Below are 142,220 nucleotides of genomic sequence, written 5' to 3'. Positions count from 1 at the left end.
CTGGAGACTGAATTTCCCAGAGGGAGTCATCCCAAAGGGATCAATAAAGTTGAGTCTAAGTCTATTCTCATCGATGTCTTCATATTGATCCCAACACCGTCATGAAAGCAGTATTTTAAGGCGTAAATCTCTGAGATGTGTTTCAGTGTGATTTATCTGTTCTGATCAGCTGATCATGTTGTTGTGATAATGATAACAAACTGCAGTTTCTGGTTCTTATTAAGGCTCATTTCACCTGATCGGACTGTAAGCAGAAGACCTGAGAACGCTGTGTAGACACTGTTACTGCTGCTGTAGATTGAATGTGTGGAGGAAGAGAAGACAAAACAAACATGTCTGCTCCAGCACAGAAACCAGACCAGGGATGAGCGCCACCAACTGTTCATCTCTAGGTACTTCTGGTTATCCCACAGTCAACAGAAACATGAAATAATGATTGTATGTGAACAGTCCCCATAGAGCCCCATGTTAAACTTTACAGCAGAAATAAACATGTTTACAGCCTGGTACAAAAAACAGTTTGGGTCTCTATAGCTCATTTCTCTCTTCATGACAACTGTACGGGGAGAATCTTTATACAGCTCACCTGTTTACATTATATTAAGGCTTACAGTGATGCAGCATTAGGGGCGTGGCCTCTTTGAGTGACAGCTGGGAGCTGTCTGCTAGGTGTCCCCTCAGCTCACTCTTAACTAACCTCTCGATCAAACACGGTCACTTATAGATCAAGAAAACTAAGACGGCCACAATGGCCCCTCGAGGGACGACGTCATGGCAGCTGCTTCGACTCGATTAGTGTCCATAACGGGCGCACCAAACAGCTGATCTATGATGTAATACATTATCACCTATTTGTCTCATAAACTCTGAAAGGTACGTTCTGAGGGTTCCGTCACAGCCGTTGAGCTTCTGAGGAAACAGTTTGTACTTCCTAGTTGCTAATTAGAGGTGTGAGATCATGGACATGGAAATCAGCAGTGTATTCTGTGTTGTGTTTCACCCTCCGGACACTAGTTGGCAGTGTTGTAATCATGTTCAGCTATTTTTCACTACAACCACAACGTCACAGAACAAACTGAGACAAACTGAGGCAACAGACAGAGTTACACAGAACACAACGTCTGCATCTTTGATATGAAACCATAACGCAGGTAACTTGATGCGTACGAGTCTTTTGGATGAGCAGCGCGGTTTTATTACAACTTTAAAAAGATCAAACGACTCTTCATTAAGTGTCATTTTCTAATCACTATGTTTTACATCAGGTTGGGGGTCTAAATCATAACGCACACAAGCATAAACTCTTCAGCATCTGTGATTGTTAAAGTGAATTAAAAGTGATTTTCTTTCAAATATTTGTCGATATGTTTCAGCTCCTCGTGAGTTTCCTGAAACCTTATTTGATTTCACTTTCAGTAAAACACAGTTTTGACTTTTGCCTGTATTTTTTTTAACACTGATGAAACGCAGCTGGTGAAACTTTGGGATCAGAAACGGGCCGGTCTCCATGGAGCCGTTACCCACCCTGATCCCGGTCCTGTTGACTGCGTTCGGACGTCCTGATCTTTCATAGAGGCGGACTTGTTGTTGAGCCACAATGCACAGCTGAACAGGCACATCAGTGTCTTTAAGCAGCTCACATTCCTCAAGTTCTGTCAGGAACACTCACATCATTTATTGCAGATGATCGGGCTGTGACAGAGCTGGCAGCGGGAACATAAACAGGAAGTGGGCCACGACGCTGCAGTGCTGACTCCAATTTGGATCAGCATCTCTGTGGTGAAGACAAGTCCTCATTGTACCTGTGAGCGGCTCACTTCTGCTTGGCCCGACAATTTTATGATAGTAAGTCAGAAAAACGTGGCAGCGTGCGAGAGAGGGGACCAGAGAACATTTGTGTTTTAAAACAGTGAAAACAAAGCTGCTGAGGCCTCCCACAGATAAACACAAGAACCATGAATACTTCCCTGATGTCGTTTAACAAACAGATTTTTACTGGGTTCAAAGGTGAAATTGTGACCTTTGTATTTTGACTGCCAACGATTATATTTTATTATCTTTTAATCTGCTGATTGTTTTCATGACTAAACAGTTTACCTTCTCGTCCTTGAGATAAACGTCTTAAGATGTTTCTTTTGCCTGAAACCCAAAGACTCTTCCTTCAGTGACAGACATGACGAAGAAAAGAAGCTAACTCTCACATGTGACAAGGCTGGGACGAGTCGAGCACACTGTTTGACTTTTCTGCTTCAATAAAGGCTGAAAGGATTAATCGATTATTTAACTAGTTGCTGATAACTTTCCTCCAATCGACTCCTCGATTAACGGTTGCAGCTGCACTTGGAGCATTCAAAGCTTTCAGCCACACGTCATGGCCTTCCTCTGCACACACAGGCCCTTTTTACTGTGCGGGTTCGCCTCAGCGCTGTATCCAAGCTCCGCCCTCATGCCGCCTGTCATTTCACATTGGACCACGCAACGCCTTTTGGTGGCGTCAGTATTACAAAATGAAAAGGTCCTCTACTTAAAACATGACTGTAGCTCCTTTTGCTCCGTTGTCAATGTTAGGAACACAGCACTGTGTTGACATGTACATATAAACAAACAATAAGACTTTAAAGTCCCAAATAATAATCAGTAGATTTTCTATTTTACGAAACAAACATCCTCCTCCTGTTACCACACTCGGTTCAGCGACTACAAACAGACCTGTGGGCTGCAGCTGGGTTACTCCTCATCTACCGTTTCTAACGCTGTTCAAATGTTTGTGTGATCAGCGGGAGCAGCCCCCGTGACGGGAACTCGCACATCCAACTTCCTGTCCCCAAACGCACAACCTCACGCCGTGTGCGCGCAGCAGGTGAAGCCGCTCTGCAGCACCTCTGCTCCGTGAGCGGTTCGGGCGAGGTTCCACTCACACAGGGACACATTCACTGAGAAGCCGACTTTCATAACTGCACGTCTGACTCAATCATCCCGCTGACATCTGCATCATATATGACGCTGAAGCATCGCGCGCATGTTTACAGGCAAGTGACACACACACTCTGCATGCAGAGCGTCAGGTCTCTGTGTGCTCTGCAGGAAGAGATGCACTATGGGATATCAGACGTACTCTTCCTGTCGATAAGTTATGGAAAACATGTACGAAAACCAAAACGTGTGTTTATCACGGTTGACGATATTGCAAATCATGGCAGAACGTGACACTGGTGACGGTGTGAAACCGGCACACCGCCCAGCCATCATTAAATACCTTCTGATTTTAACACCTTTAGCTTCCCTTACACTCAGTGCTCGACAAACATTTCACCAAAATGGGCGGAAATATAAGGACGTATCACTTCACACTATCATTAATTAGTCGTCTATATGTTCCAACAGTCAGGTAACTTTATTTTGAAAATCTGCAGTAAAGATACAAGTTTCAAAGATCTAAGCGTGTCTGCATTAATGGAGGTCGGAGCTTTGATCTGCACGTTAACACAAAGATCAGCTTCAGGAAACACTTCACAGGTCACAGGTCAGAGAGCTTGTACAGGAAGTGATGCGACGATGTGGACAAACGTGGACAGCACAGCAGCATGATGTGGGACATCAAACACACCTCTGACTGTGGTAACGCCCAGAGCATTAAAATAAATCACTGTACTGTTAAAACTGTAGTTAAATCAACCCACCAAGGACCCCCGATCATGTTCTGCTTCAGAACAACAGAACGTAGCATCACAAACAAGCAGCATATTTTTGTAGAGAAACAGTAAACTAAACTGACTGGAGGGCTTTAGTGGAGGATTAGGGTAACAATAACCAACAAGTGGATATAACACCTTAAGCTAATGGTGCTAATCCAAGCTGAGCCACTAAAACCCGCCTGAAAGCCGTGATCCTTTAAGACTTACACCAGACCCAAAGACCCAGAGGCCTCCGAAGACTCGGCAGAGACTCGACAGAGACTCGACAGAGACTCGACAGAGCCAAGTGCAACACTTTCCCTTCAAACAACACAGACAGTTAGTGCTGGTAACTCAGCCTGAAGGGGGTGATGTTAAATAAGAGCATCGTCTGACAATAACAGAGAGGTCTCCTACACACTGCACGCACAAGTTAAAGCAGGAGCAGAGGAGAAATGTGAGGCGTTCAGGGACAGGTGGAAAAAACACAACTCGATCTATTCTGGTTGTTGTAAAAGGACCTATGTGAGGCTCTCCGCTAACTTCTCACTGATTGCTGATTTGTTTCACACGTCTCCTCGGTGCTGTTAAATTAACAAGCCATACTCTCCTGATCCTGCAGCAAACATTTAATGCAGGACAGACAGACAGCAGATGATGAGGTAAACAGTGCAGGAACTACTATTTCAATATTATGATTAATTATTAGTAACATTAATGTATCAACGTTTATCAAAGTCTAGTCAGTAAATGTTGAATTATAGCAGGTGTGTAGTAAATGTGGGAACATGTTTAAATGTGAATTATGAAGGTGTGAATGTAGATACGGTGCAGAGAGGGCAGAAAACAGCACGAACATACAGCTTGTTTATATTCCCCTCACTGAGCTCCGGGCAAAGACGCCTAAAAACGCTCCCTATGTGCACTAAGTCAGATTTAAGTAAACTTGATCTGTACTGACATGTCTGATCAATCAGCGAGGCCTGTACTGGATTACTGTGTTCCAAAATGACGATGCTGTGTGGCTAAATAAATTATTTACCATTTGGGATTCTAATAGTGCGACATTTTAAGATAACCACCGACCCGAGAGGCTGGTGAAAGTATGTAGTAGAGATTTAGCATTGTGTTGTAACTTATCTTTGTGTTGATGAGGTGGGTCTGGTAGTGTGTGTGTGTGTGCGTGTGCGTGTGCGTGTGTGTGTGACGGGGCAAATACTAATCTCAACTAAGGCATGAAGATGGATGGAGTGCGCCCGATGAGCACAAATATGGAAATACTTGCTGTAGATGAAGAAAATAAAGCTTCCTGTTGATGCTAAAGCTGCATTTTCCTGCAGAAAGTTAGTTAGTTAGCACATTAGCTCACATGTAGTTCACTCTCACTGATGATGTCTCCTCACATGCTGCTAACTTCTACTGATGTCGCTCCCAGGTATATTAAAGGCTCATCATATAACGTGAAGTGCAGGAAAATAACTCAATTAAATTCTTGAACAGCTTATAAAATACAAATGCTTTATATTATGTCAAACAAATTAAAGCACATATATTTGTCTGTGTGATTATTTATTAACAACATTATTCAGTAGTTTGTTATTTTTGTTAACAACAAGGATTGTGACACTTGACATCTCACACTATTTAATTTAAAGTAAGTATTAAAAATGAAGAATGCTGCATATTTATGTCTGGAAACAAATAAAGTAATCAATAAATACAGATATGTTATAAAGTTTGACATTTTCATTGAAAGTGTTTATACAAAACACAATGTTAACTTCTGGTATTCTGGAAATTACAAGGTTTAGTGTTATTATATTTGATATTTTCTGTGATTTATGTCAACATATATCGTTAAATTAGGCTGAAACATCAACTCCAGAAGAGGCACTAAATGAGGAGAGAGCAGAGAGGGTCTCTTCTTGATGAACGGAGCCAAATGATCTTAATTACATTCCCATCACTACTAAGTTAATTAGCCGATATGAATGCAGCGTGCTAACATTAGGTGCTAACCCAGTCACATCTTATTTGTTTACATTAGAAGGCTAGGCCTGCTGCTAATGTTAGCTAGCTAGCTGGCAGGAACCACAGTGCTATCGTAGGGGCTTTAACTGACACACAGACAGAGTTTAAATATTTAAATGTCCCTGATGTGACGTGTTATTGTGCATTGTGTTTTGTGAGCGGCTGTGTGTGGTGAAATCCCGGGACAGATGTGGGATAAATCAGCTAATTGATCGTAGAGACGGCGCTAGCATAAAAAAGAGCCCATCTTCAGTGTTTTACAGCAGTATATAAAAACCTTTTAAAGTCCTCCTGTTTGGGATTATTCCTACTTAACCTGCTTATTAAAAATCTAGTCTGTGTTAGTGTAAAGTTATCTTAAGAGCCGGGGCCTGAAGACCACCAGAGCCTGCTACACCCATCCCCTGAATCAACCCCTCTTACCTGCTCATCAAATCTGGTGATCACGGCCTGGACCCACTCCACGGGTTTGTGAGCCGCCATGTCCGCGCGGGGGGACACCGCAGCGCTGTGCCGGCAGATCCGAGGTACGAGGCCGCAGCTGACGGGCTTATTTCCGCATGAAAATCTGTCCCGAGTGGATGGGAGAGGACGAGAGGGGCGAGTATTTTTCCCTTTCTGCAGGATTCACCATGCCACCGCCATGACACACCACCGGAAGTCTTCTTCACAGAAGCTGATGGGAGGTGTTGGAGAGCAGGGTGAAGCTAGCTGGAGTGACACAGACCTTCTTCTTCTTCTTCTTCGGTGTTTTTTAGAAGCGACGGGCATCCACAGTGTTGCATTTCCGCCTGCTGCTGGTTCTGGGAATTAGAAATACTTGGACAATAATTTCTGCCATGATAGTTATGATTGACTAGAGTCTAAATACCTTCACTTTCCCATTTAACCAGATTATCATATCTTATATGGTATCACAATTTCATTAGATTAGAATACACTTAGTCATTACACAAGTAGAAGTACTGAACAACGAAATGCAAACAATAATGGAGGAAAAGAAAACTTATGTTGAATACTTAAAATATTTTAGGCGATTTTTTCAATCCATAAATGTGAGTATGAAGACACAATCCCCATTGGGTGTTTTTATGAGAGAACTGCTGCAAATCTTTGAAATAAAAAAAGAGAGAGCAAAACACTGTCGCACATGAGAGTTAGAGATCCAAAGCTTTATTTATTTCTGCTGTCATTTTAAAATGTTATCTGTATCTTGTCTTTTCATGTTTTATGATCACCTTTTATTATGTCTGTGTCAATTTACATTTTAAAAAAAGAAAGTAATGTAGCCGTGAGGGCCCTGAACGCCTCTCTCAGCAGCCCGTGCTTCTCTCCAATAATTCCCTCTTTCTTTCAACTTTCAAAAACTTTCTTCAAGCATCAACAATTTATGTTCTTTCAGATTTTCATTCTGCTACTCATAAGGACTGATAATAATCCCAGAATAACATGTTTAGATGTTGTAGTAATGAATTCGTATCTATAGCACCTTTACAAACTGACTTTACAAAGTGCTTTGACAGACAAAACTAAAAGCAGGATACTCAGAAAGTAGCAGAGACTCAAATATGGCTGCACAGGAGCAGAACATTAATCATTTTACATGTTGAATTAGTTGTTGAATGTTTTTTGAAGATTTTTGTTTTATTTTGACGTAAGATTTTCCGTACTTCCGCTACTTCTCCGAGAAAGTTACAGCTCGTTTACAGCGCATGCGCCAAGTCGGATCAAATTTATCAGAATGTTTTCAGTTCTTAGAATTACCAATCTGTGGTGTTTTTAAATAGTTTTAACATTAACGAATGCACACTATTATAAGACTTAACACTAGTTATAACAATTATACACTTTTATGTCTTTATGTCTAAAAATGTTCAAATTCAAAGGACTAGATTAAGAGGCCGCAAAGCTGCTCTTAACATGGAAATTCAACTTTAATGGATCATGGCAGCAAATTCGGAACATCAGGGAACATTTTAAAAATCGTTTTTCCAGTGCAGTATCCAGGTTTTTCCTCAAGCACCTATTTCACTTCTATTTCGGTACCTACACATGCTCAGAACCATCTCTACCCTGATAGCGACACAATCCTGAAAACTGCACACATTTCAAAACAGTTTATCATCAGGCAAACATTTTAAACCCAAATAACTTTGTGTGTCCTCTTTAAATCAGTATAACTCTGTTAATGTTGTGCAGTGAGACGTTATTTTCTTTTCATGAACACCAGCTTGAAGATTATTTTATACAGGCCTAACTATAAATGAGCTACTGACACTGGATCAGACAACCAGGGGATCTACTCCAGGATTAAAGAGTCTGACAGACATTTTAAACTAGTTTATACAATTTTGGCAGATTACACAAAAAGTAAGAATTGCAGATGAATGTGTATAAATCATGAATTCTAAAACACCAAATAAATCAGATAAAAAATCATTTATTGAAGTGAAACAACACAGTCACATCTCTGTTAAGGCACTTTAACTCCATCTTCACAGATGTCAGGAGTGACTCAAAGGTCTGGTTGTCACGTTCAGAGTAACATTCACATTAGAGCTGTGTTTGAACTTACTGGGCTTACATTCAATACGACACTTTAGTGCTGCATTCAGCTGTTCACACAAGAGACGGGCAACTGAAGCCTTCTGGTTCTCCACGGATCAGTCATGCATACAGGTGTGAGTGCTGTCTGAGGGGTGCATGTGTGAGACCAGGCTGGAGATATTTAGAAAACAGAGGAAACCTGTTTTTAACACGTCTGCTCAAACTTGGCAGCTGTGCACGAGTCTTTGGTATCCATAATATTGCATCATTTTGTAAGACATCAACATGAATCCGCCTGCTGCTTTAACATGAACGGGATTAACTGGACGTCACCTGAAGGCACCACGGAGCAGCTGTTCCTCTGCTCGGTCTGATTTCTTCTCCTGCAGCTGCTTAAAGCAAACAAACACACTTTGGAGGGAGGAGGGCTCTCATTAAGACTAACGCTAGGCCGTCACTGGTTTTCATCCTTTGGGTAAAGCCACTGTCACTCTGTCCTACCCCGTTCAGCCGGGGAGTTCATGTCTCTTTTTAGTAGAGCTCTAATGTCTACTCGATAGCACCAGGCCGGGTGGCCACGTAGACAAACACAACGATGAGCAGCACCACCACGGCCAGCGTGGGCAGGACGATAGTGGCCACCTGCTGCCGGGCCTCCTGCATGGCCGCCTTACGCTCCTTCTTGTCCTTCGATGTTTCCTTCTTGGGTTTGCCTTTCAGCTGCCTCATGATGTCTCCACGACTGTCTGTGCTGCGGTCGCAGGAGCCTGACAGACACAAAAACATTAGAATTAGTCACTTTGATATAAACAGATAAGCGTCAGTTTCCTGGAGGTAAAACACTCCTAAACCTCTCTAGCTGTTTCTGACAGCTCCGCTCAGCTGTGTGTTACAGCAAACTCACTCCCCCTGACTTTATCATTATTATCACCACTATTAATATTGATTATATTGTAAAATTATAGTGTTCATTGTTAAAAGTGGAAGCACTGTTAACTGGTCTGCAGTGTGGTGTTAAAACGCCATCTAGCGGCCTCATTGACACTAGCAGCTGCTTCAGACAGAGAGAACCACGAGAAGAGGACGGAGAGGAAACAGGATCAATGATGTCGGTTGTTTACTAGTGAGGATCGATCGGTCGACCTTCGTGTGAACGCTGTTACTCTGAAACCGTTTCACTGATTGTGGTGGATCAATGGAATGACCTGAGGTCAGGGCTTCTCTTTTAATCACTTGTTTACGTGTTTACTCGTTTTTTGTTTTCCTTGAAATAAATAAATAAAGACATTTCTACTATAATTGGTCAAAAATAAATAAGTACCAGGACACATGTAATAAAGTCTTTGACACTCAAAATTCCATGAGGGAGAACCCCAAGACCCCCACCCATGTAATATCAATGTGTCCCCACCAAAGAAAACTCACCTGAGGGTTCCTGTAGGAAGTTCAACTTTGTATTAAATCACATATTGCATTTACAGCCCGCACAGTCGAGACATCCGAGGAGCATGTGAACGCAGCATCAAACTTACGTCCTTATGTAAAAACATTATTACAGCATTATTATCATTATTATCTGAACCTGGCTAAATGACTTTTACTGCTGTAAGTCCGATCATCCTATATAATCAATATCATGACTTTGATGAACAAACTCAGGTGCTGGATGAACTGGAGCTAACATTACACACTCTTCACTGGTGGGAATTACAGCTGTTTTCAGTGATCGGATCATTTGCCTCGTCTGAGCAATAACAGCCGACTCTCGGCTCCCAAACATTAATTCTTAATTTAGTACCACTTCTGGATTTTAGAATTCATTCAAATTTAGCAACATGTTGACCTATGATAAGTATGTGTGCACATATATCACTTAAACGATTTATTATAAATATCCTAAGCTTTATAATTTTCAGAATACCATAATTTTATATTGTTTTAATAATGACATAATTACATGTGTATTGTAATTAATCATGCTCTTAGTTGTTACAAGAAATACATAAAAGCGATCATTAATTTTTAACTCATAGCAATATTGAGCGATATTGTCGAGACATTTAAAAATGGGCTAAAAAGTCAAAAAGAACTATCCTCATTTTAAAAGAAGCTAAAACACCATTAGTTAATATACTAAACTACAATAATTACACAACTCTTTACAAACTCATGGGACTATAGTTTTCAATTTGAAGGGTATCATATAAAACATGTTATAAACGTGTTCTTTGTAATGCATTTTACGTTTTATGATCAGCCTTTCATAATAATTTATGACCTTTCATAATAATTTATTTAAAAAGAAGAACAAAACAGCTCTCAGATGGGAGCCGCTTAAAGAAGCCGACTCGTTCACCAACAGCACATCACTGTCGCTACCGTGGTCGGGCAGCAGCCATGTCCCAGGAGCTAACGTTACGCACTGTAATTAGTAAGGGTTACCACTGTATATCCGCGGGTCAGTTTGCCATTTGACAACAGGTAGCTAGCTAAAAAACCACTCCGTGTAGTGTTAGCCACATGGCTGCACACCCCTTTCCCCTGCTGTACTGTAGGGGAAGTAGTATGTACTGTAGTATGCTGCTCAGGAAGTTGGAAAACACACTAACTGTATCCGGTCCGGTGGCTACTCTATACTGTCCATGTTCATGCTAGTTAGCAAGTACTAATGCTGCGTTCATGTGCCCCTCGGATGCTCGGAGTTCAGAAGTTGGGATATAGTTCTTCCGACTTCGGTGTGTTCACGAGCTTTAAGTCGTTAAACAGAACACCGTAAACGCTTCTAATAAAGTTATATTTCATTGGTGAGAACAAATATAGGTCACCTTACATGTAAAGCAGCAAGAGGTTACAACCTAGTACCAAATTACAAATGAGCAAAACATTTATGTGTAATACGTGAATCAATATAATATTTTTGACCATCAAGACAACATATACTTGTCCGCTATATTTCTGCGTCAAGTGACGTCAAATCTGTCGACTCGGGTGCAACATTTTCTCAGAAGTACCACGTTCAGACCTGAGGGCGTCTTCACGTGAATTTCCCCAGTCGGCACCTCATATTTCCGATTATTCCGACAACACTTGAATGCAGGGTAACTTTCTGAAACGTGAGCCACAGCACTGACTAAATACTGCTGACGGTTCTTAGAGCTGGCACTGAGAGTTTTCTTACAGTCAGAGCAGAGAGTAGGTCCACGCAGCGGGATCTGTTCTGGAAGGTTCTTCGGTAGTTCTCCCGGAGTCCCGGACCCGGACCGGTCTGATACAGCAAAAAGTACAGCAAGTTAAAATCCTGCTGGTGCTCCCCTGGGCTCGACGTGGCAGTCAGTGGACGGGCTGGAGAAGGAATACCTCTGTCAAGTCCGCTAGCATGACAACAAAGAAATGTCCGGCCAGCCCCTCCAAAATAAACTGCTCAATAAGGTTCTGACTAATGAAAAAAATGGTAATAATGACATTACTAAAAATATGTAATTATTGTTGTTAAAACACATTAACATGAATGATTATGATGTTTGATAATATAACCTCTACCCACTTTGATTAGTAAGGAATTATGCCAGAAATAAGCTACTTCAAAGGTTATTTCCACAGCCTGTAAAATAAGTGGGCGTGGCCACAGTGGCGTCATCAATTTGTTTGTGGTTAAAAAAAAAGGTTTAACTTTAATTCTCCTCTAGAATCAAATATCTGTGATCCCAGATAATGATTTCATACACGTTGAAATGTTTCATTTTTTTTATTTAGACATTGTTACATATTTTTATTCCAGCAAGACTGAAGAAATAAAGTTTTGTCTGAATCTGAATTCAAAAAACATTTTGCAGTCAAATGTGTGCTCATTAAAACAGTGACTATATATTATTAATAACCACAGTTTATTTTTCTCTTTGTGAGTAGCAGAGCCTAAAAAGCAGAATGAGCAGCATTCAGACTGCTGCTATCTGACAATTATAACCTGTTTAAATAATCTATCCTGATGGCTTTGGATTAAGCCATTATGATGATGACACTTTTCACATGGACACATTCATTTTGCTCATTATGTTATGTGTGTTTATCTCTGCTGCTTTGAACAAGTGTAATTAATCTGCACTAAGAGCAACACATGAGAACAGAGTAGGACCTGCTTTGTTTTACGTAAAGGGCCAACATCTCTGCCTGCAGAAGAGGTGTGTTAGATGTGTTTTTGATGACTTTTTTTTAGCGAATGTGATTTTACATTAATTGCTAGCTTAAAACAATAAAAAAGTTAGCTTATGTGTAGTTAAAGCTATTGTGAGGATCTTTCATGTTGTGTGGATGTTGGCGCCCCCTGTGGACAAAGTCGAGTTTTCTGATGAAAAATCTCCTGCTTTCTTTGAACAGTCAAAATCCATTAAATCTGCTTGAAATATTTCAGTGGTTAATGGGAGCATGGAGGGAGCATGGAGGGAGCAGGGCTTCACACTCACACTGAACAGAGGACAACAGGTGGGAGAGGTTTGTCATTTACAGATTAGATTTAGATTTTATTGTCTCACATGGAGATTTGTTTTATACAGGAACATAAAGATATAATATATAAAACCTGCAGCTTGCTGATAGTTCAGCTACAGTATTTACATTCTTTTTTAATTTTTTGAGTAGTTAACAAGTGAAACAAGAAACATTTTTAGACCTTAAAAGGAAACAAAAAGTGACATTTAAGCAGGAAAAAAGACGATTAATCAGTTTAATAAAACTGTTAAAAATGACTTCATCAGTTTTTAGTCCGCAGGTGAAAATCCAGCAGATATAAAAACATAAACTATCACTCTGTAATGTTTCACTCTTTGTTCAAATATGGCTGCTGACTTTTATGTGTTTTTAAAGTTTGATGATTTTTTAATCAACACAAAATAACTTACTTAACTTACTTAATAAAAATCATATTTTCTGATTTTAGTTCAAATATTCTCCCTTACCTCTGACCTTTGACCTCATGCACTGCTCCTTTATTTCTACATCAGAGTCACATGTTCCTCAAAGACTGTCACAAGAAAATTCAGTACTACCTATTCATCCATTCATCATCATCATCATCATCATCATCGTCCTGATGATGTGTTAGTGTTCTACAGTCACAGAGACCTTCACTGGTAAAATCTTCATTTTATCACCAGTGTTAATTAATGGAAACATCCTCTCAGGAAAAGTTTGTGTGTGTGTGTGTATGTGTGTGTTAGTATCAGGGTCAGAGAACGACAGCTCTCCTCTGTTACAGTCCAGATTCACTCTGATCCTCTGGAGCTGCTTCTGCACCTGGAGAACAGTGCGTGGAGCTGATGTGGAGAGGGCTTTATATTTACCATTTCTGAACCGTACTGTCAAACATGCAGACACTTTGTCTCCCTTCCGGTGGACAGACTCTGCTGACACACCCACTGACCAGGCTGTACTGTCTCCAACCTCGACCTCCCAGCTGTGAGTCCCTGAGCTGAAGCCCTCAGAGCCCAGGACAGAGGAGTAATAATCAAACCTCTCTGGATTATCAGGAAGCTGCTGTCTCTCTCTTCGTCTCACGCAGGTCAGATCTTCAGACAGGATGAGGTCTGGACCAGCAGTGTTTGGGTCCAGAATCACAGGACTGTAGGAGACCACGTCCTTCATCTTGTCCCAGATGTTGAAGCTCAGGTTGCCCAGGTGTTTGGCCACATCTATCAGAGCTCCTGAGGGCAGCTGTGGATCCTCCAGCAGGGGGCGCTGCTGGACTCTTTCCACTGCAGCCTTGTAGTTGTGCAGGAATGAGACGTCTGCAGCTCTCTGCTCCTCCTCTGTGGCTCTGACTGTGTCTGAAAGAGCTGCTATCTCTCTGCTCAGAGCCTCCATCTTCTCCTTCATCCTCTGACTCTTCTGCTCCTCTTCCTCCCTCAGTGCAGACATCCTGGCCTCCTCTTCCTCCTCTAGAAACTGGTGAAGCTTCTTAAACTGCTCCTTAATCTGCCTCTCTGTGTGTCGGGCCTGGACCTGAATGTGTTCTGCTGTTTGATCGAACTCCACTTTAACTTGTTTAAAAACCTTTAACTTCTCCTTTAAGGGCTCCAGAGTTTCCTCAAGTTTCTTCTTGTGTTCTCGAGCAGCTTCATCGATGGGTCTGAATCTGTGGTCGGTGTGTTTTTCTGAATCTCTGCAGACGACACACACCGGCTGCTGATGGTCCAGACAGAAGAGTTTGAGTTTCTCAGAGTGCAGACTGCAGAGAGCCTCTGAAGCTCTCTGATCTCTCTCCTGTATGAAGGTCTCACACACGTTCTTTAGAGCAAAGTTAGGAGGTATCAGTTCATTTGAATTTTTTCTCTTACAAACTGGACACTCCCGGTTCTCCTTCTCCCTCCACCAGCTCTGCAGACAGTCTTTACAGAAGCTGTGGCAGCAGGACAGGATGACCGGATCTTTAAAGATGTCATGACAGACGGGACAGCACAGATCCTCCTCTAGTCTGGACGCCATTTAGTCTCTGAGTGGAGGTGAAGACGCCGCAGGCACACAGCTCAAACAGGAAGTCACTCTCTGTTCCCTTGAAAGTTACTTTCTCTTGATTTCTTTTCTTGTTTAATTCAAAATACTTGAAGTGGTAGTGTTCCAGTATTGCCACTATTCCCTGCAACTGTCCTCTCTCAATGGAATAAGTGCTGGTTTTGGTCTGAAGGTAAATCTGACCGTCGGTCTCTCAGAGTGTGCGTCTCGTCTCAGTGACACAGAATAACAACCAGTTTTCCTGGTTCCTCTCAGGTGAGTCAGGTGAGGGAGTGGAGATTCTTCAGCGCAGGAACACATTCGGTTTGGCAGACTTTTATTGTTCTCCCTGCAGTTGAATTAAAATCTTCCAACACATGAATCCTGTTTGTTAGTAGATCCAACACATCAGAGTTGTAGTTGGCTGAACCAGCTCAGTATAATGTTCAGTAAAAAGTGTGAATCATATTGTATTCGTAACAGTTATTACCAGAGGCCGGTCTGCAGCAGCAGCGGGGGTTGGGGGGGTGGGGGCGATGGGTAAAGTGGAGGTTGCTCAGCTACTTTCATCTCATTGACATCATGATTTAAAGGTGAATTCAGACAAGCTGTTACTTCTATTAAGTTTAATGAGCATTGTTGCACTCAGGGGAGAATGGTGATGGGGATGAAACAGGTAGGTAGATATATATATATATATATATATATATATATATATATATATATATATATATATATATATATATATATATATATATATATATATATATATATATGGGTAGATATGCAGGCAGACAAACCAGTAACAGGTAACAGGCTGGCAGGTCAGCAGGATGGTCCAGTACTCGGGTACAAAATCCAAAAGGAAAACATAAACCAACTCGGCATCGAAGCAAGGCAACAAGACAGGGTTAGAGGATGAACTGGTAACCAATCAGTGGAAAGTGTCGAGTGTACATAAAGTGAGACTAATAAGTGAATTAAAGATGAGGGCAGGGAAGATCAGGACACTGATGGGCTGATTAGAAGAGGGTTCAGGTGTGTGGATTGACAAATGAGAGAATTCTGAGGGCATCTAGTGGAGAGGTTGAGAATACCAGGGTACCTTGGAAAGTATGAATGTGACAACAGAGGAGGAACATGTAGACATTGACGGAAACCTGTCCTCAAGGGTCACATTCCAGACATCCCAACAGGCTGGTGAGGAAGCAGAGTGGGTGGAAGGGGTCTGGAAGAGTGTTTCAGAGGCAAGTGGTAAAGGAGCTGAAGAACAGCGCAGGGGGATTTCAGGTGGGCCACTGGCAAGTGAGTTTGTGGAACCACAGAAACAGGAAACTCTAGAATAACCAATATCTGAAGCTAAGCAGGGTCGGGCCTGGTTAGTACTTGGATGGGAGACCGCCAGGGAATACCAGGTGCTGTAAGGTTGATGCGTTGGAGTTGTGAGTGGTTGTCTGGAGCTCTGTCTCAATTAAAAATTTCAACCTAGTTTTTAAGTCATATTCTATACTGCACCTTTAGATCCTGGCTGTCTTTATCTGCATGTTTTACCAAGTTGAAGTGTTTTAGCGATCATGCTTTGGACCTTAAGTTTTATGTTTCTATGTAGGGTTACACTTCTGTTACCAGCTTGTTTTTAGCTTTGGGACCTAACGCTACGTGAACTACAGACACAGGGTGCCACGACGAGCTACAATCTGCAAACTGAAGCCCAATCTCCGAGTCCATAAGTTTTGCTGTTTTCTGCTTGATGTCCTACTGTGTTTCACCCTGGCTAAAACCATACTAACGCTGTGAGCTCTGAGTAGGAGCCCCCATGTGTAAGTGCCTGCGACCTCCCTGTCCATGGCTGCTATCTACAACTAGTTGCTTAACTATTAAAACTGTATGCACTTTTATCCCTGTACTGTCCTCCTTTTCTGTTCTCTACTCCCCAGCCACCACATCCACATGGCTCCAGTCACCTCCCTGTCCAGCTGTGTAAGCTGCGCCCACCTGGCCGATAAAATTGCAGAGCTGGAAGGAAGAATTCTACACTGTACCAGATCCAGGAAGCTGAGAAACTTATGGACACCATCACCTCTGGTCCAGCACTTTCCAACACCACTCTCCAAGTGCATGATGCCACGGCTCACTGTCCTGCTGCTGATGCCCCTCCTCCGGTCACCACCCCTGATGACTCCTGGACACGACTCGGGGCGAAGCTGAAAATCTCTGGTCAGCTCAACTCCATCTCATCACGAACCCGGGTCCCTGGTCAGTGGTTGCAGCAGGAGAGAGTGCCGCTCGAGAACAAATACGATTTGCTGCTCTATACCGTACTACACACCAACGCATTGGCAAGCACCAGGCCGCTCTCTCTGTCCGTCCCTCGCCATCCACACCGTCAGCACGACAGTCTCCTTCACTGTCCACTCCTCCTCCATCCACGCCTGAGTGCCTATACTTAACATCTCCAGGTCCCCTGTTCTTCCCGACTACACTGATAGTCAGGAATTCCATAATTAGGAACATTTGTTTGTTTAACGCCTCAACCCGCTGTTTCCCTGAAGCCACGGTCCCTGACATCCTGTTAAAGCTCCCATGCCTGCTGTGCATGCTCCCTGCCTCTGTCGAGAGAATTATTGTCCATGTCGGAATAAACAACACTGCCTTTCAACAGTTTGAGCTGACAACAAGTAATTTGAAAATGTGTTTTAACTCATTAAACAGCTCTTGAAAATCTGCTTAATCAGCGATCCAACTCCCACACTTGGCCGTGGATCACAATTAATCGCATATATCAATGATTTCTGCGAGATGCACATCACATGTTACTCAGTCTGGATTACCCTGTAAGGGAAACACTGACATAGGACGGCAGTGAAAAGATAGGGAAGAACAATTCCAAAATATTTGGGACAGATCAGCTGGTCCACGGTGACATTTGGGTCAGTGCCAGGATAGATGCGAGTGTGTTTGCTCTTAGACCAGTGAACTCTGTGAACTACTTTGCAATGGAAGACCCCGTGGTGAGCACAAATAGATGACATGTGAACACATTTCAAAGTCGACTGCCAAACCTCTGTGTCTACATTAAGATCCCAGGACCAGGTAGTGCGTGGGTTATCAGAGGCTGGAGGTTGGCATGTGAAAATTGTGTTGTATAGTTTCGAAATGGTACCTTTGACGTAAGGATTAATGTAACAAATGGCGTCACCCCAGGTAGAAAGAGGGATAGCAGGGAAGCCAGGAAAACCATTGCGAATAAAGTCTCTGATTTGTAAATATCTGAAGAAGTGGGTTCTTGGTAAATTAAATACATGCATTAATTGGTCAAAAGATAAAAACATTCCAGCAATATAAAGATGCTTTACAGAGACAATCCCATAACCTTCCCAGGTTGAAAAAGCCCTATCTGTAATAGAGGGAGGGAACAGAGGGTTGGAGTGTACAGGGGATAGGAGAGGTATGGAATCCAAAGTGGTGTTTCATTTGAGTCCAAATCTTGAGACAATTTATAACTATCTGCAGCCAAGGTGGGGGCTGGTTGCTGGTACAGCACCAGTGCAACATCGGTCGAATATTTGTAGCCCAGTAGTAAAATAAAAAGTTCAGTAGTGCTAAGAAGCCCTGTTCTTTGTTTTCTTGTAGACTGCCTTTCCGAATTCTTGGGGGGGTTTTGTGTCACGAGTTTCTAGTTTAGTTCTGGTTTTGTCTTGTATTTCGGTGTTCAGTTATTATTTCTTGTTTTACCTTGTCACTTTGTCTATTGTCATGAGTTGTCATCGTTTAGTTTTGCATTTAGTTTATTCTGTGTTCTGGTCAGTATTTAGTCTTGTATTTCACTTGTGTCTCTTTGGTTCGATCATTTCCTGTTTTACTTTGTCACCTTGTCTCTCGTGTTGGTCCACTTCCTGCCTTTGTGTTTCCCGCTTGTTTGATTGTGTGTCCTGCCCTGATTGTTTTCACCTGCCCCTTGATTGTCTCACCTGTGTCTAATTAGCCTCACCTCCTAAGTTTATTTAGTCTTTGTGCTCCCCTGTCTCTGTGCTGGTTCATTGTCTTTGTCCTGTGGACTTTTGTCATCCTCGTGGACTTTCCCTGTTCCCTTGTGGCTCCCCGTTGTTGTGTGTTTCCAGTTTTTCCTTTGGATTATTCTTTTACCTTCACTATGAGACTTTTTGTTCTACCATTTGGTTTTCCGTTTTGTCTTTTGTTGGATTCTAGATTTTGTTTTTGAATTTTTGCCTTTTGTTGATTAAATCATATCTCTAAGTCTGCACCTGGGTCCATTTTATTTTTACCCAAACCGTAACATTTTGTTCCATATAAAATGAGAAATAGAGCCATCAAGTGAATGGAAAAAATATTTTGGAATAAAAACTGGTACGCATTCAAATAGATACAGAAATTTTGGGAGCACTGAAATTTGCCCTAACTTGCTCCGCAAAGCAGACAGTAGAGTAATACATCTGTCTGGGTCAGAAATGAACACTAAAAGGTTGTCAGAGTACAAAGACAGTTTTGCTCAAGCACCCCCTAAGGGAGCAACTGGCCCCTGGAAAAAGTCCCTGTCAGTCAAAGCTGGTGTTCTCTGTAATGGATAGAAGCAATAATATTTGAAATTGGTGCCATAGCTGTAGAGGAAGTTGTACAAACAGTTGGTGATTGTAATTTAAGTGCTTTTTGCCACGAGGCTCATTTGCATAGATAGGGGACACATTTGCCCCGAATGTTTGCATAACATGACTCTATAAATACATGCAAACAGCACCGGCGCACAGAGACCCTGTTTGCTCTGCAGCGCCTTCTTATGTCTTCTTATGTCTTCTTATGTCATTTGCACAGGTTTAGCGGGCGCAAAAGCTGCGCAATCCTTAGTGAATTCCCCCCATAGAGTTCTACCAAACATATCTAACAAAACAAAAACAGAGCATCATGGCCATGGTCAACCAAACTGCCCCTAACGGCTATTTCTACTTAAAACCAGCCCAACTACCATCCAGCCCCATCCTCATGTGAACCTTCAAACTCTCTGGCTCTAAACCCCTGGGGCCCGATTCACAAAGCATTCTTAGTGTCTTCTTAAGTGCAATTTTCTTCATAACTTTAGTATTCAGAAAAAAGTTATGAAAAACGTATATTCCTGAATAAAGTTTATTTCCCTAAATTTCTTCTATTTTCTTCATAAGAAAAAACTTAAGAATGCATGAGATTTTTAAAAGCAAAGTTCTTAAATATCTTCTTAAGTTTCTTCACAACTTTAAGATGACCCTACAGATGTCTTAAGATTGTGACAGGGCAAAGGTCAGCCTCTACAGTCATTCAAACATATTTTAGACAATCAAGTCACTGAATTTCAGTTGTACTAGGTTCACTTACAACAGCTAGCATTTAGTTAAACATTCATTTGGAATGTTAGCATGTCACTATTGCTTTGGTGTACATCTCATATCTACAAAAGTAAAGCTAGCAAATGTGACAGTTAACATTTAAAGGGCCTTTAACCAAAGCCAGTAACTAATGTTTGAATATTTTCCTCTGCTTGAAGGTACCTATTTAATTAAATCAATGAACTACAGTTCATACAAGGTTTTTTTCTATTATGAATCAACAGACAGATAAATATTGTTATTTTTTTTTTTTTATTGTTATAACTTGTAATATATTGTTGACACCCATGCTTATTTTAATAAATTGAAATAACATTTCGGTTCTTTTATAGTCAATAATGGCAGGCCTAATTTACATACATAGCTTATGTCGTCTATGAAGTTCGTAAGTAAGAGAATAAAGAAGTTTGTACGAAATAAGACTGTCCTTAAGAAAATAATAGTGAATTGCACTTAAGAACATTCCCACATTTTTTAAAGTTTTATCTTAAGAATATGTCTGTGAATCCGGCCCCTGGTCTTTTCAATTATCCCATATCATGAGTTGACTGTATCTTTACTGCCCTATCTTACAGGTTACAAAAATATGTATTAAGTACTGAAATAAAATATATTTCAACATTAATTCATATGTTAATGTAAATATCCAAAAGAAAAATAGAATACATATCAAATAAAGAGCTTATTTTCATTTCGTTAATCAACTTATTCAATGCAGTCCGTCTTTTAAAGTGCATATGAATATAAAAAATAAAATTTTAGGTTCATAACGCACCTGAAAACAGCACAGGCCACGATTAACACACACACACACACACACACACTGCGCAGGGCAGGCTCTCTCTGTCCCCTGCAGCGAGTCAGACAATATGCAAATGAGGTAACATTTCTGACGTTTTTAACAGATTAACGTTTAGCCGTTTTCGCCGACCAAAATCAATATCAAAAACCACGTACACATTAACACTTAAACGTTACATTTTTATGCAGTTTAAAGCAGATTTAATCACTTTTAATACTCGCTAGCTTAAACAAGAGGAGAGAGCATCACAGAACGGCTTACCATCACAGAAGCTATCAGCCTTTTGGCGGGAAATCACAGCTTCGTCACTCATATGTCATGTGTGCTCCGTTGATTAAAGCCCCCCCAGCTACAATATGTAACCCGGAACTATTGATAGAAGTGTTCACTCAGTGTAAAGTTGAAGGCACACAGAAATATCCTATCACATTAACTTTACACCAAAGAATATAACACACACGTTCTGAGAATGTTACATAAAATAATAACTCAAAATAAAATAACATAATATTATCAGAGTAAATATTGACTCAGCTACACATGGAGGGAACAGGGCATTGGAACAGGGCTTCACACTCACACTGAACAGAGGACAACAGGTGGGAGAGGTTGGTCATTTACAGATTAGATTTAGATTGTATTGTCTCACATGGAGATTTGTTTTATACAGGAACATAAAGATATAATATATAAAACCTTCATGTATACTCATCCCAGCTCACAGCGGTGTGGAGGGGACGAAGGAAAGTTAAAGGTTTGACAAGTTCACTGAAAATGTCCAAAAGTTTGTTCGATTCACTTTGTTGATTAGAAACACTCTAACATAAAAAATTAAAGCAGTGATTTAAATACATCTTGCTGATATTTCAGCTACATTCAAATCTGCATTCATTTAAGTTTTTTTTTTTTTGGAGTAGTTAGCGAGTGAAACTACAAACATTTTTAAACCATAAAAGGAAACAAAACTGAATATAACACTTAAACGGGTAAAAAAAAAAGATGATTATTCAGTTGAATAAAACTATAAAAATAAATCTAGATTAATTAAAAATAATGAACATTGAATCTCTGACATTACAACCCCAACAATAGAACCTCTTGTTAGACAATTTTTTCACATTTTAAATTTTCAAAAACTATTTGTTCTATTTATAATTACATTGATTGAAAAACAAAGATTCCTGAACATAAACTCAGATGGATGCAGTTCATCAGGTGACTTCATCAGTTTTTAGTCCGCAGGTGAAAATCCAGCAGATATAAAAACATAAACTATCACTCTGTAATGTTTCACTCTTTGTTCAAATATGGCTGCTGACTTTTATGTGTTTTTAAAGTTTGATGATTTTTTAATCAACACAAAATAACTTACTTAACTTACTTAATAAAAATCATATTTTCTGATTTTAGTTCAAATATTCTCCCTTACCTCTGACCTTTGACCTCGTGCACTGCTCCTTTATTTCTACATCAGAGTCAAATGTTCCTCAAAGACTGTCACAAGAAAATTCAGTACTACCTATTCATCCATTCATCATCATCATCATCGTCCTGATGATGTGTTAGTGTTCTACAGTCACAGAGACCTTCACTGGTAAAATCTTCATTTTATCACCAGAGCTAATGTATGGATACGCTCTCCTATAGCGAGTGTGTGTGAAGGTGTGTATGTGTGTGTTAGTATCAGGGTCAGAGAACGACAGCTCTCTACTGTTAAAGTCCAGATTCACTCTGATCCTCTGGAGCTGCTTCTGCACCTGGAGAACAGTGCGTGGAGCTGATGTGGACTCTGCTGTATATTCACCATTACTGAACCGCACTGTCCAACATCCAGACGGTTTCTTTCCCTTTCTCTGGACTTCCGTACTTCCTCTATTTTTACTGGCCATGTTTCCAAAAACTATATGCAATCTTTCCAGTGTACTCCACTGGACAGACTCTGCTAACACACCCAGTGTCCATTCTTTACTGTCTCCAACCTCGACCTCCCAGCTGTGAGTCCCTGAGCTGAAGCCCTCAGAGCCCAGGACAGAGGAGTAATAATCAAACCTCTCTGGATTATCAGGAAGCTGCTGTCTCTCTCTTCGTCTCACGCAGGTCAGATCTTCAGACAGGATGAGGTCTGGACCAGCAGTGTTTGGGTCCAGAATCACAGGACTGTAGGAGACCATGCCCTTCATCTTGTTCCAGATGTTGAAGCTCAGGTTGCCCAGGTGTTTGGCCACATCTATCAGAGCTCCTGAGGGCAGCTGTGGATCCTCCAGCAGGGGGCGCTGCTGGACTCTTTCCACTGCAGCCTTGTAGTTGTGCAGGAATGAGACGTCTGCAGCTCTCAGCTCCTCCTCTGTGGCTCTGACTGTGTCTGAAAGAGCTGCTATCTCTCTGCTCAGAGCCTCCATCTTCTCCTTCATCCTCTGACTCTTCTGCTCCTCTTCCTCCCTCAGTGCAGACATCCTGGCCTCCTCTTCCTCCTCTAGAAACTGGTGAAGCTTCTTAAACTGCTCCTTAATCTGCCTCTCTGTGTGTCGGGCCTGGACCTGAATGTGTTCTGCTGTTTGATCGAACTCCACTTTAACTTGTTTAAAAACCTTTAACTTCTCCTTTAAGGGCTCCAGAGTTTCCTCAAGTTTCTTCTTGTGTTCTCGAGCAGCTTCATCGATGGGTCTGATTCTGTGGTTGGTGTGTTTTTCTGAATCTCTGCAGACGAGACACACCGGCTGCTGATGGTCCAGACAGAAGAGTTTGAGTTTCTCAGAGTGCAGACTGCAGAGAGCCTCTGAAGCTCTCTGATCTCTCTCCTGTAAGAAGGTCTCACACACGTTCTTTAGAGTAAAGTTAGAAGGCAGACCTTCTCTTGAATGTCTTCTCTCACAAACTGGACAGTCCCGGTTCTCCTTCTCCCTCCACCAGCTCTGCAGACAGTCTTTACAGAAGCTGTGGCAGCAGGACAGGATGACCGGATCTTTAAAGATGTCATGACAGACGGGACAGCACAGATCCTCCTCTAGTCTGGACGCCATTTAGTCTCTGAGTGGAGGTGAAGACGCCGCAGGCACACAGCTCAAACAGGAAGTCACTCTCTGTTCCCTTGAAAGTTACTTTCACTTTGATTTCTATTCTTGTAAAACTGTAAATACGATCAGTCTTCCCTCCTGCAGCGGTCCTCAGATCGTCGGGCTCAAAGTGTGCGTCTCGTCTCGGTGAGGCAGAAGAACGCAGAGAACATTTCCTGGTTCCTCTTCTGTGAGTCAGGTGAGGGGGCGGAGATTCTTCAGAGCATGAACACACAGGGTTGGACAACTTCTATTGTTCTCCCTGCAGCAGAATTACAATCTATATCCCCCCCCCCCAGATGTGGGTTCACCATGAGTCTGGTTCTGATCGAGGCTTCTGCTTGTTCAAGGAAATTATACGACTCGATACGGTATCACTTCTGACCAAGTAATCTGATTGGACAAGAGGCGTTCCATGAGTGGCGCTATAACATCACTGGGACTAACACTGTATCACTGTGGTTATCGTGCCTACGACCGGGTCACAGCCGTGATGATGTCAGTACGTCCCTCCCTCTCATGGGATATTGATAATGACAGATCAAAGATCAATACATGAGATACAATAGAACCTTTGGGCAGTCGTTTTTGTTTGTGTGTGTACGTGTGTGTGTTGTGTTTTTTTAGTGTGAAACACTGTTTTTGTGTATTTGTTTGTATTGTGTGTGCATTTCTTATTTGTGTGTTTAAAGTTGTTGTTTTTGTGTATTTCTGTGTCTGTGTGCATTTGTTATATTAGTGCTGTTTGTGTGTGTGTGTGTGTGTGTGTGTGTGTGTGAACTGTTCTCACAGTGTGGATTTATCATCAGGCCTTCTGAGCAGCACGCGCCTTCACTGGTTGCACGCACTGACAGTCAGGGAGATTACAAGTGACGTCATCGCGCCGCGTTCGTTGATTGGCTATTCGTTCTGCATAATCCCTAGAGATGGGAATTTAGGTTGTTTTCAGTGATCGGATCATTTGGCTCAGCTCGGCAGTGAGAGTCGACGCTCTGCTCCCGAACAACTGTTCACGTCGAGCTCCTGGATTTTAAAATTCTGATGTCGCCAAATTTCACCTACAATTGATTCTGTGTGCACATATATCAATTAAACTAGCTTATTTAATACAGTTATACTAAACCATACTTTTAACCATACTCATAGTTTGCATTGTTTGGTATAAAAACCTGAATTCAAGTATCAAACATTTTTACATATATTTATCAGTTGATTTATTGCAAGAAATAATAATTAAAATAATAAAATGTTCTTTTAGATATTGAATTCACACATATTGATGAACTAAAATTGGGATATTTCCACTTTATCTATTGTAGTTTTGTAACAAAGACACTTTATAACATAACACAAGTCTGTACTGACACTTATATTTGATTTAATTAATATGATACACACCATGCATTTGACTTCACGATCACTCTTATATTACGTCTCGTATTAATTCACAAAGTAAAGACGATCATGTCTCAGTCTCGGGACGGGAGCCGGATCGCCCTGCTCGTTTAAAGGAGTCGGTTCTTACAGCCGACTCGTTCAGTACCCACACATCTCTGATCGTCTCACCGCCGAGTCGCTGAGGTTTTGTTCACCATGTTGGAGCAACTGTTCATCGTAGTTACCGTGTGACCGATACTTTTATCATGTCAGCGGCTCTCCCGGAGCCTCGCGGGCCCAGAGAGTAGCGGTTCAGCCGGGGGAGCGTCCTCCTCCCCTGCAGCGGGCTCACCGACACTCGGCGACGCGGACGGAAGGACTTGTGTTTTGATTTGGGGGAACACGGACACAGATTAGCTGCGAGCTGTCAGCTGAACACTGCCGTCTCCTGTCCAGCTCCTGGCAGCAGCAGGACGACTGATCCCGCACTAACAGGATTCACTTTCCCCGCAGTGTGATCGAGCCTCCGCGCGGGAGGACGGGGGGACTCACGCCGAGCGCCGGGCTGCTGTCGATGGGGGAAATAAGTTGTGTGCCCGAGGATTTGTCTTGTTTTGAGTCATGCTGGAAGCTTCGTGTGTGTCCGGCTGATGGGGGTTTGTGTGCGGGCGCGCGGCTCGGTGTCTCGGTGTAATAATATGTGAGTGAGGTGGACGGCCGAGGCCTGGGCCTGCCTGCCTGCGCGCGCTGCTGTGTTGTGGCCTGGGCTGGGAAACACCTCCTCTGCACCGGATCAGCAGCGTTAATCACGGCCCGGAGATTACAGGGAGGCTGTCTGCACTCAGTGTGGGGGGGTCGATGCCGTGTGGAGCCCCGGAGCCGGAGCAGAGCGCGAGGCAAACTTGGACTCAGTTAAAAGATGAATGCTTGCCCCCCCATGTGACAGGCTGTAGATCTGACTGAAGCGCACCAGGAGGGAGGGGGCACCTCCATCATGAGGGACATCTAGGGCCAAACACGTTGATTCACCGAGGGGGGAGCGGGTTGTTTTCTACTCACTGTTTTGATTCTCATTGTTGGTGGCTGCACTGTTCCTGCTGCACGCGCTCATGATATGATTTCCGCTGCAGCAGCCTGACGGTGAGCAGGCAGGGACATTAATTTAGAGGAAGTGGGTCAGATCCTGGTTGGCATTATGATAAGGAGGGACTCCCCGCAGACCCAGAGTAGCTGTTGGACCGTTTAGAGAGCAGCCCTGTGTGTACATGTCTCTGTAGTGCTCGTGCTGCCGCCTGGTCGCCATTCTCGTCACTTTCAGACGCTTTCAGCATCATTTTATGGCTCTTTGCGGCACAGCAGCTACAAATGTTTCAAAAATGATGGCTGCTTATAACGGTGGCTCCTCAGCAGTGGCTGCCCATCACCCGCATCACCACCACCAGCTGCAACACCTCCAGCCCCCCCACATGCACCACCACCACCACGCGGGCCAGCATCACCTGCAGCACCCGGGCTCCGCCGCCGCCGTGCACACGGTCCAGCAGCACGGCTCCACGGCGGCTGCTGCGGCGGTGATGCTCAACCCCGGCCAGCAGCAGCCCTACTTCCCCTCTCCGGCCCCCGGGCAAGCCCCCGGGCCGGCGGCGGCCGCGGCTCCCGCACAGGTTCAAGCCGCCGCTGCTGTCAAAGCTCACCACCACCACCACCCCCACCATCAGCAGCAACACCTCCAGCAGCAGCAGCTCGATATAGAGCCCGACAGACCCATCGGATACGGAGCGTTTGGGGTTGTCTGGTAGGTTCACTGCACTACATCTATTTAACAGCACCAGAGTCCATGCACTTTAGCCCACTGTAACTGCCAGCCACGCACGGCCCTGTTGTGTGTCTAAGTGTTTCCAGTCTAAAGTCTCCCTGTAGAGTTTAAAACACGCGTGGATCGTCAGGTTTGAGCGGAAGCTGTCAGTTTACTTTCTCACATCTCCACCAGCAGCGTGAAAAAGATGAACCAAAGCTCCTTTCAGTTTCTGTGAGATGAAGTGAGTTTAAGGGCTCCAGAACAAAACGGGCTGCATTAGAACAGTGTAAAACATGCAGGAAGTGTCTGATGAAAGCGACTGCCAAGTAGCATTATGGGACATGTAGGATCCATACGTAGTTTGGACTGTAAGTCAGAATATGTTGGTCTACATGAAGATGCTTGTATCAGTGTTTCCTGCTCTCATGTGGACACGGACCCTAACCCTAACCCTTCACTCGTCCCTGAGATCAGAGCAGAGGGGTCGGTACCGATGTTCGGCCCAGATGATCTGATGATGTGACGGGCTAACAGATCCTGACCTGCTCATTTGAGTCAGTCTAAGACCCATCAGCTACCGTCCGTCTGACGATGATGATGTATCCTCTGGGAGTGACGGACAACTGTTCAGGCTTCCGGTGTAACCAGCGGTTAGAGATAAAGGACTTCCTGTTAAGACTTCCTTTTCCGTGCGCTGCAGTGTTTATAGCCCGATCAGAAACTTGGAGTTTGAGCTGAGAGACGACGTCAGAGAGGAGACTGTTAGCTGTTAGCATGCAGATGTCTGTTAATAGAAGATGATCACCAGATGAAGCCGATGGGCGCCGGGCTGGTGTTACAGTGGATTGTGCTCCCTCTGCTTCTGCTCTCACAGACTGTTTTTCCTGCTCACACGAGGCCTGCTGATACTTGTTTCCGGAGCATGCTGTGCTCTATATTCAGAGTGTCAACCTTTTTGGTGGCTGTTGTAAAGTTGTGCGAGCTGCTTCAGTTAGACGGAAGTCGCAGCAGAAACGTTGTTGGTCTGGATGTGCGCGGGATCTGATGTCACTGTCAAAGTTATCCCTTCAGTGTCTGTCTCATCCTGTCGTCATCTGTCAGTGTGATGTTCACGTGGAATCTTGTGCTTTGAGAGTTCAGAGCCTGAAAGTGAAACGTGGGAGCTGATTGGCACACCTGGATGTTTGGAGGAGGATGATGCTGTGACGTCTTCCTGCGGGTCTGTTTGTGAAGGATGCTGTGACGCTGTCTGTGTGTCTCATGTAAAAACAGCTCCTCTGAAGGTGATGCCGCGTGATGTCACCAGCTACTTCCTGGTCACAGCCATGTTTGTGGAGCCACACAGGCGGCCATGATGTCAGTGTTTGTTAAATGTAGAATATAACTGAATATATTCCCTGAGGAACTTTACGCTAATCATTCTGTAGTAATGTAACACTTGTGATACGCTGCTGCGTTTTCTGGGTGCGTGAAAGGTTGTCTGTCTCTGTGAGTCAGCCCTGTGATTGACAGGTGACCTGTCCAGGTGTAACCCCACCTCTCATTTAACGTCACCTGGGATCGGCTGCAGCCCCGACCCTCTGAGGATGAGCCCTATAGACGATGGAGTTTTAATAAGATGATATATTTTTCAGAACATTTAAAGTCTGGTTCCAAACAAACACACTCCGCAGCTCAAGGCGGGATTATTACGCCTCTGATGCGTTCGGTCTGCTTTGTAAAACACACAGAGGCTGAATGATGGGGCGAAGTCGTTCCTCCTCTGAGCCGGCATCAGAGGCGTGTGCCTCCTGTACCTGTACCTCTCTGACCGTAACGTCCCCGCTGGTAAACTGTGATGTCAGACTGGACTCCTTCAGGAGCAGACGTTTGTGTGTGTGTTTAACCCAGTGTGTGCTTCATGTGTAACTTGTGTGTCGTCAGGTGAACGTTTGGCCTCTGTGACTCTAATAAAGGATCACATGTTGGAGAAAGTGATTCCAGAACAATAACACGTCCGACATTACAGGAAGCGGCTCGTCACACCGTCACAGCTCGTGGCGTGTGCTGGTTGGAGAGCTTCTTAGCGGTGTTTGGAGCTCTGTGTTGTCCTGAAAGCTTGGATCTTAGTCCGCTGCCATCTGTCTGCCGGCTCTGATCCTATTTGAGAGGTTCACTGAAGGTTACGCTGCACAGGGCTGCTGTGGGGAGAGCTGGAATCGTCTTACTTACACCTGCTGAGTTCCTCACGAGGCTCTGATCTCTGCATTCCTGCACTCGGACTCTTCGACTAATCACCAGGAAGGTCGTCACACGATTAGGAGTCAGCCTCTGGGGATCCTGAGTCTGTGCATCAAAGTCCTTATGTTGGTTTTAACCCAAATATGATCTCAGAGGTGTCTTCATTATTAACTGTGACATCACATGAGCAGCTACAGGGTTCCCCCCGAACAGTCGTCCGGCAGCAGGGCCCCCGACCACAGGGCCCCCGACCACAGGGCCCCGACCACAGGGCCCTACATCATGTCGGCGCTCTCAGCTGTGTGGAGATTTGAGAATAATGATTAGTGAAAGTGTTGTGATGATAAATAAATAGTGAACACATCATTTAAAGAATGAACTTGAGTGTCACAGAGAATATCAGAATGCTTAGCGCTGAGATGCTGCGTTTCCTACCACAGAGAAAAGACAGCAGAGGTTCACAGATTCAAGAGGAGCAGTGAGTAACTGACCCCTCCTGCCCTGTAAACATCACAACAACACCTGAACCATGACAACGAGGACATCCGAGTGTTGAAGAGGACAGAAGCTGTAACGTTCATCACATGGAGGCTCACTGTTTCACTCGTGGAGCGGCAGAATGAGCCGCCGCCTCGTCTCTGTTAGTGAATACTTCTGAAGTCGTGTCAGCTTATAACAGTTGGATTGCGAGCGATCTTGGATCTCACTGATCTCAGATCTCACTGATCTCAGACCTGCAGTCTTCCTTCAGTGTGTCCCTGCTCTGACCCCCACTGTCACTGTAGTTTAGAAACATGTTAAATACATAAAGACCGGAAGCTAAGGCGAGTCGTGCGTGTTCCTCACCGCTCCTCCCCCTGTGTTTCCTCCTCACCAGGTCGGTGACAGACCCCAGAGACGGGAAGCGAGTCGCCCTCAAAAAGATGCCCAATGTCTTCCAAAACCTCGTTTCCTGCAAGAGGGTGTTCCGGGAGCTGAAGATGCTCTGCTTCTTCAAACATGAAAATGTGAGTACACATTTCAATGAACCGTCACACCTTCACACCTTGTGTATGTGGAGGTCGCTCTGCTCTGTGTGTTGTGTGTGCAGGTTGTTTGTTCTTGTGTGTAGCATCATGTTTACACGACCACTTTAAGAGAGGAAGTAGAAATATCATTCATAATGAAATATAACAAAAACTAAGCACCTTGAACTTTGACCCTCTGGCTCGTACATCGTCGCCGTCAGTTACAGAAAACTTGAATACTGTGGAAAGACTGGTTTCTTTAGACACAAACCATGTGACGGATCGTCGAAGGCTCAGAGGATTGTGGGTCCGATAACAAACAGACTTTAGTTCTGCAGAACTCTCTGGATGTTCAGACATGGTGATTTAGTCTCTCTGAACCTGACGAACAAGCTGGACTGATCGTGTTCCACCTGAGACAGACACACCGTCCTATCCCGGCTCAGTTAGTGTGTAGTCTAATGTGTAGTGGAGGTTTTACACCTTCGCTTACAGCAGGTTGAGCCAGTAATGACAGACCAACGTGGCTGTTTTTATTCGTGGTAGTTTTATTGTCTTGAGTTGGGATGCCCGACCCTGCAGAAGGTCAGGAACAGATGGCAGGACTAATGCTGAGTTGGTTTATCCTCAGTTCATAATGTTTATAGGTTTTTTTTTTTGCATGTTTCCTGGAATCACCTGAAGATAAACATCCACTGAAGTGTCCTCAGTCGTCTCCATGACCCCTCTGACGGTTACAGCACAGAGTAACTGAGAGCAGCTACACTGTCAGTTCCTATAGTGTGAGTTACGTTAGCGCTGTTAGCAAGGCTAATGACAAGAAGACTACAGATTTCTTTGGCTGTCACACTGACTACATTTAAAGATGGCCGATGCGTCTCCACCTCCTCTCGCCGTTCCTCCTCTACTCTGCTACTTGGGAACAGAACGCTGCAGGAGCTGTCAATCATGAGGCCACACCCCCTTTTTATAGCCTCAAATAACTAATTAAAGTAAACTTGTCAGAAAAATGAACACTTGGACATAAAGCATGATAAGAACTAACTATAATATAAAATGTATTTGAGGTGTATTTAGATTTTATAGTTTGACTCATGTCCCATCTGTTAACATGGAGGAGGCGGGGCTTATGAGCTATACTGCAGCCAGGCAGCAGGGGGTGACAGAGAGGGTTTGGCTGTCATGTTCTCCTACATGTACGTCTTTAACAGGCTGATCGATGTCGGTCTGCTGTGCTGAAGCAGAGTCAGGAGAGAGAAGTGTGTGAGTGTGAATGTTCTGTGATCACCTGCTGTTCACCTGGAAACTCTCTCTCCCCAGGTGCTCTCTGCTCTGGACATACTGCAGCCTCCACACATCGACTACTTTGAAGAAATGTATCCTTTGCCATCGATCGCTTCGCTTATCGATCGTGTTGATGCAGGACTATAAAAGGAAGCCGTCTGCCCACGGACAGTCATCTGTCTAAAATCCTTCTTACCTCCTCAGATCCTCTTTTAGAGTTTGAGCTTCTGGGCCCAGTCCAAATGACTCACACACACTCACACACACACACACACACACACACACACACACACACACACACACACACACACACACACACACACACACACACACACACAGGAAGTGTCCATATAACACATTAAAGATTTATAAAGACAAGTAAACTTACATGTAAAGGTTAAACACACACAGCTCCAGCAGCGTGCCAGTAAAGAGATAACCGAGGAACACGAGTTCACGTGAAGCTCTCCTCTCTTTAACTGTCGGCCCGGCAGGTTCTTTTCTTTTGATTCTGCAGTCTCTATAAATAACAGCACATTAGATTTAGTGTCCTCATGCTGCCCACAGCACGAAAACAAGTGTCCTGTAGAGACGTTGATTTGGATTTTTTAAAACTTTATTTGTTCTTTCAGCCTTACAAATGTAACCCCCCCCCGGCCCTGACATTTGAGCTTCTTCTACCTGTTTAAAGGTGTTCACACCTAAAGCACAGCATGTTGTTAACGTGACGATATAAACAAACGTTCGAAGTTAATCCAAAGAGTTGAATAGACAAGAAGTTGCTCGGTGCGACCGGTCCACGCGACAGGAACCTGCGCGTTTCACATGATCAAACTAACAGCAGGACTTTGTGTTGAGAAAAGCCGAGATGAAAGAACTCAGTTCGAGTGATAAGTTTGTGTCATTGTTTTACAAAAGCCTGAGATTACATCAGAAACATTTAAACCAAACTCCATTCAAAAAACAGTCCTTTTAAAGTCGTGTTCTTGTCGTCTCACAGACAGACCTGACAGAGCATGAGCTCAGCCTGTTTACAGACCTGCCTCCTGATGTAGTTCTCTCAGCATCCTCTCAGCCTGTTTATTGTCATTAAATCTCAGTAACATCTGTTTGTTGTGGCTTCATAGCGCTGTAGTGAGACAGATCTCAGCCCACGTGTGACTCGTAGATACAGTGAAGCTGCCACTCAGCGGAGACAGACGGACAGGCGCTCCACAGCTGAGACAGAACGCTCGTAGTTGGTGTCCATCAGAGAAATCCTGGTACTGATCCGAGCTAACAGCATGAAGGTGCAGCTTCCTGTCTTGATTATAATACTGAGAGTAGTTCACTGTGCATCAGGTGTTAATCAGTCTGATGCACAGGCTGTCTGCAGGAGGATGATCAGGTTTTAGTCTCTCACCCTCTTCCAGGCGGTTTTCCCTCCACAGCCGAGGTTTCCTGCTGACTCTGAGCTCTCTGCTCACCGGGGTCCTTTGAAAGGCTGTACTGCAATTAGTTTTATTAAGCGTGCTTCATTATGCACACAGAGAACAGAGCGGCGTCCCTCTGTGGACAGATTTAAACTGTGCAGGGATGTTGGTGTAGGCGACCTGCAGGTGAAAGCTTCAGAGACTCAAAGACCAAAAGCTCTTCAAACAAAACATCCAGACTATGACCTGAAACACTTCACAGCACGATGTCACCAAACGGCAGACAGAAGCAGAGTTGAAGCTGTGCAGAGGGAACGTATCGGTGTTCATGCTGTTTCTGCCTGACCAGATATCTGTTTACATCAGAGTCTTTATGAACGTGTGCTCAGACGAAGCTTCAGAGTGACTGTGAGGGATTTAAGATGTTTCCTTTAGTGGATACAGATGGAAATAAGAGAGTGAGGAAAATGTTGTCGAACTGTCAGTCAGTAGACGTGGTGTTGTCTGCTATCAGAGAAAAATATATTACACTGGATTTAATCTCTGCTCATATTTTATATTAATATTTTTATGTCATGTTTTTTTCAGTAGCGTCCATGTCATGTGACCCAGGGTCCTCAAATCAAGTCAGATGGTAACACTGATGTTAACATCACAGGGCCTACGCAGTCAGGAAAAGTCTGGTTTGTGTTTCCAGACTATTATTCCTGTTCTGTCTGTCAAAATATAAAATCCAGAATTTCTAAATATGAATTGATCTTAACGCGTGTTTGGAGCAGACAGCAAACGCAACCAAACTGTGTGCTGAGAGCGCGGGCCACAGCCAGCGGGATGTTAAAGCGAGGCGCTCCTGATCGATGGACTGAACGCCTGCAGTGAAGAACCGCGAGGTTTCTGAGTGCTGGCTTGGAAATCTGAAATATTAATCCTGGCTGAAGAAAGTTCAAATTATAAGAGAAAGCTCGATAAACTTTGTGTAACACGCATCAAAAGGACAGAAACTGTGTCAGCATCGCAGCTTGAGTAAAATGCTGCGCATTGAACTAGTCAGGGTTGGTGTTGATTGATTTGTTTGAGCTACAGGTTCAATCTACTGGCAATTATAGGAGCTCAAACTGTCCTTTAACGGTCATCACTGGGTTTTCCTGTTTGTGCTCTTAAATGTCTTTGTTCCTACCCTTAACTTCCTGTTGGTCAGTTATGTGGTGACTGAACTGATGCAAAGTGACCTCCATAAGATCATCGTCTCTCCGCAGCCTCTGAGCTCCGACCACGCCAAAGTTTTCCTCTATCAGATTCTACGAGGTACGTTGGTCTGTTTGAAGACGTTCTCAGTGAAACGGCAGAAAGGTGCTGAGTGTGTTTGTTTAGCTTTGTGAGTGCCAGAGCATCAGAGCGTCAGAGCATCACAGCGTCAGAGTATCAGAACGTCAGAGTATCACAGCGTCAGAGTATCAGAGCGTCAGAGTATCACAGCGTCAGAGTATCACAGCGTCAGAGTATCACAGCGTCAGAGTATCAGAGCATCAGAGCGTCAGCGTATCAGAGCATCAGAGTATCACAGCGTCAGAGTATCACAGCGTCAGAGCGTCAGATTGTCACAGTGTCAGTGTCACAGCGTCAGAGCGTCACAGTATCAGAGTATCACAGCGTCAGAGTATCAGAGCGTCACAGCGTCAGAGTATCACAGCATCAGAGCGTCAGAGTATCAGAGTATCAGAGCGTCAGAGTATCAGAGCGTTAGAGTATCACAGCGTCAGAGTATCACAGCGTCAGAGTATCAGAGCGTCGGAGCGTGTATCAGAGTATCAGAGCGTCAGAGTATCAGAGCGTCACAACGTCAGAGTATCAGAGCGTCAGAGCGTGTATCAGAGTATCAGAGCGTCAGAGTATCAGAGTATCAGAGCGTCAGAGTATCACAGTGTCAGAGTATCAGAGCGTCAGAGCGTGTATCAGAGTATCAGAGCGTCAGAGTATCAGAGCGTCAGAGCGTCAGAGCGTGTATCAGAGTATCACAGCGTCAGAGTATCAGAGCGTCAGAGTATCAGAGCGTCAGAGCGTGTATCAGAGTATCACAGCGTCAGAGTATCACAGCGTCAGAGTATCAGAGCGTCAGAGCGTCAGCGTGTCAGAGCGTCAGCGCGTCAGCGCGTCAGCGCGTCAGCGCGTCAGAGCGTCAGATTGTCACAGTGTCAGTGTCACAGCGTCAGAGTATCACAGCGTCAGAGCGTCAGAGCATCAGAGCGTCAGCGTATCAGAGCGTCAGATTGTCACAGTGTCAGTGTCACAGCGTCAGAGTATCACAGCGTCAGAGTATCAGAGCGTCAGAGTATCAGAGCGTCAGAGTATCAGAGCATCAGAGCGTCAGCGTATCAGAGCATCAGAGTATCAGAGCGTCAGAGCATCAGAGCGTCAGTGCATCAGAGCGTCAGCGCATCAGAGCGTCAGCGCATCAGAGCGTCAGCGCATCAGAGCATCAGAGTATCAGAGCATCAGAGCATCAGAGCGTCAGCGCATCAGAGCGTCAGCGCATCAGAGCGTCAGCGTATCAGAGCGTCAGAGCGTGTATCAGAGTATCACAGCGTCAGAGTGTCACAGCGTCAGAGTATCACAGCGTCAGAGTATCAGAGCGTCAGCGTATCAGAGCGTCAGCGTATCACAGTGTCAGCGTATCACAGTGTCAGCGTATCAGAGCGTCAGAGCGTGTATCAGAGTATCACAGCGTCAGAGTATCAGAGCGTCAGAGTATCAGAGCGTCAGAGTATCAGAGCGTCAGAGCGTGTATCAGAGTATCACAGCGTCAGAGTATCAGAGCGTCAGAGTATCAGAGCGTCAGAGCGTGTATCAGAGTATCACAGCGTCAGACTATCACAGCTTCAGAGTATCAGAGTATCAGAGCGTCAGAGTATCAGAGCGTCAGAGTATCAGAGCATCAGAGCGTCAGCGTATCAGAGCATCAGAGTATCACAGCGTCAGAGTATCACAGCGTCAGAGCGTCAGATTGTCACAGTGTCAGTGTCACAGCGTCAGAGCGTCAGAGTATCAGAGTATCACAGCGTCAGAGTATCAGAGCGTCAGAGTATCAGAGCGTCAGAGTATCAGAGCGTTAGAGTATCACAGCGTCAGAGTATCACAGCGTCAGAGTATCAGAGCGTCGGAGCGTCAGAGTATCACAGCGTCACAACGTCAGAGTATCACAGTGTCAGAGTATCAGAGCGTCAGAGCGTGTATCAGAGTATCAGAGCGTCAGAGTATCACAGTGTCAGAGTATCAGAGCGTCAGAGTATCAGAGTGTCAGAGCGTCAGAGTATCAGAGCGTCAGAGCGTGTATCAGAGTATCACAGCGTCAGAGTATCACAGCGTCACAACGTCAGAGTATCACAGTGTCAGAGCATCAGAGCGTCAGCGTATCAGAGCGTCAGATTGTCACAGTGTCAGTGTCACAGCGTCAGAGTATCACAGCGTCAGAGTATCAGAGCGTCAGAGTATCACAGCGTCAGAGTATCAGAGCGTCAGAGCATCAGAGCATCAGAGCGTCAGCGTATCAGAGCATCAGAGTATCAGAGCATCAGAGCGTCAGTGTATCAGAGCGTCAGCGTATCAGAGCGTCAGCGCATCACAGCGTCAGAGTATCACAGCGTCAGAGTATCAGAACGTCAGAGCGTGTATCAGAGTATCAGAGCGTCAGAGTGTCAGAGCGTCAGCATGTATCAGAGCGTCAGCATGTATCAGAGCGTCAGAGTATCAGAGCGTCAGAGTATCAGAGCGTCAGAGTATCACAGTGTCAGAGTATCAGAGCGTCAGAGTATCACAGTGTCAGAGTATCAGAGCGTCAGAGCGTGTATCAGAGTATCACAGCGTCAGAGTATCACAGCGTCAGAGTATCACAGCGTCAGAGCGTGTATTAGAGTATCACAGCGTCAGAGTATCAGAGCGTCAGAGTATCACAGCGTCAGAGTGTCACAGCGTCAGAGTATCAGAGCGTCAGAGTATCACAGCGTCAGAGTGTCACAGCGTCAGAGTATCAGAGCGTCAGAGTATCAGAGCGTCAGAGTATCACAGCGTCAGAGTATCAGAGCGTCAGAGTATCACAGCATCACAGCGTCAGAGTATCAGAGCGTCAGAGTATCACAGTGTCAGCGTATCACAGTGTCAGCGTATCAGAGCGTCAGAGCGTGTATCAGAGTATCACAGCGTCAGAGTATCACAGCGTCAGAGTATCACAGCGTCAGAGTATCAGAGCGTCAGAGCGTGTATCAGAGTATCACAGCGTCAGAGTATCACAGCGTCAGAGTATCAGAGCGTCAGAGTATCAGAGTGTCAGAGTATCACAGTGTCAGCGTATCAGAGCGTCAGCGTATCAGAGCGTCAGCGTATCAGAGCGTCAGAGCGTGTATTAGAGTATCACAGCGTCAGAGTATCACAGCGTCAGAGTATCACAGCGTCAGAGTATCAGAGCGTCAGCGTATCAGAGCGTCAGATTGTCACAGTGTCAGTGTCACAGCATCAGAGTATCAGAGCGTCAGAGTATCACAGCGTCAGAATGTCACAGCGTCAGAGTATCAGAGCGTCAGAGTATCACAGCATCAGAGCGTCAGAGTATCAGAGCGTCAGAGTATCAGAGCGTCAGAGTATCACAGCGTCAGAGTATCAGAGCGTCAGCGTATCAGAGCGTCAGCGTATCAGAGCGTCAGCGTATCACAGTGTCAGCGTATCACAGTGTCAGCGTATCAGAGCGTCAGAGCGTGTATCAGAGTATCACAGCGTCAGAGTATCAGAGCGTCAGAGTATCACAGCGTCAGCGTATCAGAGCGTCAGCGTATCAGAGCGTCAGCGTATCACAGTGTCAGCGTATCACAGTGTCAGCGTATCAGAGCGTCAGAGCGTGTATCAGAGTATCACAGCGTCAGAGTATCACAGCATCAGAGTATCAGAGCGTCAGAGTATCAGAGTATCAGAGCGTCAGAGCATCAGAGCGTCAGCGTATCAGAGCGTCAGATTGTCACAGTGTCAGTGTCACAGCGTCAGAGTATCAGAGCGTCAGAGTATCAGAGCGTCAGAGTATCACAGCGTCAGAGTATCAGAGCGTCAGCGTATCAGAGCATCAGAGTATCACAGCGTCAGAGCGTCAGATTGTCACAGTGTCAGTGTCACAGCGTCAGAGCGTCAGAGTATCAGAGTATCACAGCGTCAGAGTATCAGAGCGTCAGAGTATCACAGCGTCAGAGTATCACAGCATCAGAGCGTCAGAGTATCAGAGCGTCAGAGTATCAGAGCGTCAGAGTATCACAGCGTCAGAGTATCACAGCGTCAGAGTATCAGAGCGTCGGAGCGTCAGAGTATCACAGCGTCACAACGTCAGAGTATCAGAGCGTCAGAGCGTGTATCAGAGTGTCAGAGCGTCAGAGCGTCAGAGTATCACAGTGTCAGAGCATCAGAGCGTCAGAGTATCAGAGTATCAGAGTGTCAGAGCGTCAGAGTATCAGAGCGTCAGAGCGTGTATCAGAGTATCACAGCGTCAGAGTATCACAGCGTCAGAGTATCAGAGCGTCAGAGCGTGTATCAGAGTATCACAGCGTCAGAGTATCAGAGCGTCAGAGTATCACAGCGTCAGAGTATCAGAGCGTCAGAGTATCACAGCGTCAGTGTATCAGAGCATCAGAGCGTCAGAGCATCACAGCGTCAGAGTATCAGAGCGTCAGAGCATCAGAGCGTCAGCGTATCAGAGCGTCAGATTGTCACAGTGTCAGTGTCACAGCGTCAGAGTATCACAGCGTCAGAGTATCAGAGCGTCAGAGTATCAGAGCGTCAGAGTATCACAGCGTCAGAGTATCAGAGCGTCAGAGCATCAGAGCGTCAGCGTATCAGAGCATCAGAGTATCACAGCGTCAGAGTATCAGAACGTCAGACTGTCACAGTGTCAGTGTCACAGCGTCAGAGTATCAGAGCGTCAGAGTATCAGAGCGTCAGAGTATCAGAGTATCACAGCGTCAGAGTATCAGAGCGTCAGAGTATCACAGCGTCAGAGTATCACAGCGTCACAGCGTCAGAGTATCACAGCGTCACAGCGTCAGAGTATCAGAGCGTCAGAGTATCAGAGCGTCAGAGTATCACAGCGTCAGAGTATCACAGCGTCAGAGTATCACAGCGTCACAGCGTCAGAGTATCACAGCGTCACAGCGTCAGAGTATCAGAGCGTCAGAGCATCAGAGCGTCAGCGTATCAGAGCATCAGAGTATCACAGCGTCAGAGTATCAGAACGTCAGATTGTCACAGTGTCAGTGTCACAGCGTCAGAGTATCAGAGCGTCAGAGTATCACAGCGTCAGAGTATCAGAGCGTCAGAGTATCACAGCGTCAGAGTATCAGAGCGTCAGAGTATCACAGCGTCACAGCGTCAGAGTATCACAGCATCAGAGCGTCAGAGTATCAGAGCGTCAGAGTATCAGAGCGTCAGAGTATCACAGCGTCAGAGTATCAGAGCGTCAGAGTATCACAGCGTCACAGCGTCAGAGTATCAGAGCGTCAGAGTATCAGAGCGTCAGAGCGTGTATCAGAGTATCACAGCGTCAGAGTATCACAGCGTCAGAGTATCACAGCGTCAGAGCGTGTATCAGAGTATCACAGCGTCAGATTATCACAGCGTCAGAGTATCAGAGCGTCAGAGTATGTATCAGAGCGTCAGAGCGTCAGCGTATCAGAGCGTCAGCGTATCACAGCGTCAGAGCATGTATCAGAGCGTCAGAGCATCAGAGTATCAGAGCATCAGAGCGTCAGATTGTCACAGTGTCAGTGTCACAGCGTCAGAGTATCAGAGCGTCAGAGCATCAAAGCGTCAGCGTATCAGAGCATCAGAGTATCACAGCGTCAGAGTATCAGAGCGTCAGCGTATCAGAGCGTCAGCGCATCACAGCGTCAGAGTATCACAGCGTCAGAGTATCAGAACGTCAGAGCGTGTATCAGAGTATCAGAGCGTCAGAGTGTCAGAGCGTCAGCATGTATCAGAGCGTCAGCATGTATCAGAGCGTCAGAGTATCAGAGCGTCAGAGTATCAGAGCGTCAGCATGTATCAGAGCGTCAGAGTATCAGAGCGTCAGAGTATCAGAGCGTCAGAGTATCACAGTGTCAGAGTATCACAGCGTCAGATTATCACAGCGTCAGAGTATCAGAGCGTCAGAGTATGTATCAGAGCGTCAGAGCGTCAGCGTATCAGAGCGTCAGCGTATCACAGCGTCAGAGCATGTATCAGAGCGTCAGAGCATCAGAGTATCAGAGCGTCAGATTGTCACAGTGTCAGTGTCACAGCGTCAGAGTATCAGAGCGTCAGAGTATCACAGCGTCAGATTGTCACAGTGTCAGTGTCACAGCGTCAGAGTATCAGAGCGTCAGAGTATCACAGCGTCAGAGTATCAGAGTGTCAGAGTATCACAGCGTCAGAGTATCAGAGCGTCAGATTGTCACAGTGTCAGTATCACAGCGTCAGAGTATCAGAGCGTCAGAGTATCACAGCGTCAGAGCGTCAGAGTATCAGAGCGTCAGAGTGTCACAGCGTCAGAGTGTCACAGCGTCAGAGCGTCAGAGCGTCAGAGTGTCAGAGCGTCAGAGTATCACAGCGTCACAGCGTCAGAGTATCAGAGCGTCAGAGTATCACAGTGTCAGAGTATCACAGTGTCAGAGTATCAGAGCGTCAGAGCGTGTATCAGAGTATCACAGCGTCAGATTATCACAGCATCAGAGTATCACAGCGTCAGAGTATCACAGCGTCAGAGTATCAGAGCGTCAGAGTATCACAGTGTCAGAGTATCAGAGCGTCAGAGCGTGTATCAGAGTATCACAGCGTCAGAGTATCACAGCGTCAGAGTATCAGAGCGTCAGAGTATCAGAGCGTCAGAGTATCAGAGCGTCAGACTATCACAGCGTCAGAGTATCACAGCGTCAGAGTATCAGAGCGTCAGACTATCACAGCGTCAGAGTATCAGAGCGTCAGAGTGAAGTTAGAACGAGATAATGAGAGCAGAAACAACTAACAGTACTTAAATCCTCTTCAGCATGCTGCATTGTAGAGCTGATCTGTCCTCTAACCTCCTTTAAATCTTACAACATAAACTATATCTGTAGCTCAAATAATTTTGACCGTAATGGACTCGATGCTTCTGTGTCTTTCAAAATAAAAGCCTTCATAGATCATAGACTGTGTATAAGAAGTGGACATAGCTACCTTCATGTTGCCCCTCGGTTTGTTGATGTGAAGCATAAAGTTTGGCATTTTTAACGTCGCCATGTTGTTTTTTATTCAGAAGTGGACAGGGTGGATCTGGAGAGGAGCGAGCTAAAGCTAGCACTAGCTTTGTTAGCAGTGTGCATCTGTCCAAACTAAACTAAAATTCTCATAGACTTCTATAGGATCACACTTCTTTAATAACCAGAGTCGCCCCCTGCTGGACATCAGAGAGAATGCAGCTTTAAGACACTTGCTTCAAAGATTATGTCCAAAGAAGCTTTTATTGTGAAACATCTGTGCAGGAAGTGTTGAACCCAGTATGTGATACATCAAACAAAGGCGGAGTGGCAAACAGGAAATGATTATCGCTAACACAATATATTTAATATGATCAATAATACGTCTGTAAGATATTGTGATGCTCCGCCTCCTTCAGGACTGAAGTACCTTCACTCTGCCGGCATTCTGCACCGAGACATCAAACCTGGAAACCTCCTGGTCAACAGCAACTGTGTGCTCAAGGTGAGAAACAGGAAGTGCTCTTATCATGACACCTGAACACCTGAGGAGCATCACGACAACACCTGTGTCACAGTCCTGCAGTAAAATAAAAAATACATACAATTATTAATAAATACATTTTTTTAGATAAATCAATAATAGGTAATGATAAATATTAAATAAATAAAATGAACAAATAATACATAACTATAAAAATATATTAATAAATCCATAATAATAAAATAACAAATAAAATAACATATAAATAATAATACGGAATGAATCATAATAAATAAGTAAAATAATAACTAAATAAATTGATTAAAAACATTAAATGAATTGAATAAATAAAAAGTCTTGAGATATCTGCACAACAATTTTAACATGTCAATATTTTCCAGTGTAAAAAATGTTCTGTTAAAACCAATTTAGAAATATTTAATTTAACTATTAAATCAGTGATTATTAATAATATATAGTTATAGAACAGGTTTCAACAGTTACATTTCTGATGTGTGTGTAACCCGGTTCTGTTCCCACGTGCATGTCTGACATTAAAGATGCATAAAATAACCCTAACCCTAACAGGACCTTCGTCTGTCATCCTCTTTAAATCTAATATTGAGAAAGCTTTTCTTTTTCTGCCTTTGGCTCATCATGTTGTACGTTTGTTGATGATGTCATTACGTTATCTTACATGTGATGTAAACGGCGGCGAGGGGCAGGCCCGTTCTCGTCGCAGTAGATCGAGGTATTCACGTTCTTGTTAAAAAGAATCTTTAATAAAAACAAGAGCATCTAAAGCGTAACTCACACAGTGTTTAGGTTTCAGTTCAGATATATGGGTGGCTGTGGCTCAGCGGAAGAGTCGGTCGGAGGTTCGATCCCCAGCTCCCTTAGGCTACATGTCAAAGTGTCCTTGGGCAACACACTGAACCCCAAATTGCTCGAAATGAATGTGATATCTGATTGACAGTTGGGCACTTTAGGTAGTGAATGTGTGAATGTGATATGTAGTGTAAAAGCAGCTTTGAGTGGTTGCAAAGACTAGAAAAGCGCTGTATAAGTACAGTCCATTTACCAGATATGACACATTTAAAGAAACTCCAAGGAATGACATCACAGCAAGAATAAATACCAAGGCATGCACTGGTGGAGTTCAAGGGGTTAAAAATACCAAAGTTCCCTTTAATAAATGCGTCGAGCGTCCGATTATAGTCCATGTGTGGGAAACTACGTGATGCAACGCCTGCTGAGCCGATGAGTAACACACACAGCGGCTGTTTCCTTCTGAGTAGGAGAGACGAGCAGAATAAACCCTCTCGCTCCGGCTGTTTTCCAGATCTGTGACTTCGGCCTGGCCCGGGTGGAGGAGTCGGACGAGTCACGCCACATGACTCAGGAAGTGGTGACACAGTACTACCGCGCTCCGGAGATCCTCATGGGGAGCCGCCACTACTCCAACTCCATCGATATCTGGTCCGTGGGCTGCATCTTCGCTGAGCTGCTGGGGCGACGCATCCTCTTCCAGGCCCAGAGTCCCATCCAGCAGGTAACCTTTGACCTCTGATGACAGGAGCAGGCGGGAGCAGAGCGAGAGCTTGAGTCTCTCTGAGAGGAAAACAGGCTCGAGATACACAGTGAAGGAAATAAATCCAGTCAGATCAGTTACTGCTGGTGCTCTGAGCCGAACTGTCCCGACATCATTGGTCATGTGACTCTCCGGCTGCTTTCACACCGACCAACCAAAACAGACCAAACTGTTACAATGTCACATTCTGCCTCCAGTCTGTAGGTTAGGGTCCGTCTCTCTCCTCTGTGAGTGTCAACATCCGTTAACTACCCACAATGCACTGTGTTTTGGTTTGCTTCCTGTATTAGGTCCTACTTTAAGTCAGTCTATATTCTCACCTGAATCAAACCGGTCCGTGGCTTCTTTGGAAATGGGCTGATTCCAGCGGGCCGTGGTCCGGTTGTTTGGTCCACACCAGAGTTTGAGTGCGTGTTCTCACCTGTTCTCCCCTGTTCTCACCTGTTTGCACCTGTTCACACCTGTTCTCACCTGTTCTCACCTGTTTACACCTGTCCAAACCTGTTCACACCTGTCTAAACCTACCGGACTGTCAGAGGAAAGTCAGGTGTGAAAGCTAAGCAAGCCAAGCAGCACAAAGCCTGAGCAGGTACAGGATGTCCACCTTTAACAACAACAACCTTGTGAGCTTGTTACGCTGCACAGAGATGTGAGCCTTACAGATGGTTTGACTCAGATTCAGGCGTTCAGCACGAGTCCATGTGCGTAACGGCAGCTTTCTAACTTGTGTCAAATATTCAGTTATGAACACAAAGTGCAGAGATTTGGTGTCCTTCATCGAGAGGGCTTAGAGACCTGTGTGGTTTCTTTTGACAGAGATCGATCTCCCTGACTGAGTGTCATAGTTCACACGAGGATAAAATCTTTGTGCATCTTCATGAAGATTTATTGAGCGACTTTCTGCAGTGAAACATTTGTCTGCACTGAGCTCAATTCTTGATGAATCTAAAATCTTTGCCTGAACAGGACGTGCAGCAGGTGTGGTGTTTATTTAACAAACAATTTAATTAATTTGACAGTTTTTAAGAAACACAGTGATGGACGTCATAAATCCTGCCGACTGAAAAGAGTTCAATATTCTGCTCATTCAGCCCCACATGTCTGTATACGCTGCTTATTTGTTCCACGTACGATTGTTTGGTGTAGTTAATGAAGTTTGGTTTAGGACCGAACCTGTGTGCACGGTTTGCTTAATTTTGATGCATAAAGAGCAGATGTCCTGGAAGAAGAAGAAGAAGAAGAAGAAGAAGAAGAAGAAGAAGAAGAAGAAGAAGAAGAAGAAGAAGAAATGAGCAAAAACAAGACAAGATAACTTTATTATTCCAGAAGGAAATATCCAAAATTATCCAATTAAAAAAAATTGTCATGCCTGTCTGTGTCTGCTCTGCAGCTGGATCTGATCACTGACCTGCTGGGGACTCCGTCTATGGAGGCGATGAGGACGGCGTGTGAAGGAGCTCGAGCTCACATTCTCAGAGGACCTCACAAACAGGTGAGTGGCCTGTGCTCTGCATTACTGACAGCACCTGGAGCGCTTGTGATGACAGCACCAGGGTGTGTCAGAAAAGCAGCGGGGCTTGTTCTCTAATGATAAAGCTTTATTCTGAGTATTCTGTACATTAATGATGACTGGCCGGGGGAGGATGGTTGATGTGTGTGTGTGTGTGTGTGTGTGTCTTCTACAGCCTTCCCTTCCTGTTCTCTACACTCTGTCTAGCCAGGCGACCCATGAAGCGGTCCACCTCCTCTGCAGGATGCTGGTGTTTGATCCGGTGAGTCACTCTGCTATACATAGCTCTGCATCATGTTTATTTAATGAATGAAACCCGTTCAGTCATCCAGGTGTAATTAAGCACCTGTAACACACAGTGTACACAGGCAGCCTGTGGGGAACTTATAATCTTTAGATTAAAGAATGAAATGTTCACTGTGCACATCGAACTCTGGTTCAAGAGAGGTCGACACGATCTTTACTGAAGTGGACTACAGATACCTGTGTATGCATGGGCACATAGCCTGCTGCAGAGGAGGAGATGGGTGTGACATGTAGTTAATAATCTCGTCTTCTTCTTCGTGTTGTGTCTCCAGTCAAAGAGGATTTCAGCGAAGGATGCCCTGGCTCACCCGTACCTGGATGAGGGTCGCCTGCGCTACCACACCTGCATGTGCAAATGCTGCTACACCACCTCCTCGGGCCGTGTTTACACCAGTGACTTCGAGCCCGTCACCAACCCCAAGTTTGACGACGGCTTTGAGAAGAATCTGAGCTCTGTGAGACAGGTCAAAGGTCAGCCTTTATCTGATGATCTGAGCTTTTTGTTTGCTCTTTAACGGACGTTTAGCAGCTTCTTAGTCTGAAGGGGAAACGACATACAGCTATATGTACTCAGCAAAGAGAGAAGATGCACCGCTTTGTCCACAGGGGGCGCTATCAAGGTATAATTTATGTCTTAATCTCTGCTGCCCGCCTGTGTTTCCCTGCAGAGATCATCCATCAGTTCATTCTGGAGCAGCAGAAGGGGAGTCGAGTACCACTCTGCATCAACCCTCAGTCAGCCGCTTTCAAGAGCTTCATCAGGTACCTGCAGTGTTTATACTTTAATAACACACAGCTGAGTATTTATACTGTAATAACACACAGCTGCAGTGTTTATACTGTAATAACACACAGCTGAGTGTTTATACTGTAATAACACACAGCTGCAGTGTTTATACTGTAATAACACACAGCTGCAGTGTTTATACTGTAATAACACACAGCTGAGTGTTTATACTGTAATAACACACAGCTGAGTGTTTATACTGTAATAACACACAGCTGAGTGTTTATACTGTAATAACACACAGCTGAGTGTTTATACTGTAATAACACACAGCTGAGTGTTTATACTGTAATAACACACAGCTGCAGTGTTTAGAATGTTTATACTGTAATAACACACAGCTGAGTATTTATACTGTAATAACACACAGCTGAGTGTTTATACTGTAATAACACACAGCTGAGTGTTTATACTGTAATAACACACAGCTGAGTATTTATACTGTAATAACCCACAGCTGCAGTGTTTATACTGTAATAACACACAGCTGCAGTGTTTATACTGTAATAACACACAGCTGAGTGTTTATACTGTAATAACCCACAGCTGAGTATTTATACTGTAATAACACACAGCTGCAGTGTTTATACTGTAATAACACACAGCTGAGTGTTTATACTGTAATAACCCACAGCTGAGTATTTATACTGTAATAACACACAGCTGAGTATTTATACTGTAATAACACACAGCTGCAGTATTTATACTGTAATAACACACAGCTGAGTGTTTATACTGTAATAACACACAGCTGCAGTATTTATACTGTAATAACACACAGCTGCAGTGTTTATACTGTAATAACACACAGCTGAGTGTTTATACTGTAATAACACACAGCTGCAGTGTTTATACTGTAATAACACACAGCTGAGTGTTTATACTGTAATAACACACAGCTGCAGTGTTTATACTGTAATAACACACAGCTGAGTGTTTATACTGTAATAACACACAGCTGAGTATTTATACTGTAATAACACACAGCTGCAGTGTTTATACTGTAATAACACACAGCTGAGTGTTTATACTGTAATAACACACAGCTGCAGTGTTTATACTGTAATAACACACAGCTGAGTGTTTATACTGTAATAACACACAGCTGAGTGTTTATACTGTAATAACACACAGCTGAGTATGGTATAATAGTATAATACAGTATATTAGTTATGAAGGAGTTTATTTTTAAATCTGAGAAAATATTTTTAAGAGAAATTAATGAGAGAATAAACATGTGCAGAAATATATAAGAAATATGTAGATGAAAGAAAAAGTCCAAATTAAGTGTTTTCTTTAAATATATAATTTATTATATTATTATATTTGTATTATATAAAATTAATATATATTTTCACATGTCATTAAAGACCGGCCCAAGTCAGTTTAACAGCTGAGTAATTATAGAATTTCTTGTTTTGTTAAATATACAGAAAAATAGACTTACAACATTACATGCATGAAAATAAATAAAAACATATGTTTCTAAAAATAATAGATACAAAACATTAAAATCAATGCTTATTAGTATTACTCTTTCATTATTTATTTTCTTATTGGTTCAGTAATTTTTTAATAGCCCTTCTGAGACTCCATAATGTAAACAGTATGTCTGTTTGTATACAGTAACACTGACTCCGCCCCCTCTGCCTCCCCGCTCAGCTCCACAGTGGCTCAGCCCTCCGAGATGCCTCCGTCTCCTCTGGTGTGGGAATAACTGCTGCTGTGTGTCGTCTCCTGACAGGCTGCTAAACCGGGAACAAGAGCGTCTTCTGTCGTCTGTGTAGCATTTCACTGGAGAGCAGGACTCAGCCTCAGGTCTGCTCAAACTCACGGAGAGTCCACGGAGAGCTGTTTTATATGAGGGGGGTCAGAGGGGTTTGTTACACATGATCGAGGCTGAAGCTCTGTAGACCAAACCAGAATGTCTGAAACAAACCCATCTGATCACTTCCTGTTTGATCTGCATCTAAATGAAGTATGTTTCTTTTGCTATATATATATATTAATACAAATTTTAAAAAGATGTCTATTTAAAAGAACCTGTAATCACATTAGAGTTGTTCCAATACCAGAGTCAGAAACACCTCCTTCGTCTAAGACACAGGATGGACAGGTGCTCCAGTCTGCGCACTGACCGTGATTCTGTCATTTATCAGTCGAAGACAATCATTTCTTCTTCTGCGCTCCAAATCAGAATCCCGCACAGGAAGCTGCTCTGTGCTGCCACCATGGAGGAATAATGGCTGCCAGAGGTAACTACTGATTTAGAGCAGAGAAGAAGAACTGATGTCAGGTCAGTTATCACCTGGTGAAGGCTAACGACGTCAGAGCAGAGCTAATGGAGAATGTAAATTTAATCAGAGCTCCACTGACTGAAGCAGTTCAGCGTTAGAAATATGTTTCTCCAACGTTTCAGGGCGAACAGCTGGTCCTGAGGGTGCTAACGTTAGCCTAGCTTGTTTTTATTTGAATTTTTCTTTATAGTTTGTCACCCAAGAATTTAATGCTAGCTGAATGATCGTCAGAAGTCTCCTCCTCTCTAAAACAAACTGACTCAGATTTTATCAGTACGTCAAACAGCTTCATGTTGAAAATCAGTGTTTGTCAAACACACTTCAGCAGACAGCACAGAGAGAGACATGTACAAACAAATGGTCTCCGTGCAGAATCCTTATTTATTCCTAGATTTTTTTATTCATGTTTTTTAAACTGGATAAATAATTAAAGTCAGGAGCACACAGCTGATTACAGCTGATGTGTTTCAGTCTTGTACTGCGAGGGGAAGATAAAAGGCATTGGAACATCTCTGATCTCATTCAGGCTCTCTGTATTCTTACGCCCACCTTCACCTCTGCACAGGTGAATTAAATCCAAATTCTTATTCAGACAATCGATTGTAACTGTGTTCAGAGGCTGAAGGCTCTTTAGAGATCCCCAGTTTTTAAGCTCTTATATTAATATTTAAATTTATAAAGATAAGTTATTACAGGCATGTCCCCCTGTGTTCCCCGGCACATTCGGCCATCTTTAAACTTGTGTAATTAATTTGCCAAAGATCAGGAGCCTCGTGTATGAATGGTAAAAACAAGATTTGATCATTATGTTGATAGTTTCTGAGCGGACAGACGACATGTAAAGACAGAGGTGTTTCTGTAACACCCTCCTCTGGCTCTTATGCTTTCTGAGAGATTTAGACCATACACTGAATATAAGACGCAAAATGTTAACTGAGCTCATAAATACATGTTCTCATAGACTTCTATATAATCACACTTCTTATTACAGCAAAGCAAAAAGACAAATGAGGCAAACGTTTAAAGTGTTCGTTTTTTGAATGGAGTTTGGTTGGAACATATCTGATGCTGTTCAAAGGGACCTCACTAAAGAAGAACCGACATATTTAAATTATTCATGTTGTATTTCTGCAGACGTTTATACACGAGGCTCCTCTATGTTTGTGTTAAAGTTGAACCTGTTCTGGTGTTTAAATCTTTAACCTCTAAGTCTTTTATTTTGGAAAAGGTCAGAGGTCACCTGAACAGACAAGCAGCAGATTTATTTCTGTTATAAAAAATCAATCTGGTCGAAGGTTTGATGAAAGATGCTGCATGAAGAATAATTCAGCCCAAACTGAGGAGCTCCTGTGCCGCCTCCTGTGGGCAGCCGTGACACTTCCTCTGCTAAATATCAGCTTCATCCCGTCAGCCTGACCGAATGGTGTCATTCTGAAGGAATGTGTGCTGTCGACGTGTGTGCCTCCTTATTCCCCCGACAGTCACAAACAAACAGAGTGCTCAGAGAGAGATTCACTCCACCTGTGCTTCACCTGCTCTCTCCACACGGCACATGGTGATGGAGTCTGATGGTGACCTCTGAAGCCTGATGGAGCCTCTCATGTTTAAGGAACATTTACAATCTGGGTCTTATTTTGGTAGCGAGAGACATCCTTTAATTTACCACCATCCCTCGGTCTCCCCCTCTCTCTCTCTCTCTCTCTCTCTCTCTGTCTCTCTCTCTCTCTCTCTCTCTCTCTCTCTCTCTCTCTGTCTCTCTCTCTCTCTCTCTCTCTCTCTCTCTGTCTCTCTCTCTCTCTCTCTGTCTCTCTCTCTCTGTCTCTCTCTCTCTCTCTCTCTCTCTCTCTCTCTGTCTCTCTCTCTCTCTCTCTCTCTCTCTCCTCACACTTCCTGTCTACGTGTCAGCGAACAGGCTGAACAATGTTTCTTCAAACAACACTCGCCCTGACTGTATCTGCAGTTTCACACACAAGAACACATCCTCACCCCCCCACCTGCAGGTCACTCGCTGTACTTTAGGAAGGCCCAGGTTCACAACTCCTCACCTTCTTCAGCCATGTTTTTATGATCTGAAAAACCAAAGAAATAGTTCCAGGTGTTTCCCAAGCTGACCTGGTCGCACAGAAATATGTCGAAGGATCATGACGGCATGTGAAGGCACGTAGTGTGTAACAAATAATGACACCATGAACACTGGAAGTTAAGATTCGTGTACACAGGAACCCTTTAAGCCTGGCCCACTCTGACTGATGTTAAAATGTGAGCGAGCCACACATGACGACAGACACTGACAGACTGAACAGCTTTGTTCCTGTAGTGTGTGCAGAGCAACGATCTGACCCAAACAGCACACCACACACACACATTCATTCACCAACAACCAGAGTCCGACTCTCACAGCTGGAAATCTCACTAAATCTCATGCGGTCAAACGAGACTTTAGAGTAAACAAACATGGCGGACGACGGGCAGGAAGAACTGGTGATGATAGTTTTTGGAAGAAGAAAAAAAACAAACTGTGGATGAAGCGGTGGAGACGGCGTGAACACGGGCTGGACATGTTACTTTATGCTGCACGTTTGCTTTTGTCGCCATGGCTGCGGTTGTTGTGCTTCCTGCTTCAGTCAGCTCACTTCCTGATTTGCTGTCGTTTGGTTCCACCTGACGATCCACAGAGAGCGTGCTCGGCTGTCCTCGGGGTCCCCCCCCACACGACAGGATATCAGATTATAAATATTGAACATGTTTAATATTTGAAATTGGTGCGGCCACGACGTTCTTCCGAGCAGATCGGGGGAAGTAAAATCACTCTAACATCCGTCACACACAGGAACATCTGAGAGATCTTCTTTAGAACCATCAGAACATCAGGACTGTGTTACTTTAGTCTGAAGGAGGGAATCAGGCCCAACATCAGCTGATCATCTTGTAGTGTGCACCCCGCGTTACAGAGTCAGTACAATACGGTCCTGTCGAGGTGTGGGTCTGGCCGATGGACGGGTCAGTGAACTGAGAGTCGATATTTACTCTTCAATATGTTCAACTGAACATATTAGTAGTTTTGGTGTCTAATGTAACTAAACCGTGTCACAGTGGTGGAGAGACATGCTTCTTCTCCCACGCTGACTTGGCATTTTATTTGTTTCCATCCAACACTTCACATGCAGCCAGCCGGATGTTCATTTGATGTTTTCTGTGTGACTGTAAAATATCAGTTGGAAACATGAGATTAGCCAATCAGGCTTCAGACATTTAAAACTGCAAAGTTAAAAAAAAACAACGATTTTGACAATCAGTGAATCTTTGAACTCTGGTCCCCAGCCTCTCGCTGAGGTGTCCTGCTTCTAAAGTTTTATATCAATTTAAACTGAATGAAGAGGAAATTTAAAGACTTCAGCCTGGACGTTTTACACACCGAAACATTCATTAAGTAAATACTCTGCAGGTTTATCGATGGCGCCATGAGCACTTCATGCTTGGTAGTTCTTCTGAAGAAGGATGTGATGCTAAGTTCTCATGGAGCGGCCTTGTTGTGGCGTGTGGAAGACGTGATGATGTGTCGATGTTATCGTGCGTCGCTTCTCATTTCGTCTGTTCTCTGGTTGTAAAGCAGCCGGATGAAAACTACGAGAATCAGACCCAGATTGTAAAGAAATCCTTTAGCAGGTCCAACCCTTCTTCTTCTTCTTGGACGATAAAGTCTGCCATCATGTTGTGAACAAATAGAAAACACACCAAGCTAAAGAAGCCGTGAAACCAGCATCTGTTCATTCTTTGTTCTGTCTACTTGAATATTTCCCCACTAACTATTGACCAACTTCCTGTCATGGACGATGAAAGCAGCTCATCACAGGACACAAACTCGTAGCAAACGCTGTATAAAGGATGGTTTTACTGATGCTAACGGAGAGCTAGCGTGTGCCCTGCTCCTCCTCTCACATGTACACTGTCTCCAGAGAAAAAGAGCTTTGAAGTAAATTATTTAATATATTTTTAGACTTGTTTTCTATTCCTGTCCTCGTGTCCTATACGGCATGCGTCCTCTCACACCTCAGAGTATGACTGTGTATATATGTGACATAGAGAAGCAGATCTACACACCTCCCTGAACCCAGAGTACCACTGTATAGAAATTGTATTAGCCTGCACATTTCTAAGGCTGTGAAGTTAATTTTATTTTTAAAACTTGCATACAAATGTATATATTTTCTTGATTTGTACCCTGCAACTAGGATCTGTAGAGGACACAGAGCCTGTCCGGATCCACAGAGCCCACAGTCATGTGACCTGTACGTGCTGTGTACAGCAGAGTTGTAGATAAATGTAAGCAGAAGCCTTTTTTTGTTATTGTTGGTAATGATTTCATCACAGGAGCACTGTGTGAATATGTATATAAAGGACTCGCCGTGTTGGTCTCTACCTCTGGAGCTCTCAAACTTGGCTTTGTTTACCCCCACGCGTTTCTGACTTCATGTGGGGATCAATTTAAAACACTTGAATGTCTGTTCAAGCTTTTATACTGAAAGGATTAAACATACCCCCCCCCCCCTTCCTCTACGGAGTCACAGGAGGGTCATAAAAAGAATAATTCTGTCAAAGAATTAGAAATAAATGTGGATGTTTAAGTAGGAAGAAACAAATATGGAAATATAAAAACCAAATGTGTTTTAATTTAATTTAATGGTGCAAAAAAACAAGTTCTTTATGTGTATTGTTTTTAACTCATTTACTTTTAATTTGACTTATTTTAATATTATATCATTTATTTATTTATATCCAAATATTTTAACTTCCAGCCAAGCTGTCAATCATCTGGCCTGGGCGGGTCTTCCTCCCCAGGCTTCTGATGCCAAAATATTGTAAAAGTAAATATTTATATTAAGTTGAAATAAACACAAAATAAATAAATAGTCACTTTAAAACTATCTGAATAAATATATACAGAAATGAAACTGCTTCGATTATTCTTAAATATTGTGTTATTTATTGTTAACTCCATCTCTCTTTACATTTCCACATTTCTTTTATTCTTAAACAGATTTGTTCTTCTTGGCCCTTACAGGACTCCATACTCCCCCCTCTCTCCCTGCAGATCTTTCCTCGCACTCTCCAGGTGCACATTACTCACCTGAAACTTTGAATGATCAGATGTTTGTATTCCAGTCCTGCAGATAGCCAAGGGTTCCCTGACTGTTAGTCGATTTTCACTCTTTGATAGAACAGGACGTCACGTGGAGGGAGAGTCACCGCTTACACCTGAGCGGCTGTGTTCAAAGCTCAGCGTCGACCACTCGATTTAAAGCTTCACAGCACAAACTGACTCCTTGTCTCGTGCCCATTTGGAATAAAGAGCAGGGTTTTATATATTTCACGCAGGCTGTACTTCAGGATGTACTTCAAAAGCATTTATTCAAATCAAAATCCACTTATGAATCGAAATCATTTATTTAACTGCAGGCTAACAGGCGGCTAATGACCAGCCCGTTATTAAAGTAACTGCACAGTGTCCCTGTGTGTTATTTATCATATGACCCCTGACCCCTTCCATAAGGACATTGTATCAGTGACAGAACAAAGACATGCTGTGGGTGTCTATTGGAAACTGAATGGTAGTTTTCTCAGGAATGAACACAGCCCGCAGTGGAACAAGCCGCCGCTCTCCCGCCACGTCGCCTGTTCGACCTCTTTGTGTAGATATTCTAGTTTCCTATATGTTTTCTTTTGTGTTGGAATGAAGTACTTGAATCAAATGATGCTCATTTTGGATAATTGTAGATTAATAACTGACGACCTTTGTGTGACTAACCGCGACGCAGCAACTACTGAACTCTTTGGATTCATATAATTTGCTGTCCTAAAAGATGTTTGTATATTTGATGTTTTAATCAGATGAACTGTAATTTGAATAAAACTTATATATACATACATATACAGTACATAGATGTATCGATTAAACTCTGCATTGGAGCACTGTAAGCAAAGATACGTTTCCAGTCATTTACAGTCGATTAGGAACGCGTGAGGTCGAGCCGAACGCTTCCACCTGGAAAACATTAAATGTGACATTTAAAGAAATGCTGGGATTTGTTGTCCATGTTGTCCATCACAGAACCGCACGCTGCACCAGAACACACCTCCTGCGAGTTCACTGTTCTCCACCAAAGTCGACGTGTGAAGATGTGGGTTTCTAAACGTGCTGATGGACTCGTCTGAGTCGCCTTCAGACAATAATCAACTATAATGATGATTATTAGTTAAACACATAAGTGTAATGTATTCCACATATATAATGATTGACAACATCCAGAGTCAGCACGTTCGTGTATTACTTTACTTAGACAACATTACAAACACGTATTTAAATAAACACAGCTCTATATGTGCAGCTGCTATATATGGAGCTAAAGGTATGTACAGCTTACATCACACAGAATATAAAGATTCATACAAACAAATATGACAACATCATCTAAATGTCTAGTCAGGGATCACATGGTTTACAGGCAGGTCACATGATCTCAGTATGGAGGAGGTCTGTGCAGTGCTACAACACGTCTGGTACCAGGAGACACAGAACAACATAACATAATGTTAATCAAGGTGACTGATTAAAAACATGAACACATTTACATTACGACACTTCAGCGTCCTGCAATCATTTGTATCTTCAGACTGTTGGTGACTCGGCCATGTTTGTTCTTCACAGGAAAGCATCACCTGTTCTCTCGGACCGCTAAAAACACAGAGTGGAGACTTTATTTAGTCCAATGAGGGATTATTAATGAGGGTTCAGAAATGAGGGTTCATTAATGAGGGTTCATTAATGAGGGTTCAGTAATGAGGGTTCATTAATGAGGGTTCAGAAATGAGGGTTCATTAATGAGGGTTCAGTAATGAGGGTTCATTAATGAGGGTTCAGAAATGAGGGTTCATTAATGAGGGTTCATTAATGAGGGTTCAGTAATGAGGGTTCAGAAATGAGGGTTCAGTAATGAGGGTTCAGAAATGAGGGTTCAGTAATGAGGGTTCAGTAATGAGGGTTCAGAAATGAGGGTTCAGTAATGAGGGTTCATTAATGAGGGTTCAGAAATGAGGGTTCATTAATGAGGGTTCAGTAATGAGGGTTCAGTAATGAGGGTTCATTAATGAGGGTTCAGTAATGAGGGTTCATTAATGAGGGTTCAGAAATGAGGGTTCAGAAATGAGGGTTCATTAATGAGGGTTCAGTAATGAGGGTTCAGAAATGAGGGTTCATTAATGAGGGTTCAGTAATGAGGGTGTTTAGCTAACAGTGAACGTATGGAAGAGACAATGACACGAACACAAGAGGATCAGAGTGTCAGCTTGATCAGCTCCTCATGTGTTTCCTGTCTGCAGCTGTCTGTTAGCGATGATCTGTCACTGACACAGTCTCAGTAACAAGTCACAGGAAGAAGTCCAAACTCTGGCCGAGGTGTCAATAATTGATTTTAGCCATATGTTTGTTCTTATTAAACCTGCTGTGATCAGCGACAGGCTGTCACGACTTCATACACCAGAGTGAACTTTTGCCCGCGCAGCAATTTGCTCCATCATTTTTAGTTTGGTCCAAATCTGTTTGAAATGTGAGCAATCACAATCAGCTCACAGCACGTCTATAAGAGTTAGAAAAAAATCCATTCGGTTCTGAGTTTTAACATGTTTAACAAGTTTGAACATCTTTAAGTTTGAACACGTTTAAGTTTGAACATCTTTAAGTTTGAACACGTTTAAGTTTGAACATCTTTAAGTTTGAACATCTTTAAGTTTGAACACGTTTAAGTTTGAACATCTTTAAGTTTGAACACGTTTAAGTTTGAACATCTTTAAGTTTGAACACGTTTAAGTTTGAACATCTTTAAGTTTGAACATGTTTAAGTTTGAACATCTTTCAGTTTGAACATGTTTAAGTTTGAACATCTTTAAGTTTGAACATGTTTAAGTTTGAACATCTTTCAGTTTGAACATCTTTCAGTTTGAACATCTTTCAGTTTGAACATCTTTCAGTTTGAACATCTTTCAGTTTGAACATGTTTAAGTTTGAACATCTTTCAGTTTGAACATGTTTAAGTTTGAAATTCATTCAGACGATCACAGATTACAGTTCTGCTCTCGCTCTTACAACCAAAGTCTTCACGTCAGCTCTGAACGTCGCTGAACAGCTCTGGGATTTTCTGCCACTAGGGGGCACAACGGACGCAAAAAAGTTAGTCTAATATTTAGCTGTTGTTGATTTGAGTGTAAAAATGTAACGTTCATGTTCAGTTCAATGTCTAAGTTTGGTGAAGAGTGGAAACAGGAAGTTGTTTATAAGAGTAAACTAAGTGTCAACATGCTGTAGAGCCCACAGAGCTGAACGTTCGCCTCCCTGTAACCTGAGGTCGATTCAGTGTGTCATCTGTTAAGTCTACAAACGTTGACACAGACATCCACTGGATGTTTAATGAATGTTTTTAACCCGACAAAACGTATCAAACTGCACGTCAGTGTGTTTTTATTGTCTTATGAAACAAACCAGGTGTATGCACACGTGCTGAACTGGATGTAAAGGATGAGTCTGCAGCATCAGAGTCGAGTTTTAGTCTGAACACTCAGATATACTGAACGTACCTGGAGTATACAGGACATGATACACAGGAGGATCGTACCTGTGCGGTCAGAGACGAGTCCAGGACACACCTGAAGTGGACTCCAGAGCCGGTCTCCAGGCCTCCATGCTTCAGAGAGTCCCTCTGGTTGTCAGTGCGCTGTGAGACAGTCTGCAGCCTGTCGTCCTGCTCTATAAAGTCATCATGGAAGAAGAGAGGAGAGACGCCCAGCTGCAGGGAGACAGCAGAGAGCAGATACAGTCCTGATCCAGGATCTGAGACGAGTCCAGCCGCGATCACACCAACACGTGAACTCACCTGCCTGTAGAACTCTCTGCCTGGTATGGACACAGACGTGAGGACGACTTCATCACCGCTCCGTCTGATGATTTTCACGATGTCCTCGTGCTCCACAGACTCCACAGGTTCCCCGTTCACAGCCAGCAGCAGGTCCCCGTCATGCATCCCGGCCCCCTCAGCGGGACTCTCAGCATCCACCTCTCTCAGCACGTGGACTGAAACACAGCAGGTTCACACAGAAGTTCAGAGACACTTTAAGTCAGCTGATTATCACTGACTCTGATTGGCTGGTTTCTTACATCACAGCCTTTGAAGCAGCTTTAAAATCAGACGCTGTACGCTGGCTGCTTTCACATCAACCTGGAGCTACGTGAATTAACTTGGACAGTCCCAGATAACAATGCACATAGAAACAAACAGGATCAACATAGAAGAGCTTGTTGGTGTTTAAGTCAGCTCTGCACCACATCCTGTCTTATCACACAGCTCTGTGAGGCTCCTGTGGGCTGGGGTCTCACCGATCCGCCGGCTGCCTGCCAGCCTCTCCTGCCTCAGCAGGAAGCCGTATCCATCGCGTCCTTTCACCAGACTCATGGTTTTGGCCGTGTGCGGGAGGCTGCAGCTCTCTGCCAGCACCGGCAGGATGGGCATCTTCCTCCTGACGTAGGCGCTCTCACTGTCACTGTGGACGACCAGCACCGTCACAGAGTCCCCGCCCCTCTTCACCTGAAACCACACACACAGCAGGAGTCCCTCAGGGTCAGTGTAACACACAGACACACACACGTAAGGTCAGACTGAGGAGTGTGTGTGCGTACAGTTCTGCTCAGAGACGAGTGTGTGAGCGCTGAAGCCGTGACTCCGTTGATCCAGATCAGTCTGTCTCCTGATTGGACGCCGGCTGTCTCTGCTGGACCGTCAGCCACCGTGATGACGACAAACTGACCCTTCTGACCTGCTGACAGAACACGAGGATCATGAATGGATCGTCAGGAGGACTGTGGTCGTTAAACGACGACAGGACGTTTCAGCCTTCGGACGACTTTGTGAAACAAAACTCCTGAAAGCAGAAAGTCAGGAGTCTGAGCGCTGCTGCCTTCAGGAACAGCTCAACATTTCAGGAAATTCTACCGCCTTCTTGGTGAGAACATCAATCTCATGAGTGTTCAGTACACAGCTAGTTAGCCTAGCTTAGCATTAGAGGCATTAGATGTTCAATATTCTGTAATAAAGTCGTCCGTATGTTTTGAGCTGGAATGAAAACCAACATTTCTTCTATGGATTTATATAACTCTGAAATACAGGGCTGTAAACTATGGCGCCCTCTGCTGGACAAACTACATGATGACACATTTCTAAATCGCTCCATGTCCTGTAAAAAAAATTAAAATATTTAAAACCATATTTTAATTTGGTTCTGATGTTTCTCAGACGGTGTGAACTCTCTGCTGAGCAGACGGCACGTTGCTTTTATCAGTTCACTATAAGACACTTCAAACGATCGTGATGGACTGCGGAACGGTTTGTTGGAGTGCAGCGAGTAATCAGGAGCTGCACACGCTCACAGCCCGGCCTGATTCAAGGATCCAAACTGACACGTGCTCCGTGAACGTGTCGGACAATCAGCGCCGCAGCACCACGAACACCAGAGGACAAGCTTTCACACTTCGGAGTAAAGACACTCCGAGTGCAGCTTCTAAACTCAGACTGAACTTTGAGCCCGTCTCTGTGCTGAGCCGGGTCGACCTCACAGAGGTGAGTGTCACAGCTGTTAATGAGTGTTTGTCTGTGAAACAATGACAGCGTCGGTACCTTCCACAGAGACGACGGCCATCCCCAGGCCGACCTCCGGCTGCCTGCTGATGTGACACAGTCGGGGTCTGGACCAGCCGTCCCTCTTGGAGGCCCTGGCCAACGTCTGCATGTTCACACCCAGAGACACGGCCTGGAGGAGAGAGACAGCAGCAACAGACCTGCATCAGTCACATTAACGTCACTCCTGACAGGTGCCTGGAAACGACCTGGTTTCATGTTAATACTTCCACACGTTCATCACGTTCTGCTCCACCCTTTATAATACAACATAAAGCACCTGTAGCTGTCCTGCTGTGTGAGCAGCCTATTGAAGTAGTGATGGGTACCTGTTCATACTCCTCCCTCCCCAGCACCAGGAGGAACAGGTGAAGGCCACATGTCTGGATCTTCCTCACCACCTGTCAGGTAGACACAGAGACTCGGGGAGTAAAACAACCTGTCCTTGCTCTTGTACCTCTCTCAGGTGTTCAGCTCAGGTTAAGATAAGGACGCGTTCAGCACAGACAGAGCTGTCTGCAGAGGCTGGATGGGTCACTGTGTCTGACCTCACAGGACAAAGGCCTGCAAGCTTTGACCTTCTGACCTCCAGTAAATTAGTAACAAGTCAGTCTCAGATTAAAACACACAATAAAAGTCAACTGCCTCTGGAATGAGTAAAAGTGTCGCTGAAAACAAAGACAGTGTGCAGATAAGCAGAGGCAGCTGGACGGCTGCAACCTTCAGCAGGTGGACGGGCTGGAGTCCAGGTGAGACTGTACTCGCTCTGGAAGTGAGGAGCACTTCTGCTGTGTGGTACATCCTGTCGCCGTGTCGGGCCACTTCTCCTTTTCCACAGTGTAAAATGTGTTTCTGACGCTCCAGGTGAGCTGAGTCTGAGCTCTACACTCACCCTGTTGAAGTCCATGTTCTCCACATATTCCTCGTTGACTTCCAGCACTCGGTCTGCGTCTCGGAGGCCGCTGTGCTCCGCGGGACTCCATGACTGCACCTCTCTGACCTCCAGGCCTCGGCTGCTCCGGTCGGTCCGCAGGTAGAAGCCGAAGCTCTGCCCCTCCAGACGCTTCAGCTGGCACAGTCTGGGCACCAGGCTGCGATCCGGCTCTGCACACAACACGGAGATCATCAATAACCCTACCCTGAGGGGAAACTATTATAGGATGTGTCGGACTCGAACCTCACCGGGGTCGTCAGAGATCACCAGAGCTGGATTATCGATGCCCTCCTTTGGATTGAAGGTAAAACTGATGACAAGAAACACAGAGTTCAGAGTTCATGCAGCTCTTTCACAGTTATCACAATATTTACCTCAACAAACGTATCATCACCGAAGTCTTTCCTGAGTCGCTGTGACATGTTCGGTTATCGTGCAAAAGTCAATTAAGGACACTAACAGCAAAACAAACACGGCTTTTTCATGTCGACGTACACGCCCAGAGAGCCGGTACACGTCATCAGGTTAGCTTCGTTTTCTCCTCTGGCCTTCAGCTGTGACAGCAGGGAGGACGTAAACACGTGTTCTGCACAGGTAAGAAGTCACACCTGAGCTCACTGCTGTTATCTGCTGCACTGTTATCAGTTATTACTGCGAGCGCTTCATACAACACTGCAACACTTTGAATGAGGACTGTAGAGCCATGTCTCAGCACGTGTGGAGCACAAACGCCGACGCAGCTGCCATCGTGTTCATGTGAACGCACAGAAACTCTCACTGCTAACACTACTGCTCTCTTTTAATCAATGTAGGTATTTAATACACAGGTATGATTATTAAAGAAGCAGACTCTGTTTATAGAACATTTATAATGATGCTTTTTAAACGGGTATGCTAATTAGCTCAGGCTAGCAATGCTGCTTCACTCTCCCTGAACAAATAAACATAACAGACATCAAAACATAGATTTTGATGCTTTGATTTATTTATTATATTTGTAAAGAGACCTTATATAAGATATATATATATATATAAGACAATATATAACATACATGTAACAGTTAGATGTATTGAACCAGTTAGCTTAAAGCTAACGTTCAGTCTCATTGATCACAATAAAAACATCCACACAGCTACGGTAATACTGAGACGAGGATCACACACACACACGCACACACGCACACACACACACACGCACACGCACGCGCACGCACACACACACACACGCACACGCACGCGCACGCGCACGCACACACACACACACACACAAGCATCAAGTAGCTGAACTTACCGTGGGATCTCCATGGCATCCTGGCAGCCTGAGAGAGACAGAGACACTGTCAGGTGATCATGCAGGTGAGATAAAGGTGTGTTTAGTCCGTATCTGATTTATCAATGAATGACAATAATCAATAATCAGAGCAGAGCTCAGCCTGAGCAGAACACCCAAAGTCTCACTCACAGGGGTTAATGTAAAATGTGCTCAGAGGTTACTGAAGCGTTCTGCTCCGTCAGGTCGGAGGTCACCTTTTCTTTAGACACACAACACAACACAAACTGACTCATTAAAGCTCAGTGAGTCACATGATCAGAGAAAACTCTACAACGACATGACATCACATAAAACCGGTGGTATCAAAGTAAGACCGGTGGACCGACGCGTGAACGACACTACCTTTAAATAACCCGTCCTCTCAGCAGGAGAGCCAGCAGCAGTCCTGACAAACAGTGAACGAGCTAACAGGCAGGAACGGTGAGCACACACACAGGTAGCTGCTAATCAGTGCTAACATATAATGAGTGTAAACAGTGTGTGAGACGTGTTGGACGGTCTGTTCGTCCAATAAAGCGCACACACAGATTATCTGTCTGATATTTACATGAACAAATCTCCAAAAGGCTCCAACAGCACAAACACGGCCCAGAGGTTACGTTCAGTGACTGAGTTAGCTGAGGGGACACCTAGCAGACAGCTAGCAGCTCCCAGCTGTCACTCAAAGAGGCCACGCCCCTAATGCTGCATCACTGTAAGCCTTAATATAATGTAAACAGGTGAGCTGTATAAAGATTCTCCCCGTACAGTTGTCATGAAGAGAGAAATGAGCTATAGAGACCCAAACTGTTTTTTGTACCAGGCTGTAAACATGTTTATTTCTGCTGTAAAGTTTAACATGGGGCTCTATGGGGACTGACTCACTGCTGGAGACAGCCTCAAGTGGACACCAGAGGAACTGCAGGCTTTGCACTTCAAAACAACATGTTCAACAATCTCTCCACGAATGTGTGAAAACTGTCAGTTTCTGTTGTTTGACACAGAAAGTATCCAGAGAGGAGGGAGGATGGATAACCAGGAAGACAACAAGAGCAGAGTCACCGTGTGGAGTCCAACATGAAGCAGACGACACAACAACAGCTCCTCAAACCATCACGAGAACAACACTTCACATACAGCACACAGGTGAGAGACTTACCTGCACAGCCGTGAAGATGTGTATCAGCATTCAGCAGCACTTTATATTTGAATATTAAAATGAAGAGAGAGAGAGAGAGAGACAGAGAGAGCGTACCTGTGGAGGAGCTCATGGAGTCCTGAGTGTGTGTGTTTCTGCTCACACTGAGACGCTGTGACGGGACAAAGGTCCACTCAGGTAATAAAGAGTCTGCAGCAGGTGAGAGGGTGACTGCCTCCAGGTGGGTTAAACATTTACTCTGAGAGAGAGGAGCTGAGAGCGCAGCGCTATGATGGAAGACAAACACAAACAGCTCATCAGGTTTATAATCAGTCAACATTAATACTGCCCCAGGGGGCGGGGCTTAGTCAGCTCATAGACTTTATATAGGAGGTAGACGCAGCCTCTGTTTTAAAAAGTGAAGCCAGCCTTAAACCTGCATTCTCTCTAATGTCCAGCAGGGGGCGGAGTCTCTGAGAACATGCTCCTCCTCCTCTCCTGATGTATTCCCTCAGTAAACATGTTCCAAGTCTTCTTCAACACAGCATGATGTTCATGTCGTCACTGATGCTCCCATTGAGAGTCACACAGACCAGAGAGAGGGGAGGGGTTAGGGCGGGGCTACCTGTGAATGAGTTGTACTTAAAGACTCTCTGAGGCGTCACATTTAGTTTAAAGCTGTTTTTTTAAGCTAGCAAAATTAGCATCCCAATTAAAATCATGGTAACTGAGCATCACTTTGCTAACCAGGCTAGCGCTACGGTTAGCTAGAGTCCTCCCCCCTCTGGTCCCAATGTGGTCAGTCTGAGAAAAACAAGGCAGTCCACACACTGATGGACGACGTCACCGTGGCTGAGCTCCAACAGCCAATCAGATGAGACGGACAGTTATGATACAAAGATGTCCGTCAAAGGCCCGTGTGTTGCATTTACTCTCCAGCATAAACTCACCTGGCCACACCTGAGACTCAGCAGGTCATCAGGTGTTTGTCTTCAGCACCTGTGGAAGAAGCTTGAGTCGTCTTCGTCACCTGGAGCCTCTGGCTGAGTGAGTGTTGATGAAGCGTGGAGGCTCCTCTGCAGGTATAATGCTGGTTTCTTACTGTACTTTGTAGTTTTTGGTATGAATAAATAAATGTACAAAATAATAAATCATTAATTAAATACACTGAACAAAAATAACTTTTGTTTTTGCTCCCATTATTCATGAGCTGAACTCAAAGATCGAAGACTTTTTCTTTGGACACAAAAGGCCGATTTCTCTCTAAATCTGACAGCATGATTACTGCACAGGTGTGCCGTAGGCTGGCCACAATAAAAGGCCACTCTAAAATGTGCAGTTTTACTGTATTGGGGTGCACACCTGTGCAGTAATCATGCTGTCTAATCAGCATCCTGATATGCCACACCTGTGAGGTGGATGGATTATCTCGGCAGAGGAGAAGTGCTCACTAACACAGGTTTAGAGAGAAATCGGACGTTTGTGTACAAAGAAAAAGTCTTTGATCTTTGAGTTCAGCTCATGAACAATGGGAGCAAAGACGAAAGTGTTGCGTTTATATTTAGTGTGTGTATAAAATGAATAAAGTATAAATGTGAAGAAGTCTGAAATAAACTGACAAAGACACAAACTGAATGAATTGTATTTTTATCGTTAAAGATAATCGAGTGATTCGGTGCTGTGTTAAAGCTCGTCGTGGAGCTGAAGACTTTTATTCATCGTCTCAGACCTGAAAGACTTTCAGTCATTTTAGGTTTTTATAAAGACAGGAAGTTATACTCCTCTCAGGTGATGTCAGAACTTTCTTACCTCCTCTGATCAACAGGTGGACATTTGTAATTCATCTAAATACGACAGTTAAAGGGGACAGACTTTAGCTCTGCAGTCAGTCTTCTGTTATTCTCTCGTGTTTTTGAATCACGTTGGTGAAGTTTGTTTCATGTTTAAACACATATTTTAACTTTATTATGTTTCGGAGCTTCTCCTTCCTCCTGAAGCCAACAAGCTGTTCTGCCATTCAAAGGTCAGACCTTAGCCACGATTGGCTGACAGTGGAGTGACCGTGTAGCCCCTCCCCCACATGTGCGATGCCACGTGGGGGAGCGGCCACACTGCACCGTCACTCCAAAATCGTAGAAAACATGGCTGCTCTAGGATCGGCCAGCCGGCCTTACATGTACGAGCCAGAATCACCAGCTGGTGTCGGAATGGTGCGATGAAATGGACGAATGAGGTGTGTCTTCTTTGTCCATGTGAGTGTTAACATCAGGGATTGGAGGTCACATGTTTTCACTGTGAACAACAAACACCCAACATGTGAAAGCCATGCAGAATGTGAGGATATCCCTTTAAAGATACGGCCCCTTTAACTCGTCTCATTAATGTGACAATAAAAACCAGGAGACAGTTTTCTGCTCAACATTTAATGCAGCAGCTTTAAGTTACAGTCACAGCACAGGCAGGCTGCCCTCATACAGCACAGACTGTTGTTCTATCCTGACATGAAATACAGTGAGTAAGGCCACGCTTCATCTGAGATCCATCCAAACTAACGATCACTCATGTTCGCCTGAAACAAGCGGCGAGGACTCGTCGTCTGAGCGGCGTGTGAGCGCCTGACGCCTCATTAAAAACTCTTCTGTCTGTTAAACAAAGGAAATGTTCTTTAATGCTCCTAAACACAGGAAACACCTTTCCTCAAAACATTAAAACTTCTGCTCAGTCAACGAGGCTCTGAATCGGACCGACATTTGATGTCAGGTGTGTTTGGTAGCTGGTACCACAAACGCTCAGAGGTTAAGCTCTCGCGCTGTAACAGACGCTGTGTTGGCAGCGGACATGAACAATAAAGACAGATTCATGCAAACACAGTAAATATATTTGATATGTTGATGAGTCCACAGTCACTGTTAAAGGTTTACATGTTAAACAGGTGTCTGCACAGGTGTGTCTGCAGCAGACCTGAAGAAGCTCTGATCACATCCTCAAACATCAGAGACAAACTGCTCAAACAGAACGTCAGAGCTCTTTCATGTCAGATCACAGCACCACTTCCTGTCCTCTCGTGTCCCACCAAAATAAAAGATCTGATTTTAACTGTTTGTGTCTCTGACTGTCGGAGAGAAGAATTAAAGAGACGTGTTTTATCGTTTTCTTCTGTTTCTTTTGTCTTTTTTTACTTTAACTTTTATTTATTCTTTTAGAACATTTTATTGCTGTAGTTTTTTGTTCTCTCTCTGAGGTATAAATAAAGTTATGATCCCATCACTGTTTAAATAAGTGTGATGCTCGCTCGCATGTCAACAGTGTCACAGTAAAGGCCTCTGGCTGCCTTCAGATTACATGCATGTGTTAGTAAGGACCCCTGCATTAAACGATGGACGTCGACTTCTTCCTGTTGTATCTCAATGAATGTGTTAATGCTGCTGGCTCTGTTTGTGTGAGAGGAAGACTTTATGACAGAGACACGTCTGAGACTGAGCTCACACTTGTTCACATGAGCAGGCTGACCTGAGCGTTAGTTTATTATCAATGATGCAGCTGAAGACTTTGTTCTGATCAGGACTAAAGAACCCCTCAGTCACTTGCTGTATCCTGTGGGTGGAGCGTCCTTCTCCAGCCTCCGTAGAGTCTGTCTGACCCCCTTCTCCACCCGGCGGAAGTGCAGCCTCTTCCAGAGACTCTGCTGCTGCTGACGACCCCACTCCAGGTCCCTGAGGAACACCTGCACAGAGGAGGAGGAGCAGACTCATCGTCACTGCAGGACACTCATCAGTACAACAGCTGACACATTTAAAGGGACGGTCCGGAGGTTATATGAGTGAGTGTATTACCTACAGTAGATAGAGGTCAGCACGGCCCATGTTAGGTGTACCAACACAGCAAGTAAGCTACGTTCATCTTTATAGTCTACAAAACAGTCCTACATTTAAGAAAACTATTTTATAATCAATAAACACGTCATGCTTCAGACTGGTCACCGTGCCGTCACCATGAAGGAAATGTTAAATCCAGAAGAAAAGAAGAAAGAGTTTTCTGCTCCTCGTGACGTTTGTTACCACAAGCTGCTCTTTGACGCGCTCTCGGTCCCACGAGGAGGCGTTCTCCCGGATCACGCTGAGGATGGGGTGCCAGTCCTCCGACAGGTCGGAGCCCTCGGTGACTGAAGCCAGGACCCGGACCCTCCGCCCGCTGCCCCCGTGGCTCTTTGGAACGCCCCGGACATACAGAGACTGCTTCCCCACGTTGCTGAGGGGGTTCAGATACAAGCTGAGAGACACACAGAGGGCCGACTGTCAGCGCGTCAGCTGCTTCACATCAGACAGAGGGCTATATCAGTGCTCAGATTCTCTGTCCCTGTGCAGCCACCTGCTCTAGCTACAGTTGGGACTATTTCTCACTATTTAAGCTGAAATACACTGAACAAAATATAAATGCATCTTTTGTTTTGCAGGTTATATAAACATGTGGGACTTCTGTGTTAACCTCTCTTAAATTACAATCACAATAACTTTGAACCTAACATCTCTTTTTGTACCTGACGGGAACAGAAACAGGTGAGTTGAGTTTTCTCTTGTAGCTCAGTTCCCGTGTGACTGAAGCTGAACATTAGGCTCATGTCTAAGTGTATTTATTGTGTTTGTTGGGATTAATAACGAGTGCTTTCTTCCTCTTAGCTGCAGCATTAAGTCTGGTTAGAACACTTGATCAGATGATGTGCTGCAGAGTTTCTCACTGCACGGTGTGGATGCTGGGATGCTCCCTGCAGGCGTCCACCAGAGCCAGAGCCGCGTTGTCTCCGATGTTGTTGTACGCCACGTTGAGCTCCTGCAGCCCCGCGTGCTTCTGCAGCCTGTCGGCCAGCTCCAGGGCCCCCTGGTCCCCCAGGCCGGTGTGCATCAGGCCCAGGCGGGTCAGAGACTGGTTCTCAGGCAGGGCCTCCAGCAGGGTGCGGGCGCCGGACTCCAGCAGGGGGTTGTCACACAGTCTGCAGAAAACATGGCAGTGATGAGACGTTTCTGATCTTCTACTCAACAATGTTAACATGCAAAGTGTGACACCAGCCAGACTCCTGATGCCACAAACACTGTCACATCTAAAGGTCTGAAACAGCTGCACTGATGGAGAAGAGGAGGGAGAGAGCACACAGATCCGTGAACAAAGCCTGAGCTTGTGTTTAATGCACGTCCTGCAGCTGGTTCCTTTGTTAATGAAAGGTTCTTTGATTAATGAAACGTGAAGTTCACTTTGAGTCAGTCAGCGCTTTCTTGTGTCTGACTCATATTTATGTAAAACTGACAGTCTGAGCTGCAGAGCGGGGATGTGGAGTTTGGAGATGATGGCGGGGATCGACCGGTAGTAAAGGAATCAGCTTGCATTATGGGAAGTGTAGGAAGTGTGGGGTGTGACACATACACGGGACTGAATGCTTTCAGTTTAGCTCGCCTTTCTTTTAGCAGGCCCCAAAGTGAATGGAAAAAAGAGTAAAGTGCACTGAGCTGAAAACACCGCTGGCGTGTTTGTGCTGAAATATCATCAGAACAAATCGTCTGTGAGACAGGGCAGACAGTGATGAGCTATACGTGGTGCTATCAGCAGCCGATTCTCCGCTCAGATTATTTGTTAGATCTGCATTAATTATGTTTAGTTCAAATCTAAACATGTGCAAACACTCTGACTTACCTTTGAAACAGCAGCACAGTGAAGCAGGAGACCTGCAGCCTCAAGCCCCACATTGACTGTGTCTGCTGGTTTGTGGCCGTTACTCTCACTGACTGATGACCTTGTGATGTTTTAGAAGCGCCTCAGTAAGAACACAGTTTGATATGACTTCAGTTGATCTCGTGGTAAATTTAATGCTGCCATCTTCAGGAGTATCGTGTTAATGACGGCGGCCTGAAGAGGCGACGGTTCATAGTTAAACTTTGTTAATTAGCAAGTGTTTTTATCTCATGTATTATTGACTGTATGCTTTGATTCATGAAAAGGTTATTAAAGAAGAATAAGGAAGCTTCATGTGTAAATCAGTGTTTCTTGGACGCCCTCTGCAGACAGCGAGCAGACAGTTAGCTGCTGCTAACCATGTTAGCCTTGTTTTTAGATCCTTCTGATCAGGTGTCCTCCACCTCTGAATCAACAGACCTGATAATTATAACCCATAAAACACTGATGCTGCTTACTTCTGATAACCTCCACATGTCTGATAATTAAAGTCCTACGTCCAGTTTAAAGACAGAATTCAAACTATGAGTTAATGTCCAGCTACAACCTGCAGACCGGCTGTGTGATCTTTGCAGACCCAGTAAATCATGTCCAAACTTTCAGCGTTTTCAGCGTACATTTTATCCTCGATCGACATTAGTTGAGATTTGATTGTCCCAGATTGAAAGACGTCCGTTGGACACACAGGCTGATAGAACATGAGTAGAAGTTCAGTCTTACTGTAGAGATCTAATGGAACTCTTGGGGTCTAGCAGCAGATCTCTCAGGAGGATGCAGGACTCAGGACCCAGGCTGTTAAACTGCAGACTAAAGACAACAGAGACAGGCAACAATCACAACACACACACACACACACACACACACACACATGCTACACAAGCAGAGGAGTCATCCTAAAGCAGAGCTCAGAGTACAGGAGTTTAAAGTCCATCACAGTGAAACATGCACACACTGCAGGATATCATGAGAAGCAGTGTGTGTGTGACGGAGCATCGTACCACCTGTTGTGATGTCAACAATCAGAGACTGACTGACCTGCTGCACTGATGCTCTGCAGGGACAAAAACACAAGCAGGAGGCTGAACGAGTCAGAACGAGTGTACCTGTCAGCTTTCTGTCAACAGTAGCATGCTGGCTTATGTGAGCGTCAGGGCTTGAATGCTTCTTAGTGCTCCTCCTTCAACATCGGACGTTGTGCTGCGTCTCTGACGTATTAACATAAAATCCTGGGAGCGTGGAGGATTCGATCACATTACTAAATATTTGGGTAAACCTGCCGCTGATTGTCTGGAGGGATGGATCAGGTATAAGACAGAACTAAACTCCTGCAGTCTAAGCCTGGCCTAAGTCAAAGGTTCTTCTTATTGTCAACAACCTTCATGTATGTTTTTACTCACCACAGCTTGAGTTAAACAAACACTGTCCATGTAATGTGATATCACTGAAGCAGTGACAGAAGTAGTATAAATTGTGCAACACTCAGCAGAATGCAAAGACACATCCGTCCTCTCACAGATCTTCACTGCAAACCACAACACCACAGCGTCCCCGTTTGTCTCACTTGAGGCTGTGCACGTGTCTGAAGGTGGGCCACAGCATCTGCAGCATGTCATGGGTCAGGAGACAAGAGGACAGGTCCAGCTCCTCCAGGTGATAACTACAGAGACACCGAAGACCCACAACAGAAGTCAGAGACACTGATCAGCTGTAGTCCTGTCTACTATTTACATAGTGCACTATGTAATCATGGATGATTGCTCTTAGGTAATATGTTCAGGCCTTACACACAAACATTCTGTTAGCATGTCAAAACCAAACCCTAGGTTGAGTGTAATACACTTTTAGTTTGTGTCTACGTGCCCTTCATGCAGCAGCCTGTAAAAGGTTTATTTACTTTATTTACCAGCATGTCAGTTTAGATCAATAGCTTGTTTTTATCTGAGGGAGATCTGACCCAGACAGCAGACGTCAAGCACACGAGGCTTTAGCACACCTTCATTCTGCTTCCTGTTAAACGTTGAAGATGTACCGAGCTGGTGCACAATTATTTATCATAATAAAAGGAAAGTTTTCTACACAGAGTTCGTAAAGGTTTGTCTGAGTCAGGGCTGATGTTGCTTCATACACCAAGAATGATCCTGAACAGTCACACTGGTGCATCCTGGGTAATATGGCGAAAACTGTTATTTCATTGAGACCAACAGTTGAAGCTGTATTTCATACCGAACAGGTCACAGCAGACACAGCTTACCTTGCAGGTGTGCAGGAGAGCACAGAACTCAGAATGAAGCACTTGAGAGACGTCATGCGGATGTTGGTGAGGCGGATGGATCTGATGGAGGCCAGAACCTCTGCGGTCAGTCTCGGGTTCTGAAACTCGTACAGAAGAACCAGCAGGTCCATCAGCTCCTCTGGCGGCTGGGGTTTGCTCAGTTCTAGTAGCAAATGAGATTAGACCGAGTTAGAATAAATGACCCAAAGCCCTCCAGTGACTGGATTCTTTTGTGAGGATCTGTGAAGTGAGAGCAGAACCATCACTTGAACCAATCACCACTAGACCACAACCACTAGAACCATCACTTGATGACACTTCAGATTCAAATGATCAGATAAACACGAATACAAACAATTGTGTAGATTAGTGAAGGAGGAGAGGAGGACAGGAGGACAGGAGGAGGAGGACAGGAGGAGAGGAGAGGAGGACAGGAGGACAGGAGGAGAGGAGGAGGAGGACAGGAGGACAGGAGGAGAGGAGGAGGAGGACAGGAGAGGAGGACAGGAGGAGAGGAGGAGAGGAGGACAGGAGGACAGGAGGAGAGGAGGAGGAGGACAGGAGGAGAGGAGGACAGGAGGACAGGAGGAGAGGAGGAGGAGGACAGGAGGAGAGGAGGAGAGGAGGAGGAGGACAGGAGGAGAGGAGGACAGGAGGAGAGGAGGAGGAGGACAGGAGGAGAGGAGGAGAGGAGGACAGGAGGACAGGAGGAGGAGGACAGGAGGAGAGGAGGACAGGAGGAGAGGAGGAGAGGAGGACAGGAGGAGGAGGACAGGACAGGAGGACAGGAGGAGAGGAGGACAGGAGGAGAGGAGGACAGGAGGACAGGAGGAGGACAGGAGGACAGGAGGACAGGAGGAGAGGAGGACAGGAGAGGAGGAGAGGAGGAGAGGAGGACAGGAGGAGAGGAGGAGAGGAGGAGGAGGACAGGAGGACAGGAGGAGAGGAGGAGAGGAGAGGAGGAGAGGAGGACAGGAGGAGGAGGACAGGAGGAGAGGAGAGGAGGACAGGAGGACAGGAGGAGAGGAGAGGAGGACAGGAGGACAGGAGGAGAGGAGGAGGAGGACAGGAGAGGAGGACAGGAGGAGAGGAGGAGAGGAGGACAGGAGGACAGGAGGAGGAGGACAGGAGAGGAGGACAGGAGGAGAGGAGGAGAGGAGGACAGGAGGAGAGGAGGACAGGAGGAGAGGACAGGAGGAGAGGAGGAGAGGAGGACAGGAGGAGAGGAGGAGGAGGACAGGAGAGGAGGACAGGAGGAGAGGAGGAGAGGAGGACAGGAGGACAGGAGGAGAGGAGGACAGGAGGAGAGGAGGAGAGGAGGAGGAGAGGACAGGAGGAGAGGAGGAGAGGAGGACAGGAGGAGAGGAGGAGAGGAGGACAGGAGGACAGGAGGAGAGGAGGAGAGCTCTGAAGGAAGGAAGGAATCAGAACCTAAAAAGGAGCCTTAAACATGCAGACAGACACAACCTCCTGTGACCACTGCAGAGCTTTCACTGCTCAGGTCGTGTCAGAGACGACAGCTCTGTGGATAATTGGGCTCAGGTTGTAAAGCATGCAGTCGGCCATGCTGCTGCTCCTGCAGCTCTTTGTGTGCTGACTCAGGTGAAGAACAAAGAGGCCCAGGTGTGAACTGATGACACTGGGTCCTCCTGACTCATTATTGATATGGTGGACTTTAAGGGGCCGCCCTCCTATATAGAATCTTATTTAGTCAAAATATAAAGTTTATTAGGAGTGAGATCAAAGTTTATGTGTCACTTTTGAAATTGAAGTTCAGTATCATCAGGAGAGAGCAGGACATGCTGTTACCTCTGACCAGGTACTTCCTGAGCGCCCGGGTGATCTGGACCACAGTGGTGCTCTGAATGCTGCAGCCCAGCTGCTGGAGCAGCACACGGTTCCCATAATGCAACAGTCCTCCCATGAAGATGGGGTAGAGCTCAAAGGGTTGACCCTCACTGTGCTGCTGCGGCTGAGGGCCATGAACTCCCAGCAGGTTTTGCTCCACCTGGTCCAGCACGTCCTCGTTCTGGCTGTCCTCAGTGCGGAACAGCTCGGACGCCATGGTTCTGGCGATCCTGCCTTTGTTGTGGCTGATGATCCTGTCGTAGAGCTTCGGGAACAGCTTGAGGAGGTTGAACACGGCGAAGATCCGGAGCGGGATGAATTTGGAGAAGATGTTGACGAGTGCGCTGACGTCCTCGCCCGCCTGACCGATGGCCACAGACACCTGCTGCGTAAGCTTCTCCAGAGCCGACTTGTTCTCTCCCAGAACCACGTAGAGCGCTGCCAGGTACTCCTGCATGGCTGGGACAGCAAACACATACCGCCGCTCGTCGTTCTCACCGCCGTCCTCACTTAAATGTTTCCCGCTCTCCACACAGGGAGCCAGGAAGAAGTCCAGCACGTCGGTGCGGAACATGGCCAGCTGATGGAGCTCCTCGTCCGTCTTGGTCTTCCCTCCGATCCACTGCTCCAGCTCCTTCGCTGAGAAAGTCGTGCGTTTGTACGTCACGCCGTCAAACGCGATTTTACCGAGTGTACGGACGACATACAGCATCAGAGAGCTGTGGCTCTCCTGAAGCTGCACATTAGTCCCAGTCTTTGTTGCCAGCACCTCACCGCCAAAGTTCAGCCTGAGGAAGCTGGTGTAGATGCCAGTAAGTGTGCGGATGGGTGCATTAGCGTCGGTGAAATGCAGGAAGTGTAAGGTGGCACAGGTGAGCCAGCAGTACGAGGGCAGGAAGCAGGCAGCAGCCAGCTGGCTCTCTCTCTGCAGGTTGAGGTAAAGTAGCTCAATGAGAGCCTGGGCCTCCTGGTTTCGTGCCGTCTCCCCCGTCTGCTTCAGGAGGCGGCTGGTGAAGTACGCCCGCTGCCGGTCCGGGTCGTTGAAGCCACAGATCTGAGCGTATCGACTCACGTACTTCTGAGGGATCCGATCCAGAGCAGACAGCCTGGTGGTGATCAAGACGCTCGCCTGGGAACACAAACAGACAGAGTTCAGAGAAAAACAATGTTTCTAAAGAGGTTTTTTCAGCACTTTTGCAGACTCAGTTAATTTCATTGCTTTGCAGAGGCAGGAACACTGCATGTCTGTGAAGGACACATGAAGTTAATGAAAGCTTCTTAAAGTGATAGAAACATTTAAACTCAACACTTCCTGCAGATGTTTCACATTAACAGCCTGAAAGCAAAGCAGAGGAGGATTTCCATCCCGCTGCAGGGTGCTGCTCAGTAGGGCTGCGTATTGATCCTTTGTACTGTCTACCTGGTGCGACAGGTAGTAAAACATTTTCCATCTCTGCCATCAAAGATCTGATCAGAGTCGTGACCTCGTCTGTTCAACATGAAGACCTGGAGCTGAGGAGAGTGTTGGCTCCGGCCACAGCACTGCACTGGGTATTCTCAGATCGAGACATTGCTCACACTCTTCCAGGTGACGGTAACTCTGTGGCATCGCTGTCCTTCTGCCCTCAAAGTAATATTTACACTTCATCTAATGCTAGACGTCCAATCAGGACATAAGTATCTCTGCAGTGACGCTGGAGCGTCCCTCACCTCAGGCAGCAGGTACTTCCTCAGCAGGTTGACCACCAGCACACCCGGAGGCAGCGGCTCGTTCGGATCACTGCACAGCTCGGTGGCTCCGATCCTGAAGTCCAGCTTCATCTTCTCCATCCCGTTGAAGAGGAAGAGCACCTGCTTGGCCTGGTCCCCCTCCCCGCTCAGCAGAGGGTGTTTCCTCAGGTGGAGGTACTTCCTGCTCACAAGGTCCCGCAAGGAGGCCGCCCTGTGAGGGAGGGGTCTGTCACTCAGTGCAGATTATATATCTTTCATATCTTACATATTTTAATACATTATATTATCAGTTATATTTCATCTGTTATATTTTCTATACCTTATATTACCTGACATATATATTATGTATCTCATACATTATCTTGTGTGTCTTACTTGGACAGCTGTGAAAGGTCCTCGCAGGAGAAAGGCACCAGCAGCTTGAAGTGGGTCAGGGTGGTCCCGGTGCACCAGTCCAGCACCATCTTCCTGACCACCGTGCTCTTCCCGGTCCCCACGGCCCCGTACAGGAGCACGTTGAGGCCCCGGCCCTCACAGCAGGAGGCAGAGGGGTCCAGCAGCTGCCCCACCGCCACAGAGGGTCTGGAGGGGGCCGGGGTTTGCAGGGGGGAGCTGTGCAGTCCGGTGCTCTCCTCACAGGTTCTCTCCAGGATCAGAGGATCCACATGCATGGTCTCTGGGCTGAAGTAACCCCCAAACTGTTTCTCCTCCTGGGGGAGGTGGCTGAACCACAGGAACAGCTTCCTCCTGTGGATGTCTATGGGGTCTGCTGGAGGAGAGAAACAGGGCATATCTCAGACATGATAGAAATGATGGAACATATGTTTGACTGTTTCTTTGCTCCCAGCTGAAGTACTCGAGTAACTCCAAAACATTTGCTTCTGTCACTGAGAGCCCAAAACATGTAGAACAGGTTTAAAACACAGGAACACTTCTCTCCTCACTTATTCCTCCCCTTTCAATGCAGCAAGCATTTTGCAGCCACTAAGCATGACTGATGTTGGACTGTAGCTGGAGATGTCTGAATAATCGTTCTGTAGTTTTAAACCAAAGGAAGCGTGTGCTATGTTAAAGTGTGCACCTGGGTCTGAGCTGGTGGAGCAGAGGGTCCTGCAGTGAAAGCCAGCGGCCGGGCAGAGAGAGACCTCCACCCGGTTCTTCAGCCTCCACGCGGCCAGCAGCTGACTCAGCTGTCGTCTGCAAACACACAACACATCACACAGGTTGGTTCTGTTGTTCTCAATCTGGAAAGGTCACTTCAATCTCACAGAATTAAACTGATCCCAGCGCGCCGCACGGAACAGCTGGCATTAGGCTTCTTGCAGGTTGCAGCAGGTAAAGTGACATACCTCCGGGGCATTGACATTTACACAGCACAAAAGATTTCGCCCCGTAGCTCAACTTCGACTTGTTTGATTCTGCTCAGAGAAACTTCCAGAGAAAAACTCCACTGGCACGACAGGCTGCTGAGAGTGTGCTGGTTATTAAATATGTTTAGAGTTAGAAAACAGAGAACGTGATGGAAGAAGAAACGTTTTATCCCTCAGTGAATTACTGTTCTTTACTTCCTCATGTGATGAAGGTCCGAGATGATAACTGCTGACCTGTGCAACAAAAACACTTCCAGATAAAGTCACAACCCCAACACTTAGTTTCTTGGATCGGAGTCAGCTTCCTCCCCGTGTTTGGACGAGCTTGGACATGTCCGTTCACCCACTGAAGGTTGTTGTTGAGATCAAATAAAAGAGAGAGCATGTCGTCTAACAGCCGTGTGAAACAAGCATCAACGTCACAAAACATGAGCTGGGCTCAGTTCCAATAATTCAATCTGCAGCTGCTCAGTTTGTGTCTATAATCTGCTCAGTGACCTTTTTTAGGCTGATTAAATGTTATGGTTGGAAATATCGTCTCATATCTTCATGTCCATTATTTTTACGCAGATGATATTTCACTGTACATCTCTGTCTCACCAGAAGACCCCGGTGTAACGCAGGCCGGAGAGGAAACTGAACTCGAAGCAGGTTTTCATCAAAAACTTTGGAGTGATTTTAAACTCATTTTAAGGGCGTTAAACACGTGTTCTTCACATCAGGAACACGCCACAGTCGACCTTTTCCAGCCTCAGTCTCCAGCCTGTCACCGCTTGTTCTGTGAGCGCTGAAGGCTCATCTGTGATTTCACAGCAGTTTTTGTTTGTGAGCGACTGAGACAAGCGCTCCATCAAGCCATCTATGAGCTGAGAGAGCCGGGTGTCTTGAGACATCACTTCCTGTCAATATCTGTTACAGGAAGAAAATGTGTAAAAACAGGAAGACAGTCAGCAGCCATGAAATGCTCATTTCTCACTGTGCACATGTAAAGCTGTCCACGTGTGCAAAGCAGGATCCACATTGTTACATGTACACTGTGCTGCTGCTCAGCTGCACGGAGGACTACTCTCTCACTGTACAGTGACTGAGATCAGACACACACTTCAGTAACACAGCCTCTGATTGGTCAGTCGACTGAACACGAGGCATCAGAAGGCGGCCAAGTGGACAGCTAACAGTTTCCAGCACGTAAACACGGATACATAATCACCAGAAGACATCGAGTGTTGGATTTATTGTCACAGATTCACTGAATTCAGTCTCATTAACGTCTCTGGTTAGAGGTCTGATCAGGACGCTCAAGAGAGACGATCACACGGAGCCCCGCCCACATGACAGACCTCACAGGATCAATATTTTGGATATCACTGAGTGAGTTTGGTGACATAAATGACTTCACGCGCCGGGGGAAATAAGATGACTATAAGTTGACATATGGACCTCACCACCCAAACAGTCTGTAAAAACTAGCTGCTATAAAAAGCTGCAGTCTGTTTTCTTTAATCAGCTCACCCCCTGCAGCGGCTGTCCTGTGTCTTTGTCTTATTTCACTTAAGTGTTATTTATTAGTTTAACATTTTATAGTTTCATAGAAGTGCTCTTTTTACCCTCAAAACATGTTCCTGTATCGCTGTTCATTTGTGTTCTTTATTTCCTGTCGGGTGTGTTTGAGTTGTTCAGTGAAGCACTGCGGCTGCGTGTTTGTAAAAGAGGTGCAATAAAAAAAAGTACAGTTGATTTCGTTGTCGTGTCTGTTCCAACGACGTGATCAAAGGACACATTTATTGATGTACCAAATCTAGCCGCACTGCTATGCTAACAAACAAACGTGGGTGTGTCAGTGGAATCTGTAACCAGTGCAGGAGGTTCCTTTGATAACATCACACAAGTATAATAATTAATCTGAGCGTCTGACAGAACATCATGCAGCAGACGGGCTGCACAGCTCACATCATAGAGTGGTGAAGTGCATTCACATGAGCGTGACCTGTGAAGCACCGATGTGACGAGCAACAGACACAGTCCTGCTAATAAACTCATGATCCCACTGAATAAAACTATTCTTTAACATTCTTTTTATCTCGGATGGAGGTTGTGAAAGGGTCTGCGTCTGCTTCAGGTGCTGATGATGGAAATAAAAGCAGATATTTGTGTAACCTACATACAGCATAATGTGTAATAAGGTCAAAGGACTCAAATGACAGCGTGTTGAGGCGAACACGACCCCACCACACCCATCATCAGGGCTGAGTGAGGTCAGCTGAATGCACTAAATGTGTCACTCTTATTTAATAAACATCAAGCTGTTCAAGGACAGAAACATTTCTGTCATCACAGATTAGTCACTGCATCGACACTCCAACACTGACCTGTCAGACGTTTAGTGTCAGGAGACATCATCACAGCTGAAAAGTATGAAGTGTTAACGCCTACTGGAAAACTTCACTGTGAGAGAGCAGAGTCAGTCTGATGTGTAATCAAACTCCAGGAAGATTCACTAAAGAATAGTTTAACCTCTGCACCCCAAATCCTGAGAGACAGACATGTGAGCCTCAGTATTAGTATCAGTTACTCACCTGTGCAGTGAGCTCATCCTGCCGTTCAGCCTCTTCACGTCAGGGAGCACTCTGGGGAAAACAGTTAGCATACACAGTGAGACAACTCCTCAGTTGTAAAATTCACATAATAATTATCAAAAAAATCCAAATGAGGCCAACACTAAAGTCCAAAGCCTGCAGTTCCTCTGGTGTCCACTTGAGGCTGTCTCCAGCAGTGAGTCAGTCCCCATAGAGCCCCATGTTAAACTTTACAGCAGAAATAAACATGTTTACAGCCTGGTACAAAAAACAGTTTGGGTCTCTATAGCTCATTTCTCTCTTCATGACAACTGTACGGGGAGAATCTTTATACAGCTCACCTGTTTACATTATATTAAGGCTTAAAGTGATGCAGCATTAGGGGCGTGGCCTCTTTGAGTGACAGCTGGGAGCTGCTAGCTGTCTGCTAGGTGTCCCCTCAGCTAACTCAGTCACTGAACGTAACCTCTGGGCCGTGTTTGTGCTGTTGGAGCCTTTTGGAGATTTGTTCATGTAAATATCAGACAGATAATCTGTGTGTGCGCTTTATTGGACGAACAGACCGTCCAACACGTCTCACACACTGCTTTATTATTTTATTATATGTTAGCACTGATTAGCAGCTATCTGTGTTTGTGCTCACCATACCTGCTTGTTAGCTCGTTCGCTGTTTGTCATACATTCATGAAATAAATTAATAAACAACTCTAATTTGTTACCACCACAAATAAATTCTCATTCTATCACAATAACAATAGTTAACTAACTCATTTGCCAGCTAATGAATTAGCCTTCACCCTCTCATCCAAATATGTTCACTACTGGTTCCAAGATGGAGATCAATTCTGTGTTCTAAATGTGAAACTATCCGAGCAGCTCGTCCTGATGTGGCCTAAATGTAGTCTGCAGTATGCAAACAAAAGCTACATGTGCAGAATGCCAACAATACCTGGATGTCGCTCTGATTTGGAAAAAATCTCCAGGATGCATCGGACCAGTCTACCTTGCCTACTGTATCCCACAATGCAAAGCGCGGGAACGCCACAATGGCAGTTGAAATGGCAGATGTCAGCAGAAGAGCAGAAGGGGGCGCTATAGCTAAAGAAGCAGCTGTTTGCTATTGGCAGGCTGTTGTTTACTTTCGCTTTCCAAAACTGCAATACTGCAAAACACATGTGAACAGCTCCGTACTACAGACTACCGCCCAGCGCAGTATGTAGTATGTAGTATATATCATGGTGGCTTACACCCATTACATCCATTACACAATCTTCAGTATGAGCATGAGCAACAGGATGCTGACAGCAGTTCACATAGTGGCCACCGGTGTCACTAATAGGCTAAAGATTTTCTGGAACTCCACATCTCACCTTACACCAGCAGAGAGTTACAAGCGTTTTTCTGATGTTATAATTAAACTTAGCATGTCATCATCATAATGTGTTGCTTTAAAGAAGCTGGGAATATGATGATACAAGTCTTCCTTTAAGGGGGCGGACCTCCCTGACCACCCGCTCTACAAACCGATGATCCGCCCTTGAGTTAGAGAGTTACAGGTTCATACAGAACTAGTGAGAGGACAGAGCGTTGAATTAATGTAGGAGATAAATATGCACCTGTCAGCTAACGTCAGCGCCACATATATTATTGTCACCGAGTTTAAACTAACAATCAGTTAACGCTGTAAAGTATAACTGAAATGTCATGTCATGGAAAATAAAAGCACATAAAGTTACACACCGGGGTCCTCTCTTGCTGCGTCCTTGTTTCCCGCCGTCCGCTGCTTCCGGTCATCGAGGTTTAAATCACATTTATCTAGAGCGTTCTCTGATTTCTGTTTCTATCTGTTGAATAAATCACATTCTGTCATGGTTTATGTTCTCCGCCGTGTTCCGCTACACAGGCGATAAGCTGCAGCACTAAACATCCGGAAGTAACGTTTCAGAATAAGAGTCACCTTTTCTTCTTCTTCGGTTAGTTTAATGGTGGATGGTAACAAGCGTTAAAGGGTCATTACCTCCACCTACTGTGCTGGCGTGTGTAAAACTCAGATAGTTGTCTCTTTATCCTTTCTCCGTATATTTCATACTTCTGTTTGTTCTGATGAATGTTTCCCAGTTTAGTGTCCTAACACAAGTGTAGATATGAGTGTTTGCTCTTTGTAATGTTTATAGCTTTTCTCCAGTGGACCTCAGTTCTCCCACTCTATGCTTAATTCTCTCAATACTTTACCAATAACCACTCACAGTTGGGTGTGTTATCCATTATGGCCACCATCTGAAACGTTTTAAAGTTCACATATCCTTGTAAACAGCCCTGTGTTTAAACGAGTAGTTCTGGAACATTCTGGTGCATGGTATTCCCACATTCCAAATAATTTTAAACAAATAAATGATCATCACATTTTTCCGAGCTCTCTGGAAAAAAAGGCAACTTATAGGGATAAAAAAACATAGAAAAGCAGGGAAGTCCAGGAATGATAAAACCGAAAGATTGTAAGAAAAAACACTTTTTCAGCTGAACATACTAGTAAATTAGTTAATTTATTAACACACGTTTCTTTTCTTTAAATTTATTGTCATTCTTTTTTCTTCTGCCAGCGGTTGTTTTTAACCAGCATCTTTTCTGAAAAGCAGTTGATCTCCTGTAGAGCATCAGCGCCATCTTCAGGCTGAGGGGGAAATCAGGACAACATTTTGCATTTCTTCTACACTGAAAAAAGAAAGATTATAATGTGCTTTTTTTTGGATGCAAAGGTTTGCTAATGTAAATCATACGTTTGTATTTTGAGAATCAAAATGATGAAAATAAAGTCAAACTTTTAATAAGTGCCGTGTTTAATAAATATAAAGATATATAAAAAAGATATATATAGATAAGATATAAAGATTTTTTTTTAAATATAATTGAAATAATTTTTGATATTTCCACTTTATTTTCGACATTATGACTTTATTTAAGAGATGGACATTTATATTCAGCATTTCAACTTTGAAAGCTTTTATTTTTAAACATATACACTTTTTCTTGACATGTTGATTCAATTCTGGAAAAAAAAAGACCTTGTACTTTTTCTTCTGTTAGTGAATGTTGTTCATTTCCGTCTTATTCTGAAATAGAGCGACCGGAAGTACCGTCCTCTCTCTTGTCAGCAGCACGCAGGCGGATTGACGGATCACGCAGGCGGTTTGACATCACGCAGGCGGGTTGTCAGTGGTACTTGAAGCTGCTGTCAGCCTCCATTCTGCCTGTCAGCCTCAGCACCATCGTCGTGTCCTCAGCATGGCGTCAGATGAGCTCGCGCGGAAGCTGCAGTCGCGGCTGGTCGTCACGCAGGAGGCTGCGGAGCCGAGGCCGGAGCCCGCACACAGCCCGCAACGAGCCAGACCGCAAGAGCCCGAAGCAGCCTGCGGGGAATCAGCCTCCGAGCTGTCCGCCAAACTGAACCGCAGGCTGGACATCCACCAGGGCAATGCCGCTCCACGACCGACCCGCGTCTTCAACCCGTACACCGAATTCAAAGAGTTCTCCCGCAAGCAGATCAAAGACATGGAGGCGATGTTCAAACGGTAAGACCGCCGCGGATTCTCCTGTCTGTGCTTATAACACATGTAATAACAGTGTTTACGGCGCGCGGGGATTTGGACTGAATGAACATGCAGGGTCAGAAGCTCTTGATGAGATTACGCTGCTGCTGCTGACGTGAAGCCTCCAGGTGAAAGCTGTGTGTGTCACTGACTCACACTGACTCGCTCCGAGTCACTGCAGGGCCTCCGCACGCGGTTAATGCGGTGTCGTGATCACACAGACCTGGAGCAGCTCCCACTCTGACGTGCACACCTTTCACTTACACTCACGGTTTAAGCCTTATTATGTTTATATGTGTGAAAATATATGGAGTCCCAGATCTGCCATTAACAAGCAAATATTATCAGTAAATAATAATTATAGAGTGTTTAATGATTTTCTTATTTTTTAGTTCCTTAACTTCTCTTCATATTTAAGTTGTAGAATATTTAATCATTTTAGAGCAACATCTGGAAACTGTTGTTGATAATCAGTTACTTTGGATCAATCTAGTAGATCAGTTAATCAATTATTGACAACTGACGCCTCACTTTAAATGTTTTACATTATAAACCGTGTGTGTGTGTGTGTGTGTGTGTGTGTGTGTGTGTGTGTGTGTGCGCATTCAGGGGTTTTCCTGTTTTTGCTAATCTGGAACTGATCGGCTGCAGGAGCCGTATTTGTCAACAGAGCTGTCAATCATCATTTTGACAGCATCAAATAACTAATTAAAAGTAAACTTGTCAGAAAAATGAACACTGTGACATAAATCAGCATGATAAGAACTAACTATAATGACAGAAACCATGTTTGAGAAAAATGTATTTGACGTGTATTTTGATTTTATAGTTTGACTCATGTCCCATCTGTTAACATGGAGGAGGCGGGCTTTATGACACATAGTGCAGCCAGACAGCAGGGGGCGACGGAGAGGGTTTGGCTTCACTTTTAGGGAGCGGTCATGTCGGCCATCTTTTTGTACAGTCTGTGGTTTATACACACACACTCGACTGTCTGACCTCTGACCTCCTTCCTAGCCATCTCTAAAACCTGATTCAGGATGCACTCTTCCTGAGCGTGATGACCTTAACTGCTCCTCTTCATCTTCGTCTGCCCATAAAATATTGTTGTTTCCATTTCCTGTCAGTGTCCGTGGATAATGAAGTACAAACATAGACTGTCATTAATATACATTCAGGCACATCTGCTTCCTTCAGCAGGATATTACTGATCAGAATCAGTCCAGCTGTTTAATGTGTCCCTGAGGCACTTCTCTTATATAAAGGGACCATGTTTGGACGAGAGGGCGGAGCTAGAGCGAGAGGTTAGCAAGGGCTAAGTTATCAAAGCTAAAGAGTACCTGTGGCTAATTCAATAGCTGGCTTATTAGCTCGTTAACCATCGTGTTTCCCACAGAGTGAGATTCTTTTTGTAGCTAACCTGAGTTAGAAATGAGCTATAGAGACCCAAACTGTTTTTGTACCAGGCTGTAAACATGTTTATTTCTGCTGTAAAGTTTAACATGGGGCTCTATGGGGACTGACTCACTGCTGGAGACAGCCTCAAGTGGACACCAGAGGAACTGCAGCTTTCAGCTGTGGAGGTTTTTGCTTGGTCAGAATATCTTGTTGTTTTTCATGGCGGGTTTATGGAGGCGTTTAAGGTTTCTGTTTGCTTCTCTGATCAGCAGACTCTGCACTCATATCTGGAGTCCTCAGTCTTCTTGACCTCTGACCTTTGCCCTGTTAGCTGTGGGCTGGTGGTGAGTCAGATGATGGTGGCTGCCCTTTCCTTACACTGTGCTCATTGTTTGTGTTTCACTGATTGAAAAGGAGCATGTGGACAGGCTGCAGCAGAGTTCTCGCTGCGTTTCAACACAACCTGATTTCTAATCTCCAAACTTGTTTGTCCTTCGGGAGCTTCGGTTACGTCTGTCTCAATCTCTTACTTCTGTTGCTGCGCTGATCCCATTCACACAGTCCACAGTCCCATGGGGCATCCACCGCCTGCTGACCCACTTTCCTCCTCTCAGAGCTTTGGGCTTAGAGGCATATTTCAAATGACGACATTTTATCAAGCTCTAATCGACCGAGAATTTTAATTACAAACAGCCGCTTTGAGTGTTTCCTGATCTGCCCTCGTTCCCTGACTCATGTACCAAAGTGAATCGTGTGTTTTGGAGGGACAGGAGCATCTTTTTCTCCATGTTCTGAGTCTTGAAACATGTTGGAGAGCTCTTCCGGCTCAGCTGATCTGAATGGGTCGAAATGGGGGGAGATGGAGAAGAATACGAGCAGAGAAAGTGAGTTCCCTGGTGCCAAAAGCTCAGGCATCTATAATTAACAAGGAAGCTGCAGAACAATGCGGCTCAGTCCGGACCGAGCCAGGCGACGTGGCATCAGGTCACTCTCAAATGAAGCACTAAATCTCTTAATTGTTTGAGCTTGTGGATTTAAAAAGCAGTTCAGCAGCAGCCCCATACTTTAAACCCTTCCTCTCCGATGTGCTGTCACCGCTGTCATCGTTTCATCGTCCGGTTCCTCTACCTGACGGGACCAGGAGACGTCAGAGAACACAGTGTCCGTCCTCGCCTTGTTTCCTCAGCTGTGGGCGGGGCATGTAGCAAACATGTCATGTGGGAGTTACAGTAATTACCAGTTTCAAAATACTGTTGACCTCAACATTCAAAACACACACACACACATTTCACACATTCCTCCACCCCCACACACACATTACAAAACCCTAAAGTCTCGCTCGGGGAACAGGACAACAGAATGAATCTCAGATATGTTCCAATGAGAAGAGGTCAGAGGTGAACCTTATGCGTCAGGTTAAAACGATGCAGCTGACATTAATGTGATCGCATCAGGGCACCACAATGCGCACAACTGTTGTTACGTTGGATTTGCAGAGTCAAATATCTGAAGATTAGAGATTACAACACTGCCACCTCGTGGTCGGGGTTTGAACACAACACAGATTGAACCACTGCCAATCATCTTTACGTATACACTATGGCTCATACAGTGTTTTTGAGATACTCTAGCCGAGCGTATCAGCCTCAGAGTGACGGACAGTTTAGCAAGCGTTTAGCGCAGACTTCCTTCTCCGTGCGCTGCACACAGACGTTTTTTTCTATCGTCATTTTTTGTATTACACAAATGTAAAGTTTGTTTAAGTTGGTGCCTAGAGAGAGGCCACGGCTGGAACACAGGGTGGAACACAAGAGGAAAGAAAAAGTCTAAATATTCGTAATGAATTTGCCCGACTCTGTAGAAGCTCGATGATTCTGTGTGCCTTTAGTAATGCCTGGATATCTTCACTAAATGCATGTTCATGTTATCGTAGAGACTTTGAGTCTGAACGAATATAAAACCTGCTTCATGCTAGTGCTGCTGTTTCTCTGTTGTTTGTTTTGTTAGCGTGCTGAAATGTTGCAACAGTCTTATATCACATTAGTAATCTGTCATATAAATACCAGTGGCATGCTAACAAGTATGCTAACACACCACAACAAAGAGCCTGCTGTGTCTCTTTTTGTAACAACTTTATTTGTTTACCAAATCATGAAGGACAAACAGGACAAACAGGAAATGAACAGACTTTCATGAAGATATAAAATAAGTGAGGATGTGCTGTGCCGTGCCGTGCCGTGCCGTGCCGTGCTGCGTGCAGGCTCGTGGTCACATGGCAGCAGGGGAACACACCCGGCTTCAGCCTCTGGCATTCCTGCGCTCCCACAAAGAAGAGCCAAACCGGTCCAGGCTGCCTTTGTGTCCCCGGCCTGGAGCGCTGTGCCAGGAGAGGAAGACCCCCCTCCCACCTCCCCTCCCCCATTTTAATCAGCCCATTATGCAAATGAAGGCCTAATTGTGCTCACTTCCACCCTGGTTACAGTTAATGAAAAGAATCACAATGAGCTAAAGATGCTAAATGCTACGCCTCTATTCTCCTGTAAGACCTCGTGCAGTCAGCAAATCTACTGAATACATGAACATTGCTTCTTCTGTGTTTGTGTGTGTGTGTGTGTGTGTGTGTGTGTGTGTGTGTGCGCGTGTGTGCGTGTGCGTGTGCGTGTGCGTGTGCGTGTGTGTGTTATAAAAGTCCCTTCATAAGCCTCAGGCCTGTGATGCTGCTGTCTGTATGTGGTTCATCTTTCAGCCTGCAGGTGTGTTCACGTTTACTTTGTATTGTAGTGTTGTGTCATTTATAATGTCGGCCTCGTATCAGTCCTTCTGTCAGACGCTCAGTGATTCTGCACTCTGGAGTTACGACTGGTCCAGAACATCATCAGTCTCCTGAAGCTTAATCTCAGTACCAGCAGGGTTCTGCCTGTTCACTTGTGGTCCTGGTTCTGATGCTGTGGTACCGCTTGTCTGATGGCAGAAGAAGGAGTGTGTGGAGGGGGTGTAGTGGGTCACAGTTCTCTGCCCCCCCCTGCAGGGCTTGTGATGTTGCAGGTGTGCACCAGGGGTCCGTTTCACAAAGAAGGTTCAACAAACTCTGAGCCTAACCCTGGACTCTGAGTTGATCTACTCTGAGATAGGAAACTCTGAGTTTTCGGTTCCAGAACAGCTGATCAGAGTTAGTTCAATCAACTCTGAGTCGGTTCACCCGGAGTTAAGTGCGTGCACGCTGACTGTAAAAAGCCAGCATTAATGGAGCCCCGACACCACGAGTCACCATGGCAACGGTACACAAAAAGATGTCCTCCTACGTCACACCAGCGGAGCTCGAAATCCTCGTGCGGACGTTCAGCGAATACGAGCATGTTTTTAGAAACATAAAGTAACACGGCTGCAGCTGCAAAAGAGAGAGAAGCAGCGTGGGAAGAAACTGCTGCTCGAGTAAATTTGCAAGTTTGAACTGGTCTATTTATTTAATACTTAATCACGACCGGAAGCTAAAATTTATATTAATTTAGGAGCAATGCAGCGGGAGAAAAACGTAAATGGAAGCACTTCAATCATATTTTAAATATGAAACAGATTAAATATCATTCAGTGGCTGTTTTAATGAGCATCAGCTTTATCCCTAACATGATGCTGACTTCACATACATTATAATTCATGTTGATTAAACTGAATGTGTTAGTTTAAAAAAAAAAAAAATCCAATAACTAACGGCGTCTTATTTGAGCGCTCTCGGCAGTGGTGGTGGAAAATCTACAAATGATGACTTTGACACAGATTTGTCTTTTGATTTTTTTTATCATAAAAATAAAAGACTTTTGCAAAGCGGTCAGAGCAGCACAGAGACGCAACTTTTCTTCTTTTAATTCGGTAACCGCTCAAACACACGCGTGAGACGGGCTGAATGAATGAGGAAGTCGAATGAGGGTTTTATATTCTAGAGGGAGGAGACAGAGCGAAACTCTGAGTTTCCTGAAGAAAACCTGCTCACGACCAGGTGAGGTTCATAGAGTCTGTTACTACAGTAACTGACCGAGAGCTTAAGTTACCTCTCTCTGTGAAACAGGCTAGAGTTACCCCTCTTTCTCTGGTTTGAGTTACCTCCCTTTGTGAAACGGAAAACTCAGAGTTTCCCTCATTTCAGGGTTAACAGACTCAGAGTTTTCAATAAACCTGCTTTGTGAAACGGACCCCAGGTGGTTTTGCAGCACGTGAGCACAGACTTGCCCCTGCAGCAGGTCCTGAGGATGTTGGCGGGGTGCGATGCTTCAGGTATATTGCCCCAGTGTTTTTTACAGATGAAGCTGCCTCACTTTAAGGTTCTGTTTGGATGTTTGAGTTTAGGACTGGTGAGACTGCAGCTACAGATTTAAATGTTCACACTTCAGCAGCCTTGTTGTTGCCTTTAATGATGCCGTCTAAAAGGTCAGTAAATGTGCATCATTACAGAGCATCAACCTCCTGACAGCAAAGCAACCATTAGAGCTGATGTTACATCTTCATTATTTACAGGGCCGTGAGCGCAGATAGAGACGGAGCTGCTGTGATAGAAACTGTGTCTGCAGGAGAGACTCTTCTCTCTGCCTGATTACATGTTTCTGCGTCTCTTCACCAAAAACATGTGACTCCATCTGATGAAGCACAAACCACAACTGACGACAACAACACGACTCCTCCACAGAGGCCCACATTTTAAATCTGCCTGAGCTGACGTGATTTATGATTTCAGTGACGGAGAAGAACCCACAGTCTGTGCAGTGAGTCAGTGATCATCACTTAAAGGTCCTTGTTTGAGTTTGTTTGTGAGAGGAGGCTAACAGAAAGAATCCATACAGAAACAAACAGATAAAACCTTTGATTAGCTGATAGCTTCATGTTAGCGCTGTGTAAACTTGCTGACTAGCACGGCGGACAAAGCCCTTTAAAAACACTCACTGAAGTCTGAAAGTGCTGCAGAAAACAAAAACATTCACAGTAAACGTGCTGCTCCCCCTGGTGGCCGGGAGGCTTCTGTTCACGCGATCTGCAGCACGTTAGCTGTTTGTTTTTTCTGCTGGTGTTTAAAGTTGGATAGTCTTTGTCCCTGAGGTGACAGCCCGGTTCTCCTGATGCAAATCTTTGTGTCCATTGTAATGCTCTTCCCTTTGGCGGCCATCTTAACCCCATTAAGCCCCGCCTCTAGCGGCCACAGCGATGCTTCTGTACAAAGATGAGACCGAACGATGATCGCATGTGGACACAATATTTAGCATTAAAGCTTCCATATTATATTAACCTTGAAGCAGCCATGTATGATGTTGTTGTTGTTGTCATACTGCACTGCATTCTGGGATATCTAAGCCGGCATAGTGTCCAGTGTGTGTGTGCATGCTGTGTTTCCCCACAGACAGAATGCACTTCACACTGAGCACACTGAATACTATGTAAGTGTAAAACCGTGCACAGCTGTGGTCACTGTGGTCACAGCAAGTTGTAAGACTACAGGTCCCAGAATTCACGGGTCTGAAAACACTTGTCAAACAGCTGGTTTCCAGCAGCTCCGTGAGAGGACGAGCAGCTGTCCATCAGCAGCTCGGCTCTCTGCTCCGCCCCCTCTCTCCGGGACAGAGGAGTGTGTTCCGAGTGGCTCCTGTTTAGTTACTCCTCATTTTAAATACATGAAATAACTTCTGTTTCAAAAGCAGAGTCACGACGACGACGCCTCAGCCTCTGAGAGCAAAGGTGCATTATGGGGTTTCTGCTGTAGACAGCAGATTGATGAAGGATGCTCATGTGCTGCTCAGTGTTACAGGCTGGAGTCAGAGCTGAGACACGACGTCTGCGGCCCGACTGTTAGCTGCACTGATGTCACTTTACAGAGATTAATAACATTTCTTAATGGACGTCCAGGTTGCAGGTTTGCGTCACAGCCAGAACGTATCACTTGTTGTTGTTGTCCTGCAGCCACAGCTGAAACACTAGCTGCAGATGTTGGTGTACAGACGGGAAGCAGAACGTTTCAACACTGTGGAAGTCTCATTCATTCAGTGCAGCACCTGTCATAGAATATCGCATGTTATCGTATCCTTTTATAGAGATTATAGCTAGCTTAATGCTAATAACCTGTTTAATATCCGCGCAGCTTTATAATCAGCTTCACAGTGTGTATCAGGGCCAGTATGACCCACTGAGGATCACTGCTCGTGTGTGTGTTCGGATGTTACCAGAGTGACAGACGTGATCGTAGTGAGAGAACAGAAACTGTTTTCTCTGCAGCAGATTTTTTCTGGTTTCTTCTTCAAAGACTTTGACTGTTTTGTGCCTTTTTAAGAAGCTGGAGCCAAACAATGAACGGGTCTCTGGCCTGATCAGATTAGTCTGAGAGTGAGGTCAGCAGGCCTCATACTTCAGTATTCACACACACACACACACACACACACACACACACACAGCTGCTGAAAGCTTCTATAAATACTCCTCCTGTCAGACGTAAGCCTCAGCGGCTCTGCTGAGGATGATAACAGAGTGCAGACGTGAGAGAGCTGAGCGTCTGAGAGGAGCACGCTGCTGCTTTCAACTGATGCTGAGCAGTGATACAAGAAGAGCTGCAGCGGGCTCACAGGTCAGAGTTCAGGTGTGGATGATGTAGTCACATGGAAGGTCATCATCGTGACATCCACTGCGGCTGCTGCGTTCCACTGCCGCTTCGCCCTGTGACACGTTATGTGCCTGCTATCACTGTAACACCTGGCTCAGTACACTGAAGGAGTCCTAACATGAACACAAGCTGAGCTAACGTTAGCTCGCTCTGTGCTAGCACCTCACTTCATAATTTACACCACTTCCTGTTTACGCTCTAAAAGTTTAGTCTCTGTGTGCAGCTAGAAGAATACATTATTGATCTGTAGTCTTCTGTTTGGGAGGAGAAGAGGCGAGCGGCTTATTCGGGCTCATGATGTCTGATCGGTGCGCTGACACCTCGTGCTGCACGTTCAGCTGTATTTAAATATCAGCACTGGAATCAGAATGATGTTAAACCTTCATGAGGACCTCGTGGGATGTTTTGGATGCTTCGATTGATTCTTCAGAAACAACCAAGTGCAGCACAAACAGCTGATACGTCTGCACAGGTGTTAGCTGTTAGCTAGTTAGCAGTTTAACTTCATCACCATAGAGTCTTTCATCACGATCATGCAGGGTCCCAGAGGGCGCTGCGAGACCAAACTGAAGCTCCACGTGAAGGTGAGTCCCTCTGAAGATCCCGAACCTGCAGCTGTCCGTCTGTGTTGTGTTCAAGTGTAACAGGAAACACCAGCACACAACACAAGAACAACGAGCTCACATGTTCCAGTGGTGTGTGCTCACAGTCTGGACTCTTTGTTGATGATGATGAGATGTTCACTTCTTAGGCTCCAGAGGACGCTGTGTCAAACTGTCCCACACAGAGGGACACGTGCAGGGCTACATCAGGAATCAATCACTGTCGTCTGTGAAGGTTCTCATCCAGGTCCAAGCTTGAGTGACGGACGGAGCTGGAAGAGAAGGCTTCTACGGGTCATATTTGTAGCTCCGCCCACCAGGCACTTGGGTGAAACGTCCAGCTGCCTTCTGGATTAAGCTGAGAATCAATCACTGTCACGCTTTGTTCACTGCAAGGCCGCAGGCAGAGCATGGTGTATGTTTCATGCACATGGGGCACATGATAACCTTGTGTTTGTCAGGGGCCTCCAGAGGACAGTCATTCACATGTTCTGCACCAGAAGGACCCAAGATGGCCTCCTCCTGCACACGGGGCGACTATAGAAGGCACCGATTAATGTCACATTTTATGCACTGCAAGGTCACCGTAAAGAGCACGGTTTGTTGCACATGCGGCTGCTGTAGAAGGAACATTATAACCTGTCAGGGCCTAAAGGGCGTAGAGGAGCCTGCGCTCAGTGTTGACGTTACAGGGACCAGAGAACGCGCTGCATGCAGGGACATGAACATGCTGAACATAGTTTTAATAAAAAGAGATTTATTTAATGTACGTGCTGCTCTGTGGATTAGCTCCAAGAACAGACTCTGACCCTGTGTGTGTCTCAGAGGAGCTGTGGAGTGACATGCTGTGTGTGTGTGCGTTCTGTGTTTGCAGGTATGACACAGGTAAAGACGGCTTCATCGACCTGATGGAGCTGAAGCTGATGATGGAGAAACTGGGAGCTCCTCAGACTCACCTGGGCCTGAAGAACATGATCAAAGAGGTGGACGAAGACTTCGACGGAAAGCTGAGCTTCAGAGAGGTGAGGGAGCAGGTGGAGCGGATACCTGTGTGAGGCTTCACACACCTGAGGGAGCTTAATATCACTCACACAACAAACCCACAGGGAGCTCAGTGTGTGGGAAACACATGATGATGGTGCCTCATCTTTACACGTCACAACTAAAGGTCAGGTGTGAACGTGAGCAGCTGTGTGAGCTGAGCTTTAACCTGTTCAGACACAGGTGAGGTCTAAATCCCTCACTAGGTTTGGAAGTTATCGCTCTCTTCAAAGCCACCAGACTCCATTGAGAAAAACAGCGATTTAAGTGTGTAGGACACAGGAGCTGCTGCCGCCGTCAGTCACTGTGTTTGTGTTGAACACTGTTTATACCTGAGAGTCACGTTTACATCAGAGACACACACACACACACACACACACACACACACACACACACTCACACACACACACACACACACACACACACACACACACACACACACACACACACACACACAGCTCACTTTGGGCTCGTGTGGTTTTGTCACACAGACGCGGTGAATCACACGAACACAGAGAATAAGGACGTGCGTCCTCCTCCGCTGAATGTCTTCTTCTTCTTCCTCTTCAGTTCCTGCTGATCTTCCGGAGAGCAGCAGCTGGAGAGCTGCAGGAGGAGAGCGGGCTGATGGCTCTGGCCCGTCTGTCTGAGATCAACGTGTCCACAGAGGGAGTGATGGGCGCCAAGGACTTCTTTGAAGCAAAGGTACTCCACGTTTACGCCATGACACCTTCACAGACTGTGTTCAATCATTGATTGTTCCTCAGCAGATTATTGCAGCCTTTCATGAAGGAAACATAAAATCACAAAGTCGCCTTTACATCAAAGACTTGATATCTGGTGTTCTGAGGGAGCGACGTGAGTTAGAGTTCCTCATTCCAGGTTAAATCCAACAGAAGGTGTAAAAACAAGAGGAACACGAGGAGTCAGGAGGAGTCGCACAAAACGAACTGACACTGAGAGGGGAGCACAGAGACTGAGGAGACCCTGGAGGTGGGGCTCATCAGACACAGGTGGGGCTCATCAGACACAGGTGAGGCTCATCAGACACAGGTGAGGCTCATCAGACACAGGTGAGGCTCATCAGACACAGTCTCCAGCCCAAAGCCTGAGCACTGTACGTGAGTGTGTGAGGGTTTGAGATCTGCATGACGATGAGGAATGGGACGCACTATCATGACATCACACGTTGCCTGGAAACCAGATGGACCATTAAGTCAGCATGTGTGTGTGTGTGTGTGTGTGTGTGTGTCAGAGAGCCTTCATGTTTAATCATGTGAAGACTTAATTGCTGTCACTCACAGATAATCGTATTTGGGATCCCGTCACCGTCCACGCTCACATAGTTTACATTTATTTTTATTTTTTGGTCAAACTTTATTGAACACGACTTTAATGTACGAACATTTGTTTACATGTAGCGGGGGGGCTGGACCACACGTTTGTATACGTCACTAAGTTTGCTATGAACTCTGGGTAAGTCCCACAGTGAAGTCTGCAGATATGCAGACTCACAGAAAGTCAGCATCAGAGCCCTCACACACTCTGTGATCTGACAGCGGGACAGCACCAAGCACGCACACACCCACCGGGAACGCGCCTCAAAGCCCGTGAGTGGTTGGGATTGGGCCAATCAAACAAGCGGGAAACACAAAGGCAGGAAGTGGATCAACACGAGAGACAAGGTGACAAAGTAAAACAGGAAGTGATCCAAACAATGAAACACAAATAAAATGCTTCACTAAAAAAGACTCGATCGTAACAAGAACACAGAAAGAAACTAAAAACAAACTAAACAATGAGAACTGAAATCATGTCTGAACCCAGAATACAGATCAAAGCCATCACCAGAATAACTCTTATAACTATAACTTAAAATAAACTATTTAATAATGAAAGTGTACATTAGACTGAAAGTAAAATCAAAGTGAGGTCAAAGTTCAGAACAAACCGTCTGACATGTGACGCAGCAAAGAGCCGTCACGTGTTTCAGAAGAAAACAAACACGATTAAAATGTCCTCAAAGTGTTTAAGACTTTTAAATGTTTAAATTAAAGACACGAGACAGTTAAACCTGCTGCCTCCTCTTCATGTCACTTCTCAGAGACATGAAACAATGCAGGGCCGCCACCTGGTGGCTGGGACCAGTTACTACAACAGTGATTTTAGTGTCCTTCGTGTTTGTTGTGATTAAAGGTGAAAAATCAAAGAGAGTTTAACTGCAGAGGTCAGAGGACATCAGATCTGTGCGACTCAAACACAGACACAAGCTGGGGAAGTAAAACCTGAGACAACCTGGGACACAACTCATCACATCCATCCAACATCAGGCTTTAGTGCAGAGGATCAGGGCAGTGTTTCTCCTGTCATCTCACACGTCACACCATGAGGAGGCGCTGAGTGTCACCAAGAATGAAAAATGTTTAACCTGTGGTGACACGCTGCGCAGCGGAGGAGAGGGCAAACAAAGCGCTCATAGCTGCTGAGTAAACACTTTGTAAACCACATGAATATGAGGAACAGAAAGTGTCGACTCCGACTTCTCGTTTCTCCTACGTCTCCTGAAGTGACTGAAGACGGCCCTGAGCCGTCAGCGTAGTGATGTCTGATCTGAGGTCTGACTCTGCAAACACAAAGTCTGGAAATCATCAGTTTAATAATAAAACTACATTTTAAACTTTCAGAGTTAATCATAAAAATAAGATTTATTGTAGTTCTTTTACAGTTTCATTTTTCAGTGTTTACTCCTAAAACGTGGAGCGCTCCCAGCTCTGCAGCGCCTCCTGTCAGCAGGCTCAGCTGCTCCACAGACGTCCTCTTCTCATCTGTGTAACCGGCACAGTGAGCTCAGCCTGAGGCTTAGAATAAGGTCATAACATGTGATTAAAGATGTTCTGTGCTGATTGGAGGAGCTCTGTCATGTTTGTGTGTCACCAGATGAAGGTCGCGTCTCAAGGCAGCAAGTTCGAGGCGGAGATCCGAGAGGAGAAAGAGGAGCGGAAGAGACAGGAAGTGGAGAAGAAACAGAGACAAGCAGCGTTCAAGCAGCTGCAGTCGACCTTCTGCTCATGACCCGACCCGGAGCCCAGCGCAGCCCTGACACGCTCAGTCAGTGTTAGAGATTTAAACTAGCTTCACACTACACTTTATTTTACCCATGCTCACATGTGGCACTTTATCACCAGAGTAGAAGATGCATCAAAGTAAAAATACTGCACATATAAGGTTTAACGTTCCAGATGTTCTGCAGCTGCTGCACAGAAACAAAAGGTAAAAAACTCTTCAGAGAAACAGGAAGTGAACATGTTAAATTCATCGTAGATGTTTGTGTGTTTTATTAACTGGAAGTTTTCACCACAAGGGAAACGTGACGGTGACGTGAAGCTCTTTGATTCCTGTTTGTGTCGTATGTTTCATCCTCTCCTCGTCACCGTGGCTGTAATTAATAAGCATCTCTGCAACCTGCAATGTGATAGGACTAGTGTAGTGTTAGATAACAGCATGAAGAGCTGTTTTAATATGATAATGATCATTCACATGACCGAGTGGAAGCCTCGTGCAGCTCTGACTCAGACGGCCTTTAAAGGAGAAGGTCAAAAGGTCAACACTTTGGGGAATGTTTGTTCGCTTTCTCTCTGAGCCTGAGATGAAAACACTGATCCTGTGTGTGTGTGTGTGTGTGTGTGTGTGTGTGTGTGTGTGTGTGTGTGTGTTTAAACCCAGCCCACTTCAAAGAACCAGCAGGTAGAAGGCCTTATGTCTCCTGTTTCTGAGTCAAGAAGTTGCACTTGAACGCACCACAAAGACAACACCTGTCGGCTGACTTGCACAAACGTCCTGCACCTGCATGAGAGGACGTAACTCTCCACACCAGCAGAGGGCAGCAGCCTGTATTCCTTGGTAAACAGTAATACCTCAGCTGCTGTGGAGCTGCAGCAGCTTCTGATGCTTCATCTTCAAACATCTTCAGACCGCTGAGACGGTTCGGTCAAACAGCTTCTTCTGAGTTCGTCTGATCGAGGCCGAAGGTCGCTCTGCTGCTGTCAGCTGTTGGTGTCTCTCTGGTGGAAGAAGAAAGGCTATCTTCTTCTTCTGCTTGCTTCCTCACAGATTCACTTTAAACAGAATCAATCAGAAAGTTCTTCGCTGATGATTTGATCCTCAGTCGTCCAGAAAGTGCAGACCAGAGCCAACAGTGCAGCAGGCTCAATGTCTGCCCAGTCTGAGCCGACAGCCGACCGTCGCTCTGGTGTGTATCGCTCCTCAAGTGCAGGGTTGTTATCAGGACATAGTTAGCCAAGCTTAGCATAAAGACAAAAAGCAAGGGGAATCAGCTAGCTTAAGCTCACTAGCATGTTTTTATTTAGTTTGGTGATGAATAGAAATTTAAAACAAGTTGACTGAACGTGCTGACGTCTGTGTAACCTATGCGGTCCTGTTCTCAGATCAATACGACGACGTGTGCTAACCTTGTTCATATAATTATTATAATTATATTTAGTGTACAAACACATTTTATTGGTTTCCATGGAGACCGTCTTCTTCTGAATGATTGACCTTTAACGCAGCATCTTTTTCTCAGAGCGATCACACGACTCAGCACTGAGCTAAAAGGTTTTAAGCTGTTTCCCCCTCTCTTTATGCTAAGCTAGGCTAATAACACCCTGACTTTAGAGATTGATAGTTACCTTCTCGCCTCCCTCTCAGAGAGAAAGCTAACAAACACCTGAGACACCTGTCAGAAAGCAGACGGACTGAAGCAGTCAGGTTAAAGATGACGGACGGCATGCTTCTGTTGTTCCCTCCCTGAGCTCGCAGCAGGCCGATCAGCTGTCTTATATGTTTAATATTCTATTTTAATAAGAGCATGCAGTGATAGTGAATAATGTAGGCTAGAGACTCGAACATATTTTACATGTCATGATGAAAATCTCTGCAGCACAGAGTCAGTCAGACCTGCTGAGAGAGCGAGAGCGAACACGAGTACAAGACATCGACAGGTACGACTGACACCTTTGGGATCATGTTTCAAGTGGTTGGCTGAGCAGCCACACGTAGTCCCATCGACTCATTCACACCTTTCATTACCGTGTCCTCTGGATACAGGTCGCATGTTAACACCAGGTGTAAACGGGCTCTCGGGTTTACCTGAGACATCCTGCCTGACAGTCACTGGAGTTTGATTTCCTCTTTGATGACCAAACAGATCTCATCTGAATCAAACCTGTCCTTAGCATGTGGAGTAAAATAAAGTCTTTAATCCAGCGAGCCGCAGTAACAGGTGAGAACACCTGCTCCTGTCCTATCAGCCGGAAGTCTGCAGCGTCATGCGCTTCTTGTTCTCGGTGTGGACGTCCCTGAACTCCAGCTGTAACTGGAGTGGTCTCCATCAGTCGACTCTTTGAAGGGTTACTCACTGTGACATGAGCACTGACATTAGTGTAGCTTTCAAGAGGCACCACGCTGACTTAACGCAGCACTGTCACAAAGTAGAACACCTGATTGAACAGGATTAGTGGACTGCCCCTTTAATGTGACACCTCGCTCGTCCTTAATATCAGCTCCAGTTTCTCGTTTGTGACTTCCTGTTTGAGATTACGAGTGTTTCATGTCAGCGACTTTGGAGTCTGAGTTTGTCCTGGCGGTTCCTCGCTCAGTCACAGCGTGACACGAACTTAGACATGTAGCAGAAACAAGTCCTTCATGACGTCTCAGGAATCTGGGTTAAAAAAGTTCAGCATGCAGTGTTTAGATCCTCCTGACGTCCTGATGTTCATCACAAACGGTCAAGCCAAACTCCATTCAAGAAACAGTCATTTTAAAGTCGTGTTCTTGTCGTCTTGCAGACAGACCTGACAGAGCATGAACTCTCTTTACAACCCTGCCTCCTGATGTAGTTCTCTCAGCATCCTCTCAGCCTGTTTATTGTCATTAAATCTCAGTAACATCTGTTTGTTGTGGCTTCATAGCGCTGTAGTGAGACAGATCTCAGCCCACCTGTGACTTGCTAGATACAGTGAAACTGCCACTCAGCGGAGACTGACGGACAGGCGCTCCACAGCTGAAACAGGACGCCGGTAGTTGGTGTCCATCAGAGAAATCCTGGTACTGATCCGAGCTAACAGCTCATCACACTGGGCGCAGACACAGCTCAGGAGGAGGGGAGGTTAACCAGCTGTGATGTTATGAACATGACAGCGTTTGGTTTGTGACTTGAGTCACACTGGAGCACAGACAGCTCGGTCTGCACTGAGGATTTACTGAAAACTTCTACGTCACTGTGGGTGCTAATTTTATTTTCTTAACATTAGTGTGCAATGTTACTAAATGTTAGAAGGCAGTGCCACAAATATGCATCACATGTGTAAACCCCCACACCTGAAATAAATGTGTAAAGATGACATGTCCTGAACCTGCTCCATCCTCACCGGAGCGCTGCCGGGGTCCGGGTCTGTCCGTCCGTCGGTCAGGGTTCATTTACAGATTTAAGAGTCAGAATTACATAAAACTCAGAATCAGAACGAATACGTGAAGCATGTTCGAATAAAAACATATATATCTTCAAATATAAACAAACTGTGGCCCTTTAAATGACTGGACGACCTCTGACCCTGGATCAGTGCTCATGTAAAGTGCAGTTCATGACTGACTCTGTATTTTCACGTGTTTGAGTTGTAGCATGTTCCAGTTGTCACATAACAAAACTACTGTGCGTAAATAACTCTGGTATCTGTCGTGGAAATGGACAATGTATTTTTTCATGGATAAAATAGTATATATATTGTTATTTGTTTTAGCAGAGACGTATAAGTTGCCAAATATAAAGAAGTCATGAAGTATATTTTTGGGCACTTGTAAAGATATCGTGTTGTTATCAACCCTGTCAGGATGGAAACGTTTGACTTGATCGCAATAAAGAAAAACTCAACGCAATCTGTCGTCGTTCATAAACATCAGAAACGATTTAGACGTTGTGTCTGTCTGCATCCTGCTGAACAACAACTCATCTAATGGTATGATGTGAAACAAACAAAGTCAGAAGATTAACAGATCAGTTATTTACAGGCTGTTTCCTACAGTTATTGTGTATCAAAATATTCTAACACCTTGAAGGCCTACCTACCCACCCTACCCACACACAGGTATGTAGTTCTACCTTTCCCCAGCAGGGGGCAGCACCCTCCAAGCAGTGCAGCATTTGTAGTCACAACATAAAGTCCAGCTTGTTTAGAAAATATTTATTTCATGTAATGTACACTGTACAAAGGCTATGAGACACGCCGACCTCTGACCCTCACAGTCACTTCCTGTCACACACTTCCTGTCTCTGTCTGATTGGTTTATAAAGAAAACAGTGATTCTCTTCATAACAGCCTTTAAAATTATTATTCCAAACATTTTCTACAACTTCTACCTGTCTCTGAAGATCTACAGACTTTCTTACAAATTGAACATAATACAGTAATTTCTGCTTCCATAATGATTCAGACGCTGATTCAATCAATACATTCATTAATCACATCAATCATTGGTCTCTACTGATCCTTTAAAGCAGCTCAGTCTAATGTTACATATGACCGTCTCTGTTTGAGTAACCGCAGCAGCTGATGGTGTCTGTGATTGACAGCTCGTGTCGACGTTTGATCGTTCAGCGGAGGAAGTCTCTGATCAGAAACATGGATGCCCTTTTAAAGAGGTCGCTTCATCCTGTCCAGCACTCTCGTTATACCTTAATTCATAAGGGACATTTCTACCTCAGCTGAATGCCATATAAATAAATCATTAGGTGATGATTTGTCCATAAGTGTGTGTCGATCAGAGAAGGAGGTTGTTCCTGATGAACTCTGAACCAGCTGCAGCTCTGAGCAGAGGTGACTCTTTGGAAGACAAAGAGGAGTTTCTGATTTTATTATATTTAACTCATAATTAATATGTGCTCATTAATACAGTATCTTTCTACTTCAGTCAAGTGTGTGTGTGTGTGTGTGTGTGTGTGTGTGTGTGTGTGTGTGTGTGTACGTTTGAGACCTCTGCTCTAGAGTAACTCATCATTATCTACTGTAGTGTTGTCGATTCAGAGTTCTTCAGGAAGTACTTGTTACGATGCATCAATAATCATGAGGTCGTCCCTGATTGGTTCCTCACTCTTTAGTATCCTGTAGCTTTTATATGAACTGAGTTACTACGTGTGATCAACGTACAACTTGTGTTCTGTTTTCAAAGCTGTGGCCATCAGTTCTATCAGGTATTCAGCAGGTGAACTGCTGAGTTCTCACATTGCAGGGACATTGCTGAAATGTGCTCCATCGCTACAAAACACAGGATCAGTTACATCAGTGGTTCCCAACCTGGGGTCCGGGCCCCCCTTAGGGGGCGCCAAAGATCACTGGGGGTGTGCGAGGCTTTGTCTGCAGTGAGCTTGTTAAGATTAGATTTGCACATGTTAAATACAATCATATATATTAGCTGCTCTGTAGGCCACACCTCTGCGAACTATCGGCTGATTGGTGTTCATTTTTGCCAATAAAGATTTGGATTGAATCCCTTCATTGTTTCGGTGTGCGTGTGTGCGGGCTGGGGGAGCTCAGCCTGTCTTAGATACAAGCCGGGGGGCTCCAAGGAAACCAGGCTGGGAACCAGGAGTGAGATGATAAGACCGGCTGAGGAGGAACCAACATTCAAACCAAATCAGCTGCCATTGTATTCAAAAGTCCAAAAGTCTACTTTAGGTCAAAGGTGAAGCAGGAAGTGGGTCTTTAAAGCATTATTGATCCTTAACACAGACTTACATTCACCATTCAGATAAGTGAGTCTAACCTGGAGGGTTGTTTCTCACCTGTCTGATCCTCTGACTGCTCGTGTTTCCTGCACCTCTGGACACATTTCTAGTGATGTATCGTTGTTCAGAGTTCTCAGCTATTAACTTCATGAGAGTGTTTAGCCTGATTTATATTTCTGCATTGACTAATACTGCAGCCGATGTTAAGGGGCGATGCCCATAAACTGTATGAACGAGCTGATTCAGCCACCTTGACTTTACCCAGTGGTCTGTAGTGGTTTGTATTTTGGCCATCGCCATGTTGGTTTTCTGGAGCCACTTGAGAGTGACCATATTTGGACAAGAGAGTTGAGCTGCGGAGGAGCGAGGGGTTAGCAAACGCTAAGTTAGGAGAACAGTCTTTACCTGTGGCCACATGTGCAGTTTTTGGGACCTCCTCGTTAGCTGGAGTTTGCTGCTTGTCTAAGCCGCTGTTAACATTGATACTTGTGCGTTTGTGTGTCTGCGTCACTCAGCAATGATACCCATAAAATGCTCGTCAGCAGTGCGATTTCAATGCCACTTGGTTGTTGTTTTTCAGGCTTCTTTGTGTAATTCAAAGCATTCTACTGAATCATGTTGGAGTTGCTAAATATTGCTAAACAACGTTACTTGTTTTAGCTTCATGTGGCAGCCAACATACAGTAGCAACTAGCTACATGCTATCATCAAGCAAGGTGTCCTCTGTAGTTTCAGTGCGATGCTATCGAGTGGACCGATCACTGTCAGTGTTCCTGCAATGTGACATTTCCTTGGAGTTGCACGTCAGGCTTCGGCAGGGTCGGCAAAGGGTCAGCAGATTCAGAGCTCAAGTATAAATCAGGCCTTATTATCTGGTCATTAGCAATAGAACTGATGGCTAAAGCGTTACGACACAAGCTGCAAAAAACACTATTTGTTCAATTGCCGAAAGTTTCCATTCAGCAGTGGATATCTCGATGACTGTGAAGCCAGTGGGGGATTCTACCCTTCTTTGAGTCCTCAGCAGTCCCTACGTCTGATATATTCTAATTTTAAAAAGTTTAAGCATAAATTCAGATAAATTCAATCAATTACCTCCTGGTTAAACTATCTGCCCCACTGTTACCCTCTGCAGTTATCACTCACATTGCGTCCCTATGAGATATCCCCTACAGCATCCTTACTCCATCCGGTCACCGCCGTCACCGTTGATCTGCACCACACAGTCCTTGCTCAAAGGCTCCTTTGAGTGGGCCGTTTCAAAGTGCTGGGTGCTCACAATGTACATCCCCCGAGCATCCAGCCCTAAGGCAGGGACGAAGCGACGGTCAAACTGGATTTCTTGGCGCAGGTAGGAGGTCCTCTTCTGGCAGGAGTCGCCAGTTCCTTCCTGCAGGGCAGACAGGAAGACCACTAGCTCAAAGTGGTTGGACATACCCTCACACAGAGCAGGGTAGAGCGGGCTCCGGCGGTCCAGGGGGTGGTAAAAGGTGAGTGGGAAGATGAAGAAAGGGCAAGGCTGCTGGCCCAGGTGATCCAGGTAGAAGTCCAGAGAGGTCTGGTGCAGGGCCTGACCTTCATGCTCCTCGTAGAGCACAGCACTCATCTTCACGTCAACCAGAGGTCGCTGCAGCAGGTTGGTTGCTCGTAGCATGAGGCACGTCTGGCCCTGGTGTTGGCCCACCACTGCCTGGGGGCTAAACTGGATGGCTCCTGCTCGCTTCTGTGGACGAGCAATCTTGGCAACGAATGCACCTAAAGTGGAAGACAATGACATTATGACATTTTAACACTACAAAATGTTTGACTCGCGCTAAATCACAACAAAAATGGTTAACGTACAAAATGCAAAGGCACATATAAAATAAGCATCACATCCAACAGCTGTCTCATTCATAAAATAATCCTGTCTTTTTTTGTTTTGTCGTTTGGTTCAACCACAGACTTCAGATGTTTAAGACCATTCAATGGTATGTTACCAGTCTAACTTGACTTTTGGTCTCAGGTCACAAACCCTGGTCGTCTGGGTAAAGGCCCAGTGTTTGTCTGACTCATCCATCCAACCTTACTACCTTCTGACGCAGACTCTCTTGCATCCTGTTCCAATTGCTACAGCCACTGGACTGAGCCAGATGATTTCTGATTTACTTAGAAATATCTTGCTGGAGCTCAGATTAGAGCTGCTGCATCTCTGCATCAAAAAAGCCAGCTGAGGTGGTTTGAGTATCTGATCAGAATGCCTCCTGGGTGCCTTCCTTTGGAGGTTTTCTGGACATGTAACGGTAGAGACCCCTGGGTAGACCCAGACTAGCTGGAGGAATTATGTGTCTCATCTGGCCTGGTTGCTCCTCAGGATCAAGAGGAATGGATGGATGGATGGATTTACTAGTCGTTGTCACCTTGATGTTAACATGGGTCATATCAGCCTACTTAGACAAATAGGAGGTAATATTGCCCACTGAGGTCATCAGAGAGCAAATGGCAGGGCTCAGGGTAGCAGAGAGAAGATGGCACGAATCCAGAGAGTCTACTGACGTCAGTGATCATCAACGACTTTCCGCCAGTTTAAAAACTGCTAAGACTACTTATTATCAAAACAAGGCCTGTGGTGCCGCTGATGCACAGAAAATGTTTTCTGCTTTTAACTCACTCCTCTATCCGCCTCCTCCTCCAGCCTCCACTCTGCTCACTCCAGACAGGCTCGCCTCATTCTTTACAAACAACGTTTCTACCATCAGAAATCAGTTCTCTGAGCCTGACCAACTCAGCCTGCAGCCACCAGCTAATAGCACCTCAGTCACCTCATTCTCCCCCCTGACTGAAGTCTCCAAGCTTCTGCAAGACTCTCAAAATTCAAACCCTGTTGCTTGCTTACAAAACAACAACAATTTTTACTGTTTTGACAGTAATAGAGATGGTACACCTTGATTCATGTCCAACACAGTCCACTGCCAGAGCTCAATACCTGCACATGTTGTGTCCCTATACTGAGGCAGAAGCCAGGACTGATGAGACAAGAAGGACCTGCTGAGACTGATGACATCACTCTTTTTAATATTACATTTTAACTGAACAGAATATAAAATCATGGCAGCTTTGAGACCACTTCTAAAATACCTCTCTCTGTCATACCTCACAGTCCTGTATTCAACCCTGCCCCGTAAAATGCAATACCAACAGTCGCCCAGCAGGTGTCATATTTCATCTGCAGCAAAAGCTTTGAACCAAAGAATCACATTAGATTTTCTCAGGGCTTCATGAAGCTTCATACTTCATCCCAGTCAAACTGTGTTACACAAACAATTCATCATGATTTCATAAAGTCGATTTCTGTTCATTCTGTAGAAAGTGTTCCAGTGAGAGTTTCCTGACGCTCTGCACTCTGATTTTGGCTTTAAATCTTGGAGCAGAGTTTTTCAGAGGTAAGGGAAGGTTTAGTTGAGCTTTAGCATCACAGGAGATGACTGGTTGGGGTTTGGGCGAAGATTAAAGGAAGATGGGGAAACAGACCACAAGATTCTTGCTTCTTACATCAACACCTGTTGTTGTAACTAAATGTCTAGTCTGACTCCTTGAAATATTAAGTGCACAAGAGACAGTGATGTTAGTGTAGAATTGTACCTGTGATGAAAGCCTCCAGCATGAGCCCCAGCAGCATCTGCACGGCCAGCAGAGCGATGGCACTGGGACAGTCTCCACTGGGGAACATGGTGCCGTATCCGATGGTCAGCTGCGTCTCCAGCGAGAAGGAGAAGGCAGCAGTGAAGCTGGTGATGTGTTTCACACAGACCACATGCCCCTGTGGGGGGGCGTCATGGTCCTGCACAGCCAGGTCTCCATTTAGGTGGGCCAGCAGGTACCAGAGGCAAGCAAACAGCAGCCAGTGGGCCAGGAAGGAGGCACAGAAGGCCAACAGGACCCACCTCCAGCGCAGACCCACCAACAGTCCCCACAGGTCCTGCAGGGCCAGCAGCCAGGCACGGGCCGAGGCCCCCCGCCAGGACCCTGAAGGGCACAGAGGAGGACGGAGGGCACAGTGTCCATCTTTGGTGACCAGGCGCTGGCAGGGCGGAGAAGACAGGAGAGGAGAGGAGGAAGCCTTTCCACCCAGAACCAGACTGGTGGATTTGGTTGTCATGGTTGAAGGTTGATCAGAAGCAGGACAAGTCAAGGTGAGGATGCTCCTGAAACAAACTTTTAAAAGACATTGAGGGATGTTTTATAAGACTGAGGGAATGCTAGAGGCACAAATTATCAGTTAATGTCAATATCAGTTTCAGAGACATCTGCAATGTGCTAGCCTAGCTTAGCATAAAAGAGGTGAGTGAGTTGTAACTGAGCTGCACTCTCAGAAATCTCTTGTCTCTGGGGCTCTATGGGGACTGACTCACTGCTGGAGACAGCCTCAAGTGGACACCAGAGGAACTGCAGGCTTTGGCACTTTCAGGTTTCCTTAATGTTTTTGATGCTGCTTAGATATATCACACAAACAGAAGAACACAAACCCAGGTGGACGCTGGGTGTTCAGTTCAGTTACTCTCTGAACAAACTATGATTAGATAAATGATGCCTTTGGCTCTATTGCAGTCCTTTACCACTGCTAGCATGAATATTCTCCACGCTGCTAGCCACCTGTTGCAAGCTCATTTCTCCTTTCCACACAGTTAAACTTAAAACAATGACATCATCATTGAAAGTACTGAATAATGATGCGAAGCAGAAGTCTCAGCTTTCTGCTGCATTAAGAATGACGGCTCCAGCTGTTATAGTTTGTATCTTACAGCATTTTGAACAGGGTCATGCAAACAGTCTCCTGCTGCTACCTGCTGGACGTTCAGGCCAAAAGCTAATCAATTAATGATTTAATGTGACAACTGTCATTTTGATCTCAAAGGAATAAAACCTCCTGATTTTACAGAAAACTTCCCATAGCTGCACCCAAGTGACCGACTTGGTGCTTTTAGCCTCAATCTTGGACTTGATGGGTCCAGGTTAGCTGTTCCTCTGAGCTAAGCTCCCGTAAAGGAGTCCTGGATGCACAGAGATGAAACTGCAGTTAAAAAGTGAATGATTAAATATGTTCCTGCTCCTTTAAATCCAGGGCACCGAACTTAAACAGGACGTATGTGTGTGTGCAGCGTGTGAGCAGCAGATGCATGCGCGGGCCGTCCGGACAGCTCCAGAGTCCTGTCCTCGTCAGAGTTTCTATTTCTATGTCAATATTGTTGCCAGGAGATTAGAGCCAGTCCCAGCTGGGCTCAGTCTGAGGAACACAGCGACATGCAGAGTAGGAATGTGTCTTTCATCTGCAGGGAGCTTTAAACTGACTGCACTGCAGCGCTCTGCTCGTCCTGTGCACCAATTACACCACTCATATACACTCCCTGTTTCACTGCAAGAAGGGAAAGAGTAAATGAATCCAGCTATAGATGCATATTTTAGGTTCGAAAGAGTTTAACTCCTGTAAGAGAGTTTTTAAGAGCACAGCTCATCCTCATCTTCTGATTCATGTTTTTACTGAGATTTTCTTTCTGGTTCTGAGGAGCGAAATGTTTGAGACTAAATGATCAGAGTTATAAATCTGAGTTATCGGCATCGACAAGCTCAAATCTGCTGTATCAAAGCATCTGCTCCTTCTCATCTCTTCCTGTTGATGTACAACAGAAACAGAATCACGTTCCTGTCAGTGGAACGAGATGATGTTTGACTTGTGCAGAAGTTTATTTCTCTCCTTAAACAGCTGATCTCGTTTCCACGTGTTCCTTTAGTCAGAGTCACGTTATAAACACAGAATGCAGTTTCAGGTTGTTTCACTGAAACAGCTTTGGATGCTTAGTTAAAGTCTGAACTCAAAGTTTTATATCTAATTTATATTCCCCTCATTTAAATGCTTTTAGTTCTGATTTTTGCAGTTTAACATTTAATAGAAAACTTGTTGTGTTCTTTTTGTGTGTTTAAGCAGTTTAAAGTTTAAGAGCAGAGCTGACAATGATTGTTGCTGTAGGTCTTAATGAATAAAAACTGGTGGTGAATCATCGACACTTTGTCACAGCAGGAAGCTGAAGCTGTGATTGATCGTGACTGGTTCAGGTGAGATGTTTGTCTTTGTGGCTGAGGCCTCATTATCAGTCAGAGGTGTCACATAAAGCTGCTGTCACCAGGTGCTTCACACTCAGTGATATCAATCACATGAAACAATGAAAACACACAGCAGACGCACACGTCACAGATACTAACTGTTAACATCACGACAGACTGAAGCTTCAGACATGTGAAATCAGCTGATTGTTTCTCCTGAGTGAGAGCTGCTTTATAATTCAGTTATTATGATCCTGAGTGAACTCTGATACACGCCTGATGTTTTAATACTTTACTTTATGAAGCTGTTACAGAGTTAAAGTCTGAATCATGGGATGTTCCTTTGCTTCCTCTTTGCTCACGTATTTCTGCTCTGAATGCTCAACCTAAAGAAAACTGCCTGAATGAGCTGAACTTGTGATGTGAGGACGTTGTCGTGTGCACAAACAGCACTTTGTGTAACGGCTCCTCAGGCTGCCGAGTTCTCAGACTGACTGTAAGCGTCTCCTCGTAATGACGGCGACGCGTGACCGTGCCAATAGTCAGACATTTTTCTGATGCTAAGCTAACTGTGCTAAGTTAAGAGTAAAAGTTAGTGGAAAAGTTTCTTTACGGACGACTCCGAGGGGTCGGGTTCGAGTAACATCTGCAGCTGCTCACTTCTTCTGCACATCATGAACGTGTGAATCGCTGAGAGAGAACAGTTGACTTGACTTTCAGATGCCCTTGTGTGCACACAAACTTTGTCTGTCCTGCTTTTATTCTGACTCACAAACTCTTTTTCTGATGTAATGCTAAAAATGCTGAAAAGTAGCATGAGGTTTGGCAGCAGTGATCAGATCACAGCCGATCATTGTCCTGGTATCAGGGCCTCAGTCTGCCCAGCATCACACTCACCGTCAGCTGCACTCAGGCCTGAGCAGGGGCCCTCTGACCTTTCACCCGAGAGCTGGTCTGAGGTCTGCCGAGCGGGCACAGGGGGTCCGGGCGGATGGAAAGACAGCAGCTAGTGTCCCTGTAAAATCCCAGAGGAGTCCCGACAGGACGCGGAGAGTGTCCTCGGTGTGGCAGCCGGTGTGAGCGCGGCGCTCTCTGCTGCTGCGCTCTGCAGCCTCCAGCTCCGGCGAGGATGATTCAATTGGTCACATTACTCTGCATGGAGCCTATTAGTGTTCCCGGAAGACAGACGACAGAGGGGGGAGGGGGGAAGAACAACACCTTGTCACAGCTCATTCAAAGAGCTGCTTGTTGCTGGTTAGTGTCCCGCTGCTGCTGATAAATGCTGTGTGTGTGTGTGTGTTTGTGTGCAGAGTGTGTGTGTGTGTGTGTGTGTGTGTGTGTGTGTGCAGAGTGTGTGTGTGTGTGTGCAGAGTGTGTGTCCCCACCTTTTATTCGACTTTTTATGTGTTTTTTTAACTTATCTGAAAATAACAACGTGCATCATTTCTACACATTTATATAAACTTATTGTAACTTACTGTAACTTACTGTAACTTATTGTAACTTATCGTAACTTATCGTAACTTACTGTAACTTATTGTAACTTATCGTAACTTACTGTAACTTACTGTAACTTATTGTAACTTATCGTAACTTACTGTAACTTACTGTAACTTATTGTAACTTATTGTAACTTATCGTAACTTATCGTAACTTACTGTAACTTACTGTAACTTATCGTAACTTATCGTAACTTACTGTAACTTACTGTAACTTATCGTAACTTACTGTAACTTATCGTAACTTACTGTAACTTACTGTAACTTACTGTAACTTATCGTAACTTACTGTAACTTACTGTAACTTATCGTAACTTATCGTAACTTACTGTAACTTACTGTAACTTATCGTAACTTATCGTAACTTACTGTAACTTATTGTAACTTATTGTAACTTATCGTAACTTATCGTAACTTACTGTAACTTACTGTAACTTATCGTAACTTATCGTAACTTACTGTAACTTACTGTAACTTATCGTAACTTACTGTAACTTACTGTAACTTATTGTAACTTACTGTAACTTACTGTAACTTACTGTAACTTACTGTAACTTACTGTAACTTATTGTAACTTACTGTAACTTATTGTAACTTATTGTAACTTATCGTGACTTACTGTAACTTACTGTAACTTACTGTAACTTATTGTAACTTACTGTAACTTATTGTAACTTACTGTAACTTACTGTAACTTATCGTAACTTACTGTAACTTACTGTAACTTATTGTAACTTACTGTAACTTATTGTAACTTATTGTAACTTATCGTGACTTACTGTAACTTACTGTAACTTATCGTAACTTATCGTAACTTACTGTAACTTACTGTAACTTACTGTAACTTATTGTAACTTACTGTAACTTACTGTAACTTATCGTAACTTACTGTAACTTACTGTAACTTACTGTAACTTATTGTAACTTATCGTAACTTACTGTAACTTACTGTAACTTATCGTAACTTATCGTAACTTACTGTAACTTACTGTAACTTATCGTAACTTACTGTAACTTACTGTAACTTATTGTAACTTATCGTAACTTACTGTAACTTACTGTAACTTATCGTAACTTACTGTAACTAACTGTAACTTATTGTAACTTACTGTAACTTATCGTAACTTACTGTAACTAACTGTAACTTATTGTAACTTATTGTAACTTACTGTAACTTATTGTAACTTACTGTAACTAACTGTAACTTATTGTAACTAACTGTAACTTATTGTAACTTATTTTTAACTTATCGTAACTTACTGTAACTAACTGTAACTTATTGTAACTTATTGTAACTTACTGTAACTTATTGTAACTTACTGTAACTAACTGTAACTTATTGTAACTAACTGTAACTTATTGTAACTTATTGTAACTTATCGTAACTTACTGTAACTTATCGTAACTTACTGTAACTAACTGTAACTTACTGTAACCACAGCTGGAAGCCAAACGTGTTTTTCTGACCAGAAGTTTAAACGTTCACACAAACAAAATCATCCATTAACAGCTCACACATAACTGCATCACAGTAGTTCACATATTAACCAGGAATCACAGAGACAGAGTGGAGCCATGTGACTGGAGGTCAAAGGTCAACACAGCAGCCGGACTGATATAAAATCCAGTGTAGTTTAGACTTAGACTTAGACTTAGACTTAGACTCAACTTTATTGATCCCTTTGGGATGACTCCCTCTGGGAAATTCAGTCTCCAGCAGCTTATACAGTACAATACAATAGGAAAGAATCAGCACACAGAGGGTAAAAAATAAAGATCAAAATATATATATCTATCGATATATATATATATATAAAAAAGTACAAAATTAGATAACAAAATATATAAAATATACACTCTTAGAAAATGTACAAGTAAACAGTGGGTAATAGTTCAATTAAACTAAATTAGGTTATTGCACTGTGGTGAGAGATTATTGCACATTGACAGATTTTTATTGCACATATGACCCTTTGAGAAATAAATAAATATTACTATTGAATAAAAGAAAATAACTACTATTAATTTTGTGAGGTGAATTAGTGGCTACCGCTGTTGAGAGAGTCTGTCCCTGTTACCTCCTCCCCCTAAGTGAGGAGTTGTACAGCCTGATGGCGTGAGGGACAAAGGAGTTCTTCAGTCGGTTAGTCCTGCACTTTGGAAGGAGCAGTCTCTCACTGAACAGGCTCCTCTGGTTGCTGATGACGGTGTGCAGAGGGTGGCTGGCATTGTCCATAATGTCCAACAGTTTGTTTAGTGTCCTTGTCTCTGCCACCGTCACCAGAGGGTCCAGCTTCATGCCGATTCACAGAGCCGGCTCGTTTGTTTGTGTAGTTGTATTGATCATTTTGATCATAAATTCATTCATTGTTTATTTTCAGAGGTGGGACGGAAAGACGCACGGCGCCTTTATCAGATATCTGCAGCCGACCTTAACTTCCCTCCTCATGTCAACACAAATCTGTGACCTTTGCCCTCCTCACATTTCACATTTTACGGCTGTCTCACTGCCAGGTGTGTTTACGGCTGTCTCACTGCCAGGTGTATCTACAGCTTTCTCACTGCCAGGTGTTTACAGCTGTCTCACTGTCAGGTGTGTTTACAGCTGTCTCACTGTCAGACCATCAGGTGGATGAGGGCTCTGATGCAGACTTTCCATTAGGACTTACCCAGAGTTCATAGCGAAACCAGCCCCCCCTAATGCCAACAAAGGTTGGTACATTGAAGCAGTGTTCAGCCTGTGATGTCCTGATCTCCATACAGTCCTGAAGCCTCAAGCCTCTGAAGTGTCATAGAGACAAAATTACTTTAATTAAATTGCAGAAAATCAAAACAAATCAATGTCACACAAGAAAAGAAAAACCAGAGGAACTCTAAACTCAAAGGAGGGCAAAGGGCAGTGAAGACCTGAAGCTACTTAAACACACGTGTGGGTTTAAACACACAGGACGAGTCCAACACGGACACAGACGGGAAACTTCAGAGACTTCACAACTAAACATCGAACACACCATGAATATCAACATAAACTGTTTAAAGGAATTAATTGTCAAAGAAAACAAAGAAAACAAAAAGGATTTTTGGGCGGTGCAAGTCGCCCCTTCTTCAATCCTCCTCATTGGTAGTTTTCACTTCCTGTGGGCGGGGCTTGAGAGGCCATCTTCAGCAAGGGATAGAAGGAAAGGTCAGTGTCACTGTCAGAATGAAACCATGTGACAGAATGTGAAACATCATTAATGTCTTTAATGTGATGAGGTGAGGTCGTTTAGCAAACAGACTAATCTGCAGGCTCATTTCAGACTGCATCCTGCTCTTAGACTCACCTGTGCAGGTAAGACACTGGCTCCTAATTTAAAGGGTTATTTAAGCCCAAAACGTCGGCAGCCTGAACCCAAAGAACAAACACAATGTGACCTTTAACACACGGGTGAACAGAGCTCAGAGGTCTGGGTGCTCAGTCGGCCATGATTGTAGTTTCTTTTCTTTATTTCCTTAAAGTAATTACCTAACTAAAGGCACGACACAGCTTTGTGGAACATGTGACTGTGCATTAAAGTGTGTGTGAGAGCATCGCATCGAAAGCAGGATACTGTAAACACCTGACGCAGGTATGGGAGCGTGCTGTGAAGGTTACAGCCGAGCTAAAACTAAGACGCGACTACAAACAGATGAAACCTAAACAACGAGCTGATCGTGTCCGCAGGGATATTAAAGATCATTACAGCAGCATGTAAACTCTCCTGCAGCTGCTGCTCTGTGGCTGTGGCTTCGTTCAGTCTCATTAGTGTGAAGAGTGAGAGGAGGGTCGCTCACCTGCTGCTGAGAAATGTGTCACCCTTCACTTTCCTACGCTGCACTCGCTCACTAACACCGTGCAGTTTAACCCAGGCGGCAGATCATTACAGGGCTGAAAGAGCTGAGCGCACATGTGTCAGCATGAGACCGCCTGCTCCTCCTACACAGGTATTATCTCATGTAGCGGGACGAGGACGCTGCTGCCTGTAGACTCATACAGGTACAGGTTAGCTAACAGCATCGCTAACTTCAGGCCTTTTCAGACGACAAATGAAAATAGTGTAATGAGTTTACTCCCTGAGTCACCGTGATCAGCTTTGTGTGAGTGAATCCTGGGGCTGCATCAGGCTAAAACAGGGTCAAAGTTCAGATTTGGTGAACTGGACACAGACGATGATGTCATGAGTCATCAAGTTTAGTTTATTCTGTGTTCTTCTTGTTTATTTATGTAACTCATTTGTGTTTCATTGTTTACATATTATGCCCCATGTCTCTGCCCTCACTGTTTTCACCTGTGTTGATTAGTCTCACCTGTCCCTGGGGGTAACCCTGTGTGTGTAGTGTTTGTCTTGAGCTCAGTTTGCTCTGTTGTGAAACCCTCTTCAGTCTCCTGTGTTTGTGCATTCTGAAACCTGTGACTCTTGTAAGTAAGACTTTTGTTTTTGTGCATCTTCGTGTTTTCAGTGTTTGATTAAATCTCCTGGTCTGCTCCTGCTCCTCTCCACTTTTGTTTGTATCCTCAAAACCGTGACAGATAACAGATGTAGACAAAGCAGCGTCACACATCGGTTTGTTGACTTCCTGTTTTAAACCCTGAGTTGGGTATTTTGGCTGCCACCATGTTGTTTTTCTGGAGCCAGAAGTGACCATATTTGGACAAGAGGGAGGAGCTGCAGAGGAGCGAAGGGTTAGAAAACAGATCATTTACAACACCAAACTCACACACTGACAAACGCACAGATAGAGGCAGTGATTGACCAGCAGCTCCTGTCCTGTGAGCTTAAATCAGTGTTTTTATGAATGGAGTCTGGTGTGTGTGCTGAGAGCGATGTAACGTCTGTGTGTGGTTAAAACAATCATCTTCCTCTGTAACACAAAGGTCTATCTCTGTAGGGATCCTTTCTGTCATGTTGTCACACACTTAGAAGAACAATCTGAGCCTGTCAGTGGAAACAACAGGAACTTTTAGTGGACGACCTTTGACCCATCAAGGATTATGTTGCAGCCATTACAGCCTGTTTCACTGCTGCAGGATGAACACATTTACTGGACACATTCACACACTGTTTGTTCCTGTGAGTCATTTAGTGCCAAAACATGTAAAGATACCTTTAGATAATAAATACAGGAAGTCCCTGTCCCAGTGCTTCTTGCTGGATCACTGTAACTGTGTTTTACTGGACCAACAGCAGCGAGAGAAGCTGAACCTCTGTGACACCTCCACCTCCAAACACAACTCCATCATGTTTCATCAGCTGTTGATTTTATCTGCAGTTATAAAGGAACAGTTTCACTCCTTGAGCACCTGCCGCTCACCCCCCGCTCACCCGCTGCTCACCCGCCGCTCACCCCCCGCTCACCCCCCGCTCACCCGCCGCTCACCCGCCGCTCACCCGCCGCTCACCTGCTGCTCACCTGCTGCTCACCCGCTGCTCACCCCCTGCTCACCCGCCGCTCACCTGCTGCTCACCTGCTGCTCACCCCCTGCTCACCCCCTGCTCACCCGCCGCTCACCTGCCGCTCACCTGCCGCTCACCTGCTGCTCACCTGCTGCTCACCCGCTGCTCACCCCCTGCTCACCCGCCGCTCACCTGCTGCTCTCTGTCGGTGTGCTGTTTGAGTTAAAGCAGCTGCTTCAGGTTTTCAGCAGAATGCGTCTGACACCAGCGAGCTCAGCTCTTCCATGTCACATTGATCCGACTCAGCAGATGAAGCAGAGGGTCTCAAACATGTTGGCTTTAATATCCTGCTCTGCTACAGATTAACACCAGGTTTGGTGACAGCGCCGCCTAGTGACGGGAGGACTGCAATAGAGCCATGACGCTGTATTCCACCGACATACTGTTTTCTGTCGTATTTATTTAACCTAACTCGTCAAGTTCTTAAGTGTTCTTGTGTTTGGACCTTTAGGGCCACCATACACTCACAGTGTCGGGACAGAAGCTCTGTGAGCACTCTGACAAAATCAGACCTGCTCATGAGAGCGATCAGAGCTTTATTTTCACCACACGTATCTAAAGGAGGATTTAAACAGGTGAGAGGTGAGTTCAGACTGAAAGAGATGTCAGCTGCTCAGGAGAACTTTCTGAAAGCTGCAAACAAACACCGATCAGGAGGCTCTGTTTGTTCTTCTCTGTGAAGGAAACATAAAGAGGCAGCACGCTGTGTGAACTGCTCTGTCCATACTGTGCAAGGAGATCGTTTCTCCACACACTAATAACGAACCCTGTTTCCAGCAGATGGCGCTGTGTTCCACCAGATAGCTCAGGTGGATTCTTTTGATCAGCCTCATGACCTTCGTCACTGAGACCTGCTGCTGTTTCTCAGTAACCTGAAGCTCATCTGAAGCACTCAGATTCATCGATGATTTCAGAAACTCTAACAGGACGGACTTTGAGAAGAGGATTCATGTAGTAAGCTGACTTCATGTTTCTTCCTCGACCATGATAACATGACTGTGTGTCCCTAATGCAGTCATCATCCTGTAACACACGGTCCCATGTAAGTCACAATATACAGTTTACTTCTGGAATAAAAACATGATAATATTGATGATAAATGCTTTTGGTTGTTGATGAAATATACTTTGGTTTTGTTGGTAAGTTTTTTGCTGTGTCTTTTGATTTTCCTTTTTAGTCTTTTGTTGGAGTTTAGATTTTGTTTGTGCATTTTTGCCTTTTATTTAATTAAACATTATATCTAAGTCTGCTTCTGGGTCCTCACCTTTTTGTTTCTATTGAAACCGTAACATCCATGAGTCAAAGGTCGTGCTGAGGGCGACACACCTCACACTGTCTGTGCTCTGTGTGGGACTCTGTGTCAGGTGTTTGCTCGTGTTGCACTGAAACACATCCTAAGTCCTCTGTAACATAAATGAGTCCAGAGGCTGTCAGAGGCAACAGAGACAGGGACGCTGTCAGTGAACTATACTAACAGAGCTGTCCGTGTGGTGTCTCACAGGAGACGAGCAGAGGAAACATACTGATGCAAACTTAGCCCCCCCTCCCCCTCGCGTCTCTGCAGGTGAGTCTCAGCAGCTGAAAGTCCTCTGGCTCCAACTTTACATTACAGAGAATTATTTTTACTCCTTCAGAGCCGGCCTTTGGGACAGCCTCCTCCCAGCGGAGAGACGAGCAGACGGCTTATTGATTCCTGCAGACAGAAGAGGAGGAAGAGAGGACGCGTCGGGATGGAAGACAAAACACTGAAACAGATCAAACACGAAGAAATCCATCGTTCACTAAACCTCTGAGCTCCAGAGTGTGTGTGTGTGTGTGTGTGTGTGTGTGTGTGTGTGTGTGATAGGTAGAATGACTGCTTCTATATCTATTCCAAAACAATAGACTTTTGTGTTAAACATTACACAGATGGATCCTCTGCAGGTATTTGATATAAAGTCTGTATCAGGGTCATGTGTTCGGCAGGAAGTAGAAAACATCACAAACAGATTTTTACTGTTATAACAGAAGTATAATAATAATATAATAATAATAATAATGATGATATAATAATAATAATAATAATATAATGATAATAATAATATAATAATAATAATAATGATAATAATATAATTATAATAATAATATTATAATAATATAATGATAATAATATAATAATAATAATAATATAATTATAATATAATAATAATAATATAATAATAATAATAATAATGATATAATGATGATAATAATATAATGATAATATAATAATATAATAATAATATTAATAATAATAATAATAATAATATAATAATAATAATGATAATAATATAATTATAATAATAATATTATAATAATATAATGATAATAATATAATAATAATAATAATATAATTATAATATAATAATAATAATATAATAATAATAATAATAATGATATAATGATGATAATAATATAATGATAATATAATAATATAATAATAATATTAATAATAATATTAATAATAATATTAATAATAATATAATAATAATAATACTAATATAATAATAATAATAATAATAATATAATGATAGTATAATCATTTCCTGTCCTCTAAACGCTGCTGGAAAGACTAAAACTCAGTCATAATAAAACTTCCCAATAACAAAGGAGTTCCACAAACAGGACGACAGACTCAGTTATAACATCATTTGATTTATGTGTTAGACTTTGGGTTCCTCCAGGTTACAGTTATCTTTGAATTTAAGCTTCTCTGTGGACTTCATGACCACGATTACAGCAACAAAACCCCAAAACTAAACAACAACATAGTGATGCAACGTTCAGGAACACAGTGATGTAACCTTTGACCTCTCTTTGGTAGAAACAAAAGAAACTGAATCGTACTAATGAGCCTTTTTTTATCATTTGTGCCCAAATTTACTGAGCTTGTTCCACTCCTGTCCAGTTGGTGGCAGTAATGCACCTTTAAGCTAGTTTAAAGATGTTAATAAACCCGGACCTGACGGCGAGTCTCCCTCCTCCCTCCCGTCTGTTCTGACCAGCTGGCCCCCATCTTCACCCGAGCTGTGTGAACTCCCCTCCTACTTCAAACGCTCCACCATCATCCCAAACAAACCCTCCATCACTGGACTGAATGACTACAGGCCCGTCGCCCTGACGTCTGTGGTCATGAAATCCTTTGAAAGACTGGTGACTCACCTGAAGGACATCACAGGCCCCCTGCTGGACCCCCTGCAGTTTGCCTTCCGGCAAACAGGTCGGTGGATGATGTGGTCAGCATGGGACTGCACTGCATCCTGCATCACCTCGACTCCCCAGGGACCTACGCCAGGATCTGTTTGTGGACTTCAGCTCATCCTCCAACACAAACTCACCCAGCTCTCTGTGCCAGCCCAACACCTGTCAGTGGGTTACCAACTTCCTGACTGACAGGAGGCAGCAGGTGAGGCTGGGAAACGTCACATCCAGCACCTGGACAATCAGGCGGGCGCCCCCCAGGGGTGTGTGCTCTCCCCACTGCTCTTCTCCCTCTACACTATGACTGCACCTCAGGAGACCCTCTGTGAAACTCCTGAAGTTTGCAGACGACACGACAATCATCGGCCTCATCCCGGACGGAGACGAGTCTGCATACAGACGGGAGGCGGATCAGCTGGTCCTCTGGTGCAGTCAGAACTACCTGGAGATCAACCTGCTCAAGACTGTGGAGACGAGAGTGGACTTTAGGAGAACAGCTCAGGAAGTTCAGCCAGCCTCAGGAGCTGCTGATCATGTTGTACACCGCCATCATCCAGTCTGCTCTCTGCACGTCCATCACTGTCTGGTTTGGATCTGCCACCAAACAGGACAAGAACAGACAATCAGGTCTAAAGAGAGGATCATTGGAACCGACCTGCCCTCCAACCAGGACTTATACCGGTCCAGGAAGCGGGCAGGTAACATCACTGCAGACTCCTCACACCCGGGTCACACACAGTTTGAACTCCTCCCCTCCGGCAGGCGTTACAGAGCGCTGTACATCAACACACACGGACACAGGAGCAGTTTGTTTCCACAGGCTGTCACTGTGATGAACAGCAGACTCAGTCCACAGTCTGAAGACACTACAACCATCTACCTCTGAGTCAACCATATTTATCTCTGCACCTTTGCACGGTTGTCTCCTGTCTTTAAGTGTTGTTGTGTTTTTTAAATATGTGTTTTTAGTGTCTAAGTGTCTGTGTCACCTTGTCTAACCTGTCCTTGGTTCAAGTGAGACATGCTCCTTGTATGTGCCTACAGACTGTAAAACTGTAAAACACAAGAAGAAGAAGAAGAAGAAGAAGAAGAAGAAGAAGATATTCTCTCAGACAGCCTCATGAGTTTTCTAACTCGGAGAGACTAAATACTGACCACCTCCTTATACAACAGTATCGTCTGCATACATGAACACTGTATGAAGAAAGGTTGTGGAGCGCTGCAGGAGAGCATGTCCTCTATGAGGCAGCAGATAGCTGCTGGTGCTCCCTGCACTCACTGTAACGTTAGCTTGTAAAATCAGTGCAGTGACCCTTTAAAGGGAGCTGAGGTCGGGACACTCGATCCTGTGTGGCGCACAGGTTCGGCTCGTGTCACGCTGAATTATTTAGCCTGTTGTTGCATTTTCTTCAGTCCAGAACAGACAGGCTGCGTTCAACACAAGGCAGAGGGAGACACGCTCTGTCCTCTTGTCTTTCTGTGTTTCTGCTGTGTGTGATTTTCTACTTTTATTATTCAAACTCACACAGTTTGAGTTGAACACATTTCAGCTGCTGCTTTGAGTAAAAAGCTGAAGATACTTCATTAAATCCATTTTGCACCACATCTGTGCAACTCTTTAAAACACGAGCACAGCCAAGAGCCTGGGCTGCATGTGTCTGGCTCTCAGATATCTGGGCTGTATTCCTTTCGGTGGGTAAAGTGCTGGTGTGTTTCCCCTGCAGCCTGTGGTAACGTATGTGATAAACTCCTCCTCTCACGCTGCAGGAGCTCTGCGTCTGTTTCTTCTTCAGCTGTCATTAAAAACTACTCAGGGTCATGACCTCACGTCTAGTCTCAGAGAAAGTTAGCTCACAGTGCAGAGTCAACAAGCTCACCGCAGTAACACCAGACGAGACCTGGTCTACCACAATCCCCCCCGAGTCCCCCCGTCTGCTCCCCCAGGAGCAGGAACGTGAATCATATGGCGTCAGTGTGTGGACGTGTTCAGGCTGAGTGTGTGTTAATGCACTGCAGGGTATTATCACTGTGGGTTGTCTTCACGTTAACAGGACAGCTGAAACCTTACAGGCTGAGTGCGTTAAATTAGTGTTGTGATGATCATGAACGATCCGATTCCTCTGAACGGCTCTTTGGAGCGAGCGATGGAAACAGAGTCGTAGGGAGAGCCGTTTTTTTATAGTCGTACCCAAATGTCCCTGCCCGGCCTCGATCCACTCCCCTTTATGCCGAATCACACAGGCAGCTTTTTCAGATGCAGCTCTGCCGTACGAGGTCATAAGTGTGTCGTGTTGACTTCTCTGTAATCACACAGAGTTTATCATAAATAATTGGCAAATCAATTGATTAATTGTTCTGACATTATTCTGCTGTTTCCTTTAACATTTTAAAAGCTCCAAATTTTAAATGCGTGTGTTGACACAGAGAACAGGCACGTTCAGAGTCCTCTCTACCTCGCAGTGTTGTGGCGTTCATGAACGATGAGTCGCTCTATTGAACGGCTCTCAGAAAGGAACGGAGCCATAAGATCCGGCTCCCTTCAAAGACCCGTAATTCCCAACACTACATCAAATAGTCTGAAAGCTGTTGTAGAAATGAGTCCTTGCTATGAAAGCTGCAGTTTGTTCCCAGCTGAGTAAAGACTGCTCCTCTTCGCCCCCTACAGGCCTGGAGCACTTCTGGCTGTGTAAAAACTACTAATGAAGAATTTGTAAGTGAATTTGCATCATATAAATGTACTGATCATTTTTTTGGAAACACTGTTTATTAGGTTTTTTTTTTATCAGTACAAACGACAGGACTAACACCCCCCTCCCTTCACTCCGCCCCCCCAAGACAAAAACAAAACCTCAACGTTCAGATTATTAAAGGAAGGTCGAAGGAAGTTTCTTTTTGTCTCTCTGCTCCCTGTCTTCCTCCTGCCAGTGCCCGTCTAACAGCAGGCCACTGTAGCTGAAGGATGGATGGAGCGGTATTCTTCCAACAGAAAAAGCACACGTTAGTTCCCTGGAATTAGTCCTTGTAATAAAATGTGCAGTTTGTTCTCAGCAGAGTAAAGACTTGTGACGGTGACGAGTGAGCGCTCCTCTTCTTTAGGGAGGAAAAGTTGAACCATCTGAATTTGTTCGCTTCAAAACCTGCAGGAGAGACTTCAGGCTCCAGGCTCTCTGAAGGTCTAGACTGTCTTGTGTTACACACTTCAGTCTCTGAGCAACCTAAACGTATAAGGGGGCTTAAAATAACTTCCTGTTCTGCATGCTTCTAGAAGCTCTGTTATAGAGGATTTCCCTCTCTGCCATCATAACCTTCCCCCGCTCGCAGCTGCAGAGGAAGACTTACTTCACTGACACAAGAAGAATACCGCAGTGAAATAAATCCATTCATCCCTGAAGAAATCATGAGCTGTGTCAAGATTGTGTGATTATCAGACAGAATAATGCTTCAGTGACTCTGCTCTAAATCATCCTCGTCTGTGTGATCGAGCTGCAGGTCACATCCAGAGAGACGCATCTGTTCCTCATCGTCTAATAAATGAGTGGAAACCTATTTGTGGCAGAAACCAGCAGCCAAGGCTGGAGGGCGTACTGTGTGTGTGTGTGTGTGTGTGTGTGTGTGTGTGTGTGTGTGTGTGTGTGCGTGTGCGTGTGTGTGTGTGTGACACAGACAGAGAGGAAACCACAGGGAGAGAGAGGAATGACGCGGTTTGCTCCTGAGTCCACAGAGCGAGCAGGAACTGGGGTTGTTTTCTTTTTCATCATCTTTTTGGCCTCAGTCTCTCATCTCAGATTCATGTACACACCTCCTCCTCCTCCTTGTCCTCCTCCTCCTCCTTGTCCTCCTCCACCTCCTTGTCCTCCTCCACCTCCACCTCCTCCTCATTGTCCTCCACCTCCACCTCCTCCTTGTCCTCCTCCACCTCAACCTCCTCCTCATTGTCCTCCTCCTCCTCCTCCACCTCCTCCTCCTCATTGTCCTCCACCTCCTCCTCTACCTCCACCTCCTCCTCCTCCTCCTTGTCCTCCTCCTCCTCCTCATTGTCCTCCTCCTCCTCCTCCTCCTCCTTGTCCTCCTCCACCTCCTCCTCATTGTCCTCCTCCTCCTCCTCCTCCTCCACCTCCTTCCTCGACCTGATACTGCAGCTTCATTGCCTTATTTTTAATGGGCTGGGCTGTATTTTATTGTATTTTATTTTATTGTATTTTATTGTATTTTATTGTATTTTGTTGTATTTTGTTGTATTTTATTTTATTGTATATTATTGTATTTTATTGTATTTTGTTGTATTTTGTTGTATTGTATCTTATTTCTTCGGCCTCTAACTTCAGCTTGTTGGTCGAGTCAAACAGTGTCAGTGAACAGTGATGGAAAGTCACCTCTTTGTCATTCTTCAGGGCACTTCCTGTATTTATAATCTCAAGGTATCTTTACATGTTTCAGGCTCTGAATGACTCACAGGAACAAACAGTGTGCGAGTGTCTCCAGCAGATGTGTCCATCCTGCAGCAGTGAAACAGGCTGTAATGGCTGCAACATAATCCACAGCCACAACACTACATCAGAAAACATTTAACAGATCAAATTAAAACAAGCTGATGGTGTTTCTGTCTGAGTCGGTGTCTCGTGTCTCTGTGAGCGTCACAGTCGGCTGCAGGATTGACGAGTGGAAAACTGAGCTCGACTGACTCTGGAGTTTAAAAAGCTGTATTGATTTGCTGATGAGTGTGATGAGTGTGATGGTGCTCAGCGAGCCTGTCGGCATGAAGCAGACAGACGCTGCTGTGCTGTTAAAGGCCGAGCACAAAGAACTGAGGCAGAAATACAAACATGCACGGCTCTGAACAGAAACACCGACTCCCCACAGCTTCACTGATACACAAGAGAAAAGGAGAATGTTCATCAGATCAGTGCTCGCAGCTTCAACAGCACCTCAGAAACACAGAGGAAACACAAATACTTACATTATTAGCATTAGCAGGCATGCCAGCTAAAGTTAGCCAGCGGTACATAAGCGACCCTGCATGGAACTAGTGTTCGTAGTCTTCATAGTAATGTTAACTGATAAACGTATTTGTGAACAGGAAGCCAGATCAGCCCAGGAGTCTGGCTGAATCAGCTAACGTTCTAAATAATGTGAATAATAATGTCCATAAGCAAGCTAATGCTAACCTGTTAGCTGTAATTTAGCTTGAAGTAATATGTGAACAGCAAGCTCGCTTATTTATATCAGCCGCCGCAGAGGCTAAATGAATGAGCTAACATCCACACATATAGCATTGCGGTTGTACTGTTATCAAGCTAAGCTAAGCTCAACCTGCTCGCTGTAGTTAGCTGCCTAGCAGTGGTGTTGGTTGCTTATTTAAGTTAGCTAAGAAGGAACTAGCCAATTTACCCCCCAGATAAGGATGAATGATGTTTACAAATCGAGATAGTATTCTGCCATGTTAGCTAGCTAGCTAGCTAATAATAGCTTACAAAGCAAAACTGTACTTTCCCCCAGAGGGATTTCACTGGATTAGACTTTTTGTTCCTTGTGTTGGAGTTTTGTTTTGTTTGATAGGTGCTGGTCCTTTGTTTACATTAGCACACCCCATTTGTAAGCTAACGTTAGCTAGTGTTGCACACTGCTGGCGCTGGATGGGAGCTGAAGGGAGACAAGAAACTTTGGAGCCAATGGCTTTTATATCTATCAGCCGTTCACACATAGGTAATATAAAGTTACTATAGGCAGCATGTGGAGCCATGTGATATGATTAACATTGCACAAATAACATGGCTACAAACATTAAACTTCTGCAGGCTGCAAACTTACAGCTCATGGTGCACACAGGGTCTGCTGCTCGTCCAGGGATTTCTGCTGAAACTGTCCCTCTCTTTACTCTCTGCTTCACAGTCACTGTGTTCACATGAGATAAAGTCAGATACTGTCCTGTTTCACACAGAGCTGAGAGAATGTGCTTAAATATTCCAGCTTAGAGTAGAGCTGACATGTTTGTTTTTGATGTGGGGGAGGGGTGAAACTCAGCATCTGTACCATCACCGCACACGGCTACAGAAGAAGACGAAGAAGAGGAAGATGAAGACGAAGGCTGCAATGGAAAGTGAGACCAACCTGTGACTGTAGTGTTAGTGTTAGTTACGTCTCCTCTACTCTGCTACTCGGAACAGAACGCTGCAGGAGCCCCATTTGTCCAAAGAGCTGTCAACCATGAGGCCACGCCCCCTTTTTATAGCATCAAATAACTAATTAAACTTGTGAGAAAAATGAACACTTGGACATAAATCAGCATGATAAGAGCTAACTATAATGACAGGAACCATGTTTGAGAAAAATGTATTTGACGTGTATTTTGATTTTATAGTTTGACTCATGTCCCATCTGTTAACATGGAGGAGGCGGGCTTTATGAGCTATACTGCAGCCAGGCAGCAGTTTCAGGTTCTTTCTTCATTTGTATTGTAAAGAAATAAGAGAATAACATGCACTACAGCAGGTCTCAGTCTCAGTGTGTGTGTGTGTGTGTGTGTTGTTTGATGTGTGCACCGTGAGGTCACGTTTCAGGGTGCACTCTGGGAAATGACAGTCGACTTCGGCTTCATAAAAACTTGATTGTTTTCGGGGGAAAGCTGAGAGAGCTGACGGACAGGTGAGCAGGAGTGAAGAGGAGGTCTCCCCTTCCTCCTCCTCCCCCTCCTCCTTCCTCCTCCTCCTCACAGCTCCCGTTTCCCTGCTCACCACCTCGTTGACTTTTTATTAGATTGTTTCATGAGCTCGTTCTGGTGATTTACGGCTCTACGCCTTCCTGCACCACAGTTTTACAGACTGCCGTCCACCTCAGAGGCAGAGTGCACGTCCAGACATCACTCCTGCTCCGACCCGAGAGCCATGTTCAACACACGATGAAGTTTATTTACATTTCACAACACTCTTTCTTTCTCTCTTTCTAGCTAATAGTGCTAACATCTATTAGCATACAAATGACCTACAGAGGCTCATATTTGTAGCTAATAATGCTAACATCTATTAGCATACTAATGACCTACAGAGGCTTATATTTCTAGCTAATAATGCTAACATCTATTAGCATACTGATGACCTACGGAGGCTCATATTTGTAGCTAATAATGCTAACATCTATTAGCATACTAATGACCTACAGAGGCATATATTTCTTGCTAATAATGCTAACATCTATTAGCATTCTAATGACCTACAGAGGCTCATATTTCTTGCTAATAATGCTAACAACTATTAGCATACTAATGACCTACACAGGCTCATATTTGTAGCTAATAATGCTAACATCTATTAGCATACTAATGACCTACAGAGGCTTATATTTCTTGCTAATAATGCTAACAACTATTAGCATACTAATGACCTACAGAGGCATATATTTCTAGCTAATAATGCTAACATCTATTAGCATTCTAATGACCTACAGAGGCTCATATTTCTTGCTAATAATGCTAACATCTATTAGCATACTAATGACCTACAGAGGCTTATATTTCTTGCTAATAATACTAACATCTATTAGCATACTAATGACCTACAGAGGCATATATCTCTAGCTAATAATGCTAACATCTATTAGCATTCTAATGACCTACAGAGGCATATATCTCTAGCTAATAATGCTAACATCTATTAGCATTCTAATGACCTACAGAGGCTTATATTTCTTGCTAATAATGCTAACAACTATTAGCATACTAATGACCTACAGAGGCATATATTTCTAGCTAATAATGCTAACATCTATTAGCATTCTAATGACCTACAGAGGCTCATATTTCTTGCTAATGATGCTAACATCTATTAGCATACTAATGACCTACAGAGGCTCATATTTCTTGCTAATAATGCTAACATCTATTAGCATTCTAATGACCTACAGAGGCATATATTTCTAGCTAATAATGCTAACATCTATTAGCATTCTAATGACCTACAGAGGCTCATATTTCTTGCTAATGATGCTAACATCTATTAGCATACTAATGACCTACAGAGGCTCATATTTCTTGCTAATAATGCTAACATCTATTAGCATTCTAATGACCTACAGAGGCTCATATTTCTTGCTAATAATGCTAACATCTATTAGCATACTAATGACCTACAGAGGCTTATATTTCTTGCTAATAATACTAACATCTATTAGCATACTAATGACCTACAGAGGCATATATCTCTAGCTAATAATGCTAACATCTATTAGCATTCTAATGACCTACAGAGGCATATATCTCTAGCTAATAATGCTAACATCTATTAGCATTCTAATGACCTACAGAGGCTTATATTTCTTGCTAATAATGCTAACAACTATTAGCATACTAATGACCTACAGAGGCATATATTTCTAGCTAATAATGCTAACATCTATTAGCATTCTAATGACCTACAGAGGCTCATATTTCTTGCTAATGATGCTAACATCTATTAGCATACTAATGACCTACAGAGGCTTATATTTCTTGCTAATAATACTAACATCTATTAGCATACTAATGACCTACAGAGGCATATATCTCTAGCTAATAATGCTAACATCTATTAGCATTCTAATGACCTACAGAGGCATATATCTCTAGCTAATAATGCTAACATCTATTAGCATACTAATGACCTACAGAGGCATATATCTCTAGCTAATAATGCTAACATCTATTAGCATACTAATGACCTACAGAGGCATATATCTCTAGCTAATAATGCTAACATCTATTAGCATTCTAATGACCTACAGAGGCTTATATCTCTAGCTCCATCCACCAGACAGTTAGAGCTGAAGAAGCCTTTCAGATGAGTGAAACGTCTTCAAGAACTTCAACCGAGTCCAGCTGCCTGTTGGATAAAGCTCAGAATGTAGTCATTAAAGTCATCCAGTTCTCCTGGAGCAGTGTCCGCAGCGCCTACCTGTCCCATGGTGCATTGCAGCCTCAGCTTCCCTCTGCTACAGTTCTTCAGCCGTCTCTCCTGGCTGAATAAAAGCGTTTGAATATCCCGTCAGACAAAACTGACTTGTTAATATTATTTATGTGTATTAAAGCTCCCTGTGCAGTTTCTGACCACTCGTAGTGCTGCGGACCAACGTTCAAGAAATGTTTGTTACACAGTTTAAGGTCTTAAGTTCCTTCTGAACTTTTTACACAGGAAACAGGAAACAGACATTAACTGCAAATTTAGACAAATTAACCCAAAACTATCCACATGAAGAGAGTCCACACGAGGGAAGTCTTTTGTCTGAAGGTTTCTGAAGCCGGAGGGAGACCCCGGGACAGACCCAGAACACACAGCAGGGTAACAGGACATTTGTGGCCCCCAGAGGATCTGCAAAATGATGTCTGAACTGCCACAGTGACCCGGCCCTGAGAGACGCTCACAGCCTTAAAGCTGCACTTTGAAGCTGAGTTTGAATAGTTGATAAATGAGTGAGGATGACTTTAATCCTTGTTTCATGTCTGTTTACCCTCATTCAAACCTGCCACACTACATCTACATGCCTACAGTCGGAGCCCTGCAGCACACAATGTATCCTCTGTGGGCACAGAAACATGGAGTGTGTGTGTGTGTGTGTGTAGACCTCACACAATGCCATGTTCACCCCTGTGAGGTTGACTGCTGCAGGCTCGTTTTACGTCTCTGTTCATGGAAACAAAGGAGTCTTTTGTGGGCCAAACACCCCCCGAACACCCTCCACCTCCAAGTCCTTAACTCCCCCCCCATTTACAGAAGCACAAGGAGGGCACAGACGGGGCAGATTATACAGAGGGGCAGATTATACAGAGGGGCAGATTATACAGACGGGCAGCAAGAGAAAACTCAGAAACAAGAAGTGGCTGCTGTGTTCAGATGGGGGTGGGGGGGTTCTTCCTCATGTGAACGCCGGGCAGCTGAGGATTTGAGATATGAGGGGTTGAACTCATCCAAACTGGTGCTCAGGTAAATAATGCAAATAAATAATGACATAAAAACGAGATCATCCCGGGTACAGGGTAGAGTTGGTGTGAGCGCACAGTGTGGCGACGGTGTTCTGAAGAAATGAAACGCACAACGACCAGGAACAAATAAAAGTCATGATCAAACCGCTGAGACACTGACTGGAGCCAAAGGTGGTAAAACAGATTTCTCTAGAAGCAACAACACGCAGCTCCTGCTAGCTGCAGCTAACGTTAGCCTGAGGCTTACTTTCAGCTAACGATGCTAACTTACAGTTTTAATACAGCTTGATCAGACAGTCCTCTTCATCCTCCTCCTCATTGTCCTCCATGTCTGGCAACCACCAGGTTAGCAATTAGCATCCTGATTCTCCAGTGTTACGCCAGCACACTTGGTCAGCAGCCCAAAGCTTCTGAATGTGACTCCGTAGGTTCTCCTCGAACATCATTTCTGGACCCTGTCCTTTAGCTTATAGTTTTTATCTGGTGTTGAAGTCAGGTAACTTTTGAGGGGCGCAGGGCGAAGGATCGAACAAACAGGGCTTCAGGAGGTCGGTGTGCTATGATAAGTGATGACTGTGTGAAGAAGTTGACTTCTTTAAAATATTGAACACACTTTACACCTTTTAGAACACCTGTAGCTGTTAGCAAACCTGAGCAGCAGCCTGGCCTTTTGGATTCCTCTGTGCAACGTCAGGAGCCAGGGTTTTCTGCTTCACCTTGGAGGTGGCCCAGGATCTTCATCAGGTGTTTTTCATCTCCCACCTGAACGACTGCGACTCCCTCCTCGCTGGGGACTCCAGACCTCTGCAGCTGATCCTGAATCCTGCATCCGTTCCTTTAGCTGTCTCCCTGCTGCTGGTGCTGCATTGATAACAGTTTTTGATGTCTCTTAAAGTGATGTAAGGTGCAAAGACACGTTCTATTAAAACATGAAACAAGCGATGAGCTCAAATATTACTGAAACTTCGGGAGCTAAAGACTCTTTCTGAACTCCTCTGACCTTAATGACGCTGATAATATTGATGATGATGAGATTGAGGATGTTGTTAATGTTGATTAGGATGTTAATGATGATAATGATGATGACTATATTAACCTTGTTGATGTTGTTGACGCCCTGTGCTCTGCCTGTCAGCACCAGTGTCTGATCACACCTGAAGCTGTGTGTTGGCTCTGTCTGACTCCGCCCCCTCCTGTCTCGATCGTTGCTTGTGTCGTATTAACTCTCAGATGTTCGTCGCTTTGGACAAAAGCGTCTGCTACATGAAACTGTAACACTGATGTAACTGTGAACACTGATAGAGATGCTGAGCTTTTGAAATCAAACACACACAGTTATAAAACCTTGTTTCCTGAAATGTTGCTCTGAGGCGTAACCTCACGCTCTTCATGCAGAGTGTGCTAATTCCATTTTTCTGGGTTTGCGTCTCTCTGTGAATAACAGACTGAAAAACATGCATTGAATTTCATGTAGTGTTTGCACGTTTCCCAGGTTTCACTGGCAGCGTTTTGAGTGGAGGAAGTCTGTATAGTATAACTGCCTGCCTGCTGAGTAGACTGCTCAGTGAAGCTACATCCAGTAATTAGTCAGTACAGACTAATAAAAGTCTACTTGTGGAGAGTCTGCAGTTTATCACAGATTATCACACAGAGAATCTGATCACAGACTGGAGGTGATCAGGGCTACAGTTTAACGACCGACCGCAGCACACTGATCGGCCACCGGGCTCGTATAAAACCAAGATTCATGGGGGCTGATATACAGGCCGCTCTGATGCAGCATGAAACTACCAGCTGAGATACGACAACCTCCATCATCCCTCTGTAACTCCTCCAATCACAGCAGAGAGAAGCCCAGACAACACACATGATGAGGGTGACTGACAGCACGCTAGCTGTCAGCTGTACACCTTTATTTGGTAGCTGCATCATTTATTTTGTGGCTAAAATCAACACTGTTTGTTAGCATCATGGTTCCAGTTAGCTGGTGGAGTCATTGTAAGAGTAAGCCAACATACACGTACACTTGGCTAGCCATAACATTGAGAGCAAGCAAGCTAATGTTAACCAGCTAGTTTAGCTGCTAGAAGTTAGTCACTAAAGTAATTTGCAAACACAAGCTAGCTTACTTACCAACCAGATCAGAGAGATTTTTGGAGCGTGCCGTTAATCCCCCCCAGCGGTTTGAGGCATTACAATAACAACATAGAAATAACCAGTCTCCTCTCTGACGGTCTGGTTTGCTGTCGTAGCTCAGAGAGTCATCAGAACTCCTTTCTGTTTCGTAAGCAGTGATAAACCCTCACAGGAGCTTTAACAACAACAACGTCTCTGTGAAGTTTAAATTGTTAGCATTCAGTGAAATAAGATTTTGATCTGTTCACTTCAGAAACGTCTCACAGCAATGAGCCTTTTTTTGCCCATTTCTCCAAACAGAAGCAGGTCTGATATGATCCACGTCAGAGACGCTCTCTGCTGGAGCCTGCTTTTCCTCTCTTGACTTTTATTTTGAAATTCTCTCTTATGGCAATAAGGTAGAGAGCAGATTAGCTTACCAGAAGAAATATATGTAATATGAAATATGTAAAGTTATGAAAAATTCAGTTTGAATGTCCACAGATTGAATGTCTCTCTCTCCCTCTCTCCGTCTGTCTGTCTCTCTCTCTCTGTCTGTCTGTCTCTCTCTCCCTCTCTCTGTCTGTCTGTCTCTCTCTCTCTCTCTGTCTGTCTGTCTCTCTCGCCCTCTCTCCGCCTGTCTCTCTCTCTCTCTCTGTCTGTCTGTCTCTCTCTCCCTCTCTCCGTCTGTCTGTCTCTCTCTCTCTCTCTCTGTCTGTCTGTCTCTCTCTCTCTCTCTCCCTCTCTCCGTCTGTCGCTCTCTCTCTCTGTGTGTCTGTCTCTCTCTCCCTCTCTCCGTCTGTCTCTCTCTCTCTGTCTGTCTCTCTCTCTCCCTCTCTCCGTCTGTCTCTCTCTCTCTCCCTCTCTCTGTCTGTCTGTCTCTCTCTCCATCTGTCTGTCTCTCTCTCCCTCTCTCCGTCTGTCTCTCTCTCTGTCTGTCTCTCTCTCTCTCCCTCTCTCTGTCTCTCTCTCCCTCTCTCCGTCTGTCTGTCTCTCTCTCCCTCTCTCCGTCTGTCTGTCTCTCTCTCCCTCTCTCTGTCTGTCTGTCTCTCTCTCTCTCTGTCTGTCTGTCTCTCTCTCTCTCCCTCTCTCTGTCTGTCTGTCTCTCTCTCCCTCTCTCTGTCTATCTGTCTCTCTCTCCCTCTCTCCGTCTGTCTCTCTCTCTCTGTCTGTCTCTCTCTCTCCCTCTCTCCGTCTGTCTCTCTCTCTCTCCCTCTCTCTGTCTGTCTGTCTCTCTCTCCATCTGTCTGTCTCTCTCTCCCTCTCTCCGTCTGTCTCTCTCTCTGTCTGTTTCTCTCTCTCTCCCTCTCTCTGTCTCTCTCTCCCTCTCTCCGTCTGTCTGTCTGTCTCTCCCTCTCTCTGTCTCTCTCTCCCTCTCTCCGTCTGTCTGTCTCTCTCTCCCTCTCTCTGTCTGTCTGTCTCTCTCTCCCTCTCTCCGTCTGTCTCTCTCTCTCTGTCTGTCTCTCTCTCTCCCTCTCTCCGTCTGTCTCTCTCTCTCTCCCTCTCTCTGTCTGTCTGTCTCTCTCTCCATCTGTCTGTCTCTCTCTCCCTCTCTCCGTCTGTCTCTCTCTCTGTCTGTCTCTCTCTCTCTCCCTCTCTCTGTCTCTCTCTCCCTCTCTCCGTCTGTCTGTCTCTCTCTCCCTCTCTCCGTCTGTCTCTCTCTCTGTCTGTCTCTCTCTCTCTCCCTCTCTCTGTCTCTCTCTCCCTCTCTCCGTCTGTCTGTCTCTCTCTCCCTCTCTCTGTCTGTCTGTCTCTCTCTCCCTCTCTCCGTCTGTCTCTCTCTCTCTGTCTGTCTCTCTCTCTCCCTCTCTCCGTCTGTCTCTCTCTCTCTCCCTCTCTCTGTCTGTCTGTCTCTCTCTCCATCTGTCTGTCTCTCTCTCCCTCTCTCTGTCTGTCTCTCTCTCTCTCCCTCTCTCTGTCTCTCTCTCCCTCTCTCCGTCTGTCTGTCTCTCTCTCCCTCTCTCCGTCTGTCTGTCTCTCTCTCCCTCTCTCTGTCTGTCTGTCTCTCTCTCTCTCTGTCTGTCTGTCTCTCTCTCTCTCTCGCTCTCTCTCTGTCTCTCTCTCTCTGCATCAGTCTGCGTGATGACGGTTCTGCAGGAGGAGTCGGGTGAGCTTGACAGAGAGAGAGAGAGAGAGGCAGGGGGAGGACGCAGACATACGGGGTCGTGCTGTCGGTCGGATCGGGACAGTTACGGGGTTTTGAGGAGATGCTGTCACCTCAGAGGAGATGGATCAGAGAGAAGCTTGTCAGCTCGGTAACCTCGTAAGTCCTCTTCGTTATTCCTCTAACTTCACGTTACTGACGGTTCTGGATCAGGTTTCGGAGCGTCTGACAGTCTGTGTACAAAGAGAGCTCTGTTTGTGGAAGTGGAAAACTTGGACTGAACTTGTCAGGATGTGTTCTGCAGGATGATTCATCGCCTCCTCCTCCGTCTGTGAAGCACTGCTGATATCAAACACATTTAAAGGTCATTAAAGCTGCTGTGAGGAGTTCGGATCTGCTTATGAAACAGACTGAAAGGAGTTGTGATGACTCTCTCTGAGCTGCGAAAGCAAACCAGACCGTCAGAGACGAGACTGGTTATTTCTATAGAGTTATTTTAGTGGCTGAAACCGCGCGGGGGGGTGCTACCTGCACGCTGCCTTTGTTTACAAAGACAGATGCACGGTGAGTGATACCTGTGACTGTTAGAGAAAGCAGGATGAGATGTTTGGTTAAAAAACACCACTTCACCATGAGCAGGACAAAATGGGCAGAGAGATCAGAGGCACGGCTTCGTCCACAGGGGGCGCCAAAAGCTACACAAACTGAAAGTTCCTCACAGCAGCTTTAAGGACTTTTATTTTGTAGAACACGTCCGATCTAATTAATCAAACTAGTCAGGCTAAAATGTGTTATATAATAGATTAATCTTATTAATCATTAATGGCATTAATTATAAATGTTTACAACAAACTTTACTTCACTCATACGGAAATAAAAGATGAAATATTAACATAAATAAAACAGATGTTACAGTTTACAGAGATACAGCCATCACAAACCTCAACTTAAAGTAAAGAAACTCTATTTATTGATTAGTCCAGGTATAAATGATTAACAGAATAATTCACGACAATAACACTGACTTAAACTTAAAACAGTCGTTCAGAGAGAAGAGCTTTTATTCTTGTTTTCCAACATGGACCTCGAGCTGGTGTTTGGAGCCCTACAGAGGGTCAGAGTGCACTCATGATGAAGAAGGTGTCGTGTTTGAGTCTAAAGATGGAAAAGTCTTTTTATTTGAAGCTCACTTTAAAACAAAGATAATGTTTCTTTACTGAGCAGACGACAACACAGAGCAGGTACACAAACAAACAACACAGAGGACAGAAGGATGTGGCGACATGTGGAAGTCTTCAGCTGTTAAATCCAACACGGTCTCATTATGATGATAGAGCTGCAGCGTGTTTGTGTGGCTGCATTTTAAATGTGATTTTCCTCTCGTCTGCTTTCTGTAAAACGAGCCGCTGCGAGTCACATGACCTGCTTTTTAATGACTTTGTTCCCCCGACGTTACAGCAACACATTCAGCCTCTATTAAACTAATGAGGCTCATTTCCTGTGGAGCTGAACGACTGCAGTGTGTCAGTGCAGAGTGGACCATGTGTCCTTTAATGCTCTGATTAGATTGTTAACAAAGATTTGTTGTTTATTAATCAAACCTTTATTGATTCAGCGTGTGCAGACAACAAATCAAACGTCCAAAGCCGTGTGTGCTCGGTGCAGATCTTCCATCACTGCAGGTTCCAGCAGTGTGACACCTGAGCTCCTCAGGGTCAGGTTACAGTCAGCAGGTGGAGGTGTAACACAGCCCCCTCCCTGCGTATCAAAGGACACGATCCCTCTCTTCTCTGAGAGGCTTTTATTTTGAAATATCTGCAGGACTGTTTGAGCAAACTGGAGATGATCAGTGTGTGAAAGCAGTGTTCCTCATGACTGTGAGCGAACCTGAGAGCTGTCAGAGAGCAGGTGTTCCTCTCAGGGTCCTTATCAGGTGTTTAAGATGGGCCTGTATTTGCATGTTCTTTCTTCCACTCATTTGATTGTCAGCGTTTATTTGAGAACAGATGTAAATGCCATTGTTCCTCTAACTGCTGCTGCAGTCACATTCAGCCCATGTGTGTGACCTGGCTGTGAGGACACGTCAGTGTGAGGACACATTGATCTGCACTCACTCCGGCCGTGATCACTCTGAGCGCCTGCACTTTAAAATCACAGTCGCCTCCTCTGAACTTTCAGACAGAGTTCATGTGTCAGAGCTGCAGAGGAAGGCCTGGAGGATTTAGCTGGGGGAAACCCCTGGCTGTCTTTCCCCGTCAGTGAGCCATGACTTCTGCAAACAGAGGCCACGCCCCTAATGCTGCATCACTTTAATATAATGTAAACAGGTGAGTTGTATAAAGATTCTCCCCGTAATGAGCTATAGAGACCCAAACAGAGGAGCTCACTGTCCTCTGAGCGAAGAGCTGCTGCTGCATCACAGCTTTGTTTTCATGGTTGTGTGTGGGAGTTAACTCACTCATGTTGGCGCTGCTGTTGGCGCTGCTGTTGGCGCTGTGGCTGAGCTCTGTTTATAGAAACCAAACCATCAAACCAACAGAACATAACAGTGGAAACAGACATGCACATGAACATGAATGTTCTCTCTATGTTTGAACCTTTCTCATGCAGAGATCTGTGCAGAAAGTCGTCAGTAGATATTCACACACTTTCCTCAGACTGCTGTGTTCAGGTTGCAGATTATTAATTCACAGGGAATATGACATGTTATCATTTTACCACCTCTGATTGCTCAGTAACAAGAAGACCGTTGATAGTAAAATGTGGGTCATATATATGTCACAACACATGACCTCATCATTCATCGGTTTAAAGATGTCAGCAGGTGATTTAAATGAGTGTGCTGATGAGTGAAAGTGTCACTCCTTATTTACACATGTTTATAGCTGATACACAAGATTATAGTGCTGTCAACGAGAGCTGTCACAGCTGTTTGGCTCCACTTAAACTTAATAATACATCATCTGAAATTCAGCATGAAGGCCTTCCTTACTTTATCTCATGTCACAAAGCACTGCCTCTGGAGCAGAGACCTTTCCCCCACACGTTATCCAGACTCTGTTTCTTCTGCTGAAACTCTGAGTGCCTCCTGAAGTTCCTGAGGACAGGTCCTGCATCACGAACGCAGCTTTAGTTTCTCTTGTCTCACAGAAATAATCCTTTTATTGCCTGATTGTTTCCACTTTCCTCTATTTGGCTGTTTCTCAACTCGTGTTGTGTAGATGTTTCAAAATAAAAGACCTCCAATGGCTTAAAGGTTTAATAAGTAGGATTTTCCTGTTGTTTTGCTTTGCACGGGATGTTTTCAGGAGGGGTGCTGTCGTGGTTCCCTGAGCCAATCACAGCGTACAGGTGAGTGTGGAAGTGGTTCAAACTAGCAGCTGGACTCCATTCAGGCCAGCGAGCATGGTGAAAGAGCGATGCAGAGCTGGCCTTCTTTCTTATGTGCCTCAAACTGGACAAGCTAACCACAGGTTAGCATGCTAACACAAAGGTAACTGGCGGTTAGCATGCTAGCGCAAAGGTAACCAGCAGTTAGCATGCTAGTGCAAGGGCAACTGTGATGCTGTCGATGTTAGCTTGGCGGGGTGGGCTTGTTCTCGCACGAGGGAGTAAGAGTGAGCTCCTGGTGACGAGGAGCCCAGGAGGAGGCGGGGCCTAGTTTGATGTGTTGTTGACAAAAGGAAAAATCCTCCTTATTGAACGTTTGATGATGTCATACCTCGTTTGTGTCTGGACTTCACAGCGAGGTCATTAGAGAGGCTGACTCATTTTATTTTTGTAAATATATTTAACGTTGTTTTTTTTTACTTCATCTCCTTCTTTGAGTTTAATCATGTTTGACTTGTTTATCTTATTTTGTCCTGCACAAACAGTTTCTCCCTTTATGTTTATCAATGTGAATGTGAACTTTGGTTCAAACGTGTTCCTTCATCGTGGTGAGAAGCTGGTGGTGAACTTGAAAGTGACCTGTTCAGAAAAGGAGGGAAGAGTGAACAATAAACAGAACGTTGTGAGTTTCACTGATACGAGCTGAACGTCAGTCAACAACACTGAAGAAGAAATATCTGACGTTAACAAGTGTGTTCATGCAGACTCCGTGTTGACCTTAAAGTCTCTAATTTGGTCTTTTTGTGTCAAAGATTTTACTTTGAGCCTCAGGTCGTAGGGTCAGGGTCAGGGTCAGGGTCAGGGTCAGGGGGTCAGATCAGGATTAGACAGTTAAACAGGACTGAAGTTGGACAGTGGAGCTGTGTGAAAGGAGAGCTGAAGAGTTTAGTGTGTGTCTGTGTGTCTTCACATGTGTGTGTGAATGTGTTGTGAACGTCCTGCTTTGCCGCTGTGCACACGCTCTTCATGATGCTCTGTCTTAACCACACTGAGCAGATCAGTCATTAAAGGGACACGCTGTGGACCACTGTCTGGGCGGCTCTCTCTTCACACGACGTACACGCCTCTTCAGACCTCCATGACTCTCTGGGCGTGTGCACATCAAAAGCGGAGCAGATAATTGGCTGCAGTTTGATGACAGGATAATTTGTGATCATTCACGCTGGTTAAATACGACTCGTGAATATCAGCCCTCGGAAAACTCTTTCAACCAACCTCGTCATCTCTGTGTTCACATCATCACCTGTCGTCTCACACAGCAGGTTAGCCTCCCCTCCTCCTCCTGAGCTGTGTCTGGATCTGGATCAGTACCAGGATTTCCAGAATCTCTGTTTGTTGCTCTATAGACACAGGGCGTCTAAGGGGCCATACGGCTCTGACACACTCTCACTCGTCTGTGGAGGTGTTTTCATTCAAAACTAGTTTGCCTATTTCGACATTGTTTATGGATTAATCATCATGAGAGGAGCACCGAGACTGTGGTGAGTTTCTGCTGTATCTCTGATCTCTAATAATAATAATAATAACTTAGATTTATATGCATATGAAACCCGACGTCTCTTTACGTGTGAGTTCAAACCAGAGGAAGGAGCTGGGTAACAGCTGTTACTGACTGTAGCTCTTGTTAACAGGAGGTTTGGAGCAGGTTGTTAAATGACTGACTGGTGGCTGCACTGCAGAGCTCGATAGGCAGAGAGCTCCAGAGGGTGGGGGCTGCCACACCTCAAAAGTCTGCAGGCGGGTGTGGGGAGTGGGGAGCAGGCCAGTGTCTGAGGACGGCAGATTCCAGGACGGGGTCTAGGAGGTCAGAAAGGTGCTGTGGGCCAGGGCATAGAGGGAGCTGTAGGTGAGAAGGAGGATTTTATAGGAGATGTGGAACCTGACCGGGAGCCAGTGAAGGTGGATGAAGGTTTGTACTGATCACATTCTTGTTGTGGACACTCGGAGCAGTCTGTGTGAGTGAGAGTGGAGTTCCTGGAAGACGTGTGATGGTGAAAGGTTAGCGGGTGTTACCTCCGCCTGTCAGTACCGCCGCTCTGCCAAGTGTGCACACAGAGCTGACATCACAGCTCGACTCTCCCTCCTAAATACTTCAGACCACTTAAGTTTGAGTGATCGTTGCATGAGTCGCTGAAACACACATCAGCTCAAGTTGTTTCTGTGTTAATAAAATATCACTGTGTGTGTGTGTGTGTATGTGTGTGTGTGTGGCGCCCCCTGCAGGTGTGTGGGGAGATGGCTGCGCTTCAGGCGTCCCTCTGTGTTTACGCTACTCGTCCTCTTCATTGTCTTTATCACCTTTCAGAGCTTCATCGCCCGCCAGACCAGGTACAGTCTCTCACACACACACACACACACACACACACACACACACACACACACACACACACACACAAACCAACGTGTCCACCATTAATCAGAAAGTCTTTGTGGAGGGCGGGGCTTTGAAGACATAACTTGAAACATGGCAGACATCGCCAGCGTGTGTTTGGGAACAGGTGTGCATCAACATTTTGACCCTGATCCATAGGGGGCGCCAAAGATACCGATCATGTGTTCATGACAACTTTAAGAACAGGATTTAACCCGATCTGAAGCACATCTTATGGGAGAAATGATTAAACCGAATCTGAGATTGACAGCTCCATGTGGGCGTGGTCTATTCTTCACCTCTGATTTTACGTCCCCTCTTAGGCCACGTCCACACGTACACGGGTATTATTGAACACTGAGTCTTTGCCTCCTTCGTTTCCAAAAAGAACCCCGTCCACACAAGCACAGTTATAAAAAATCCCCATCCAAACGAAAACACAAAAACACAACAGAAACACTGTCATGAGAACGCCACCCCAACAGGCGGCGATATAACCCGGTCATGCAAAGAAGAAGAAGAATCACGGCCAATCAAAAGTCTGAAAAAATCTATCCCGACACCTTTGTTCCTCAATAGAGTAGCTGTACATATATGTGTATCCATGTCCTGTGAAGCATCACTGTTTATGTCACGTCTGTCATTTTGCAAGGAATATTGCCTCATTAGTGCCGCGTCACCATGTAGATAACGGCGCACAGTCTGACGTCATGAGCCAAAAACTCTGTTTACCCCGTCTACACGTCTCCGTGGAAACGTCTTCCCCCCAGAGTTTTACAAAAGATCCGTTTTCAGTGACCTAAAAAGGCGTTTGTGTGGACGAAAGGACCAAACGCAGAAAAAAAAAGCTGCGTTTGGAAAAATACCGGCGTATGTGTGGACATGGCCTGAATGTGCTGAGAGCTGGAGCCAGTTAGAGACATAACACATGGCACCGTGGTATTGATGTGATAATGCTTCCAAATAATCTGATTCCATGCGATGCTCGGCCATAATGAACAGACACCAGCAGGAGCTGGAAACAGGAGACTCTGCTCACTAACAGGAAATGAGACCAAAGTGAGACCACATTGGATGTTGTTGCTGCAAACGTGATTTTAAAGAGGCCACGCCCCTCACAACATGAGCCCTGATAGAGCTGAAAGTTGGACATATTTCGAGATGGAGCGGCTCTACAATAAAAAAGTTCAACATGAAAGATGTGTCATCCAGTGCTCGAGTACTGTTTTTTTTTGGTTTGTTTGTTTCAAAGTACTCACCTCTCCTCATTTCAGATCCTGTCCTTACGCTACTTGCTTCTGTGATCACCTGACCCTTCCCCGATTCTCTCCACCTGCGTCTCATTAGCCCTGCCCTCCTTCTGTATATAGTCTGTGGCTGTGTTCGAAATGCCATACTATATACTACATCATGCTACACACTATATACTACATACTACATACTACATACTATATACTACATGCTACATACTATATACTACACACTATATACTACATACTACATACTACATACTATATACTACATGCTACATACTATATACTACACACTATATACTACATACTACATAGTACATACTATATACTACATACTGCGTTCGGCTGTAGTCTGTAGTACGGAGGAGCTTTTCAGTTCATGATTTACAATCCCAAGAATCCTGTGAGTGATTCAGGCGAAGTCATAAACTTCCTCACATTTAAGAAATATCATCTTCTGTATGTCGTCAAGGTAACAGGTGCATGGGTCTGTGGGATGTAAAATATGTCGATATCACATCACACTGTGTTCATGTCTCCTTCCAGGAATGAAAAACTATCAGGAGCCACAAATCTGAGACTCGCTTTCGACAGCAAGCAGCTGTTTCCGACTCTGTGGAACATCCTCCAAGGCCTCAGTCCTGAGAAGTCAGAGCAGACAGGTACAGCTGATAGTCTTCTAAATGAGGAAGGAGAGATGGATGCACTTATTAACCCTGGTACAGACTCTCAGGTGAAGAAAAGACTGAGAGAGCTGCTTTTACCTAAAGACCGGGGGCTCGTCTACAATCACAGTCCTCCCGTTCTCTCAGAGAATCCCAAAGAAACCACCTGCAGCCCCCAGTCTCACATCGTTTTCCTCAAGACCCACAAAACAGCGAGCAGCACCATCCTGAACATCCTGTATCGCTACGGGGAGAGCAGGAACTTGACCTTTGCCCTCCCTATGAAGAGACACAAGCAGTTGTTTTACCCATACTTCTTCTCTCAAGATTTCGTGGAGGGAGTCCGCAGCCAGACGGTGAAGGAGTTCCACATCATGTGCAACCACATGAGGTTCAGACAGCCCCAGGTGAGCTTCATCTGATCCACTCGCTCAAGCTGTGTCGATTCGTCTGTGTAGGCTCTCTTTGATTAAGGTCGTAAATCATCCAGGTTTGATCTGGATTCATCACGTTTCATTCATATGAAGTTTAGACAGAAATCAGAATGGATACAGGCAAGTGTCGAGTAAGAAAGCGTTATTTTTCCATGAGCACAAGAGGAGAATGGGTGATAATACAGATAACACTGCTAATAGGTTATACAATATGTCCCTTCAGATTTCCTCTATCTTGTCATTCTAGTTACTGTTCAATCAGGAAGCAGTGAGATGATCTGTCAGATCCCCTGCAGCAGTCTGACACGTGTCACACATGTGCTGTGGTGTTCTCCAAAGGGGAATCTCCTCCTGCTTTCTTTGAACAGTCAAACGTATCAGTCACTGTGAATCTGCATGTTTCTGCAGCGTGCTGTTAACCTGCTCGACTGACAGCGGCCTGGCGGCGGCGGCGCTCACACACAAAGACAAAAGTTAAACTAAGATAGAGAGAAACAATCATCTTCTTCCTGATGGTCTGTCTGTAGCTGGTATCGAGGCATCGGTAATATGTTTCATGACCAGCTCAAAGGTTTCAGATTATATGAAATAAACGTGATGGTTTTAATGAGTTAAACATAATAATGAAACACTCTCCTCCAACACAAACCTCCCTCTGTGCTGCAGGTGGCTCAGGTGATGCCTGAGGATACCTTCTACTTTTCCATCCTGAGGAATCCTGTGGCCATGATGGAGTCCATCTACAGTTACTACAGGAGCATGAGAGTTTTCAAAAAGACTAACAGCCTGGAACACTTCCTAGAAATCGGCCAGACAAACCCAAAGTCCCCATTATCTAAATACCACTACTCTCACAATATCCTGGCTTTTGACTTTGGCCATGAAAACAACGTGACAGCTGATTCTGCAGACCTGGAGGAGACAGCTTTAAAGGTTATCAAAGCCATTGAACAGGACTTTGACCTTATTCTTATAGCTGAATACTTTGACGAGTCCTTGATCCTACTCAGGCACTCCCTCTGCTGGTCCCTGGACGACGTTGCTTCCTTTAAGCTCAACAGTCGCAGTAAGCGATCTCGTCAAATGCTTTCACCAGACACTACAGAGAAAATCAAGCATTGGAATGCTTTGGACTGGAGGATCTACGTGCACTTTAACGCCACCTTCAGGGACAAAGTGAATAGTCTGGTTGGGGCAGAGCAGATGAAGAAGGAGGTAACTGAGCTCAGAGAGCTACAGACCAAGCTAGCAAACATCTGCCTGTTGGACGGCGGTGCTGTGGACCCGGCTCAGATCAGAGACCGTAAGCTGAGGCCGTTTCAGAGCGGGAAAGCCATCATTCAGGGCTACAACGTGAACCCAGGGTTAGACTTCCAAAACAAAATGAAATGTCAGAGACTCGTAACTCCAGAGCTGCAGTACACAGACCTACTGTACAGAAAACAGTTTCCAGAGCTGACAGGCAAGCAGAAGGGTTGATCCCCGACGCTCAGACAGAACTGCTTTGATGGGACAGGTGTGGACCAGGACGCCTGTCACAGACAGGTGATACACAACAACCACCTGAAGGGCTCCTTTTACACCCAGAAGGTCACAAGAAAAGCAGGAAGCCACGAGCTGAACTGTACTAAAGGTCACATGTTCATACTGCTCACTGTCTATAGATATGAAACTACAGGATCAAGCAGAAGGTCGTCTGTGTACAATATAACACACAATGGGAAAGAGATGCAGCAAACATGTTTAGTGTTCTTTATTTGTGTCTTCATGAAGAGGTAAAAAAGATGCAGATCAATCACCTCCATCATTTAGGTTTGTCTTTATTTTAACAACTAAATCTACAGAACGACTGTTGATGGTTAAAGGACGTTAACCGTTTTTAATCCGTCCAAAATCTGAGCTGATAAAACTGCAGGAACACAAAGTCTTATGTTTAGCAGGACATGAAGCACTCAGATTGTTTTGGTTGTTTTGGTTTTGAATGTGAAGTCTAAGGTGACAGTTAAAGGGTACATTTAAAGGTGTTGAATGTAAAGGACAATCTCATGTCTGCGTTAAGCTGAGTAAACTTTGATCAATCGTGTGAAGGATGTTCAGGAAGTATGTTGAAAGTTTTCTGTGAGTGCTCAAGAAGACTTTCTGCAGACTGGACAGATTTAATTACCCCAATTCATTGCAATACAGGTGCTACATTGTAGTTTGTTCAGGTAACAGGTAATTAACGAAACAAAAAAAGAAATGTTTAAAACTTTACTCGAAACATTTGGGCCGGAAATCCCATTGAACCATATTTAAAAATGTGTGTTAGTGTGTGTTAAAAAGGCTTTTTATTATTGTTTGCTCTCTTGCTGCGTCTCTGTGAAGTTCATCTCTCGTTGTCCACACATGTGAAGCAGACAAAGTTCATCAGCATGGTGTGAAATACAGAGTCATCACTGCTGAATCTTCATGCAGTGAAGTTCAGTCATTAGAGATGTGCAGACAGAACACACGAGTGGAGGACAACGTTCAGAGCGGCTGCTTTAACTTTTGCTGGTTTTTCTTTGGATATTCAACAGATTATCCAGCCTCACACTAACTCTGCAAAAGAGCTACATTTTTTATTTCAGAGTTCACAAGGAGCACCTGAATGCACCATGAGTTTGGTCTCTGTGAGACTGGAGCACCGCCTGGTGATGAATCTCCATTAGATGATGTGGAGAAGGATCTGAAAGGTGCACTCTCATAGGCTGAAACCTTCCAAAAAGGGGCGGAGCTTGATGTAGGACAGAGCTACACACTCTGAATTGAATCTCAAATAACAAACATTTAATTTTTGTGGTTGGGGAAAACTGATTTAACCTCATGTGCAGAATAAATGCCTGAACCAGAAGCTTGTTTCCAGAATCACTGATCACTTCTTTTTAAAAACCTGAGATGTGAAATGCAGACGGCTGCGTACAGGACCCTGCCCGGATGAATGATAACAGCAGCAAGTATAAGTGATAAACAACCCAGAGTCTTTTTAATAAGGGGGAAAAGGGGAGAAATGATTTATACAGAGAGATATTTCATAGTAACAATGCAAAAAGAACATGGACAATTACAATTCGTGCTAAAAGACGAGCTGAAAGGTAACCGAAGCCCAGCAGCACAACAGTTGGAATAATTAACGTTCACTTTGCCCCAGACGCCTCCAGGATCGTCTTTTCTATGTCTTATGGTTCATTACTTTAGGTTTAAATCGATCTTTATGATGAGAAGGAGACGCACAATGATGCAAAACTTTAAAAATATGTACAAATGATTTTCTCTTTAAAGCTAAAGTAAAAAGTACGGATATTTCTGTTAAACACCTGAAAACTTAAGGAGAGAAACAATGCATTGGTATGTAGTTACCTTACACCTAGTTCCTAAAGAGGACAGCTGATAGAAGAGTCAGTCACTGTAAAGTCTGCATGAACCAAGTCTGCCCCCTTGTGTGCTGAAGCTGTTATTACAGTGAACACTGTGAGGACACACAGGTGGCTGCTTACCTTGAAAGTAACGCTGACACGTTGACAACTTCCATCTCTGTCAGCTTCAACACAGACAAACACATAGTATGCTGTGTGTGTGATAGTGATGAGAATACTAGTTATTATCAGTGACTGAATCATTTGGCTCAGCTCAATAATAAAAGACACCTCTTCATAATTTTACATTATGCTGAAAAAACTTGAATAAAATACCCTGACCCACTGACTGTGTGTCTGAG

General features: G+C 44.7%; 10 protein-coding genes across 12 annotated transcripts in view; 3 read left to right on the top strand and 7 right to left on the bottom strand.

Annotated features, from left to right (window-relative positions):
• nf1a (neurofibromin 1a) overlaps positions 1-6,370 on the bottom strand; it is a 71,159-nt gene extending 64,789 nt beyond the window's left edge. For both annotated transcript variants that reach the window (XM_069676524.1, XM_069676525.1), the window contains exon 1: positions 6,129-6,370. In XM_069676524.1, the coding sequence (XP_069532625.1) occupies positions 6,129-6,188 (60 nt within the window). In that variant the 5' untranslated portion in view covers positions 6,189-6,370. The remainder of the gene's footprint in view (positions 1-6,128) is intronic.
• Positions 6,371-8,125: 1,755 nt separating this feature from the next.
• On the bottom strand, positions 8,126-11,580 carry smco4 (single-pass membrane protein with coiled-coil domains 4). Its single transcript, XM_069676714.1, has 2 exons — positions 11,431-11,580; positions 8,126-9,019 (listed from the first exon to the last, which is right to left on the bottom strand). The coding sequence occupies exon 2, from the start codon at positions 8,979-8,981 to the stop codon at positions 8,802-8,804; it is 180 nt and encodes a 59-aa protein (XP_069532815.1). The 5' UTR covers positions 8,982-9,019; positions 11,431-11,580; the 3' UTR covers positions 8,126-8,801.
• A 1,421-nt stretch (positions 11,581-13,001) lies between these two features.
• On the bottom strand, positions 13,002-14,962 carry LOC138604603 (nuclear factor 7, ovary-like). Its single transcript, XM_069676551.1, has one exon. The coding sequence runs from the start codon at positions 14,727-14,729 to the stop codon at positions 13,347-13,349; it is 1,383 nt and encodes a 460-aa protein (XP_069532652.1). The 5' UTR covers positions 14,730-14,962; the 3' UTR covers positions 13,002-13,346.
• Positions 14,963-22,130: 7,168 nt separating this feature from the next.
• On the bottom strand, positions 22,131-23,932 carry LOC138604567 (E3 ubiquitin-protein ligase TRIM35-like). The gene is made up of 2 exons (XM_069676501.1): positions 22,860-23,932; positions 22,131-22,784 (listed from the first exon to the last, which is right to left on the bottom strand). Exons 1-2 carry the CDS (start codon positions 23,930-23,932, stop codon positions 22,475-22,477), a joined length of 1,383 nt encoding a protein of 460 aa, XP_069532602.1. The 3' UTR covers positions 22,131-22,474.
• Positions 23,933-25,552: 1,620 nt separating this feature from the next.
• Positions 25,553-50,120, top strand: nlk2 (nemo-like kinase, type 2). The gene is made up of 11 exons (XM_069676500.1): positions 25,553-27,137; positions 30,238-30,367; positions 31,688-31,743; positions 34,262-34,368; positions 41,720-41,805; positions 43,127-43,336; positions 44,766-44,867; positions 45,061-45,147; positions 45,464-45,662; positions 45,860-45,953; positions 47,641-50,120. The coding sequence occupies exons 1-11, from the start codon at positions 26,680-26,682 to the stop codon at positions 47,693-47,695; spliced, it is 1,584 nt and encodes a 527-aa protein (XP_069532601.1). The 5' UTR covers positions 25,553-26,679; the 3' UTR covers positions 47,696-50,120.
• A 6,311-nt stretch (positions 50,121-56,431) lies between these two features.
• LOC138604530 (Na(+)/H(+) exchange regulatory cofactor NHE-RF3-like) lies at positions 56,432-61,232 on the bottom strand. The gene is made up of 10 exons (XM_069676461.1): positions 61,219-61,232; positions 60,176-60,237; positions 59,886-60,097; positions 59,323-59,394; positions 58,994-59,126; positions 58,000-58,139; positions 57,700-57,907; positions 57,200-57,396; positions 56,942-57,112; positions 56,432-56,473 (listed from the first exon to the last, which is right to left on the bottom strand). Exons 1-10 carry the CDS (start codon positions 61,230-61,232, stop codon positions 56,432-56,434), a joined length of 1,251 nt encoding a protein of 416 aa, XP_069532562.1.
• Positions 61,233-64,810: 3,578 nt separating this feature from the next.
• On the bottom strand, positions 64,811-79,800 carry nlrx1 (NLR family member X1). Of its 2 annotated transcripts, none has more exons than XM_069676506.1 (12): positions 79,636-79,800; positions 77,896-77,946; positions 75,031-75,146; positions 74,325-74,718; positions 73,929-74,160; positions 72,180-73,347; positions 70,350-70,533; positions 69,660-69,755; positions 68,819-68,905; positions 67,113-67,364; positions 66,436-66,646; positions 64,811-66,101 (listed from the first exon to the last, which is right to left on the bottom strand). In XM_069676506.1, the coding sequence occupies exons 2-12, from the start codon at positions 77,910-77,912 to the stop codon at positions 65,958-65,960; spliced, it is 2,901 nt and encodes a 966-aa protein (XP_069532607.1). In that variant the 5' UTR covers positions 77,913-77,946; positions 79,636-79,800; the 3' UTR covers positions 64,811-65,957. The 2 variants fall into 2 exon arrangements, with proteins under 2 accessions (XP_069532607.1, XP_069532608.1); XM_069676507.1 differs by having other exon boundaries at positions 74,325-74,715.
• Positions 79,801-81,087: 1,287 nt separating this feature from the next.
• efhd1 (EF-hand domain family, member D1) lies at positions 81,088-98,090 on the top strand. The gene is made up of 4 exons (XM_069676508.1): positions 81,088-81,464; positions 90,991-91,138; positions 91,728-91,862; positions 94,095-98,090. The coding sequence occupies exons 1-4, from the start codon at positions 81,178-81,180 to the stop codon at positions 94,227-94,229; spliced, it is 705 nt and encodes a 234-aa protein (XP_069532609.1). The 5' UTR covers positions 81,088-81,177; the 3' UTR covers positions 94,230-98,090.
• A 3,026-nt stretch (positions 98,091-101,116) lies between these two features.
• On the bottom strand, positions 101,117-104,074 carry kcnj13 (potassium inwardly rectifying channel subfamily J member 13). Its single transcript, XM_069676721.1, has 2 exons — positions 103,558-104,074; positions 101,117-101,691 (listed from the first exon to the last, which is right to left on the bottom strand). Exons 1-2 carry the CDS (start codon positions 104,072-104,074, stop codon positions 101,117-101,119), a joined length of 1,092 nt encoding a protein of 363 aa, XP_069532822.1.
• Positions 104,075-130,474: 26,400 nt separating this feature from the next.
• Positions 130,475-141,306, top strand: gal3st2 (galactose-3-O-sulfotransferase 2). The gene is made up of 4 exons (XM_069676660.1): positions 130,475-130,530; positions 135,985-136,089; positions 137,932-138,457; positions 139,151-141,306. The coding sequence occupies exons 1-4, from the start codon at positions 130,475-130,477 to the stop codon at positions 139,961-139,963; spliced, it is 1,500 nt and encodes a 499-aa protein (XP_069532761.1). The 3' UTR covers positions 139,964-141,306.
• The last annotated feature ends 914 nt before the right edge of the window (positions 141,307-142,220 follow it).

This window comes from Semicossyphus pulcher, unplaced genomic scaffold, assembly GCF_022749685.1.
Source record: "Semicossyphus pulcher isolate SPU_LCO1_2020_fin unplaced genomic scaffold, fSemPul1.0.p SCAF_26, whole genome shotgun sequence".
Taxonomy (NCBI): domain Eukaryota; kingdom Metazoa; phylum Chordata; class Actinopteri; order Labriformes; family Labridae; genus Semicossyphus; species Semicossyphus pulcher.
This window is presented reverse-complemented; position numbering and strand designations above follow the sequence as displayed.

Excerpts from the sequence above, each read along its gene's own strand:
- nlk2 (XM_069676500.1), top strand. The coding sequence starts at position 26,680 with ATGGCTCTTTGCGGCACAGCAGCTACAAATGTTTCAAAAATGATGGCT. Across the intron at positions 27,138-30,237 it reads GGAGCGTTTGGGGTTGTCTG|GTCGGTGACAGACCCCAGAG; the intron begins GTAGGTTCACTG and ends CCTCCTCACCAG. Across the intron at positions 45,148-45,463 it reads GGATGCTGGTGTTTGATCCG|TCAAAGAGGATTTCAGCGAA; the intron begins GTGAGTCACTCT and ends TTGTGTCTCCAG.
- kcnj13 (XM_069676721.1), bottom strand. The coding sequence starts at position 104,074 with ATGACAACCAAATCCACCAGTCTGGTTCTGGGTGGAAAGGCTTCCTCC. Across the intron at positions 101,692-103,557 it reads GCTGGAGGCTTTCATCACAG|GTGCATTCGTTGCCAAGATT; the intron begins GTACAATTCTAC and ends CTTCCACTTTAG.
- LOC138604530 (XM_069676461.1), bottom strand. Across the intron at positions 57,908-57,999 it reads ACTCGTCTCTGAGCAGAACT|GTGAAGAGGGGCGGGGACTC; the intron begins GTACGCACACAC and ends GTGTGGTTTCAG. Across the intron at positions 56,474-56,941 it reads ACTCGTCTCTGACCGCACAG|TGGCAGAAAATCCCAGAGCT; the intron begins GTACGATCCTCC and ends TGTGCCCCCTAG.
- LOC138604567 (XM_069676501.1), bottom strand. The coding sequence starts at position 23,932 with ATGGCGTCCAGACTAGAGGAGGATCTGTGCTGTCCCGTCTGTCATGAC. Across the intron at positions 22,785-22,859 it reads AAAGAATGGACACTGGGTGT|AGGAAGTACGGAAGTCCAGA; the intron begins GTTAGCAGAGTC and ends CAGTAAAAATAG.
- nlrx1 (XM_069676506.1), bottom strand. Across the intron at positions 74,161-74,324 it reads GACCTTTCACAGCTGTCCAA|GGCGGCCTCCTTGCGGGACC; the intron begins GTAAGACACACA and ends CCTCCCTCACAG. Across the intron at positions 70,534-72,179 it reads CAGGAAGTACCTGGTCAGAG|AACTGAGCAAACCCCAGCCG; the intron begins GTAACAGCATGT and ends ATTTGCTACTAG.
- LOC138604603 (XM_069676551.1), bottom strand. The coding sequence starts at position 14,729 with ATGGCGTCCAGACTAGAGGAGGATCTGTGCTGTCCCGTCTGTCATGAC.
- gal3st2 (XM_069676660.1), top strand. The coding sequence starts at position 130,475 with ATGCTGTCACCTCAGAGGAGATGGATCAGAGAGAAGCTTGTCAGCTCG. Across the intron at positions 130,531-135,984 it reads CTTGTCAGCTCGGTAACCTC|GTGTGTGGGGAGATGGCTGC; the intron begins GTAAGTCCTCTT and ends CGCCCCCTGCAG. Across the intron at positions 138,458-139,150 it reads TGAGGTTCAGACAGCCCCAG|GTGGCTCAGGTGATGCCTGA; the intron begins GTGAGCTTCATC and ends TCTGTGCTGCAG.
- efhd1 (XM_069676508.1), top strand. The coding sequence starts at position 81,178 with ATGGCGTCAGATGAGCTCGCGCGGAAGCTGCAGTCGCGGCTGGTCGTC. Across the intron at positions 81,465-90,990 it reads ATGGAGGCGATGTTCAAACG|GTATGACACAGGTAAAGACG; the intron begins GTAAGACCGCCG and ends CTGTGTTTGCAG. Across the intron at positions 91,863-94,094 it reads AGGACTTCTTTGAAGCAAAG|ATGAAGGTCGCGTCTCAAGG; the intron begins GTACTCCACGTT and ends GTGTGTCACCAG.
- smco4 (XM_069676714.1), bottom strand. The coding sequence starts at position 8,981 with ATGAGGCAGCTGAAAGGCAAACCCAAGAAGGAAACATCGAAGGACAAG.